Below are 121,896 nucleotides of genomic sequence, written 5' to 3' on the forward strand. Positions count from 1 at the left end.
AAATGAAGGCATGCACCTATAAACCTAACACTCATGCCACAGATTATTAAACAGCTTTAATTTGCATGCCCACTAATAAATTGTAGTCTATATTAGGTCATTCATTACCAACGACATTATAAAACTCCTGATTTATTGTGATTGAAAAGATAATTTTATCAAGAATAAACACTAAGGGTTAAAATTAGTTAGAAGTGCCTTGATTTTTCTCTTCCCACACATCTGCACCTTGCACAGAATCACTAGCTTCCACGTCTGTTTTTTTCTGTTCTAATCTCACAGGATGGACCAGCTTACCTGGGTTCTGGGGCTCAGGCATGACTGTGTCTGTTTACAGCGATTCCTCTGAAAGCGTCTTCGTCCCTGCTTGGCAGTGGCTCTGCCTGCATTTCCAACTCTTCCATCCCTTTTTATGACCTCCGCCACCCCCACCCATACCACCACTACCACCGCCTTATCCCCCTCATGCCCACCCAACACTTTTACTTTGTACCACTGCCATGCCCCCCCTTAACAAGCAGAACAAGGAAGGAAGAAGAGAGTGACAGAGATGTTGTCACTTGAAACCTTAGTGGTAGCTGCAGAGCCCTGAGGAGGCACTGAGACACCATGAGGGGTAAAAGTGGTTCAGAGCCATAAAGAATTCCAACCCATGGGAAAACCTGCCAGCTGATTAACTCATTAGGCCCTGTAGGCAGAACATTAATAAACTTACTGATGCTAATGAGCTCTGACTGACAATTTGACTGAGGGATGCCGCAGTGGTAAAACTCCACAGATGTTTTGTGTTATTAGAGGGGAGGATAATATGTTTTGCCACTTTAATGAGGGTTAGGAGGTTTAAAAAATGAAGAGTGAATCTTTTCCTTTTTTCCATGCCCTAAATCTATAATTAAGCATAGCTTAAGCTTGGGAAGGCCACAAAGTCAAGCTCAGCTGCAGTGCCAGAAGATCAGACGATCTCAGTCCCTGGCCACATCAGCTGATGGCTCAAAGGAAACCCCTCTACATTTCCAATTGACAAATAGGGCATGCTTTTTAAGAAGTTTTAGCTCGCTGACAGTCGCTGCACATCTGCAACCTCCTTTGCAACCCGTCTCCTCACTTCCTCCCGTATCAGACTTAATCAGTGTCATGTCTCTCAGTGATGCCTGCTCTTTTCTGTCTTCTTGCAGCTCTGCCTGCCTCCAGCTCTCCGTGTATGCACATGGAAGGGTTGTGGGAGAACTATGTCACCATGTATAAATCACTGCAAATGCAAGTATCAGCCTTGCTTTCACTAACGGTCTTGAAATTAAGGCTTCTGTGACTCTAATCTTTTTCACTAGCCAGCACTTGCCTCACTTTATTCCGTAGCACAACAGACTGATCATGTAGAATTAACTTGTTATATAATGCATGTTTACCACAAATATATGTTATGCTGTAGTGAATACCCATTTAGCATTGCTTAGCTACAAAATAAGGAGTATTTGGCAATTCTTTCTACTCCTAATGGGCTGTGTTGTTCCATTAACATAGGTTGTGTTGAAAAATTATTGTAAGAGGTGTTCCAGTATTTTTCTGTGTCATGAAAAGGGGTCTAAACTATATATCAATAACCCTGCGGAGGGTGTTGCTCTTCTGAAAAGCCTACCCTAAGGTTCTTCTCCCCCTCTTCCACCCAGTGATTTTTTCACTGTCCCCAGCTGACAAGAAAGGGAGAGGGGGAAGGAAATCAAAAATGAGAGCAAAACAGCGGCAGCCGTGCGTTCCTATAGGCAATGACAATCCCATTTGTTCTTTTGTAGGCATAGCTGTCAACTAGCTGTACTTTGTGAGAGAGGAAAGCTTCATGCAGGGATTTACGGAGCAAGGTCAGAATAGAGAGAGGTCACCTTATGAGTTCCTGAACTATGTATGCTCACACTAGGATTTGTTCTTCACATGTGTGACATATGACGTAATCAATATATTTACCAAAAAAAGACAGGATTTAAATGACAGAAAAAGGACAGTAAGCTCTTACTGTAGACCAAATTACAAACATCAGTGTTAAATTATGCATTTAATAAGCCTTTCACTTTCCATTTCTTCATCCATATGCAGTTCTCTTTTTTCCTTTGGTTTCTGCGCTCATTTTTTTTTGCTTTCGAAATTACTCAGGCAGCCCTAACCTTGCATAATAATACGTATTCTTTGAGACTTTAATTTTGGAGAGAGAACTTAAGCCAGAAAGAGAGGCAGAGATTGAAGAACAGCTATTTAAGGTAAGTGCAACTTAAGATTCATATGTTCAAGGAGAACAAAATACCCCAGAGGAAGATTATGGAGAGCTGTTTGAATAGGACATAAAAGGTCCTTGAGTCTGTTAGACTTACTGTATATCATAACTTTACATTACTTTACTTTAAAGCTGAATTATCTTCAATAAATCTTTTTTACGCATTCACAGGTCATCAGTTGCAATTTATAATGTGACTAAACTCTCTGAATGAGCTGAAATTATTCATATATTGTGGATTCAAAGTGGCTATAGAAGACTTACTATAGGTGTCCTAAATGATCCACTGATTCCCTGCAGAGGATGACACCAGAGTTATTTAACGCTTGCATTAGTTAAGCCTCACTGAAAAACACTTAATGCCAGCTGAAGCAGGTCCCCTCCATTCTCACAGCAGCTTTCCCAAGACAGCGTCATAGCACTATATAGAGGTTAAAGCTTTTAATGGATGTCATTTAGCAATAATTTAAAAACAAATCTGTTAAGTAAATATATTTTATTGTGTTTGAGAAACTACATTCAGGGTGATATGAGAGTATTTTATGGAAAATGGCAGTAAAAAGACAGAAAATGGTCAGATGAGTATAGCTCACCAATAAACAAAGGAGTCTCTAAATGTCTCATCCTGGTGTGTCAAATACTGTCATTCTGTCAGATGCATGTAGTGTCCGCATAGGTTGAGTCAACAGCCACAACAAGTTTTCTTTTTAATATTGTAGGGTCTTTACCTTATGAAGCACCTTGATGCAACTGTTGTGATGAATTGGTGTTATATAAATAAAACTGAACTGAAAAACTGAACATGTGGTTGGATTTATAGTCTGGGCGACAGGTGCAGAGATTGCTCAGATGAAGATAAAAAAGCACAGAATTTGCCATCCACCACATCATACGAAACATTTTCAGAGGTGGAGCCAATGCAGTGTTAATTGCATAGTAATGGTCGCTAAGCAACTTATTTTCCTTACCAACTGGGAAATAGGAGGCCTACATACAAATTTTGCAAATCAATAGCACTGAAGTTTCTAGCAACCAAATAAATTCAGTGGCTCCACTACTTAAAATTACTAATATGCTTTGGAAAATATTTGTGTTAAGGGTTTATCACTATGTTGGCAGTTCTGGCTCTATTTTGCACCCATCACAAAGACTACAGGAGGATATCCTGATATGAGCTAAAACACCTTCTTCCCAACAATAGTCCTACATATTTTAAATGTTATGTTTATTATGCAGACCTATGACACGTTTCCTTGATTTTTATTAGACAGAGGCAAACTTTGAAATAATAAGGTGTATGTACAAGTACTTCCGGTGAGCCACAGGTTCAGGGTCACTACTCTAAATCTTCAGTTTCTAGTAGACTTTTTCTTCTCTTGAATCTGTATAGTGCCAATAAGATTTATAGTATGTCATCTCAGGTACAGTGCTCTGTCTATGGGCACAAGAAGCACCACCCAACTGTTATTTTTAAGAGGTGGAACCAATTAGAAGAAAAAGCAGGATGATCTTAAAAGGAGCTAAAATAACTCCTTTCAGTAAATTAGTGAACCAAGGGTTTGCATCAAAGCCTAATATAAGATAAATAAGGATTATTCTGAACTGTAACTCAATCAAGTACAAAAATGTGGAGTTATTAATGAGCCCCCTTTAAGGGTGCACAGTGTGACGCCATAAGCATGTACTTTATAAGCATCCATAGCAGTGAGTGACAGCACATACACCAAAGGAAAACCTTATGCATAACTGTCAGATGCCAGTGGCTTTGACAAAACAGCAGTATTTGAAAAAACAAGCTAGTTATTTCACCTGTACAGATAACGGATTTCCTGGTATGGTGGTTAGTGCTGTTGCTTCACCGTAAGAAGGTCCTGGGTTCAAATCTGCAATCTGGCTAGTTTGTAGTGGTTTCTTTCTGGGTATTCTGGTTTCCTCCCACAGTTAAAAGTCATGCAGTTATTAGAGTTAGGTTTATTGGTGATTCTAAATTACCTGAGAATGTGAGTGCAAATGGTTGTTTGTCTCTATGTGATAGACTGGTGAGCTGTCCAGGGTGTACCCTGCCTCATTACTTATCACTTCAGGGTTATGCCCCAGCCCCCCCTGCAACCAGGATAAAGATAGGAGGATGGTAGTTGCTGTAGATCCATTCACTTTTTATGTTAGCCAGACTCTAGACTTTGTTGAACATTATGTAATATGAAGACAACATGTAGTATTTAAGTGACCAAGTAGTATTGGGGTAAAAGTTTGTCATGGTCCCCGTGCCTGCTCGGCTGGCCCTGTGTGGCTACATGTTATGTTTTGTCTGTTCTCTCTCTCCTCTCTCTCTGCTCGCTGCCTGGGCGGAGCTCATTGTGAGCTCCCGGCCTCCACCACCTGTAGGCAATCACCTGTGGCTCCTCACCTTGTTTGCTCCCGCTACTTAAGGCAGTGACTGAGAGCACCTCACCGCTGGACTACTGAGTAACGCTCGTCAGTGCTACTTTAGCCTCAGCCAGTTTTGAGCTCTGTCCGTGAAAGTTCCGTGCTAACTCTTGTTCTCTGTATGCAGATTTCTCGTGCTTGGTTTGGGGACTCTGGATGCTTTTCCCGACTCCTCTCTGCACCCCTGGGAACCCTGGCCCCCTTCTCCTTCACCTGTATATAGTGCACCTGGAGTGTGTAAATAAACCTGTTTTTCTGAGATTTCAGTCTGCGCCGAGTCCTCCCTGCTCCTCCGTGACAAAGTTATTGAATAGTGTTGAAACAAAATGACAAAATTGTGAAGGATTCAAACATTCCAAGAGCTCAACTTACTTCATCTAAACATGTTTCAATCACGTTTATTGAACACAAATTGCACAGGTTTATTGAATATGAAAAAGTTGTGTTGATTTAACTCAGTTGTTTAAGTTTCTGCCAAAGCAAAACATTTGTGTGCAACCAATGTCCATTATTGAATTAAGTAAATCCAACATGGCCTTTTTTCAGTGTAGATAGAGCAGTGCTCATAAGTTTTAGACTGCTGTAGATTGCTGTAATATGTTTAATTTGCTATGTAGCCATGGGATGGATGGATGGTTGCATAAAATTCAGTTCTGGAATATTAGAATGAAAACCCCAACAATCAGTTGGCTCTCTATGAGAAACACTTGGCAACAGTGGGAACGAAAAACTTCCTCTTAGAACAAAGAGCCTCAGGCAGAACCAGCATAAAGGAAAATCTCACATGATCCTCGTGGTGTAACTCTACATGGAAGTCATACCTGCGCTGCACCACCCCGATGTAGGATCAGCTTGACAGCCTCTAAAAAATTGTCTAGCGCAGCCACACTCAGTAAACAGAGGAAAGAGGGATTCTTAGCACGGCGGTAAAAAACTGAAAACAATTCAATTTTAATTTCTATAATTATCTGATTTGTCTGATCAGTTGTAAACACTGCAGTATGAAAAATTTATTCACAAAGACTACACTGCTGAGGCTTGGAAGAAAATGTTTTCTTTAGTGAAACTGTGGTAACATATTTACAACTTTGGATGTTTTTTTCTTTTTCCTCACATCTTGTTCGCTTCCTCTCTCATTTGTCACCCTGCTCCATTTTTAACAGCCCGCAGGCAGACAGGACATGACAGTGTCTTCCTTCAAAGTGAAAGTCCTGTTGTCATTTCACATAAATATACATGCTTTCATATTTGACTAAGAATAGTAAGGTGACACCGTTGTTTAGGGCTGTGACAGAGAGTAATGGGCTCTCCCACTGGGGGGGAAGGGGGGGGGGGATACTGTATAGGGCTGCATGGTTTCAAAGGCAAAGCCGGGGGGGAATCACATGCCACAGTCACCATATGTTCCATACTGAGCTCTGGCTCCTTTAAGCTGAAGACGAAGCCCAGAGAGACAGATCGTTTCCATCAACAGAAATGTAATAGCAGTATGTGCACATCTATAATTTATGATCAAATAACTGGTTTGAATACATCATAAATACAGTTCATACAATATATTAATATATTAATGTTGGCATATAAGATGTGGAAGGAATTTGTGTGTAAATTAAAGCAGGTTTCGAGCGAACTTTTAAGGAGATCCACACAACTGTTTTGGGACAGCAGGAAAATATCAATTTTGTAAATGTAGTAATTATTTAGCCATTTTTGCACATTATTTCTTCGTTTCAGCTTAATTGTAACTCTTATAAATGTCTGGAATAATAAAGGAATAGGCTTTTTTTAAACAAAAAAAAGAGTTCTGTTTCAAAGAGTTATATGAATAAATAAATAAGTTAAGATAAGTTGGATGTCCAAAAGTAACCTTGACTTCTTGGTATTCCAAACTTTAATGGATTAATGATGAATTCAAAACTCCTTTTCAGCACTTTGATGCTGAAATGTGAAGTTTAAAATGATTGATGCCTTTCACTTGTATCCACAGAGGGTTTATTGCATGTCAGCAGAACTCTTCAGCCAAGAATAAGCATTGAGAAATAAATCGCATCAATCACATTTGGCAGAAACGTGCAGCTGTTTTCTCTTCTCTCTGGTTTGATACTTTTATATTTGGCGGGTACCTCTAATCAGTCAAGTCACAGCTACAGTGCTTCTTGTACCTAACCCTTGGATTGTCCAACAGCATTTCAGCACCTTCAAGCCTAGTTAAATTAGCAGCTGGAGCCAGAATCCAGTGCTCACAGGCACAGAAAAGAGCAGCAACGATCCATAAATTCTGACTTGGAGGTGCCACATTTTGCAGCCTTTACTCACTGAGCCTATTGAGCTGAAGGAACACTGCTATGTGCTAACAAACTGAGGCAGGACCTCTGAGTTTATAGAGCACTCACAGAAAGCTGAGCCCTTCATAAAAGTCCCATTCAAAATTAAATCTAAATAAATGATTAAAATACTTCTAAATCTTATCATACGCAAGCAGCTCTAAATGTAGATGTCCAAACACCACCATGAAAACCCTAGGATTGAATACTTCATTCTGGGGAAAGAAGTGTGCATTCCTCCACCGAAAAAAAGAAAGTCAATATATGCATATTTTAAGTATTCATGTAGCCCCCTCTCTGTATTTGGTTTCTTTTAATTTAGCAGGAGCACAAGGGAAATAATTTGAAATGAGAGAAACACCGCTAAACAGAAACACTGTAACTGAATTGTCAGGCACTCAAACCCCTGCATCAGAGGGTTTGAGTGCCCATACCTGGCACTGGGCAAAGTACATACTACCAACTTTAATAATATTGAGAAGGTACTGGAGCCAGACTTAAGTCTTCAAATAGCCACTGCAATCCTCATTACCAGTTTTTTTGGTGAGTTCTAATTGCAGTAGTCACAGTTTTGCAAAGATTAAAAAAAGGAAAAAAAGTCTAGCAGGGAAAAGAAATCTGATGATAAGAGGTCACTTGAGACACATTCCAGTGCCAGATGTGAACTGCTGCCAGTTATGACTTGATGTAAAACCCTGATCTAGCTCTTTAGATTAGTGCAGGAGCGGATCTAAAGAGCTTTATTTGTTTCATCAAAGACTTACCCCTAAGCAGGGCATTTACCTAAATAAAACTCTGGCTGAGGTAGAGCATGAAATGCTGACTAAAAGATGTAACACATGAATTACCCCTTAAATATTTATTATTCAGCTGATAAAAATTGCACTTTTCGGGGCACTTCTGTGGAAGTAATGGGGGTGAGAAGAAGGTCGAGGCAGTGTTTTATGATCTGTTAGCAGCCTCTGCTGGCGTTGGATGTGTCAGTACATGTTAATCTCACTCACAAGAGATCTCTATCATGTTTGTTTCAGTATTTCTGTTTTAGAATGCAAAGGAGAGTAAATTGGCATGTTTGGCATATTGTGACAGATATTAAACGTATATAAAATTGTTATTCCAATACTAATTATACCCTAAATAATGTCAGAAGTATACTCTGACATTAAATTAATATCTTAATTTAAATAGAAAAGATTTTTGGGGGTTGTTGGCTCATCTCTAAAGTAAATTTTCCATCTCTCATTGCACATGACAAAATATAAAGAAATACTAATTTAAAATGTTTACAGCACGAAATAGAAATTAAAACTCGTTTATGTGGTAAGAGGAATTCATTATTGCTGACATTACAAGGTATCACCAGAAATACAGACAGATTATTAGAAGCATTCTGTCAACAGGTGTGTGTGTGTGTGTGTGTGTGTGTGTGTGTGTGTGTGTGTGTGTGTGTGTGTGTGTGTGTGTGTGTGTGTGTGTGTGTGTGCAAGCAATGACGTTACCTACATATAGAGCACATGAAGGTCTCCAATCATTATTAGGAATGATGCAGACAACGTAGGATTACTTGATAATGATTAATTGATGGTAAGTAATTAAGCTGTCTAACAGCTTAAAGAAAAAAGAAAAAAAAACACTTGCATTTGATTACATTTTATGTTGTTTGTTAACCCTTTGTTTGAAATCGTAATTACTTTTTGAAAAAGAAAAGAAAAGAAAAGAAAAGGAGCTTTTGTTATGAAAATCGCCGGAAGTTAATGTGTTATGCCACTTGAGGCGTTCTTCCGGTGTCTGTTTCTGCCAAAATGGCTCGTGTGGTACAATCTAAGGTTGCTGTTGTTTCCACTGTTTTCTTCGTATGTTTACATTTCGCATGTTGTAATAACGGAAGAAGGGTAAGTGTGAAGTGTTATAACATAGACGACATCAATTTAAATGCAGTGAAGTGGATGCTGTACCTGTTAGCTATTTAGCATTAGCTGTGTATGACCGACTGAAAGGCTAACAGTGGATTTCATGTTCATTCTCAGGTTGGTGATGCCTTGGAGACTGAGTTCAGTGGTTTCTCTGTGCCTCTTGAACACTCATTTGAAGTTGGTGAGAAACATATTTAATTCTTTTCTTACTGTAACATTGTATGATACGACATTGATTATGTTGGTAAGCTAACTAAGCTTAACGCAACAAGAAAATTGTCATGGTAAACGCCAGACTCCATTTAAAAATGTCTGTTTAATATGTTTTTGCATTTATTAATGAATGTACCTGATTTGCTACAAATGTACATATTTTTCAGAATTGTTTTTTTGCGTTTATAACAACCTATGAACGCCTACACTTCACACCTACAGGAGCTTTAATGACATCCATTCTAAATCCATTGGCATTAATAAGGAGTTGGTTCCCCCGTTAGCAGCTATAACAGTTTCCATTCTTCTCGGAAGGCTTTCTACGACATTTCTGTCTGTTTAAAATTAAATTATTCTCAATAATGCGTGCAGCTGGGATAAAGTCAGCTATAACAATACAAGCAGTTAAAAGTCATTTCACAGCCCAGAATTAAACACCCTTTGAAATCATAGCATTTGGATGGGCAAATTCAGTATTTATTATACTCTCAAAATGCAAAATCAAAACATGCTGTCAATCAAATAAAAAAAGAAAACAGGCAGTTACAGTTTATTCCTTCATTTAACAATAATAAAACACTCTGCTTTGATGACAGACTTCTACCTTCATTTTATGGTTAACTATGAACTATGTAGAGGTACAATGTGTTGGTTCTTTTTTTTTTACCCAGATTTTTACAAGTCTCCAAGCAGGGAACGGTTTGTTATCATTTGTAATTTATTCATTTATTTATTTATTTATTTTTCCAGATGATGTAGCAAAGTTTCAAGTGCGTGGAGCTCTGCTGTTAAAGCCTGGAAGAGAGCCGGGTGTCTCACTAAGTCAGAACCCGCTGTCAGATGAGGACAGGACCAAATTGAAGGTGAACCATGTTAACCATTGATTTAGTGATGTTTTCTACACATTTCCAAGATGGCCCAGTGATGGAGAGATTTCCCCTGTTTCAAATAAATATTTAGTTGGGGGTTTTTGGGGGGGTTTTTTGGGTGCCGGGGGGGGGGACAAGTACTTGTCGGTACTTGCAGTGCACACTGCAGTCACCTATTCTCACGCTCACTCATGCATTCTGTTAGCTTCAGACATTTTTTACCTGTCACTTAATCACATATGAATCGAGGTAATTTGGGGTTCAGCATTTTTCCTGAAGAGCTGTAAATCAAATAAGCAGTCTTCATATAAGTAGACAACCTTCTTCTTGAGCCACCACCTCCTCATCTGTAGAATTACCTGTGACTGAAAGTCACCCAAAATGTTGGTACCAACGTGGGTAACATCACTCACTTGTTCCACTGGTGTAGGATGTGTTTGGATGTTTAGCCAAGTAAAACAATAGGTGAACTTTCCTAGATTTATACTACATTAACCATAGTATCAGTTCAGGATGTGTTAATGTATCCTCCTTATAATGTTTCTGTATGAACATGCGTTTCTAAATTACTTGTTTTTAACTTGGCTATCCCCACAGGAAGTGGCTGCAGTAGACGGTCTATACAGGATCAGAGTGCCTCGTGTTTTCCTGCAGGCTGACAGACAGACAGAGCGGCAGATGGAAGGCTACCTCACAGCATTCGTCAGAGCTGTGTGTATTTCCCTCAAATTCTCCAGAAATTACAGATAAGATTAAAAAACAACACCTCCTGTAAAATTGAGCACATGTTTATTGACGGCTTTTGAGGGTAGTTTTCACTGCATGGTTAAACTTAGCTTTTAGATGGAGACAGGAAAAAGGTAATGACTTGGAGAAAAGTGAGTAAAATCATAGGATGTAATGATAGGTTCTTAAAATATATTACTGTAACTTGATTCCAGCTCCTATTTCTCCTCGTTCTTTTGGCTGTTATCGGCAAATGTTCATGGGTGTTTAAAGCAAATTAATTCACATGATTATTGTGAGGCAAAATTTTGCTTTACTCACGAATCATGAAAATTACTCTAGACCGGCTCACCACAAAATATAGAAACTTTTTTGTTAATACAAAATTATATTAAACATTTTCTTCCAGCTATGAAAGAGCAGCTTTGAGCAAACATTTTGGCTCTGAATGAGGTTTTTTTATGATGTGGTTAATCTGATGTGTTTTCCCCCAAATAATTTACAGTCTAGTTGTTGCTTTTTTTGCTCTTCTATGCTGGAAAAAATACAGTTGGTTTAGAAATGTTATGTTTTTCCACAAAGGATAGAACAGAATATTTATACAGTTATATGTTATACATATTCTAATGTGAGTTCCTCGACCAATTTGACTTGATAAACTCGTCATAGTGGCCTTATCAAAGGCAGTAAAGTTAATGGAAGTTAACTTACTTGTGTTAAAGAACAAATTTCTCACAGCAGGAGGTCGGCCGTTGAAAGAAAAGAATTGAAATAAAATAAGATGAACCGACACAAGGAGTGGGCGAAGTAGCCTCAAAGTTATATCACCGTATTTCAAGGAATATGTGTAATGATATTTGACAATGACGTTTTATTGATGATTGCAGCGGGCAGCATTTATTAGTGCAAACAAAATAAATGGATTTTTCATGTTCGTGTACAATGAGCAATGATGATAGACTACCTAATTCCAAGTTTGAAGTTGTCAGCAGCAGCAATATAATACTACGTACAGTAATGGCACAGCAAGCACAAAAGTCACCTGGTTAGTGTTTTAAGTATAACAAAACTACTTAAAACTTAGCCTTGTAAGTTTTCATTAGACAAGTTTATTGTTTCCATCTTTAGCTATTTTTTTACATTTTGCAAAGTATTGCACATGTTGGAGGTCTGACTTCTTGTAGCCCAACTACTATTTGCATTCCATTGAAGTAGCCTCTTTTATAATTGCCACATGTTCATCTGGGCTGGTGCGCTGCTCTCACTCTTAGACAGGAAAGGCGTGGTTCTTTTTAACATGTAAACATTTATACACAGATTATGTGATGTATCATATATGAATGTATGAAGTAGAGTCCCTCTATCAGTGGAAAGGTATTATGATAGTATAATATCATGAGTTACTTTGTGATCCTGTCAATAGAAATTAAGAAACAAAAACACATTCACACTTTAATAATATTGAGATGCAAATATTTGATCAATGCTAGTTTTGACCTAAAGCTTCTCAAACGGTGTGTAATTAGTGTAAATTGTAAATATTTCTAAGCAATAAGCTGTTATATATTGTTTTAACATTCTCCTGTGATCCTCAGTGTGCCATGGTTGAGTCCCATCTGAGCGATGTGATCGCGCTCCACACTGACGTCTCCGGGTACCTCATCGGTGTCTCCATAGTGACGTTACCTGGGGCCTGCAGGGGCACTGAGGTCGAGGATGAGGTCGACCTTGAGATTTTCAACACCACTCTCAGCATAATGGCTCCAGTGAATGCACCTGGGTCAGTCACACTGCTTTTACCTGTGATTTTGTCCTTTTCTCCTTTACAGCTTCTTTACAATCTGACATTGTTTCAATCTCTACTTGTGGTTGTCTCTGCATAAGTCAAGGCCTCCTGCAGGTTTTTTCCACATCCTTTGGTTTAGCTTTTGCCTTGGCTTAGCAGCTCTATGTCAGTTGTCCTGGGTGGCACAAGTCCCTCTATACCTTTCACAACACTAATTGTCACCTTTCTTCCAGACCTGAGACGGCTTTCTTCCTTGAACGGATGGAACAGGAATCTGAGAAGAAAGGGAAGAACCCACAAGAACAGAAATCTTTCATCGCTAAATATGTAAGTACTTACACAGAAAACTGCTGATAGGCTAGAAGGGCCTAAAGATGTACAGGTAATAAATAAATGAAAATGACTGTTAAGCTCGTATTTTCTGTTCTCAGGCGCATCACATCTTTTCAAATATGTCTAGTATGTTTTAATATACACTGGAGACATCAGTGCTGTACTGCACTTTTGCTTCTATTTCATTTGCCAGGATTTATGGCAGAAAAGTGAAAATATCTCCCAAAAAGTCAAAATGGTTCCTGTTGTCCTGTTGAAAGGCTCTTTTCTACCTGCAGTTTGTGTCAAACTACGGGGGAAAAAGTTATTTGTCAGTACCTTTTAGGCACAGGTACACTTTTCAGTTTGTTTCTCTTACTCCGCTGAAAGCAGCGATGCGAGTCCTCCTCCTTTCCTTCTTCTTTGCAATGCAACTCTGTTAAAGACACTAGTAAAAAGAACTGGACTTGGTGGTCAAATGTAGATGGACAGTGTAATCAAACCCTTAATTCTGGAACAGATAGTGTTTATCTTTATGAGGCATATGAGTATGCAGACTTGTTTTTCATCTGATTTGTTTTCATACCAAAAACTGCTCCAGGCAGCTGGTCGCTTGCTAGAGGTCCCAGTTTCACGAATCCATGTGTTGCTAGTCGTCTAATATTAGTTTTCCCACAAAGTGCATAAGAACATAAAAAGTAATCCCTTAAACCCAGTGGTAAGGTTTTGTGTGTCTTCAGACTTTCTTAGCTTCGAGCTGTTTTTCCAGGCAGAATCCCGCCCTGTATCCTGTCTTAGTTTGCCTGAGCGCTGTTAAATCTGTCTTGTTTTGCTGTTCTGTGTGTTTCTTGCTGTGTTCACTGATCTGTGTTGAACTGATGCTGTACTGTGTTCCAGTGGTATTTGATTCTGGGTGGTGCAATCTTCCTCATGGTCACCAATTCGGCACAGCCCCCAGCAGGGGGAGGCAGAGAGCAGAGCTGAGTCCCACTGAAGTACAGTTTCCTTACTTGTCCCCTTCTTCAGTTTGTATTTAACCTTTAGACAGCGTGACTAAATGAAACCCCGTCTCCTTTCTGTGTCCACTCATTCTGTCCTTCTGTCTTTTCATGGTCTCTTCAGGTCCAATGCCAAATACTTGCAATGGTGCTCCCTTTTGGGGTTGCCACAGTGGATCTTTAGCACCAACCCCCTGCATTTCCTCCTTGACTACATCCGTCAGCCTCCTCTGAGATCTTCCTATTTTCCTCTATCTTCAATATCCAGTGTTTCTCTTCTGCACATGCTCAAACCATCTCAGCCTTGCCTCTCTGACTTTGTCCCTCCTATACTCTTTTCTAATCTTGTTTGTGCTTGTCACTTCCAATGAAAATCTGAACACTTCCAGCTCCACCTTCTGTCTTTTTGTCAGTGTAATTGTCTCCAAACTGTACATCATAGCAGGTCTTAAAACCTTCTTTTTCACTCTTGCTGTTATCCATTCTGCATTTCTCTCGTGCACTGTCTGTCATTTGGGTTGGCCCAGGTATTTAAAGTAATTTTCTTTCCCTATCTCGACTACTTGCATTTTTAACATTCCACCTGCGTTTCTCTCATACATGTGTGATTGGGAGGAAAGGTGAAAATGCCAAAAACATGAATTACAGAGATCAAATTTGTTTTTACTCATCAGCTGTAAAAGGCTGATTGTGTATTGTCATCACTACGCTGGGCTGGCAGGCGACATCGACACCCAAGTTTGTGAATGTGATAACTCAGAACAAGGCGACATAGAATTTTGAAATTCATAGCATAGGGGTATCTACTAGGAGGCTTAGGGATACCACTGGCATCCACCAGTATGTATTATTGGGAGTCTACAGGATAAACCACCAGTATATCTGAAATTATTATTCTGGCTATATTTAGCATGTGTTTGGTGTTTGACCCCTGAGATCGTCACTCTATGGCCCTGTCACCCACTTATGCCTTTTCTTCTCTTCTGTTGTGAAAATGAACTGAAGCTAATCTGGGATGACCAATCAGGAGCCACTGATGCTAGATGATCACAGTTGATTTGTATGTTGAAACCAAAAATATTGCAGTATTTAGTTGCCCTTTTCTTCTTCTCTTCCAGTGGATGTACATTGTGCCTCTCGTTCTCTTCTTGATGATGTCTGGCGCTCAGGATCAGTCGGGAGCAGGAGCTGGCGGTGGAGCAGGCAATGGCGGTGGCCGATGATCAACAACACAACAATTTTTGTTTTGCTTTTGTTTTTTGTGAACTAAACAATACTTCTTGGGCAGTTTTTCATTGCTGTACATAATGCTGTTAATGGAAGATACACGTCGGTCACACACAACTTACCTCTTGTAGAAGAGATATAGTACCCTGCAGATGACTGCGTTTTTAATTCTAATGTGAAAATAAAGTATTTATTACTTGAGCTGTATTTGTTTTTTTTGAGGGAAAGTTACTCAAGCTTATATTATTGCTCCTCTATTATACTATACTATAGGTCCTCTTTACTCCGATTTGTATTTAGTTGCACTAGTAGTATGCTTCCAAAACTTCATAGTCAGTGGAGATTAAAAAAAAAAAAAAAAACTACTGTAGTGAAAGAAAACGCAGTGAGAACATGCAAACTCCATGCAGAAATACCCCGGGCTGATGGTGGAATTGAACTCAGGACCTTCTTGCTGTGTGGCAACAGTGCTAACCACCGTGCCACCGTGCTGCCCTGTTTATCCAGCTAAATAATAATGTTTTTTATTTTAGTTGCCTCATTTTGGAGGGTATGTGTTTTCTTAATGGAACTGAATGGCAGTTCATGTAGGAACTGTTGCTAAAACTGGACAACCTGCATTCAAACAGTCCAAATGGAAACTTGCACTTCAGGCTAGGAAATAAATCAACCAGTTTGACTCAATGTGTGCAAAAGTCCTCTCTTCTTCACAAAAACTGCAAATGGAAGAAGTATAAATTAAAATAAACTGCAGATAAGAAGTATAATAAGATCTAGAAAATGGGGTAACCAAATCTAATGTATGAGTGACATATACTTATTTTAAGATCTAGCCTTATTTTCAAAACTGTTACTTTAAATCTAGTTCTATCTGCTCTTGTATATTCCGGCTTTCTTCCTGTTTTCTTTCACTAATGGGTGAAGCAAGAATTGCCTCTGTGTCACTCCACCACGTGTGAACTGGAAATCCTCCATTCAGCAGTTTAATCTTTTATAATACACCCAAGGGTTAACCCCGTGGGATTAGAGCAGCTGCTGCTTTCCCCCAGCAAGTGTCAACTGTTGTGACAGTTTATTCAGTAAGTGCTGCTTAAAAAACTGCACACACAGAAGGATATTTAAGGATATCCCTTTAAAAAAAAACTTCACTACATTTTATGATTTCTTATGTATGCAAGAAAATGGATGTTTGGGGAAACACTAAAAGTGCAAGAGAAGAATGCAACACACTGAACATCAAAATGTAAAAAGCAAAAAGGCTCTGCAACCTGCTTGGTTGGGGCCTTTTTCTATAGAGTTTTCATGTTCCTCCAACCTGGCCTAGATTATCCAGTTGGCATTCTCATTCTAGGCATTTGCTCAAGGATCCACACACCTGCCTGTCTGTTAGCCCTGTGATGAACTGGTGATCTGTCCAGCTTGTATCACATCTTTTTCTCCATCACAGCTGGATAGGCTCCAGAATAAATTACAGTCCTCATCAGAATCACATCACAGAGTCTCTTTAAATCAGTCAGATTCAGACTTGGCTCATCATAGAGGGTTTCAAGAAGCTAAGATAACGACAGCAAAATGCTCAGCTTAAGGCTTTACTAACCATGATTGAAAGCAAGGTGGCTATCACCATCCTTTATTTACAGTCTATGGTAGCCATACATTAATCAGCTGCAGCTGTGTGTGATCAATATAGATCACAGCTATGATAATTAATGAAAGGAAGAAAAAACTGTTATTCACTGAAGAGATTTTGTTAATGCTACTGATTTCAAAGGCATAATCCTAGAATAGTAAGCTATTACTTGCTTGGACAGCAGCCCAATCCAAATGAAAGCGGGACAACCCCTCTACCACGGATCCTCCAATCTGTGTATTTATAATTATGAGTCAAGGAGAGAGACCACAGCTTCGTGGCTTTAGTAACAGAATGTCCCAGAATCCCTGAGTCAACATTCATCAGCATATGTCAGTCACACTGGCTGTTTTGAGTCCGCATGTCCAACTGTGAGGGACATCCTCTTCTTTTGGGAGGTTAAATGTTGCGCCTCAAGACTTTGGTCCCCTTTGCCCTCTTCCACTCACCAACCAGACCTTTTTCAGAATCACACACACACAGTCCTACTCTGTGACTGTTTTCAGCCACTGCCTGCGCTATCTTGATGAATAACATGAGGGATAAGGTGATAACAACAGCTGAGAGAAAGATGAGAGCTGGAATGAAATAAGCCATATGACAAAAGTCATCTATTTGTAAAGAGATCTGCTTCTGTCAGACAGCAGCAGAGCTTAGACTAAAGATGGTGATCAATCTGGGTTTTCGTGTAACATCAGCTAAATGAGCCGAGACTAAACTTGTTTTGAAATGTTTCCTGCCACACAGTTTAAAAACCAGAACTACAGCTACACACTTACGTAACTCACACACTAATAAATCCAGAGGGTCAGTAGGGGGTGTGATGTATGTCCCTGTACCAGGGAGCGGGGAGGGGGACCCTGACAGTGACACATTCAAATCAAATCAAATCAAATCAAATCACTTTTTATTGTCACATCACATGTGCAGGCACACTGGCACAGCACATGCGAGTGAAATTCTTGTGTGCGAGCCCCACAAGCAACAGAGATGTGCAAACACAACAACACAAACGAGCAAAATACAAGAATGGCCAACCTGAAACTAATAAATATATGTACAATATATAATAGTGTATGCATTTCTGGATGTGTATACTAAATATTTTCCTACGTGTGTGTGTGTGTGTGTGTGTGTGTGTGTGTGTGTGTGTGTGTGTGTGTGTGTGCGTATACACATTTTTACAAATTAAATAGTAATAAAATAAAATAATAATAATAATAATAATAATAAAATATATAAAATATACAGAGTTGAATATGTGCAAAACAAGTGGCATTTATATACAGTGTGGAGTGCATAATGTTGAACATTATTGTTGTGCTGATGTTTAGGAATGGAATCCAGTGTATTTGTGGTTACGCTGAGAGTACAGTCTCAGAAAATGGGAACAGAGACATTACAAGAGAGTTCTGAAATTAAATCTAAAGAGAGTTCAGCAAAAGCAAGTCTTAGTATTTTAAGTATTCTATCTATTTTATTGATTGAATTTTATTGTTTTTTTTATATTTGATATTACTAGGGATGATGCAATGATCGGGGACCATTCTTAATGTCGTCGGTCTCATGACAATGACAATAAAGTTTTTGATTTTGATTCTGATTCTGAAGTACACCCTCCTCAAGAGTTCAATGATTTAGGCAGTTATGTTTATACAAATACTAAATGTATGTTTAGTGTCTTCATACAGGTGTTTTTTCTTAACCTGGGAGCCTGAGTACGGCAGCAGAAGACAGGCCAAGCTTTGGCTAAAATTCACGGCTGGACACCAGAGTTGTCCTCACCCCTCCCGGTAAAACAAAAAAGAGAGAATGTAGTTTTAGGCGGGTTTTTCTCGCTGAACTGCTCTGGGTGCTGTGTCCCTGAATCTCACCAGTGTTAACCTCTGGCGGAAGACATGGAGAAAAGGAAAAGATGTTCCTGGTAAATCACTGAAACAAATAAAACCACACACAACCAGAGAAAGGTATGAGAAGTGTGTGGAACAGACACATGTGCGTGTTAGAGAAATGCCTCGTTTGAGAAAAAGTTAAATTAACCCATATACAGACGCACCCATACATGCAATGAAGAAACAGCTTACATACATGTGCACGTACATGCAAGGTTAAAGTAGCGACACTTAACATACACCTGTTTTTAAATGATATAGTTTATACATTACTGACAAATAAACGCTTTGGGTTGCAGGACAACAACGTAACGTCAAAAGACAAAGACACTGGTCTGATGATTAAGGGAGGACACGACAAATTTAGTGGTTAAAAGGGTCGACTTGGGACATGTTTTTGTTGATTGTTTAAGACAAATGATTACTGAATGGTAGAAAATTCCTTTTTAGGTTTCTAAACAGGATCTTAAGAATTTTAACACGTACCTGTGTTGTCCTGTCAACTTGAGGGGTTATGAGTTGATTATATGGTGAGGAAAAAAACAAAAACAAAAAAAGGGGGGAGAGGACCAGCTAACACAGCACAGCCAACACAACGTCATTTTCCTGTTCGCCTGTTTTGTTTTGTTTTTGTTTTTTCTGAAAGCCGAAGCTGACCTGGACTCCTACCCTCCCCTCTACCATTGACCATCTTTGACCCTTTGACCCCTGAAGGCCACAGCAGCTGGACTCACAACAACAACTTGAGGATGTCAACAGTGCTGCAAAAGAGTGATCTCATGCAGCAGAGACGGAGAGCACTAAACCTAAAGCCCGTTTCACTACACGGGGGAAATTCCCAGGCTGCGTCAGCTGACAGAGCTGTGACGAGACGCGCATTAAGCCCGGAGGAAAAGGGAGGGTGAGCAAAAGAATGCTGACCTCTGAGAAGAGCCGAACGGAAGAGCTGCAGAAGGCCGTGGAGCAAAGTAAGGACAACATAAACAGACTCCAATCTGACGTGGAAGGAAAGACTCTGAGGTTTTTGCCCTCAGTAAGAGCTTAAGGCATCAGAGCAGAAACTGAGCATGGCTCCGGAGGAGCTGGCTGCTAATTGAACTCATCAGTCAGACTTGGAGTTTCACGTACAGGACTTGTAATCAGGCGGAAGCTTGCTGGAGCAGGAGGTCGTCAGACTTGACGCAAAGCTCCAACAGCAGGAGTAAACCCTGAAAGACCATACAGAAGCAAAAGGGTCAAGGTACAAGGAGAAGATGCAGGCAGCTGCAACAACGGATGAGAACAGACCCAAAGAGGAGGGGAGGACCCTAGGCCATGCGTCAGGCCGCTGGTTTACCTAAACTACAGAACAGGAAGGTGATGAACACAAACATACACCAACACGCGAACACACACTTCTGCATGCGCCTACTTAGAATGAAGGGAAACACACACATGAACACTTATGCACTTGTTGAGGGAGTAAAAACTGATACATACCCATGCACTAAAATCAAAATGTTGATTTAATTTACTAAGAAGTGACACACAATGCTCCAGCTGCTGCAATGAAGAATGCTTTACTGACAAAGGCTCAATGCTGCACACAACAAAGTCAAATATAGAATATGCTATAATAATAAGCCCAGAGGGCATTTGTGTGGTCTGGGGAGCAGAGTCCGGAGCGGTTTGGTTATGAAAACGATGCCCGTGCGAGATATCTGGGGCTTAAGGTCTCGACTTAATTGTTTACTCTACACTAAAAAGAAAAGAAAACACTCTGAGCAGTGGTGCAGAGTGAAAACGAGGAATTAACAGTGTGAGTTTTATTTCAGAGCGCCACGTCATTGTGATGGAGATTTAATAAAGGAGGAACACACGGACAAAGAAGAAGAGAAGGGGGGTGTGACCAGGAGATATTTCATTTTGTATTCTTATGATCACAGTCATAATCAGAAGTATCAATCATTAATCATTTACCATTGTTGAACCAGTTGACAGAATAATCTTTGAACCATATCTAGGTTAACATTAATCTACACAGATTATCAGTACTCTAATCAGTCTATTGTTGTTCTGTACTATTCATGTTATTTGCTTAAAGCTGTTTCACAGTTCTGTAATCACTCAGAAGCCTGTGGGGCCTGCTGGACCCTGCCTTGGTTCTATGTTCAGTTCTGCACGTACACAGGCCTTGAAAGTACATGCACGCTCTTATACAACACATGAATGTGTACACACACCCTTAGTAAGAATAGGAGGGTTGTCTGAGGACAGTTTTCTGATAGATATACTTTCACAATAGACACGAATAGATATACACACAACACACACTGGTTTTCTCTGAGTGCTGGGCTGAGTGGAAACATCTGGAGGCCTTATAAGGAGAACTTGTGGAGTGAGGGGAACTTCCTGAGTTCTGAGAACTGACTGATACTTATCATGTGACTTGACGTCATCATTGTAATAAAAGCTTTGTGAGATGCTTGCTCGGGGGAGATCGGCTCTAAAAATATGTACATATGGGGAAGATGAGCATCACAAGCCTTTTAGAGCCGATCTCCCCCGAGCAAGCATCTCACAAAGCTTTTATTACAATGATGACGTCAAGTCACATGATAAGTATCAGTCAGTTCTCAGAACTCAGGAAGTTCCCCTCACTCCACAAGTTCTCCTTATAAGGCCTCCAGATGTTTCCACTCAGCCCAGCACTCAGAGAAAACCAGTGTGTGTTGTGTGTATATCTATTCGTGTCTATTGTGAAAGTATATCTATCAGAAAACTGTCCTCAGACAACCCTCCTATTCTTACTAAGGGTGTGTGTACACATTCATGTGTTGTATAAGAGCGTGCATGTACTTTCAAGGCCTGTGTACGTGCAGAACTGAACATAGAACCAAGGCAGGGTCCAGCAGGCCCCACAGGCTTCTGAGTGATTACAGAACTGTGAAACAGCTTTAAGCAAATAACATGAATAGTACAGAACAACAATAGACTGATTAGAGTACTGATAATCTGTGTAGATTAATGTTAACCTAGATATGGTTCAAAGATTATTCTGTCAACTGGTTCAACAATGGTAAATGATTAATGATTGATACTTCTGATTATGACTGTGATCATAAGAATACAAAATGAAATATCTCCTGGTCACAGTTGGAAAAAAAACACTGTTGTTGGGGGAGAAATGAGCAAACCTTTTAAGTAGTTTTTAATCACATTTGGCTGGTGATCTAAGATATGATGGTTGTTATTTTTAAATGTTGCTATGATGACTGAAATTAAACTCAGCAGACAGTGATTTAAAATAAGTATCCAAAGGCGAGATCCCAAATTCCTCAGAGTGGCACGATCTGTGCCCTTGGAGTCTGCATCTTATTGAGAACAATTTAAACTGTGGTAAAGATTTTGAGTTTAAGTTAATGTAACATACAAAAATGACCCTTTTAGAAAAGTTGCAATTTTTTTTCATTTTATATAAATTCATTAACATTTTTAATGCAGTTTGTCTCTTTACCAACCACTCAGAAGAAACGTACACATATTTATCCCAAAGTCCAGAAATTAGCACGTGTATGTTTCAATACCATGAGACGCTAAAAGATGAATGACAGAAGCATTACAATAGATAATACGATGGGAGAAAGCAGCAGGGTGAGGAGATCTCAAACAGGCTGCTTGTACTGCAGCATGTTGCTCACAAATGTCTCTGTGTTTGGAGAGCACCAATGTCAGCACGTCACTATGTGAGGAAGGACGCTCCAGCCTTCTTTCACCATGTTTTTAGTCTCATTATACTGTGTATAATAACAATAAAGGCTTTAATTCTCTCAGCTACAGCTACAGTGGTGTTTGATGCAGAGGTGTGGACTCGAGTCACATGACTTGGACTCGAGTCAGACTCGAGTCATTAATTTTATGACTTTAGACTTGACTTGAAAAAATGTTCTAAGACTCAGAGGTGGGACCAAGTCATTGTTTTGCAAGTCTCAAGTAAGTCTCAAGTCTTTATCCTCAAGTCTCAAGTCAAGTCTCAAGTAATGTCAGGCAAGTCAGAGTCGAGTCTCAAGTCACTGGTGTAAAAGTCCAAGTAAAGTCACAAGTCTGAAATTTTGAATTTCAAGTCCTTTCGAGTCTTTAAAAAAAAAAACGAAAAAAAGCATGTTGCAGTTATATGCTAAATGTAAATATTAGACCATGTAATTTTTAAATCTGTGTTTTTCTCAACACATGACAAAATAGTGAACTTAGAAAATATACACAAATTGTGAAATTGCACCTCTTTAAAATGCAGCTCAATTAAACCTAGCTCCAAGAATAATTTTCACCGACAGTTCTGAGATAAGCTGCATGTTATTCTTGGATGCGGTTGTAGGACTGGCTTTAAAATCGCATGACAAAAATATCATACACATTAAAAAAACTGTATCACCAACGTAGCCTGGAAAACATTTGCTAGTTAGATGAAGTCAGCTATCTCATCGTAGCATATTTATATGCATATTTATAATCATACGGTTCTTGGAGTGAGTGCACACACTCATGAAGTTTAGTAACTTCCGGTCACTGCAACAAGCCCAGGTACAGTTTACCGACGGATGGGTGCAGGACCTTGAAATGCACCGTGTAGAACGAAAGACCATCGTACGTATCATAAGTTTACCAGTCTCACAAATCGTCGTCATAAATACACATTCCTTAACCGTTTATTAATAGGACCTTTGAGCTCAACGGTAATTAATTAGTAGTGGAAATAATTTCTGGTAGCATCACAGAAATGTAGCAGTGACAATAATACTGTATGCTGTAATCGTACTGGGCAATTAGTGATACAAAACAACTGTTTTATCCTGTGAATAAAAGTATATGTTTTTGTCAATGTACCATAATAACAGAAGCGAAACTGACTTGGACTTTTACACCAATGACTTGGGACTTGAATTGGACTTGAACCGGTTTACTTGAAAAGACTTGATATTTTACCCCAAATATAAAATTTAACATGCATATTATATAGAGATTGAAAATGTGACGTCATTCACGGGTAGAACCGCAAAGGATTCTGGGAACTCGTGGCAAGCGGTACTAGCGCACGCAGGCTTTCAATTAAAATCAGTTATACAGCGATAAAAAGAAACACAAAAATGTCAAGAAGCTGTTGTATTATTAACTGCAATAGCCGGTCGCATGACAGCCACGGGAAGCCGACGGGTAAAGAGATCGGTTGTTATCGGATTACGTCGTTGAAGAGAAATTGTTCGAGCCATGTTTCCGAAGTAACAAAGAGGTGACGGATGGCCTGGATTGCAGCCATTCAAAGACCAAATATAACGTCCCAGAACACTCCAGCTCACAGGTTAGTCTGCTCCAAGCATTTCCACAAAGGTCAGTCTGCTGTTGTAGTTAATACGTCATTTTTCTTAACATAATTGGTGATATAGGTTACAAGCAAGTCTGGCGCTGAACAGAAATTGTCGCGCTATGCTCCTTTATTTATTGTGCATAAATAGTGAATTGTCCTGACACAATATTGCGTTTCGCTTCTGTTATTATGGTACATTGACAAAAACATATACTTTTATTCACAGGATAAAACAGTTGTTTTGTATCACTAATTGCCCAGTACGATTACAGCATACAATATTATTGTCACTGCTACATTTCTGTGATGCTACCAGAAATTATTTCCACTGCTAATTAATTACCATTGAGCTCAAAGGTCCTATTAATAAACGGTTAACGAATGTGTATTTATGACGACGATTTGTGAGACTGGTAAACTTATGATACGTACGATGGTCTTTACTTTCTACACGGTGCATTTCAAGGTCCTGCACCCATCCGTCGGTAAACAGTACCTGGGCTTGTTGCAGTGACCGGAAGTTACTAAACTTCACGAGTGTATGCACTCACTCCAAGAACCGTATGATTATAAATATGCATATAAATATGCTACGATGAGATAGCTGACTTCATCTAACTAGCAAATGTTTTCCAGGCTACGTTGGTGATGCAGTTTTTTTTAAAATGATATTTAAAAAAAAAAATCATTTATTTATGTATGATATTTTTGTCATGCGATTTTAAAGCCGGTCCTACAACCGCATCCAAGAATAACATGCAGCTTATCTCAGAACTGTCGGTGAAAATTATTCTTGGAGCTAGGTTTAATTGAGCTGCATTTTAAAGAGGTGCAATTTCACAATTTGTGTATATTTTCTAAGTTCACTATTTGTCATGTGTTGAGAAAAACACAGATTTAAAAATTACATGGTCTAATATTTACATTTAGCATATAACTGCAACATGCTTTTTTTCGGGGTTTTTTTTAAAGACTCGAAAGGACTTGAAATTCAAAATTTCAGACTTGTGACTTTACTTGGACTTTTACACCAGTGACTTGAGACTCGACTCTGACTTGCCTGACATTACTTGAGACTTGACTTGAGACTTGAGGATAAAGACTTGAGACTTACTTGAGACTTGCAAAACAATGACTTGGTCCCACCTCTGGTTTGATGATCTAAGAGTACAGATTAAATATAAAAACTTCTAAAAAATTCAAACATAGACTCATAAGCTGTGCTTCTTGTTTTGGCCTTGAAGACCCTGTCCACCCTATCTGTTCCCTCCTTTTGGTTGTTTGGCCTCTTTATTTATTTTTTGGTAATTATCACTCTCTAAATAAATGTTGAGTTCAGGAAGTTGTCATTTTTAATCCCCAAAAAAATACTTTTGATATGATTTATTTGAATGAATATTTCATAAATTGATTGTATATGTGTCGTGACCCTGAAGAAGGTTCCTGATCCCCTTGTTGGGTCTAAAATTACAGTATATGAAGTAAAATAGTCAAATCCTATAGACACATTAATGCTCTGCTGTCTTTGTTCTTTCTCGCATCTTTCACTTTTGCTATATTTAATTAAATATATTCAATAACAGATTTAGATTGTGTACCTTTTGCATAAAAATGCGACTATGTTATTTATTTCTTCTCATTAAGTAGATTTAAATGGTTGCTGTGATCGTTTTCATGAAATATTTATTTTTGTCACTTCTGTCAGTCTGGGATAAACACTCTTCATAGCATACATACTTAGAGCCAAATACTGTAAATGTGGACAAAACACTGAGAGGCCAGCACCTGCCTTGTCAATCAGAGAAAAGCTAAGAAAACTACAAGGGGAAGTCTTCACAGTCCTGGAAAAGCATCCCAGCAGGCCTCCGCAGATTACGGTCTCACACTCAATGAATCCCCAGCGACCAATTGTGCTATACATTTCACCACAGCCCCATCATGTTAACATGCAATGAAGTAACATGATCAGACACTTAACAGCCAGGTCGGGACTGGAATATTACATAGTGATTGCTGAGTGTATAATGTAGCACCCCTAAACACACATAGACCAAAGGTCATGGTACAATACTGGTTAGACGGCTCACTGGCAGCAGTAAGCAGCAGGTGCTGAAATTTGCTTTCATGGCTTACAGTGTGTATGTAGTATTACAGGAACCATCACTAAGCTTGCGCCTCATTAAAATTCCTCTTGTAATAACAGTGAGACGGAGTTATTTCCTCTTTGACTGTAATTATCAGGATGTGCCAATAAATTCAATACTAAGATGTTGCTTACAATTATATGTAAAAAAAAAAAAAAAAAAGTTCCTTTTACCAAACATTATTTCCCCAAAATTGTATATTTAAAAAAAAAAACAACCTTTTAGATTGTTAACGTTGTTTTCCACATAAAGTGAAATATTTCATGCTTTTGTCATTTTAATTTGAAGAATTATAATAAAATCAGATCTCTTGAGTCGGTGAGATCAGGTCCAGCTTCTAAAACTCCGTCACCATGTGGTCGGGGCTCCGTCACCATGGATTGTTGCATTGCTTTGAATTTTTTCCGTCCACTGAATGTGTGTTATCGTTGGTAATCAGGCCCATAGACAGAAGTCCAGGTTGCTTTGATAGCAACCCTCAGCTCATGTGTATTTTTGGGCCGGGTGTTCCTCATCTTCCTGTTGACAGTAGCCCATAGATTCCATGTCAGGTCAGGCATGTGTGCTGGCCAGTCAAGCTACAGTAATAACATGGACAGCAAGCCATCTGGTAGTAGCTGTGGCACTGTGTGCTAAGTCTTGCTAGAAAAAGAAATTGGCATCTCCATGAAGCTTGTCAGCACATGGAAAGCTGAAGGGCTCTAAAACTGGTTGCATTGATTTTGGACTTGATAAAACCACCAACCAACACCACCAACACCAGCTGATGATATGGTTGCAGATGTTGCAGAGCCTTCACAGATGGTGGAAACTTCACCCTGGACTTCAGACATCATGGATTCAAGGCCTCCCTACTTTCAATCTGTTTCTTTGGACCGATGATTAAGGTCCAGTTCTTTTTCTCCTTCCCCCAGGTAAGATGCTTCTGGATCAGGAGTGGGTTGATATTAGGACAGAACCTTTAAAAGGATGCCTGTGTATGGTGTTTACAACAGTATTAACATATAACTCCACAACACTGTAAAAATTTATCTTATCTTCAAACACAAAACAGTACACTCACTATACTAACTATAAATGTATGCTAATGTTATATTTAATTATTTAATATAACTGACAGTAAATGTGAGTAAAATCTGGACAAACAGACTAATTAGAAATTAGAAATTGCTATTTGCAAGCTTGAAGTGCAGCAGCATTTTTGATAAGCTTTGCTCCAAGTTCTTTGCCACGTGCGCTCAAAGCAACTGCAAATAGATGAGATTTTTGGGTTGACGACAGCTCCCCGGTGGGTAGACATCTCCCACTCGCTGTACAGAAAATAACCCCCTATAGCTTGAGTTAGTCAGTTTAAGCTGCAGTTTAAAAAGTCAGTCAAAGTTCATCGTGTTGCTGAGGTGACAGGACGAGTCCTTATTTGCAAAGGGTCACCATAGCGTATGGATCTACACGTGTGACTTGGCACCGATTTTTACACCAGATGCTTCCCGATGCAGCCCTTACAGGGATTTGTGTCTCCTCCTGGTCTTTCATGTATTAAGCAGATATGCTAATGACTCCTCTATGATGCCACTACAAGGCTAAGCACTGATATGCCGTGTGGATGTGAGCATATGCCAATTAGCCAAAACATTAAAACCGCTGACAGGCTGCATGAATAGCACTGAGTTTCATGTTGAAATGCAATGTTCTGGCAGAAAATTTGCACGTTTCCAAATTCATCTTGATGTCATTTTGACATGTTGACCTCACCACCGCCCTCCTACCATGGCAATGACACTCCCCAAAGGCAGTGGCTTCTACCAGAAAACAAACACAACAAAGTAGCAAAGATTTTGAGTTCCAGACCTGCCAAATCCAATAGATTGACAGAAGCCACATGAGGCAATCCACAGAACATAAAGTATCTGCTGCCAACGTCCCTGTTTGTCTACATCCATGACACAAAGAGGTTTGGGCACATTGCTATATTTTTTCCCCCATTCTTTAAACTAGATACTTAAATTTCTCAGTGCTAAATGCTATGTAAGCTCTGGGGTTTACCTCGTGCATGTGCTCAGTCCATGTGTACGCAGATAAGTTTGCATACTTGGGATGTATTGCTCATCTCCATCAAGCGATCCCAAGAAAGGATCAGGAGTTTCAAGTAACAGGACCATCCCGTTGGATGGCCGGTACATCCAACCCAAACTCGTGCACCTCCCCTCTCTACTGATTTGGAAGTTAATAAGAGTGACACTCCGGAGATGCACAGGCACTTTCACAGGACGTCGCCGATTGATGCCAAACTGTGCCGTGAGAAACACGAGAATCATGCCCGTACCCAGGAAAGCAGGTAAGAAATCAATCTCACCTGAGTCTTTATGAGCATCGTGTCTTCAATATGTCTTTCATGACATTTGAACTGTTGTAGTCAATATTCTAAAGCTCGAGTACATTATACTGTGATGCATTTAATGACAAATACGGCAGTTCAAATGTTTGACTTTCAAATGTAATGTGACCCAAATGTTTTTGTTTGATTGTTTTTTTGTATGTTTTAAATTAAGGTGGCTCAGGAGGTAGAGCAGATCATCTGCTAATTGTAAAGTTGGCGGTCTGATCTTTGGCTGCAGCAGTCTGCATGCCAAATTATCCTTGATACTGAAGCCTGGGCTGCTCAGTGTGATTGTTATATAGAATGCACTTGGGCAAAGAAAAAAGTGCTTTTGTGAATGAGTAAAAATGCATTATCTAAGAGGCAGTTCATTTACCATTCCTTATGGACTTTAAAAATCTTAATTACAGTTTGTCACAGTGTGTTATTACTGATTTATTATGTGTTTTATATGTTGTTTATTTGACGTTGTTAAGTTACCTCACGCTGACCATCCCTGGACATTAGCTGGGAGCCAGATATCCTTCCTCACCTTGGATTGTGCCAGTTTGGTCCATTAATCATGTCAACAAAGAGCCTCTCGCCAGGTGGTGATCGTTTCGTCAATGTCACAGCCTCGCCTGCAGTTTCAGTGCTCATATTTCTGTCTGTCTTTCTTGTTTCTGTCCCTAAGCAACGTGATACACCTGTCCAAACACGCCCACGTTGCTTCATTCTCTGTCTCCAGCTAGAGGAAGATATTTCATATAGATTCTCCATATCCTACCTGCTTCTTATGGATTTTTTCAGTCTTTCCAATTCCATAATAGCTTGCATAACCCAAGTCACCCGCTCTCCCTCCGTCTCCATCCTCAATTGTTGCTAATCCCTCCTCTGCTGCCACAGTAATGAAGTGTGAAATGCTGCACAGTAATTCAGGGACCAAAATGCAAACGCTCATCTTGGTGTTATTTATGGCTGTTTGATTTTGCCTTTATGTAACATATAGCACCCGCGGCTTCTGCAGTTTGTCGTCTCCTGGAGGAATTAGTGCCATTAAAAGTTTAATTTGTCACCATAATGTACATGAATGCAAGCGTAATGTGGCAAATCTAACTAATGTGATTAGCTAATCTTTGATGCATAAAAATACTCTAAAAATAATTAAATAATTCAAAATGGAAATTTGTTATGGGAGCCTACATACTTGTATTAGCCCTTCAAAAAGGCCTTTTCCTTCTGAGTGTACTTTATGTCCTTCCAATCTCCATCTCACATGTGCGCTCGTCACCCATAGGGCTTCTAGCCAGGAAGTTTTGACACTTGACAGGAACTAGAGGGATGATCCTGGATCTCCCTCCACCTCATCTCACTATCTTCTCATCTTGCTGTCTCAGTGGGATGCTCTGAACCTGATCTGTGCAGATAGCTCTGTCCCACTGAGAGAGGAATCTGGGGAGGGGGTGAAAAAAGAGGTTTACCTCGTGACACTCCAAAACAAACACTTCTTGTGAAACACTGTGAGAGTCGCCGTTGACCTTTCCAGCTGGACTGAGCTGAGCTCGAGCGCTTCCTTTCTGAAAGAGCTCAAAGGACGAGAGAGAGAAAGACCGATGAAGTGATCTGTCACCAGCGACTTTCTGCTCCCAGTTTCCAATGATGACTTCATGACCTTCACTATATCCTGCTTTGTCCTGCCAAATCTCTGTCTGCCCCATCCATCAATGGTGCAGCATTATGCGAACGCATCAGTCTATTAAAACGTTTGAGCTTGTGCATTGTAAACTGGCAGGCTTGCTGTTGAAGTCAATCATGACATGTGGACAATATCCAAACTCAAACCTCGTCTGTAACTGAATCCTACTCAGTACGGTTTAATTAATATGTCTGCATGCCCAGCCAATTATCAAATTCTCTGGCCTTAGTGATGTTGATCAGGTATTTGTTCTTGGCGTAATGAGCTCCTGCAAAACAATACCTCAGCCTATATTTAGGTTTTAATTAAAGCACCCAGTGAACATTACTTTACCTATTGAGGAAAAGCCAACACATTTAAAGTTGGCCCACTCCTCTTCTGGAAACCCTACCCTACCCTACCTCGGTGCATTAGCCACAGTAAAGAGAATTGCAAGCCAACACATTTCAGAGAAAGCAATGCCACCCCTTCAATTATATCTGATGTTTGCAGATGTTATGCCAGGCCATCATTTGTCCTTCTGGTTGTCACGCTGCTGGCATCCTCCCCAGTGGAGGGTCACACAGGTCGTAGAGGTAAAGTTTCCCCAGGCTGAGATACGTGCTGGATTCTCCTCTTCAGACATAGGGAAACCTCTATGGGCACAGAAGTCACCTTTCTAAAGACGCGGGATCCAGTGCATTTGCATTCCTGTTAATAATCAAAACTACACACAGGATAACCATTATAATCAAAAACAGCTTTAAAGAGTTTGTAGTTCATCCCATTAAATAATCTATACAACAAAAGAGGAAAAAAAAGAAAAACATAAGGACAATGATTAAAAAAAATAATAAATATAAAAATCAACTAAACCTGGAGATATATAAACTCAAAGTGAACAAGTATCAAGCTGAAGCATGAATTTATTCGATTTATCCTGTCAAGTTTATGTCCTTCCTCTGTTTAGGCTTCCAAAATGAGCTAATACTACCACTACAAATTCATGTTCAAAACATCTTTGTATTGTGTTTAAGAGATAGTAACTGACTGAAGGTTAACTCAGCCAAGCTATACTTTCATATGGTACCACAAGATGATGCAGCAAGTCAGTATCACCTTTATTTAAACAGGCAAAAGAACAAATGGTGGTGTGGGAAAACGCTGCCCCCTGTTGGTAAAACCTTTAGTTAAAATTGGCAGACGGAAACTACAAACAGTACCTTTAACAAATAAAGTTTACAGGTATATGAGGATTTTTATAAAACAGGATGCACTGTCGCTGCGTAAAACACCCAACAAATATTTAAAGGAGTTAAAATCAACTAATCAAATTACGTCATAATACTGAAGTTAAAAATACTCCTGCACTGGATGCTTTTATTTTTAATTCAAGACTTTTTATGAAGCCTGCAACTGGGACTGAATAAGTATACAACAAAGTAAAAGTAATGTAATTCTGGCCATTCAACAGATATTATACAGCTTTAATAAAAGCACAACTTTCAAATTAAGTTTTTATGTACTGACCCATACAAAGCCTCCACTCTGCAGGAAGTACTAGATCACTAAAAGCAACGACTTATACAATTATAATTGAACAATCAACCCTTAATCTACATGTCCTCACCAAATGGCCAAGCCTTAAATCTTTACTATCTTTTTTAGTGGAGATGAATGACAATCAGGGATTCGGTCATAATACTGCCATAAAACTATATTTCAGTCTGTTACAGCCTCTTATGGTATAAAAATGAGGGGAGGGAGAGCAGAGTTTAAGTAGGGTGAGGTTTAGTTTAATTAAATTGTCTTGATTTTTTCTTAAAAAGTGAAAGAAAGCATGTTTTATGACTTCTCATTAAATGAACACAGTTATACCCTCCATATAGGACGTCAGAAAAACGAGCCTGTTCTGTCTTATTTTGTTAGACAAATCAGATAAATACCGGGATGTAACAGTCTGTTAAATGAGCGTGAAGCATAAAATAATCGAATCGTTTTCTGTGTGAAATCTGAGAGATGGTAACTTGACATACGCAGAGGCATGATTGATGACCGGACGGGTGAGGGATCACAGTTTTCTCCGAATGTCAGAAGACGCAGTGACTCACAAACTGGAGGAAGAACAAACGGAGAGCCTGTGACACGATAAACACGCCCACAGCGGTGGGAAGAAAAAGCATCCCACAGAAAGTCAATTCTTAGAATCAGCTTCCTGTCATCAGTGGCCATGAACGGTGTTCCCAGCAAATGTATGCAGAGTCCCATACGTTGAAACCAGAACCTTGAAAAGCATGAGGGAACTCCATGAATCAGTGCTGAGCCGACATTTCACACATACCCCTATGTGATCTACAATGTGTTGAGAGCAGCAGGTGATTAACTGCAGCTGCAGTGCTGGCAGACACTATGAAGAAGGTGCAGCCTGTAGAGGAAGATGAAAAGGTTTAAAGTAACCGCCGCTGCCACCCTGGGCGTCGAGCGGTCAGCTTTTTGTCATATAAGCTCATGTGAGAAATCATGTCTGAGGACAGGCTGTAATTCCATATACAGTGTCTGTAGTAGACAGCAGTGAAATGATGCTCTCGTTTTCTTTTCCAGGGAGAAAAAACAGTAGTGCTACAGAAGGTAAAAACCAGCATGGAGTCCCGCTGTTGTGAAGGCTTTGCATGTGGATATTAATGCATTAAATTAAATCAATGTGTCATTATTTATCCACTTATTCCTCCTCTTTTCAGTAATACTGCCACCATATGAGCCCAATATCCCCGAACCAACCACCAGGGCCGACTTCATGAAATGTAAGGCTTTTTATTTTAATATGAAGCTCCTGAGTAAAGAAAAAAAGATGAATAATTAATAATTAAGTAATGTCACGCCATGCTATTTTTTTTTAATTCAAAAGAATTATGGAGCAAACTTATTAAGATGATCAAAGATTAAAATAATAATGGTCAAAGTTTGTTCCACATAAAAAGGTTAATGAATAAAAATTTAGAAAGTAATCGTGGTGTAAGACTTAGATACCAGATCACTTAACACCAAATTCAATTAGTCTATTACACTTCCTAATATGTATTTAAATGGTTATTACATTTCCCAGAACCAGTCACTAACTACATTATTAAATAAATATGTAACAGCATATTCACAAATGTTATATCCCACAGAAACAGCGCACCACTTAAACGTCAAATGATTCAAAGTTGCCTCGTCACTTGCCAATAGTTGCTTCTAATTTTTATTATTATGCCTGTTTTTTTGGCTGCTGTTGTTTTGGGGGGGGGGGGGGTTAGACCAGGCTGACTGTTAAAGTAAGGTCAGTAAATATTATTTACCCTGCTATACTCACTGCTCACACAGTAAGCAGCTGATTCTGAGAAAGACTGTAGGGGAACACTCTGCAGGGGGCTGACTCTCATATAGCCCAACTTTTTTTTTAAGCTTTTCCAACCCTGAGATTCATTCACTCACATTGCTGAGTTAGATTACATCATCAGGTTACTGATGTTGTCAGCAAACGTGTACTATAACATGATCCACATTGGAATAAATTATAAGTATAATACTGTATTTGCGCAGGTGTGTCCTCAAAGTGGGTGTCAGTCATACAGTGGGCCCACAGCATGCCTTAGTTTATCCTTTTTTATTTTTCTTTTACTCAAATGGGACAATAATTTACAAAATAACTGTGCTGAATGAAATAAGACTTTTAAAAAAATAGCGACTGAGACATTAAACTTTTCCCAGACATTTCTACACAAACCTCTTTCTGCAACCTTAGACGATGCCCCCTGCTGTCTGTTAGACAGAATAAAGGTTTATAGCACTGACTTTCTTTTTCAGACCCAGGAGTTAATCTTTACCAAACAAAGCTAGTAATGAGAAGCAATAATGAACGAAGGAAGGATGTTAAGGGTCATGAGGAGTTAAGAGAACTGGGAGTTCAGAGAATCTGACGGCACTGGCACTTCATGTTTGTTTGCTTGCTTGTTAAAGCATCGGCCTCAGCTTTAGCTGTTCTTCCTGAGGTCCGACCTACACACACACAAACAAGCTGGTTCTACTGGTTCACCTCCACCTGTAACTTACAATGTCATTGATCATCTAATGCACAGCTAATGTGGGTGATTTTACTCTGCAGGGTTGAAACTACAATGTCCCAAAAATGGATCCCAAAAACTGCCTCTTGAGTTGTTACCATGTTGTTTCATGCAGGCTGTATAAATGAGAACCACCCTCTGAAAAATATCACTTTAACACTAAGGAAATTAAAGAATGCCTGTCACACTGTCCACACACACTTGGAATGATCCAGTGTATCCACCTTCTTTTTTTTCTTTTTCTTTTTTTTAAAGGCATTTTGTGGATAAAGTTAAATTAATTATGCTAAAAGGGTAAGGTGGGGTGGGTGGATAGGTAAGTAGGTAAACCTATGTTTGCAGTGTTCGTAGTTCACCTGCCAGTTTAACGTAGCCCGTCTTTGAAGGGTCACTTGTCACTAGGGATGGGTATCGTTTAGGTTTTATCCGATACCGGTGCCAAATCAGTACTTTTGAAACGGTGTCGGTGCTTAAACGGTGCTCGAACCGGTGCTTAAAGAATGGAGAACACAAACTTTGTCCAAAAACCTCTCATGTTCAGCTGGTTTTTTTTGTAAAAAGATAACAATGTGTGCCTTTTCTGCAGCTATGTGGCATATATGGTATCACTCTTGGCTGGAAGCAGTGCTTAAACAATGGAAAAACCACAAACTTAAACCCTCTCATGTTTAATTGTTTCCCACTTTTTCTTTGGTCATTTTAGCCTTTTTGGCCAGGGTGAAGGGAGTATCTGCCATCAAACAAGAAGACAGCCGCATGTAGCTATGATGATGTTTGCTAGTTCACCTTACATGCATTAATGTAATAACGTGGTTAGCCTACTCAACGTAAATTACACACGAATTAAGCTACTCACGCAGAGAAGAACGGCTGCTGCTGCCATCATCATCCTCATCATTTCTGCTACACTGGCAGGGCTAGGGGCCAGGACTCTATTCTTCGGGTTTTTGGGGGATGTTGCTCCGGGTCCGATAACTGGCAACCCACCCGACGTGCACGGTGTGAGGTCTCGCAGCAAGCTACCAAATACGGCGCATTTCTCGGCTTTTAAAAAAACCGCTATGCATCGCCAGCTGTTTAATCAGATTCTTGGTGTTACCTCCTTTGACAGTATCACAGTATCAGCTTAAAGCACTTGTTGCAGGCTGCTGAGTTTGCATATTTTGCTGTGAAGTACAGCCAGACTTTTGACCGCTTCGCCTTGGACATTTTTAATCTGTAGCTCTGCTCTAACAGAACTTACGTACCTGGCCCCGCCCACTATCCTCGGAAACGTAAAATGATTGGCTAGAAGTGTATCACAGCTCAGGAAAAAAAAGCACCGAAATAAAGCACCGAAATGTGCGCTGCTTTTCGGTCTGGTTACTACCGTTTATGTCAGAACCGGTGCCATCGGTACCCATCCCTACTTGTCACATTAATCAAGTCTTTCCTCAACTCTCACTCTGAGTATCCCCCAAAATGAGAGAATTTTTCACATTTACCCAGGTGCTATTCATTAATATAAACTACTAATACTCCCAATAACACACTGGATTTGACAGAGCTACATGGTAATTCACAATATTTTCCAAATCCTAATCACTCCAGGAGCACTAAAATGAAGATTTTCTCTTATAAACAATCAAAAAACAGCTAAGTCAGCTATAAAAGCTTGTATGTAGAAACTCAACACAACAAAAATTTACACATGTTAGAAAATCTGTAATCACAGAAACAAAAAGAAAAGTGAAAAAGCAGTGGAGGAAGTAAACCGCGCAGCAGGGGTTGTGCTCCTAAATTGACATCATGGTCAATGCGCTGCTTGTACAGTTTAACTCTGAAAAATAGACTTACAAGTATTGCACAGGGGTGGTACTGGGCTTTTCACTGAAACTGGGAGGGAAGATCTTATGTGGCAGTTCAGGGAGTGTAAGAGACACTGCAAAACATCAGTGACAGAAAACTCTCGCTGGCTATTCGGAACAAAACAGCAGGAAGCACATTCTTCTGTCAGATGAAACCAAGATAAAGTTATTCGGCTCAGAAGGGGTCCGGCGTGTTTGGCAAGAACCTAGCCACGACTTTCACAATGAATGCATCACAGTGCTGACAGTGAAGCATCGAGGTGGTAGAGTGCCAAAGGTTCTGGGGACATAGCATTTCTAGATACCCTTGGATAAGATTCCAGGAGCCTGTCAGAAGAGGAACGGTCCAAAACAAAACAGTTTCTATATCATAAAAATATGACATTTAACATCTTTGGGTTACTTAACAGAAAAGTAAAACAAAGAAAAGCTGAACACAGCTGTCTATGAATAATGACGAACACCTGTCCAGATGTTTGGTGAGAAGGCCTGAATCTGTTTTAATAAAGGCAAAAGTAGTATTCAAGTATTCATGCAAGTACATGCACAAGGATGTACTTACGATGACAAAATAATGTTTATGTAGTGGAGGGGGGGAAATTACAATAATGTGGAATAAATGCAAAAATAGTTAATTAATATTACTATTTTAGGTTAGTGCCCCCAATTAAATCCAAAGATATCAGTTAAACATAATTTAAGCCAAAAATCAAACAGAAAAGTTGCACATTAATACTCTGAAAACTGCAACAACAGAAATTTAAGATCAAGGTTTTTGTTTTCTTTCTCAAAAAGTAGATCTCGAAACTTAGACGTGCAATTTTAAAGTTGAAAGTCTTTAATTTTGGGTTACTCTGAAAGACAGCCACCAGTCCATCACCAGCCTCCCGGTCTCAGTTTGTATTTTTGCCCTCCCCTTTCCTCAGATTGGATCCCCCTCTCTTTCGATGACAGAACTGCAGAGAAACTGTTGTGGATTTCAGAGGGCGGCTCTAAAGTGGCTCGTACATCAGATGCAGTGTGCCCTTATCACCAGAGACCTGAGAGATACGACCACTCACCACAGGTAAGCTTGGAGTTAATCATCGTTCTGGGCATTATGGGAACAGGCTCAGGGGCCCATCAAAGAGGCAGGAAGTAAAACTAACAGGAACCAGAACTTTATTTAAACTTTTGGTCTTGGAACCAGCATGTTGGTGCTTTTTTCCTGTATGTTAAAATCAAAAATGACTAGAGTCTTCCAAGTTAATATCTTGATCTGACAACAACAATTAAGAATCCAAAGACAGTTTACCATAATTAAAGACAAGCAAATTTAAAAGGTTCAGAAGTGCATCTACTGGGAAAAAAATGTATTAGGAACATTACTTCATCAAATTGCCTGCAAATCAAATCAATAATTCTGCTCATCATTTAATTCTTGAAGCCATTTTTTTTGTTGCTAGCTTAATTTCCTACTATGGCTCGTCTAACCTTTAGGTGCTGTGCAAGGAAGGGCTGCTGGGCCATCGAGGGTACTGGGAGGTGGAATACGACGGCTGGGTGGTGATCGGGGTGGTCAGCGAGAGCTCACCCCGGAAGATGCAGGACGGACCCTGCGGCATCGGAGAGAACAAAACCTCCTGGGGTGCCGGCTGGTCTGGCTCCTGCTGTCAGATCTGGCACAATGCGGAGAACGTGGACATCCAGATGCCCCTGTTCTCCACCATGGGCGTCTACGTCGACCAGCCCGCAGGCATCATAAAGTTCCTCTTGGTGGAGGGAGAGGCTGAGAAGGAGGTGCGGCTGATTCACAAATTCAAAGAAAACCTCCAGGAGAAGGTCTTCCCTGGCTTCTGGGTTGGTCCAAATTCATTCTGCCTTATTCGGAAAAAGGATCAGTGATACAGTAGAAGAAGCAAATCGGGGAAAAGGGAGGGAGGGTCACGTATCAATTTAAAAAGCAGGGGGAGATGGGGATCTTGTGATGTTTGGGGAACAAGTGCTGTAACCATTTCCACAGAGATGCCCAAATGTCATACTAACAGGCATTTATCTGTGTTATTTAAACTTAGAAGAATGGGCATTTAATGGTATATTTCAATCCAGCTGGGACTTTTCATGAGCTAGACTGCCTGTTTTATTCAGTCTGGATGTTTTGTATGTGCCAAATGTAGTCAATAAACTCTCATATTGTGTAATAACACTGAGCTCTTCTATTATATCTGTGTGACTGCTGCCTAGCAGACTTAAACACAGAGCGCTGGTACACTCTAGAGGCCTTTTATAAGAATACATCTATAATGATACAGGAAGTCTTTTCTCTTGGTGTTGCTCCTTTATTTGAAACATAAAAGTAGTTAACGGAACATTTGTTTGTTTTTCGAAATGTCACACATGGACATTTATCTTTTCAGATCCACTCTACCTCTCTTTCACCCTCTCTCACACAGTCTTCTCATTCATTCAATCTTTTCAACAACATATCAGGAGCAAAAAAAAAAAAGAAGAAAAAACCCATCTTCTACAAATCAGTTTTGATTTACAATCATTCTATCAGTCAGTCATTCATTGGCAAAAGTAAAAGTAAAAATAGACAAGTTACGACGAGGTGCTGGTGTCCTCTGCTCTCTGCTCACATTATCTAAAGCCACAAGCTTCATATCAAAGCAACCACTGGTTTCTACCCCTTAGAAGGAATAGACTGGTTTCTATTGGGGGCAACAGCAGGCCTCTTGGTCATCTTACCAGGTAAATGATGGGAGTATACAGAAGGAAAAAAAAAACAAATGTGGCAACTTTAGCATGTTGAGCTAAATGACGGCGAGGCCCTGCAGTTAAATCTGACTTCGTCAATGATTAATGACCAACAGATGCAAACGTTTTCTGTATTTAAACCCACAGATCTGTGCGGATCTTATAGGATTTTTTTCATGGGAATGTTGGATTTATGTTTTCTCCGTAAAAGTTGAGACTCTCCCTGCTATTTTTAAACTTTAAAAGGACCAATTTGCCTATTTACCTTCTTTGAAACACGAATGCCTTTGCAGGTGTGAACTGAGAACCAGAAGTTATATAGCACAGGGGCTGGCTCGCTCTTAAAAGTCACTGATTAACATGCATCTAATTTGTTTACAGCAACGATTTAAAGACAGTTTTGTGTGCATAGTAAAGTTACTAAGCACCACTACCTATTGCAAATCATTTAGACCCATGTTAGTTTCCTCCTGTAATTCTGGGGTGGAGGTAGGAACCATTTTTAGCACCATATGCTGGCGAATTTGTGTAAAGAACTACAGAACCTCTTATAAAATTTACACCATATGTAAGGGTACAGTTTCACAGTACAACTTCAAACAGTTTCACTGTAATGCTGACAGTGAAAAGAAACACCCCTGAACACTCCTAAGCTGAAATTATGGCCAATGTATCCATTTTTCCTTGTTTGTTGACATTTGTAAAGCTAGAAATGCTGCACAGTCGGGTGCTGCTGTGAAGGGCTGGATAAACTAGTTACAGGCCTAGATCCCTCTGTTGGTAAAGACGCAGGTTATAACATGTTAATTTTTAGCTTTGGTGGGGCTGATAGGTTGAACTGAGTCCATCTAGTTTGCGGTTTGCTTTCAGCTTTTCTGGTGTGCAAAGCTTTGCCAAACTGAGACGAGCTAAGCTAACAGTCTCCGGATTATGCCTCAACATTTAACAGACTTGAGAGTGGCATCGATCAAAAAAAAACAAAACTATTAACTACCACATATTGCCTCATCTTCATAATAAAGCTAATACAACTCAAAGTTGGAACTTAAGCACAAAGAAGCAGCATCTATGATGAAGTGGGTACAGGCAGCTCTTCCCCAAAGTCTCATCACTTCACAGGTAACCTGACCAAAAGGCAAACGTCCAAAAAACACCAGGTACATGTTTACACACCCTGTTTTAGTGACTTTTAGTTCAGTGCAGTGGGTCACTACACAAACATCTCGAGGTCCAATTGTAATGTAGTGTCGTGGAAGCTAGTATTGACGAAGTGGGAGGGGCAGGGGTAGTGTTGAAACGTTAGTGTTCATAACCACATTTCTTTAGGAAAGTTACTCCACAAAGCATGTGCCGTTAATTTTGGTTAGTGAGAAATAAATGGAGGTATTAGCTTTTACACTGTGTCACATACTGTACGTCACATTTGCCAGAAAATCCAGGGTTCCTCCTCTCACTCCTCTCCACATTTCCTCCTATCCCTTTACCACTCTCCCTCTTTGTACTTGCCTCACTCCCTTTCCTTCCCTCCCTACACCCTCTCCTTCCCCCCTTCACTCAGTGCTTGAGAGAGAAGTCCCCTGTGTTGAGACGGGGTCGAGGCAGGGCCCCAAACATTTCCGTCCCATCAGTGGCTCCAGGGGCCAGCAGAGCCTTCATACTGGCAGCGATGTGCTCCAGGTCAGCACAGCCCGACTAAGAGACAAACACAGGGAAAACGAGGGGTTAACAAGGGATATGGACTGAAACTGACCAGTATCAAATATTGCCTTTTCATGTTCATTTCCTGTACATTTCTGGTGTTCGACATTCCCAGCTCGACCGTAAACACTCTTTCTGTCAGTTGTGTTCGACAGTGCCGTCATGGCCATTAATGGGTGCAAATGAATAGCGTCTTTGTTTTAGTCTTCAGACAGCATGAAATATGTCAGGATGGACTGACACCAACGGGCATGAACGCTAAAAACAAAAGCCTGCTTAATTATCAAAATGTCATGACCCATTTCTTTTCAGGAGGTCCGTTTATCTATGCCCATCAAGCTGTTGGATCAGAGCATCTGAATTCTGTTTGCACATTTTTTTCCAGAATTTATTTTCAGGACTAAAAAAAAAAAAAAATCCTTCAACTGTCTGTTCTTAAACAGATAATAACATTTGTGTTTAAACTACCAACCAGGCATTATGTCTGCATTCATTCTGAATCAGAAAACCTCATAATGACATTCTAACATTTAATACCATTGAAATTTGTTAGTTACAGATAGTACCACCAGATAAACCTCAGCTCAGCACTGAGTTTAACTCATGGTAAGTTATCCAACCAAAAAAAAAAAAAAAAAAGTGAAATCTGACATGAAACGAGATCAAACCATAAAAAAATAATGTGTTTATTATTGTTTAAACCTTTTTAAAGGCATCACATGACTGCACTAACTATTCACGGCTGTTAAAACATTTCAGTGCTACTTGAATGTAACACATCTACATATTCCTAATTATATCTCCCACTATCCCCAACATTTAAAGAAGTAGTTAGAACCAGTCTGAACAGTATCAACCTACATAAGCACAACAAGACTGCAGCTGTAACTGTGCTGCTATATATTCAGGATATTCAAGATGAATTAATGAAATACGTTGAAATGACTCTTTAAAAACTGCAACGCTTGCACTTTTGGTGCAGCTCACATGCAAAGAATACATATCACAAACAACTATAAACTGAGCAGCCACCATCTCCCAAACAGATAGCTCTGGTGTTTCAGCTCAAGCAAAGCAGGCATCAATCATCTGCACAGTTGAGAGTTTCTCATATCTGACCTCTAATTTGTTCCCCCTCCTTTCATTTATGGCAATGAACAGGGGTTGTAAAACACGACACTCTCTGTGCAGCTCCTATCCACCATTTTTCGATGCATTATGCATTTACTTATGCAAACTATTATTTGTTTATGCATGACAGTGTGTGGAAAGAGGCATGCCTGAGTTTGGCCCAGCAGAAACTCCACTTTTTCCTGGACTTGCTCTCCCAGTTGCCGTTCTGTACTACATAACTTAGATTATCTAGTAAGTTAAAGGTATCAGCCTCCATTGTATGATCCATCACACTAACTTTACATTACATGAGTGCAGGCCATAGAGCTACAGTAGCAGACACCATCTGGCAAATTAAATTGTGGGGTGGCCTAGCATGTTATCTGTGATCGACACAGACGCACTACAAATAAATTCATGAGAGCTGCTGAACGTTGTTGTGATGCGATTTGATAACATTAGCACACAGATTAGTTTGATAAGAGCAGATGTGAGGTCACTGACGGGCAATCAAAAGGAAACGCATCATTAGATTTAATAAAATTGAATTCTCTTTGGAGTCGAATGTTATTGGACTGTTATTCAGGATTATGTAAGTATATTAGTGGGTCTACTGCATATTTATTAAACTGTATAATGCTGAAATGCTTAAAAAAAACAAAACATTCAAAATGGTTGAAAATGAAACACTGCAAAAGGCACCACTAATTCAACCTACAATCCAAAGTTTCTGCTGGTTTATACTCTAAACTATCACTTTGCATTTTATGTAATGTTTTGGTCCCAGTAAGGATTCTAACAATTTTTCCAGTTACCCGACTGCTCAGTAGTCAGTGCTGCTGGCCCCTTTTGACCTGAGTCTGTATGTAACCAACCATGGTGATCAACACTTAGGAGAAGTTAAGAGTTAAAACTAGTTAGTCTGAGCTGTAAACGACTGACTGGCTGCCCACCGATCTCCATGTGTGACACAGAAGGTCAGATCATTTGGCCTCAGTGTCTGAGATGCGCTCACCCGTTCTCCACTGTTGCTGTCTCCCTGAGCAGCTCTGCCTCCTCTGCAGCCCCACACAGGCACAGATACAGGCAGGGAGCGGGCCAACGCCATGGGATGGGACTGACGGGATGAATACGCACCCTGACCCACAGCCATACCGCGCGATGGCGGAGGGGCATCCTCACTCAAGGAGCCTGAAACAAATTTAAAAATAAAGAAATTCAGCTCATGCACATATGTGTATGTGTACATATGATGCTCGGCATATTGAACGCTCACCATCCGTGCTCTCTTCCTCTCCATCAGATTCAAAGAACGGCTCACAGTCCCGAGAAACAGAGTCCTCATCCATAGAGAACACACCTGAAGCAGAAGGCATACTTTGAATTGGAATAAACACAACATATGCATTACAAATTGATTTCTCAAAATGTTTTTGCACCCATTTCAACAACATCAAAATGTTTTAAAACTCTTTGTTTTAACATTTCTGTTTCAGAAAGTGAAAACGGAACGAATGAAGCGTTTTAATGATCAAAACACTGAAACAACCTGAATAATGAGCAACCTCCTCATTATCTAAAGTGTGTGTGGCTGGAAAATATGGCCAGCTCATAAAAGCTCATAAAACTAGCAATTAAATAGTCTGAGGATGGAGAGTAATGGTGCCAGAGAGCCTGCAAGACTAAATGAGCAAATCACTACCAAGTCCCATGAAGATATTTTGGGTTTTCCCAGGGATTTTCCTTTTTTGGATGACAATTAGAGACTGATTGTAAAAATTAAAAAATGAATAATAATTATTATTATTATTTGACAAATGTCAAAGATCTCTCACACTGAAAGATTATCATGCATTATATCTGAGCATGGTTATGAAACTTTGATAAATACTGGAAAGGATGCACTGAGTTTACCAAAACACAGGATATCAACAAAAACACCTCACACCAACTGAGCACGGTGGTGGAGGAATGATGAATGATGCTTGTTTTGCACCATCATTTGCGGGACATGGGCACCGTGCAATCATTGAATCAAGCATGAACTCCTCTGTCTACCCAAGTATTCTACAGTCAAATGTGGGTCCATCTGTCCAGCAGCTAAAAATAGCTGAAACTGGATCGTGCAACAGGACAGTGATCTTAAGCACAACAGAAAATCTCCAACAGAATAGCTTGGAAAAACAAAAACAAAAAAGAACCAAGATTTCACAATGGCTCAGTCCAGCCCTCAACCTCACTGAAATGCTGTGGCGGGACCTTAAGAGAGCTGTGCATAAATGAATGGCCACAAACACCATCTTTAGGCCTACAAAACAGACTAGGTAAAGGCAACGTGTTGAATTTTTATTAAAATAATTCAGCAAACATAAAGTCAAACTACAACTGAATAAGTGTGGATGCTGACGTGGTTTTCATGTGTCCTTTTGTGAAACCGAGTGTAGTTTAATAGAACTTATATGTGGGCATATGTATTATAATAATTAAGGTTTTTTTTCTTAAATTTAAAAAAAAAAACAGAATACTTCAAGTCATCACGTTTCCAGTGATAACACAGTAAGAATCTGCATGGATCAGGGACAGCAACAGATTACAGTGTCGTTCCTCACCTGCACTTTCATTCCCATAGGGTCTCCTCTCATCCATGTCCTCTTCCTCTTCTTCATCCTCACCCTCTTCTTCTAAATCCTCAATCCCAGACCTCTGTCGACCTCGCTCGGCCTCCAACGCGCTCTTCTCACGTTCCCTCTCTCCGGTACCGTTCTGCCCGCCGCCCTGCCCGGGCACAGCTCCTGAGCTGTAGATCGACGGGTAGTTTTGGGAGTACAGTCTTCCACTAGGACTGACTCCTCCCACTACAACGTCACTTGTTAAGCTCTGCACCAACAACAGAGAATCAAACACATTACAGATGTGAACTTTCTGAATCAATACCGCAGTTTGCTATCTAAAGCAAACAGTTCACTCACCCCCCTGTTTCCAGGGTCAGAGGTCAAGTCAACCACTAGCTTGGTTCCTCCCTCTCCTCCAGCTTGGCGTGTGTGCTTTTGGGCTGTTAGCATGGTTGTGGAGTGCAGCACACCGATGTCATCCATGTAGCGACGTGCCGACTCAGCCAGAAATCCCTGACCCCATACATTATAAGAGAAATCGCACTCCCTGGAAAAGGCACTGCCGCTCTCCCGCTTCCTCCCCACTTCTCCTTCTCCAGTCACCGACCGGAACTTCTTACAGGCTGTGAGTATGGCCAGGTCGCAGCCAGACTTTTGGCAATACACTTCTGCTGCAGAAAGTAGTGCCAGCCAGCTCTCTTTGTGGTTGTCTGGGATTTCGAGCTCGGATGACTGCGTGATGGAGGCCATAATGGTGCTAAATGCTGTTTACAGATTTCTTTGATGAGCTGATTTGATGAGACAACTGAGTAATACTAAGAAGTGATGAAGAGCTTTGAGGACTTGGGGGCACCAAACTTAACAAAATACTGACTTTGGTAGCTGTGGCGTGTCTGACTTTGCTCAAATGGCTGAAAACTTACAGTTACTCACTTGCTGGTGTATGGATAGTTTTTGCACTGATGAAGATGAAGGGGAAGGGTAGGACCTATTAGGCAGAGAGGCACTGGGTGACTTTGAGATATGACATACAAGGTGGTGTCCTTACACACTGGAGAGCCAGGGGAGAGAAGAGGTGTTGTCAAGTTGCTGGTGATACCTAAAAAAATAGAAATAAATAGAGTTAGGTTAAATCACTGCTGTTTTTTTTTTTCCATGTGAACAATAAAGACAAAAAGGTTGGAAGAACTTAAAAAAATGCAGACTCAGTTTGTGAATTTGTGACTTCTCAAAGAACATTACAAAAAGACTTAAAAGTTCTTCAAGCACAATCCAAGACTGAGATCATAGTGGAATTGCCTCTAATTACATTGAACATCTGATGTTTAAAGACAATTAAAGGATTCCAATTATACTTTAACCCCTTTAACAGCCACCATCAAATAACGCAGGGGTTGAAAGAGTTGCATATTAGGCAACAGCCACCTAACACAGGACCCTGGAAAGATTACCTAAAATTCAGCTTCCACTGGATTGTAAGAAAATACATAAATCATACAGAGTACAAGTGCTTGTTCCTGTTACTGCATGTCACAGACATTAAAAACAGACTGATTTTGCAGGGGTTAGATGGGAACATTTCTCACGATTCACTAATTTTATATGGGTTTAGCTCCATAGTGTAGTGATTAACACATTCACTTGGCAAGCAAACGGTCAGTGGTTTCACTCTAGCCCGAAATACAAATCCCTTTGAGATATCAGCAGGAAAGGAAAACTCTTCCATATCAAAATAAGTGGTGATGCCATTTACAAGTACCTGTAAACTCCATAAAAAGGGAAAGATGACAACCTAACCCTACTGGCACCCAAAGATGGTCCTCAGACATTACAGCAGCTGAAATAGCATACCTTAGCTTCCCTTTATGCTTACACGCAGTTGTAACAATTGCATTCAAATAAACTGTTGTATATTTATTCTTCGTGTGATCGACCCCAAACCTTCAACCTGCGTAGTTTATTTTATTAAGTTAAATATAATAAAATACCACCCTAATGCCTTCCACACTGTTGCATGCAAACACGCTCTCTGACCCACATTTGGTTTTATGGGACCTGGTCTAATTTAGGTGTGTGCAGGTTAACGTGTAAACCTACATGAATTAGTCTGACTGTCGCAGCCCCCACCAGTTCTGTGGGCTGCATGACACCTACCGATGCTAACTACTATAGCTACTGCACCGCTTTCAAACCACTCTGCTCGCTCCTGCTTCCATTTGCTGCCACATCTGCACTGATCTATGTCTCATTTCTGAACTGCACGCTGTGGGCATTACTGCACGGTTGCCACCACTGCTGTTGTTGTTGTTGTCGCTGATCTTGTTGTTTAATCAGTGTTGTGTGCAACCTCCTCATGATGGAAGCACACTTCACCTCCATTTTCGGGCTTTAGTAGGAGTCAAGATTTGGAAAGATAAATTACAAAAACGAGGTGAGACCTTCACCTACCTTGTCAGTTTCTTTCTTCCACGCTGCCAGATGTTTATCGACCTTAAAGTTGTTTGAATCTTTCGTACTGTGCCTTCTACCACGGTTTCTCTCCCCTTGCTAGGCTCGACACCAGCGAGAGCAAGCTAGCAAGGATTAATAAGGCCTTTTCCGGTCAGGAATTTCGCAATAAAAGTCTGTTTCGTCAACATAACACGGCGTGCATTTTTTTTAAATTAAGTAAAATACAATTATTTAAAGTAAAATAATCTTGAACTCAAAGCTGTTGGTAAAAAATATTACTTTCGGAGAAAAAGTATTTTTTAAACTCTTACTTTACAGGATAAAAATCAGTATACAGTTACCCATTGTTTTTTAAGGGGTTTTTAATCAATAAATTTAATACCTGCATTTTTTTAATCTCTCAGTGTGCATTTAAAGTGAATTTAGATTAAGTTTCAACATAACTTATCAAATAAGCGTCCTAGTGTTTCAAAGGCCAGATTTGCTTTAAATGATTTTTGTGTAAACTTGGATAACTTGTTTATTTACTTCCTAATAACTTCCAAAACTTGAAATTAATTAATTATAGGTAGTTACATACATTACTTGAGTTTATTGCCAGAGAGTCGCGTGGACATGTGTGGTCCTCAAAAGGAAATGTACATCAGTTAATAAAATGTTAAAACATAATAATAATAATAATCCACTGGTCCTACTAAAGATTAAGTTGGGGTACTATTAAAATGACCTCACCCAGACTACATGATCACACTCCCATATCACTACACTCAACTTTTCTAGAAAGCTACAAAGCCATCGTAGTCCACTGGCCTAAGTGTGCGCACTAGCCGCCGGAAGTCCTAAAGAATACAGAAGAACTGAGGTCAATTAAAAATCCTAAACACAAACAGAACAAAGCAAGCCCTATACTGAAAGTACAACTCAATGAATGACAGAAATTCAACACCACGGAGCCCAGGTAATTGGGTATATGACTCCTGAGGAAATACTTTAAAACGAGTCTCTCTGGAGGAAAACCGATCCCCAGTTATTACTCAATCCGCTACAGTAACTCATTCAGGGAACAGTAGATCTACTGCACACATACAGATTAGAGTACTGTGTTGAATCAGCTTCCTTCTCTGAGCAAGACAAAGCGGCCTATTACACCTGGTCCTGTGCTACCTTAGCATCTCCCACAAACACAGTTCTTACAACTGCTGAATCTCCTAAGCACCAAAGGAATCCCTACACTACATATGCACTACATATTTACTAACTAAATGACAAAAAGATAAGCACTTGGGTTTAAGTTAGGTTTAGGTTAATAGCAATAAATTATTTATTTAATTTTAAAAAAATGATAAACCATTTTATAATGCCGGGGTTTGTGTTATATATAGCATTTTACATTCACTTAATACGGCAAATGTCAAGGTGATGCTAATGTATTTAAGTGAATCAGTAAAGCCAGCTTGGATTCTGACCCGGTTTTTTATTTTATTTGTTTATTGAAATTGAGACGTATATGTAAGAAAGCCGTCCTAGAAACAAGTCTTTCCACTTCATCTAAATTAGTTTAAATTTTAATTGGAGAAAAGAAAGAAAGAAAAATACATGTATAGAAACACAAATCAAATCCCTGGGTAAAAAAAAAAAGTTTTAATTTTTTTAAAATATGCTTTGCCACATTTCTTTTACCACTATCTCTGCTCTTTGAACTCAGGACTCTCTCTCTCTGGCTCTTATCCGTTTTTTAACTCTGCCTAACTTGACGCCTCTCTGACGTCACCTGTTTACTGCCTTCCATTCGAGAGCACGTTTCACACGTGACAGACGTTTGGGGCCGGGCTCGTGCTCGCTCTGTTCTCGTGCACATGGAGCTGTCCCCCCTAGCCTCATCAAAGCCCACCTGCCCTACCAGCTACTCGGAAGTTATGGGCCTGCGTTGTTTCTGCAGTAAAAGCTGGATAGCTCCAGCAGCTGCCGTCCCTCCCTTTAAAGTGTCGTTAATGACGCAGCCCTCGGTGAACCAGCAGCCTGAGTGATTTTGGAGTTGTGTGTTTTCTGCCACCTGGCGGTCACAATGAGAGCTTGCAACAGCACACTTGGGTGCCGAATAAACATCTATCCAATGATCAGTATGAGCCGCTCGTATTGCTGTGATTATTACACTGCTATTTGGAAACACCTGAGAGTAGTGTAATTATGTTAGCTGTAGTCTAGCAGTTATATTGAGAAAAAGTGCAACATCACTGTCTGAAATTGCACAATAGTAAAAAAAAAAAAATGTGGGTCAGCAGCTCTAAATGTGGCATTTCTTCCTTTCTTTCTTGCGAGGCCAGAAGAAACTAATTGTCAGCACAGCCCTGATATCATCATCACGTTCAGTAGCTATAGATCAGCATGAATTTGGAGTCATGTTTCTCTCAGCTGGCGCTCGGCAGGGAGATGTGGTCCTTTTGTAGCTAGATGCTCATTGGCACTCTCCTCAGGATCTTCCTTGAGCTTTATAAATCTGTGTTTATATATTTCCCAAATAGACATTAACGTTGACATTTATCCTTTTAATAAGTTGCAATCAAATAAATATTGATCATAGCAGCTCTTGGTCACAGTAAAATTTTTCTAAACACATAAAACGGTTGTAAATCGATGAATTATTTAAACCCCAATCAGCCACACTATTTTAGCAGCATAGGGCTATCATACAAAAACTCTATTATTTCTCTGTGATGGATATCTTCTGTTCTAATGTAATTATCTTGCTGGTGTAGAGGGGATGTAGGGATGCCTGAAACTGCGACTGCATCTGAAAGGTACCATCTGTTCATCCCCACCAAGATCAGTGCCAGAAATATTGTTTTTGAAATATCCCTGAAAGCAGCGAGTTTGTCTAAGGCCTGCCGATCTGCTCTGGTTATTCAGCTGCAATTTGACAGCCGAGTAACCCATTATGTTCAGAATATCTAAATTTAGATATTTTCATCTTTCCAGTAACTGTAGAGTTTTAGTATTAGTATTAGTGTGTAGTATTGTATTGATCATTCTGGTCATGTCAAGGCAAGATGATCAGATCCCACAAAGTTTGAGGCAAAGAGTGTTATATTTTGATGTAACTGTGAACAATATTTTATTTAAATGAAACTTTCCAAAAGCATAAAGGGAAGTTTAGGAATATTTTTATGGTCTTATGTGATATTCTTGAGCCACATTCACATTAAAATGCTGTGCATGCCCACATTTTTCTGTCTTTGAAACCAGTACATTTTGTAACATCCTTTCTTCTTCTTCCTTTAAGTGAGCTGAGTCATTGGTTTGTTTAAAAAAGAAAGTGCTGAAACCTAATTTTGAGTAGTCTAGAGTAGAGATGGACCGATCCGATATTACGTATCGGTATCGGTCCGATACTGACCTAAATTACTGGATCGGATATCGGAGAAAAATAAAAAATGTAATCCGATCCATTAAATATCACGAAAGCACCTCACAAAACTTGCAACACGCGGTAACTCACCTCAGAACGTTAGCACTCGGAGCAGTATGCATCACGTGATAGAGCGGCTGTGGCATGCGGGACCTGTCGGTGGTCTGGATAGCATTTGGAGCTTCGCTAGCAACCCGGCATTTCATCTCCGACAAAGTTATCCCCGAGAGAAGTAAAGCAAGTGTGTAAGTCCATCTCTGAATGTTTGTAAAGCATTCCTGCGTTAAGCTTAACAAGCGATATATGGAGCGACTGCCTCTTCTTGCTGCTACTTCAATCATGAAACTGATCAATGATCAGCTGATCGGCTTTTCTGTCGCGAGTCCTGTCTCTTGTTTGCTTTTGGCCCACTTTGCACCAGAAAGAGGAAACCAGCAGCTGAACAACAGCAGCACGTTTAAGCTTGATCAGCTGTTGTTAGAATGTATTTAATATTACTTTCTACTCGAGGATCTTTTTCTACGTAGCTGACGCTGGTAGCTGTGCAGGGACGGATCTAGCAAAGTTTAGCCAGGGGGGCCGATAGGGCATTAACAGGGAAAAGGGGGCACAAAGACATACTTTTCTTTCTTATTCTCATTTAAAATGTCTTGTTTTTAATAATTAATTATCTGACACCCAAAGTTTTAATTTGATGTAAAATGAATAGAAGTCAATTACTGTATATAGTAACTTTTAAGTCTAATATACCCTAGTAAGCTATAGTACTTTTTCCTTTGGGAAGGTACCATCTGTGCAGTCTGCAATTTTTTTGAAGAAAGCTGTTGAATCTATTTAATATTTCTTGAAAAATAATTGATTTCTGTGCATTTTTTTTCACACTGCATCAAATTAAGGTTGATTACGTCGATTAAGCATCATGAGGTGGCGCGTGAGGGGTGGTTCCCTATTTTTTATTTATTTATTTTTGTTGTTGCTGGGAGTTGGAACCCTATTAGTTAGGTTGCTTAATATTTATGCTAAGTACTCTTTAAAATACCAGAATAGGGAGGATGGTGTAGGTTTAAGTTTATTAGATTGATCAGTATTGCTGAACTATGAAATATTCTCTTTTGCATACAGGTATAACAGAATAGCTTTAGTGTAGTTGTTGTTTTAAACTTGAGTATGAACTTATACAAAATGCAGCAAGATATTTAAAAAACAGTTTTGTTGATTAAAAAACACTATATCGGATTCATATCGGTATCGGCAGATATCCAAATTTATGATATCGGTATCGGACATAAAAAAGTGGTATCGTGCCATCTCTAGTCTAGAGTAGCTTTCATGTAATCATTTCCTCATTATTTTAGCTAAAGTTTACATCAAGTACTTAACACATGTACTGTGTGTTGGGATGTGCACAGTCTTTTGATGTAGGTGTTCATCCTAACTGTGAGGCACTTTGTAACTGTGTTTGTTGTTGTTGTTGTTTTAGACTACAACTAAAGTTATTCTTTTTTCTTTTTCTAATCCATTGCTGTTTAGAGTCAGCGTTGTTTTCTGCCCTCTAGTGGTTGTCATGTGCATTACATAAAAATTTACATTAAGGTATTCAGACATAATAGGTCACTGCCTGTAGCTGACAATCAAATCAAATCAAATAATACCATAAACTCTTACATAAATATTGGCCTCTGTAATAATATTAAAGCGTTTAAAATATAATTTAAAAACAAAGCAGTACAAATTACGTTCTGATTGGGTGTTTTCTGACATGACGTTGCCATGGGCGGGGTTTTGCATTAGCAGGAAGCTTGACGTCACGTTTGTTTTGGGAGAACGACGGAGACGACAGGAAAATGGAGCAAAGCGCTGAGGATTATAAGGTACTCCTGAATTAAATGTTTAACACGTTTTCACTGGCTGTTTCTGTGAATGTTCGTAACTGTGCTGTTGAATATTGGGCAGAACTTCTGATAGCTGACTAATGGTAGCATCTAAAGCTAGCTGTGGATCTCCAGTACCGTTCGTTAAGCTCGAGCTGGGCTACGTGGTGCTTTAGCTCGATATAAGCTGGATATTTTTTTTTTTTGTATAGTTGTGTGTATAACCACACAGACATGAAAGCTTAAAGTGTGTTCAGAAAGTCGCGAACTTAATTCAACTTTTCCTGCTTGGCTGTCTCGCTTTCACCCACTGACCTGAGCAGAGCAGTGACTTTATAGTCATGTGATGTGAATGTGTCATTTACCAGTTCTTTGCTATGATTTACCTGCCGGGTCAGCTGTTTGACTGGTCACGTGGTGCACGGGCTCGTTAATCACATTTGGGCACTGGGTGGGCTACGTTTGCATTTATTTATTTTTTTATTAGTATCATTTAGTTTTTAATTTTAGTTTGCTGTCCAGTTTTCCAAAAAGTTTTAGCCGTCGTCAATCATTTTTCAAATGAGGTTTAAAAATAACAGGAAAATACGTTAATCTTCTAAATAAGGTCTCGACGACCTCGTTTGCCATAACTATATGCTATTAAGGCGTTTGAGCTATTTCCTAGGAAATACCGAGCTGTCATTTAGCTTCCTGAGTTGAACCCACCATGGTTTTTGTGGGTTAATGCTTGTGGTGTTGACTGACAAAGACTGAAACTAAATGAGCTAATTTTATAGGTTGAGTGTTATCATGTAAGTATTTCAGTTAGTTCTCATGATTTCTAAAGTTTACGTTATTTTTACAATGATCACGTTTTGTTTTTCTCACTTGACCTCAGATAACTACGAGTTAGTTTGTATCAGCTGTGTTTGACGTTAATTCTTGTTTCCATCTGCCATGTGATGAGTTTATTCCACGTGGATGTTTGTTTTTTTAACTGCAAGACAGTAAACTTTCTTTGTTTACAACCAACCTGCTGTCAGTGTGGTACCACCAATTAGCCCGAAGTCAGGAACACAGACCTGTTTGGCGACCACTGGTTCCTAAGGCAAAGTGGCTGCTGGAGGATTTTGGGTTGCCAGGAGGTCACTGACCAGTTTGTGTGTGTGACTGGGGCTGAAAAGACACGTTGGGCTATGGGAGGACGCCAGAGTACCTGGAGAGAACCCAATCAGGTGTATTGAGAACATGCAAATTCCACAATGATTGGGCAAAAACAGGGCTGGGCTAGCCTGAAATGCTGCTTAGATGTCACACAGAGTGCCTAGCCTTTGTGAAGAGGTGTGGACAACCTCTTTACCTTGAGAACACCAGTAGCGATAGGAATTCTGACTATGCACAGGTCATTAAATCCTTGCTCTTTGTATATGGTTCAAGTTCAACTTCTGAGAGAAACAAGTGGTGTTCAACCACACAAGGTATCAGTTATACTGTAGTTATTGATGACTGATTAAAATAATCTTTAGGCTAATTCTTATTATCTGCCTGTTTGAGTGACTGAAATTTGACACCAATAAAAAAAAAAAAAACACCTTTAACTGCAAATACATTTTACACTTAATTTCTGCTACTTCATATTTATGTGGGGCTTTTTTCTCCTCAGCTGATATTTGAGAAGGAGGGGGTATACCTCCACACAAATGCCAAGAGGAGTAACCAGGACACTAGTATCCCAGGGTTCATCCGCATTGTGGAGCGGGTAAGAAAGTCTGTGTGAGCTAAGACTGTTTAGGTCAAAGGTATGATCAGGAAAGCACGGGGGTAACCTATCATGTCTTTATTTTTTCAGGCTGGGCTGCCAGCTCTAGAGTGGAGTCCACTGGAGGATGACGGTCGCAACGCTCCTGCTGTACTCTACAGCAAAAAGGTTGGGAACCATCTATTTGCTACATGCTGAAAAATAAAAAGTATTTGTTATTAGCTCGACTAGGATTCTCATCCAATAATCTCCACCTGATCAGGATGGTGATGGAGGGGAAGAGGATACAAACTTTGACCCGGGCTATGAGCCAGACTGGGCAGTTATAAGCACCGTGAAGAAAGAACGAGAACACGTCCCAGTCAAAAGTTCAGGTGCAGTCTGCTTTTCTGGTGATCCTAGCAAAGGCTCGTGCTCAGAAAACTAAAAACTCCTCTTTTTTCCACAGGTCAGTGGGCGTTCTCGCTGCCTCTCTCAGAGCTGTACTCTCTTCGGAGGTCTCGGTTCTCCTTGGGTCGAAACTTTCTCGTGCTGACTAGTAGAGGTGGCCACCCACTGCCTCCTTTGCACTTCCACAGAGGAGGAACCCGGGAACTGCTGAGGGCACTTCAGCGCTACATTATTCTGGACCCGTAAGCATCACTGCAATCATTTTAGCAGCAGATTTCTAATTACAGTGGAATGCCAGCATTGTTTACATGCTGGAGAAACCCAGATTAGTACCTCAGTTTCAGATGCCCTTTGCTTCTTTGTCAGCGTGTCATGTGGTTTCTGTTCTTGTTATCAGGTCACCACTTGACGGGCGGCTCTTCCTTGCCTACCCCCAGGACTCAGGCACGCTCCCTCAGTCCTTTGATAGGCTGCAGTTTCTTGATGATGGAGGCAATGATCTTGTCTCAGTAAGTAGAGTTTTTTGTTGTTATTTTTTTAGAGGATAGTGTATGTTGGATTTCTAATGAGTAATTTTCTTAAGTAATCTCGCACTTAGTAATTCATAGATTTTAAAATGATTAACTTGTCCATTAACACCAGTGACCCAGTGATGAGGTCATCTTCCACCGAAGCAGCATCAGAACTTGAAAACAAAAGCTAATGTGGAAGTGCCAAAATCTCAATTTCCTCTAAAAGCAGCTTGAGCTATATAGATCCCCGATGTTAACACCTCCAACTGCAGAGTAGTAATAAACATGTTTATAGCATTTTTGCAGTTCAGAGTTTTTGGCCTCCAGAGCCAGTCTCCCCTCGGATGACTACTAAATTCCGAAACCAATTTCTGATGTTTTTATGTTTAAAGTAGGTTGCATTATTTGGGCATGGTCACATTGACAGTTGGATGCCATCACAGGCAGATTTGTCCAGTAGCTGTTTACCAGCCTTCACCTCAATTACCTGCACTAACTGTACTAATAGATCACACAAAACAGAAATTATTAGCAGGTTTCTGTATCTGTGCACTGCTCTCATACAGATTATGCATATAGAAAGCAAGATTACTGATACACTGGATAAAAAGAAATATGCAGTTGGTATTTTTGTTGATCTCAAAAAGGCCTTCGACACAATCAATCACTCAATTTTATTGGATAAATTGCAAAGATATGGTATTCGAGGGAAAGCTGGTAACTGGTTAAAAAGTTACCTAACGGGTCGGGAACAATATGTTAACATAGGGCATTACCATTCAGAGAAACTTGGTATTACATGTGGTGTTCCCCAAGGGTCAGTGTTGGGACCAAAACTTTTCAATGTATACATAAATGATATTTTTGATGTTTCTCAAGTACTTAAACTCATACTGTTCGCAGATGACACCAACATATTTTTCAGTAGCGATGATTATACTGATCTTGTAATGACTGTAAACAGGGAGCTAAAATTAATTAAAAAATGGATGGACATAAATAAATTATCATTAAATATAAATAAAACTAAAGCAATGTTTTTTGGTAATTTAAAATATAATATAGAATTACCAATTATCATTGAAGGTGTACCAACTGATAATGTGAGTGAAAACAAATTTTTGGGAGTCGTAATTGATAATAAAATTTCATGGAAACCCCACGTCAGACACATAAAAACCAAAATTTCCAGAAGCCTCGCAGTTTTGAACAAAGTGAAACAATTCCTTGATAAAGATGCACTTCATACTCTGTACTGTACCCTGGTTCTTCCATATCTTACATATTGTGTGGAAGTGTGGGGAAACACATATAAAAATACAACTAATCCATTAGTCACAGTACAGAAACGAGCACTGCGTATTATTCACAAGGCTGGTTATCTAGATCATACTCACAAACTCTCTCTTCAGGCAAAGTTACTTAAATTCCAGGATCTGGTTAATTACAATACATCCATAATTTTGTATAAAGCTTTTACTGAACTTTTACCGGCAAATTTACAAACTAGATTTGAAATTCGAGAAAAGGTTTATAATGTGAGAGGCTTTGGAGAATTCAAATTACCCAGAACTCAAACAACCCGTAAAGGCTTTTGTGTGTCTGTATGTGGTGTGAAAATCTGGAACAGTCTGAGTTTACAACTTAAACAATGCAAAAATATTCATAGATTTAAATTTCTCTACAAACAGTTGGTCTGGTCACAGTATACTCAATGATGCTTTTAGTGTGCTCTGTAATGTCTGTCCTCTTACCATTGCTGGTATGGATTCCAAAAAAAAAAAAAAAAAAGTGTGAGTATGTATGTACATATATGTACATGTGTGTGTAGATATATATGTATGTATATGTATGTGTGTTTGTTACTTGTAGTTATTACTGCCTGTTACCTGTGGTAATGGAATTTATAATTTATATATTCTGTATTCAGTTATGAAGGCTCTAATTGTTGTTTGCGAGCTGCCGTTTAGATGCTTGTATGTGCCCGGGGCTGTTGATGGGTCTGTATGCAATGATGGGCGTAGCTGCGGGAAGTTTATTGTTTTGTTGTTTTTTTTTTGTTGATGAGTGAGTATAGGGGTGGGATTTAATACGTTTTCTTCGTCCCACTCCTTTTTCAGGCAATTTTTGTTTTTTGTTTTGTGCATTTTATGTTCAATATAGGTATTTGTTGTGCCTGAAAATGAACAAATAAATGAAATGAATGAAGATGGGATCGGCCAAAAACGAAACCATCAGAGCTTCAAACAGGTTCCACCAAGTCAAGTCAAGTCAAGTGGCATTTCATTTCAATCATATGCAGTGGTACAGTACACAGTGAAACGAGACAATGGTCCTCCAAGACCTTGGTGCTACATATAACATATAACAGACAATCAACACAGGACTACATGTGGTGGCAGCGACACAGTGGTTTCATCTGTCTTTTTTAATCATAGCCTTTGGTACCAGCTAACATTAGTGAAGGAAACATCATACTTAAAACGACAGGCCTTCATTTGCATAAACATTCTTTTTTTTTTTTTCACCTATAACAGAGATTTATCCATGACCCGTATGCCACTACATTTGGTGGATTCTCCAAAGTCACAAATTTCTTCAGGGCAGCACTTCGGCCTCCAGAGTCCCCCATCCACACACGTACTCCTCAGGATCCCAGTTTGCCTCCACAGCCTGATGAAGAGCCCGGATTCGAACTCATCACCTGCGTAAGAGAAAGATACAAAAAGATAATTTGAGCGCGGATAGATGGAATAAAAAATAAGTTATTAATGTTTGATTTTATTTCTTTCATCAAGGGTGTGGAACTTGGTCCCAAACCAGATGTAACAAGGGGACAGCCTCTGGATAAGTGGGAGGAGTTTTTGGACTCTGAGGGGCGAGTGACTTGCAAAGAAAAAATCAAAGAACTTGTGTTCAGAGGGGTAGGACAGTAAATAGAGTTAGGCTACGTTCACACTGCAGGTCTTAATGCTCAATTCCAATTTTTTGATCAAATCCGATTTTTTTTGTCTGGTTGTTCACACTACAAATAAAATGCGACAGCAAACGCGCTCTAGTGTGAACCCTCAAAGCGGCCCGCATGCGCAAAAGAAGACGTCACACACAACGCGCTCTGTTTAGACCAAGAGCAAACATTATTGTATGACTGATGGCCCTTAATATAAAGACTTCGGACTTTACGTTTCCCAATTTTTGCTTTAAGTTATTTTGTTATTTACATAATAATGTAAATAACCTAATAATGATCCTTATTGCTGTTTTAGAGAGGAGCGGTGCTTCAAAGGATAGTTGCAGATTTCTGTCAGAATCTGCAGATTATACAGTACAAATAAAATGTTCACGTTTCTCCAACATTGTATTCCCAACAGTTTCACTGGATGGCCAGGAAGCGTTCGCGATGTCTTATCGGGCGCTTCTCCGGAGCTGATGATTGGCGTCTGTCTTGCGTCAGTGACGTAAAAGATGGATTTCATGCGACTTGACCGTTCAAACAGCAGTCGCTTTCTAAAACATCGGATATGTATCGGATTCAGTACCACATACGAAAGTGACCCAGATCGGATTTGAAAATATCGGATTTGTGCTGTTCACACTGTCATAGCATGATCGGATATGGGTCGCATAGGGTCAAAAAAGTCGGATTTGATGCACTTTCGCCTGCAGTGTGAACATAGCCTTAGAGACAAACATGTGTTTCTCATGTTTAACCAGGGGCCCGTTCTTCGTACCTCGCTAAGTAGGTTAGCCGGATTAGATTGTTGACGATTTCGCGTGATCCTGGATCAGTCGGTTCCCCGAAGCTCATCCGGGACTTGCTGTCATAGCAACAGAGCCGTAAGCGTAAACCTGCTCGGGAGCAGGTTTACTTTATGTAAACAGGATTAGATCGCGGCCACGCAGGTATGTCCGCTTCATTTATACGAAAGCAACAGCGATATTTTTCCACTGTTTCACCATAAATAAATAACATCAATGTAACTAAAGATAATGCAGCACTTGATCCTTTTATTGATGTCACACAGATACATACAGGTCATTTCCTAAAAAGGGAAATGTACTATTAACATTCTATTACATGTATGTGATTATTACAGATGTAATTCATATTTCAGAGTAGTAATTGTAAATTACTTCGTGTAATCAAGATGAGAGACCACGGCTATAAAAGCGAAGGTGGATTTGGGAAGCCTGTCGCAGCCATGTCCTGTCCGTATACGCGACCAACCCATTGCGGAAGGTGCAAGATTGATAAGGAGAGTCCTCAGAATTCAGCGTATATTGCGGGATAGACAGGATCCTTTAGCTCAGCGCGACAGTGTGCTCATAGAGAGATATCGATATTCCCGTGAGGGTATTATTTACTTAACCAAGTTGTTGACGAGGGGGTGCAGGACCACCACCTGTCTTTTTTTCCTCTGCCCTTTTCTTGGTTGCTGTTATGAACAAACTAACAGAGTATTACAGGCCAGTATTACCTTGCCAAGAGACGCAAAGCAATCTAAGAGATAAATATTACCATTCTGTAGAATACTCCTGTATTCCACTTTTACTTGTTCCCATGTTCTTGTGGGTCCTGTTGTGGCTCTAATGTGAAAGGGGATATAATATAACATATTATAATATAATATAATGCCATATGATATTGGACAATATAGTGTCATATGATAGATCTACCCTACCGCCTACTGGTGTTGGCCAGAGGGGCCGATGGCGCGATATGGCAGCCTGGCTACAACCGTAGCTGCCTCCACCAGTGTGTGAATGTGGGAGTGAATGAATAGTGGTATCGTAAAGCGCTTTGGGTCCCTTGGAAAGCGCTATATAAATCCAATCCATTATTATTATTATTATTATTATTAAATTACCTACGAGTTTGATTTGTCAGCAACTTTCTGCCAGCCCTCTCTCCTTGCTTTTGCAGCCTTTGCAGTGTTCTCTTGCGTTTTAATTAAACTCTGAAACTCCTGAAATCCCTCACTCATGAGTTCTTGCTCTGCTGCCGGAAAATACCGAGCACGCCCCTTCGACATTTTCGCCGACCAATCAGCGGGTTGCCGATCAATGTTTCTACTATCGATGCGTAGCCCCTTTTACGACACCCAGTGATGTCACATTCCTGCGTCCAGCTGTAGTAATCGTCAACAGCAGGTGTGTTCGGGGAACCGGATTAGCGAGCTCACGGTTAGCGCGATGATTTGATCTTGGATGTGTCATTTGATCTTGGATGTAGTAAGCGACGTACGAAGAACGGGCCCCAGGTGTGTATTCTTTGATGGGGTTTTTGTGTATCTTGCAGGGCATCACACACTCACTGAGGAAGGAGATATGGAAATTCCTGCTGGGGTTTTATCCGTGGAACAGCACTGCCAAGGAAAGAGAGGACATTCTTCGGGTCAAAACGTTAGTAGAATTTTTTTTTCCTGTCATATCTTTATGATAATTTATTGAAGCTTTGGGAAACACTCTCATTGCCTTGCTTGGTAAATGGTAAATGGACTGGTTCTTATATAGCGCTTTTCTACTCCACCTGATCGCTCAAAACACTTTATACAACTTGCCCTGTTCACACACATTTCCTACAAAAGTGCTTTCATAGCTAATATTCAAACACACATACACACACTCCGTTGGGTACATCAGAGAGTAACTTTGGGTTAGTAGCCAGGGTTCGAACCACCAACCTTCCAATTAGTAGATGACCTGCTCTCCCTCCCTCCTGAGCTAGCTGCAGACACTTTTTTTCTTTTTTAAGGCTTAGCAGCGAGCCAGTGTATTTCCTAAAATCTTGAACTATTCACTTGCTTTAATCAGAATCAGAATACTTTATTGATCCCTGGGGGAAATTATTTTTTGTTACAGTGCTCCATTTTAAACCATTTTTAACAACCCTTCTGCGTGTGCAGGGATGAGTACTTCAGGATGAAGGTGCAGTGGAAGTCTGTCAGTGAAGAGCAGGAGATGAGAAACTCCCTCCTCAGAGGATACAGAAGCCTGATAGGTCAGTGCGTCTAATAACAGAAGATCTGTTCAGCGTTTAGTCAGCTGCCCGTCAGAAGTTAAACTGTCTTTGTTCTGTTGTGACAGAGAGAGACGTCAACAGGACAGACAGACACAACACTTTCTTCTCTGGGAATGACAATCCGGGACTGACCCTGCTTCACGACGTGCTGATGACTTACTGCATGTACAACTTTGATCTGGGTGTGTATTTATGAACTGCTGGTAAACAGATGTGCACTTCATAAATTGATCACCGGTACATGTGACTGCCAAAAAGACCACCTTTGGTAGTTTCCTGGTCTGGATCTTTCAGGTGTAATGCCACAATCTTCCCAGAAGTGGACGACCCAACAAATTCGCCCCAAGGTCACACTGTGCAAGGCACATAGAAATAGCAGAAAACCCATGAGCAAAGTTCATGACAAGTATGGCTTGTTTGTATAAGTTGCCAGGAGAAAGCCCGTTCTCTCTAAAAAGAACATGGCACAGGTTTAGAAAGAGCAAACTACAAGACTTCAGGAACAATGAAACCAAAGTAGACGTGTTGGGCCATGAAGAACAGTGCCACGGCTTTGCAGTCACTGACTAGACCATGAACTCTTCTGTATACAAAAGTATTCCACAGTCAAATGTAAGGCTGTACAAGAGCTAAAGCTCGGCCCAAATTGGGTCATCTAACAGGACATCCTCTCCCAAGCACAACAGCAAATCTACAACAGAATGTTTTAAGAGAGTAATCCCTTCAAAGCCCAATTAACTGAAGCAATGCTGTAAAGAAGAGTGGACCAAAACTCCTCCAGATACTGATGAAGTCATATAGAAACCCATCATGTCAACCTATTGCTGCTAAAATTGGTTCTCTAAGTACACCACGTGATTCAGTAGCTTACTTTCACATGACTTCATATTGTTTGTATATGAAAATAAAAGTTGAACAAGCATTACGGTGCCAGTACGAGTGGCGTCTGATGACCAGAAAGATTTGTAACAACAGGAGGAAACGTATTCTACGACTTCCTGTTACTTAACTGGCTAATTTTCTCTACTTCATTGTGTTCAGCAAACAACAAAATAAACAGTGAAACAACAGAGATGTCCATGATGTTTTAAGACCAATCAACAAAGGGTTTGGCAGCGATTAAAAGCGGTTTGAGTAAAGTATGTATGTAAATATGTTTGTAACACAGGTCTCCTTTTTCATCGGTGCAGGTTATGTGCAGGGGATGAGTGATCTTCTTTCTCCTATCCTGTTCGTCACCCAGAATGAGGTGGAGTCATTCTGGTGTCTGACAGGATTCATGGAGCTGGTGGTTAGTAAAAATATCTGTTCTCTTTTTTGTTATCGTCTGTCACAACCCGTGATCTTCTGTTGAGACACACAAGAGCTTTTAAAGCTGTTACTCTATATTTGAGTCGATTTCTGCTCCGAATGGAGAATAATTAACTCGGCAGCAGCACAAACATAACCTTTGAAAGTTTAAATGCACTTGGGCCAGTGAAGTGATTTTTGTGCAGTGACTTAAGACCTCATCAACATTTGATTTGAATGAATATAAAAAACGCCCACACTTAAAACTGCTTTGGATGTCTCTCAGTGTGCTCTTCGGCTAACTCGCCGCTGTCTCCAGTTGTGAAGCAACCACAAAAACACTCACTGGATTTTGGTTTGTAGCCTGAGGCTGTTTGCCAACAATCACAAGCATTACACCTTATTAAATGTTAAATAAATGCACATTCTCTCTCTTAAAAAAAAAAGTCATCTGGTTCTATGTTGTGCTGAAATGTGATATTAATCATTGAGATCTGGGGAAGCAGTGAAAGAAAAACAATAATGAAATTAGCGGAGTGTCAAAGCAGAAACATCCAAAAGATTGATGTATTTGTAAGAAGCCGTAGACTCCAGCTGAAGAACAGGTCTTTGTTTTTCTTTCCTGCAGCACCAGAACTTTGAAGAGTCTCAGGAGGCCATGAAGCAGCAGCTTCTTCAGCTCAGTATCCTGCTGAAGGCGCTGGACCCAGAGCTCTGTGACTTCCTGGGTAAGTGAGCTCCTATTTAGCCAGGCACATTAACAGTAGAAGTGAGAGTGTAAAATGAAACGTGCAAAGTAAAGCTGGGCAAGATAAAGAAGTTTTAAAGCTACCTCCTTCATTGTTGTGTTGATTTGCACCTCAGCACTAATTTCAGTTCCTATCTAACTTGTATACATGTGCTTCTGTCTAAAAGGAGCAACTTGTCAATTTGCATGGCATTTGGGGAAGAAGATAAAGTCACAGGGAGGGAAAATCTGGCAGCTAGGGCAGGTAGTGACCAAAGATTGTCATGTCACCACAGTTCCACTCATCCCAACTGATTGTTCTTACTCAGATGTTATAGTAGAACTCGGTTTGGAGAGGTTGTTCCTGGCGGATGAATTTACGGTTTGAGGTTGGGTCAGTTTGACACCGAAGGCAAAGTCGAACCTTAAATAGAGCAGCAATGCAGAAAGACGACCAGAGGTGCACAAAAGGAAGACATTACCGTGTTTTCTGTTGAATCTGACCTCTCACATATAAGTTTAGATATGCTGAAGGTGACATACATGCCACGCATATGTATGAAACTGAGAAAACTCTGGATGTGCAATAATAATTTCTTTTTTGTAAAGAGATAAAATTCCAGTTCTCCCTTCCTTGCATGTCCTTCAGACTCTCAGGACAGCGGCTCGCTTTGCTTCTGTTTCCGCTGGCTGCTCATCTGGTTCAAGAGAGAGTTTTCCTTTGAGGATATCCTCACACTGTGGGAGGTGAGTGCTTGACTGTACCAATTTAACATATTTGTGTCTTGAATTGATTTTTGTTATGAAACCGAATCCCACATTATTATTATTTTTTACAGTCTACAGTACGGATTGTTTGGGCTGCATCTTGACATCGCATTTTATGGCATCGTGTTTTCTTCCTCAGGTCCTCTGGACTCGTCTTCCATGTGAAAACTTTCACCTGCTGATCGCCTGTTCGATCCTCGAGTCCCAGCGAGAAGAACTGATAGGCTCGAACCATGACTTCAACACTATTCTGAAGGTGTGTGTCTGGATTAAAGATGAGTTTGTTTGTTTTTCTGTAATCATACAGATTTTCATCTTCTATAATGTTTTTCATCTGCAGCACATTAACGAGTTGACAATGAAGTTGGACCTGCAGAGCGTTCTGCGTGGAGCCGAGGCCATCTACCTACAGCTGTTTCTGTGCAAGGTAAGACACAGGGCCACTTCATACCTCATGATTCGACATACAGCCAGTAAAATATCTGTTGGTCCAAATCTGAGATTATTATTTTTTTATTAGTATTATCAGAATATAATAGGAAAACAATTTATCTTGTGCTATATTATGTTAACTGATAAATTAATAACTTGCTTCCCCTTTTTCCTCTTCCCTTTCCACCCCAGGAGCTTCCTGTTATGGTTAAGCAGGTCCTGGGCCTCTACGTCCCACCCAGCTCAGAGGAAGAGAGCCCAGACTCACAGGCCAGCGAGACAGCGCCTCCTCAGCCAATCACAGGAAGGAGCTGCAGCTTCTAATTCAGCGTGTGGCCCCAGCTGCTCTTAAATCTGATTATCAGCTGGTGGACTGACACTCACTAAGAGATGTGTGAAAGACATTTATATATGAAATATGTACTAAATATTATCCCATGGTATGGAGTGAAGACTGTTGTTACTGATGGTCAGAGGCAGGGGGCACTGTGGAGGCTCTTTTCTCTCACTGTGTGTTCATGAAAGTTACAATCCAATGTGTTTAAACACTATAGCCGTACTTGCAGTGCTGTTTTTGTGTGTATGCTGTCCTCCTGTTTCCTTGTCACTTGTTTACATTTCCTGTTTTCATGACACTTTTGCTTCTGCTTTTACTTATTATTTAACTATATTAATTCGTTTATCCCTTGCTTACGTTTCAGTTTATTTTGTGTTTTCTTACGGTCCTCTCACCACTCCTCCTGTAAAGGGAAATAGACGAAGCATAAACTCACTGGCAGTATTTTGCTAGTACTGTAAGATGCCATTCCAGCCCTATGCAAAGGTTGTGCATGCCTTATAGGTTCCACATGCCACTTTGGTAATATTAAGCCTTGTAACTATATGTATGATGTTCTAGCATTTTCATCTCGTTATTACCAAATAAATGGTTGAATCATAACAAAACAGGGTATTTAAACTCTACTTTATCCATTTGTAAAAACTTAAGCAGAAGAAGTTCAAGATAACTGAACTTGATCCCCCTGTGGATAAGAATCAGGTGAGGAAGGAACAGACGATAACATCCTCCCCAAGACTTGAAAAGGATTCATTTATCAAATGGTGGAGGTGAGCGTCAGTGTGCAGGTCTGAGTTTACCTGCAGATCCACAGCAACAATAATACACGAGCCGACCGTGGGTCAGGGGGTTGGAAGCTCATCTTGTAAACCGTAAGGTTGCCGGTTCGATCCCCAGCTCTGTCTTGCTCGTTGTGTCCTTGGGCAAGACACTTCGCCTACTGGTGATAGCCAGAGGGGCCGTTGGCGCAATATGTCAGTCTGCCCCAGGGCAGCTGTGGCTACAACTGTAGCTGCCTCCACCAGTGTGTGAATGTGAGAGTGAATGAATAGTGGAATTGTAAAGTGCTTTGAGGGTCTTGAAAAGCACTATATAAATGCAATCCATTATTAATACACATATCAGTGAGGAGTAACTTCACACCGGTCCTTGTCCTATAAAGTTACTTCTCATGCATAAACTCACCATAACAGGCGAGGTGTGTGGGTGTTCCTCGCCTCTCGCCCTGTGGTAGCTGGGATAGGCTTCAGTGTATATCAGTGTAAATATGTAAATATCTGTATATTTACATATTTAAAATATCTCCAGTTATATATCTTAAACTATCCAGATGCAAATGTTTTAGATTTAGTTTAAAAACTGAAAAAATGGGAAATAGTTGTTTGAATTTTACATGTAAATACATAAAGATAGAAATTGAAATGAAAAGCTGCAGGATGCAGGAATCTATAAGAAAGATTCCAGCTCAATCAATGAGCTGTTTTAACTCCTTCCTTTATTCTGATTGGTTGTCCCTTGCAAACAGCAGTTTTGAACAGCAGATGCATCTCAGGTCCAGCAGCCAACGCTGTGTACCTGAGATGACTACTTTAGGGATATCAGCTCTCACTGACATCATATAGAGCCAGAAGTAGAAAAGAAATACCTAAACTGAGTGTTTAGAGCACTCTGAGCTTTTTCCTCACAGGGATTAGCTGCACACCCTGTCATTTCATTATTTGAAACTTTGGCCATATTTAATACGACCATCAAACATCGTAACTGTTTATAACAGAGGTAATAGCTCCCCTTTAGTGTAACACCCAAATGCTGTCAAAAACTCAACTGATAGTCTCAAAATTGTGATAAATACATTGATTTAGTGAAGATGTTTCGCTACTCTGCGTCTGTGTAAAAATGATTCCAACGACTCGTTTACATTTGTCCGATAAATCTGAGGTCAAAGACTGACAGACTGTTACAGTAAACTGCACTTGTTTATGTCTTAACTTGTGAACTGGTTAAACTTTGCCCTCCCTAACCTCTCCTCCCCCACTGGCCAGCAGGTGTCTGTGTGAGGTGAATAGCTCAAGGGGAAAATAGGGCCTCTGTTCTCCACTGTCCTGGGAAATGAGCTGGAAAATGAGGGGCGGGCAGCCACACCCCCTTCTCAGGACCTGCTGCACTCCTCCTGTGGCTGGTGGCTGTCTTCGAGCCCCTCGATCCATTTTGTTTGAATACAGCTGCGGTGTATGAATTTAGCAGGGTGCTTAAACAGCCCGACGATCTGTCACTCTCGCCCTCTCGCCCTCCCACCGTCCCACCCCATCCTGACCTCACTTGACTGGCAGAGCCAAACTTACTCAGTCCTTCATTCAAACTCAATCTGCTTTCAGCCCTTTTCAAAGCCTGTTTATAGGCGAAGGCCTTGTCGACCGCTTTAAACCTAATATTCTCTCACTAATGCTACAATCGACTAAGAATTGCAGGATTATGTCTCTTCGTGTTGTCATTATGCAGAGTGTCTAAGAATAACCATCTCAGTTAGACAATGTGGCTGCTGATCTACTCCCTGTGCCTCAGATTCTCATCTATGATTTGTTTATTATGAATTCAGTTACTCAGGAAAATTGAATGAATCTGGTCTAGGCTTGGAACACTGGACACAGGATGCACTGGCATTGTTTTGTACAGGTTTAAACTTTAACCTTGCATGAATATTTTAAAGGGAAAACATTGTGCTCTTGTGTTAATTAGTTGTAAACTTTGGGTAAGTTCATGTACAAGCCCTGAAGTACCCTAAAAGAACTCAGAATTGCAGTATAGATTCAATGCCTGCGTGTACATTCAAACATGTGTTATAATATGCTTTTAACCACTGATTCTGATTTGGAGGGGGGGGTGTATTAATTTTGGGTTTCAGTCTTTTTAATCACTATTGTGTGGATGCCATATATTAGACACAAGACTTGGGAAAATTACATCATGTATCACATTAAAAACACAGAACTTTTGAAAGCCTTCTTGTAATCATCCAAAGTCTCAATGAATACATCCACGTCAGAGTGTAGTTTCTATTTTTATTTTAGTTAATTAAAATGTTTTTAAACATCCAGTGTTAATTTTTTTTAGTTTAGCTTCAGTAACAACCATCATATGAAGAAGGAAAATGTTATGCATTTTCACAGAAAGTGGGACTGTTTAATCAGGTCTGCATTCTTGGGGATTTTAGCTTTAGCTTGTTATGATATGGGTTTCAGGTTTTGGAATATTTTATGAGATTATGTTAAGTGGTTGTGATTATTTTTTATTTTCATGACTTTCATCAAAGTAGCTCGTGCTTACGTTGACAATAGCGAAATTTAATCAAGTGCTTTATCGGAACATTGCTCATAGTATAAGTACAGATTTCAGGTGCATGTTCTCCCATTGTGTATTTCCATCTTTTAAATCTTTCTTATGTTTGTTCAGTTTACCATTTTAGGACTATTGTTTTGTCATATTCTGTCTTACTGAGTTTTTTATTTATAGTCCTTTGGTTGCTGTAATACAGAACCTGCCCAACTTTGGAGATAAATGAAGTGTTCTTTTTTTTCCCTTCATAAAAATACTGTTTTGGGTTACATATGAAACTGAATCACTTCTTTGTCACAGCAGGTATGAATTATTGATGCTCAGCTGAAATCAAGTCGTGGTGATCCACAGCATGGTGTTCGTATCTCTGTCCATTTAACTCCCATTTGAAACCTTAGCTGCCATTGACGCCTTAAATGTGTGAAGAGCCACCTGTAATGAGTGTGTCAAATACAATCTGTATTCTCCACTGGGGAGTGCGACCCCATTGTGACCATCAGTGGGCTCCCCGGGGAGTGCGTGAAAAGTGTGTCTACCCCATGAATGTGTGAAGTGTGTGTGTGCGAAGAGCCAGCAGCAGGCAGAAGGCCAGGAGCTGTTGTCTGACACTGATTTGTAAAGGGAGACAATACGGCTCATTGACCTGCCCGGCTCCACTGTCTGTTGCACATACCTCGCCCGGCCCTCCCCGCTGGCCTCGCCGCTCTTTATACAAGAGCAGCAGATTGCCACAGGGAGGGGAGACCGAAGGGGACGCAGGTTGCTTTGACAATGACAATCTGTGACGACAGAGAAGCTCAGAGCCAAAAGTTTGACGAACACATTTATAACTACTTTTGAAATCCCTTCCTCTCCCCTGATAAATGGTGAGAAACGCAAGATGTGTGCAGTATTCAAGGTATTTTAATGTTTCCATCTAAAGAGTGCAAAAGCTTCCAAAAAAGAAATCTGTTTGCAACCCCACTGTCAAATATTATTTTTCTTTATTGATTAATTTGTAATTGTTTCAAAAATTGATTCATTTTTTTGTTTAGTATGTTTGCACGCAGCTGTTATATTGTTTCCTTACAAAAGAATATAGAATCTATCTAGAATTACCAAATATCTTTGTTAAAAAACATTTGTAAAAACAAAGAACCTTTAGGGTATTCTCGCTTGAATGAAATGTGAGATTTTACTCTCATTTTATCTATCTTTAATTTTTAATCACTTAATCACAGTTCTCCAAATGCATCCTGGGACATAAGCAACATTTTAGGATTGCAAACCTGCAAACCACCGACTCAAATCATTATACGACACAAAAATCCCTGAAACTGCACAGACAGAAATAATGGGACTGTTTGGGAAACTAAAAAAATATCAGAACTTCAGGATCTTTCTCTGACAGCAGGACAAGACTGAACATCAGCGTTTAACATCTCTCCTCCCGTGCTCACGTTGTAAACAAACACCCTCATCCTTTTGTCATCCATGCCCATTGTCACAGTCTGGAGGTGCTTCGCTCTCTCTCTCTCTGTCTCTCTCTGTCTCTCTCTGTCTCTCTCTCACCCCTCGTTGCCTTTTCTTTTCGTCCTTCTCTTTTTTCACTGTCGGTGACAAGCTGTTGCTCTGTCCCTGCGGGCCACACCCTCTCTTGTCTGTTCCTCTTTTCCCCTCCCCTGCCTCCCTCTCTCCCCTTGCTCTCCTTCTTTCTCCCTCTCCCCACCTGTTGAGGCAATTGTTGCACAGATCGCATTGTTTGTTAACTTATTATTTTATGTCGCTCATGAGGGTCTCTGCCCCTTCCTATGGCATTTCCCACCCCTCTGGACCACTCCCCCTCTCTTCCCGACTGCTGGGTATAAAACTTTGAGCTTCTGGTGAGGGGGGATATTCAGCAGGGCCACCTCAGGAAGACTGATTTCAGCAAAAACCAAGAAGGCTCTACAGTGATTTACCAACTTCCATTTACCTGCAAACTATTCAGCTTCCTCGTGTGGCAGAAGGACGTTGGTTTTTCTTTTAATTCCCTCCTGGACATAAACAAGTTCATATTTTAGCCAGCAGGCTGTGCAGATGGACAGAGACATGTCTGTGTCTCTGTGGTGTGAGGAAGTGGAGGATGACCAGACTCAAGATCAGAGCCAGAGGGAGGCACAAGCCCAGGGCCACAACAGTGGCTCGCCTCAGCTGCGAGCCGCCTGGGACCCAACAGTGTCGGGGCATCGAGTGATCCAGAGGCTGCTTCACGTGGAGGAGAGATACATGCCCTCCATGCTCTACATCACCCTCATCCACAGGGATCCGGAGCGCAGGGAGGAGCTTGCCAAATGGGCCCTGGAGGTATTCAGTTCTCTCATGCTCCAGTTTTTCGATTTGCCTCAAAGTGCTGGGTGAGTTATGTCATCGGGACAGCTGTGATCCTGACATCTTTCATCCTTTTTCCCTCCTCTCCAGGTGTGCTGTGAGTGTGGTTGTGATGAGACAGTCTTCCCCCTGTCTGTCTCTCTGATGGACAGGTTCCTGTCTGCGTCTCTGTCTGTACCGGTCTCATTGTACTGCCTAGCTGCTGGCTGCATGCTTATAGCCTCGAAGCTCACAGAGTGTGACAGCGTGACCGCTGACACCCTGTGTGCGGCAGCTGAATACAGCTTCCTGCCATCGAACCTGTTGGTGAGTTTATCTCATACTCCGAATAACCTAATCCCATTTGGGAGTCTTTCCCAGCTGTGGCCCTCTAATACCTAACAGTGATTTGTCTCCACTGGATGCCAAAGTCTTTCAAATGTAGCCCATAAAGTTGGGCTTCAGCTAAAATTTTCTTGTTTTCATGCTCCCTTCCATTAGGAAATGGAGCGTGTTATCCTCGCCACCCTCCGATGGGACACAGCAGCAGTGACTCCGCAGGATTTTCTCCCACATTTTCTCGCCTGTGTAGAGGAGAGAGGAGACAGTGGTGAATCTGCAGAGGAGCAGCTTTCCACCCTGCGGCGGCACAGCGACACGCTGGCCGCCATGTGTGTCTGCGACTCCCGGTTTCTGGGAGCCCCGCCATCGCTTGTTGCTGCAGCATCACTGAACTGTGCCCTACGAGGTCTGGGCAACAAGGGCCTCACTCAGCTGGCCCTTATGAGTGAAGCATTGGCTGAACTGTGCCAGACCGACCTGGTGAGAATGCCTGTTTTGTTTGCAAGTAGACTCAATTATTAGATTAGATTTGATTTAAATGAGGTTTTCAGTTGGAATTTTAATTTTGCAAAGGGACAGAATCAACAAGAAGCATTTTCTTTTGTTTTGAAGGGCCTCCTTGTTTCAAAGCTTTGTCAAATGCAGTGAAATACACATATCTTACACAAAAGACTTCATTTTTCTCTTTCTTGCTTTCCAGGCTGTCCTGCAGTGCTACAGTGAGATGATTGAATATGCCCTCCACCAGCGTCTGAGAAGTGGGCTTCAGCAGGGCCCCACAGAAAAAGACGAGGAGGTGGAGAACGAAAGGCCTGGAACACCAACTGACATGAGAGAGATTGACTTGTGAACACTGAATGAAGTATTGCATTGAAAGTGTCAACCAATCAAAACCCTTTAAGCTCATCAGTCAAACTGATATAAATTCAATATGACCTCAGAATGCTCTGACATTTTTTCCTCATATAATTTAGCTATTTTTGTGTGTGGTTGTTAATTTATTTTTGTTAATTTATTTGTGGAAAGGCGTTTTTTCCACGTGCCATATTTAATACTTCTATCAATTTTATATTAGGCCTAGATTTTTTTAAAGAATCATATTTATACCTTTTATTTATTATTCATGCGCAATTGTTGATTCATTTTATGTTAATTTATTTCAATTTACCATAACTTTGTGTTTTTGTCCTGAGTTCAATACACAGAAAATCTATTTTTAAAGCTATTAAAAATGTTTGTACATATTTTGTGTCTATTTTTTTTACCTAATATCCGTTGATGCCTTCATGTGCAAAGCCACGCGCCTCCAAAAGCAATCTCTTATATTTGATGTTATCTCACTAAAGGGGGATTTTGTCTCATTAATTATGTGGCACATTTATCACGGTGAGCTTGCATTATGTTCACTATAATACAAAATTGTGATCACAATTCCAAAGCTCCTTACCCGTAAAAAAAAAAAGGATGTGTATGATATTTCCGACGTTACCTGAAGGGAGCACACAGGAGGAGATCCGCATTCCCATGACGTCAGTTTTATCCGACGCAAATACAGCTCGTGCTTGAAGCATTGGGTCAGATATCCAAAACAAACTTGCGGTAAGATACTGCCTATGTAAGGATGTTTTTCAGTGTTATGACAAGTTTTATGTGTCAGTTTAACGCCGACCAAGAGTGTACGAGAAATTAAGAGAAAACTGTGTCGTAGAAAGAAATGTGCTATGCGTTTCTTGCTTACATGTTCGGCGATGTGAAAACACGGAGCTCTAACATCATCTGTAAAATCAATTAATAACGAAAGAGGCCTGAAATAAGCCATAAGCGAATCATTAATTTAGGTTTGTGTTGGGTTTACAGTGACAGGGGTTCGCTGTTAACGAATAGATTATTTTTGGGGGGCTAAATCGTCATCACTCAGTATCCATTTTCCGCATCCGTAGTGTTCTTACTTAAGCTAGTTAGCTTCCTAGCAATAGCTAAACAATACCATTAATTAACAAATGCCTTATTAATAAATAATAATATAGATGGTATCATTACAAATGGCACATGAAATCTCATCTCAGAATGCCGGTATAGCTCCTATTTGTAACACTTCTTCCCTCTTGGATTACATCTATTGCGTTAATTCTTATCAAAATGTCATATTACTGTTTTTTATATATCCAAGGATACATCGAAATCTACGAAGAACTACAGTTTTAGACTTTGTATAGATCCTTGCAGTCGTCTGGTGAATTCGGCATTCATCGGTCATCAACTAATCACATTAAAACCTAAAAGTGACTAGCTCACTTTCCTGCTGTAACCACTGCGTATAATTTGTTGACTGAGATTAAGGTTGTATAGGAGTTAAATTATATAGTATTGGGGGAAAAAAATAGAAAAAAGATGATAAACTATGTCCAGAGCACTACCTGAGGTTTGTTATTGGTGAAGATCATTCAGATTCTCACACTTCCTAAACTACAACTACAGATACCAGAAGACACACCACTCCTGGAAATCTACATAATGTATACACCAAGTATTATGAAGTAAATGTAATGTAATCAAAACAATAGGAAACATGACCTATTTGCACATGAGAATCCTTACAGGGTCTTTTGTTTGAAAATGTCATAATTGAGTTGTGTGTTGTGAGATTTTAGGGGAAGGAGGTTCTCTGTGAGTTAAATGCATCATACAGATTTTTTTAATGTACCAAGTTACATATAAATGTAGGTATGTAGGAGAACTGACACTGGAAGATATTTTTGTTATTGATATTCATATTAAAGGAGGATGAAGTGGATATCTGGCTGGCTCCTGCTGCTGTCCATCTCTGTCGAGGTCTGGTCAGTGCCTATAGATCGCAATGCAGCCCAGCAGGTCCCTAAAGAGGAAGTGCAGGAAGAGAACATGGTAATGGCTCATTATTCTGTCATTTGTTTTTTCTTCTACCTCGTGACCTGTTTTTATGACCAGAGACTTGTTGTGGTTAACATTTCCTTACAAAATAGGACACTGGCCTGTACTACGACCGGTACCTCAGAGAGGTGATTGAGGTTTTAGAGACAGACCCGCACTTCAGAGAGAAACTGCAGACAGCAAACACAGAGGACATTAAGGTTGGTTTCCACCTCTGCCTCTGTTTCACGTTCTTCCTTCTCAGTCGGTAGGCTTCCCTGTGTACTGTTTACATTCTAGCAGCTGGCATTGTGTCCAAACTGTTTAAACTCACCTGGATTTCTCATGTTTGCCATCAGAACGGGCGTCTCAGTAAAGAGCTGGACCTGGTCAGTCATCATGTCAGAACTCGCTTGGATGAGCTGAAGCGTCAGGAGGTTTCTCGTCTCAGGATGCTGCTAAAGGCCAAACTGGACAGCACCAACACACAGAGTGAGTGGGATTCCTTTGATCCACATCACTGAAAAGTTTGCAGTTAACTGTATACTAAAGTTCTTATTAGATTTAATAATCTTTTTTAAAAAATGAAAAAGATTTTTAACACCTTCACAGAAATTTGTGAACCATTGACTTTTCTTATCTTAACTGATTATGGAAATTTTGTATGTCAGTCCATTTTTATCAGTCTGTTATTTACAAAAAAAAATCTCTGTACAAATCTGTGTATTTATTCAGTAATATATATAGAACCAAATGGTAGTCCAGTATGTGATTGGTTATTCACATATGATCCATACAGGTCTTCAGATGGACCATGCCTCCCTTCTGAAGCAGTTTGAACATCTGGATCCGCACAATCAAAACACCTTTGAGGCCAAAGATCTCGAGCTTCTAATCTCAACGGTAAGTTGCTGCAGCGATAAATGAAGAAGAATTTTAGGAGTTTTTAAAGAAATTTTTGTCCATTTGTTTCACAGAGTGTGACAGATCTCGAGAATCATAACAACACTGATCAGACTGTCTATTTTGTGCTATACCTCACTTATTTTTTAAAAAAATATTATTAACAGCAATAGTAGCAGCAATAATATCTTTTATCTCTCTGGCTTTTCATCTAGGCCACTAAGGACCTGGAGAACTACGACGCAGAGAGACACGAGGAGTTCAAGCGCTACGAGATGCTGAAGGAGCATGAGAGGCGGGAGTACCTGAAGAGCCTTGATCAGGAGAAGAGAGAAAAGGAGGAGAAGAGAATGCAGGAGCTGAAGGAGAAACACCGCCAGCATCCTAAAGTTAACGCTCCGGTGGGCGACTGATACATCCGTGTTCGTTTTTATCAGAAACCATTAGAAATGACTCAGGTTTTCAGTCTGTTTTTAAAAAATATTTTTCCCACTCAGGGTAGCGTTGATCAGCTGCGGGAAGTTTGGGAGGAGACAGATGGACTGGATCCTCAGGAGTTCAATCCCAAGACCTTTTTTAAACTGCATGGTGGGTGACAGCAACTCGCTTTAAGCCATTCTCTTTTTTTCATGTTAATGGGTTATATGTTTTTTTAAAAACAAAGAAAGAAGGGTTCTCATTTATTCTCTGTTTCATTTAGATACAAATGAAGACGGTGTTTTGGATGAGCAGGAACTGGAGGCTCTCTTTACAAAGGAGGTGTACAATCCTGCTTACATCCACATCATGACTGCTTCAATTAAACTTTGATTTAGATTTAGTTTTATCCTGAGACTGCTTAAAATCCTGGTTTGATTTCTATTTCCTTCAAAATGCAGCTCTTCTCTGTGTTCCTAAGCTCCTGCAGGCTTTTTTACAAGCTGACAGCAGACATATGCACAGCATCAGAGTAGCGGCTAACATCTGTTTATTTCCCTCCTCCAGCTGGAGAAGGTCTACGACCCAAAGAATGAGGAAGATGATATGATGGAGATGGAGGAAGAAAGGCTGAGGATGAGGGAGCATGTCATGAAAAATGTAAATTGTTAATTATTTATCTCACCATTTCCCACCTTTACTGGGTTTTTCTTTAACTGACGCAGCCAACCTTCCTGTGTTAAAAGGTGGATGCAAACAAAGACCGGCTCGTCAGCCTGGAGGAATTCCTCAAGTCCACAGAGAAGAAAGAGTTCAGTAATCCCAAAGAGTGGGAGGTAAGGAGCTCAGAGGTGGCCTGAAGGTTGGGGAAGTGGGTGGATGCTTTGCACTGGGTGTGTGGTTCAAGTTCCCAGGATGAGCCTGGAAAGCGTGGGTGCTGAATTTGAACAGTTAATGAGTCTCTCACAAGTTGACCCAATGAAAACTCTTTGATGTACTTTTTATTTTTTAATTCCTGTTTACCAATGGACATTTGGAAAATCAGACTGGGTGTGACAGTGGTGTTCTTTTCAATAATGAGATAATGCATGCATAATGCTTTAACTAATTTCATCGATTGGGGATCAGATAACTATAAGAGGGTGGAGTATCCACTGCAGGTTAGGGCAGAGTTTTTGGATGAATTGGAATTCTCAGAGTCTTTTTCACCAGTGTTTTCACAGTGCGGAGCAGGAGATTGAGATACAGATTGGTGCAGCATTTGTTGTGATGCAGACGCTGTATTAGTCCGATATGGTGAAGAGAAAGCTGAGCATGAAAGCAAAACTGTTGGATCTCCAGTCGATCTACATTCCTATCCTCACCTATGGCTCCAAGGTAGTGACTAAAAAATAAGCTAAAGGTTAAAAGCATTACAAGTAAGCTTATGCATAGGGTGGGAATCTTGGCCATTTGGGAGGCAACTCCTTCGTGGCTAAAGGAGCCTGTTGAGGTGCTTGAGGCATCTAAACAGGATGCCTCCTGTGAGGCTCATAAGTGAGGTGCTGGTGTTGGACATGTGCTACCAGTAGGAGGCTCTGCGGCAGACACAGAACATGATGGAGAAGTTATAGGCCCCAGCTGGTTTGGAAACATCTCGATGTCCCTCCCTGGGAAGAGGGAGGGACGTGTTTTCTTTTTTAAATGGATGGATGTGTGCATTACCTGCATCCCGCTGTTGTCGCTGCAGACTCTGGAAAACAAGCCAGTGTATACAGAGGAAGAGCTCCAGCGATTTGAGGCTGAACTCAGGGACAAGGAGGAAGAGCTGAAGAGGAGGGCTGAGACTCTGCTTCAGGAGCAGGAGCTGCTGAGGGAGAGAGGCAAAGCCTTGGAGGCCCAGAGGAGAGAGTACCAGCAGGTAACAATCCTACCCTGGCGGTCACTTTCTTACATCATCTGAAACTTAAAAAATAGTTAATTGTTTCTTTTTTTCTTTTTTTAAATGGCAGGCTGTATTAGAAATGTCTCAGCGACAGAAAGAACAGCAGGCAGTGGATGGGCAGCCTCCTGCGGGTCCTAATGGAGAACTACAGTTTCAGCCACAGACACAGAAACCTGAAGATAAAGGTAAACTGACTGTGACATATCCAGCATTGTTGTTACATTCTTTGGCTTGTGTTTTAATTCATTAATTTTTTTCATATTTCTCCCACAGAGGCAAAAGCTCCAGCTGAGCCCGAAGCTGAAGCCCAAAATAATCTGCCTGCAGAACCCCCACAGAATCTGCCTTTGCACACCTAATGTGCTCAGGCAGCTTACACACACACACACACACACACACACACACACACACACACACACACACACACACACACACACACACACACCTAAACATACGCACATTTGGTTTGATTTACCCTGACACAGATATCCAGATGGGTTCTGCAAAATGCATTATGTGATCTGTGTGCATAGGTTCAGACAGACCGGCTTGTTTCTTGTGACATACTGAGTGTACTGAGTGTTAATGTCTGTGGTCTACATTAGATTAAAGATATCAAAGCACACGGTATTAGTACATGTATTCTCAGAAATCTTCAGTTTCAGTGAAGCTGTCAATCCTGCAGAATTGCATGTGTAAAATCACAAACGTTGCCGAATAAAATCTTAATTTAAAAGTATTTTGGGGAGCACTGTGTGGGTTTTTTTTGCAACACTAAATCGCACAGCTTCAGACATGATCGATTGTCATTATTTTTATGTGGGTGCTGAAGTTGAACAGTTAATGAGTCTCTCACGAGACGGAAGATTTTCAAAGTTTGTTATTTATATAACAAAATTTGCAACTATACATGCCAAGGTCAAGAATTTCCAGAGAGTAATGCAACACTTCGCTTTGTGGATAAGGAGGAAAACAACAGAAATATTCGCTTGTTTCTGAAATTCAGTTTTTCTCAGAAAGATCTGAACAAGATCTTTTTGTGTGAGCTATTTATTAATGTCAAATATGCAAGGACAGTTTAACGAAGAAACAGTCAGCAGGTATTTTACACTCTTGAACTATTGTGGAAAGAGATTAACAGTAAGTAAAAAGAGCCCGTGCTTAGATAAACTGGTCCAGTTTTTTGGGAGGTGCTGCAGGAACCACATTCTTTGGTAGAAGTGTAAATTAATAAAAAAAAAAAACTATAATAATCCGACTACTGAGGTTTTTTTCAACATTTCCAGGTTTTATATTTTGTTATTATAAAGCCCCATAAAATAAAATATATTCAAATATATATATAAAAATAAATATCCATTCACACTTCCGGTGCAGGGGGAAGCGCTTCCTGGTAGCTGAAACCCGTAATGAATACGTGAATCATGCCTCGCAAAAACGAGCTTTCGGAAGCTTTACGATCGCAAATTGTTGATCTGCACAAAGCTGGAAAAGGTTATAAAATAATCGCACGCACTTTGGATATTCATCGCAACACAGTTAGGGACATTGTGCTTAAATGGAAGCGATTCAGTACTGTGGCTACTCTGCCGAGAAGTGGGCGCCCTAGAAAGACGTCTGCAAAGACAAAGATCAGCGAGGTAACCCTTAATTACTCTGCAAACAGCAAATCAAGCAGCCGTGTGTACAAAACTAGACGCCTGCAGCATCCAGACGAGCTTCTTAGCTCTGAACCCTGATGAAAACAAATGTGGAAGTTATTATTTAGCGGCCAGTGGCCACATTGGAGCATCAGCGGTCATGCCAAAGCGCATCAGTTGGATTTCAGACTAGACCTTGTTTTTCTTTAGAAGGTGTTTTAAACCATTTGTGGATAATATCTCTCACTGTGGTTCGCTGATGTCCCAAAACCTAAGAAATGGCTTTGTAATCCTTTCCAGGTCGGTGGATGTCAGACAGGTTCTATTCAAGTGATTTCTGTAATTAAATAATAGGAGTGTGGCTACTGAAATTGAACTCGGCTTTCCAAAAAATGTCGATTAATCACAGTTAAGTCATCATTTAACAAGGGAGGAAATTACTTTTTCACATAGGGTCAGGTAGGTTTGGATAGATTATTCCCTTAATAAATTTTAAAACGTATTTAAAAAGTTGGATTTTTTATTTACGCAGGTTAAATTTGTCTAATATTAAAATTACTTTGATGATATGAAACATGTAAGTGTAATAAATCAGGAAGCAGAAAACGAAAAACTTTTCCATGGTACCATATACTGGTCCAGCTCACAGTATGAGAGCATGTGATCATACATGAGACACAGATCAAGTGACCCCCCCCCCCCCCAACACACACACACACACACACACACACACACACACACACACACACACACACACACACACACACACCTTGCATTACTAAACATTCTCCATTAATAAAAGCATTTTTGTCATTTTCATATTTACATTTTCTAACCGCTAAAATGTCTTTTTAGAGATTGTGAATATATAATATACTAATCTGAATGTCGTTTCAGTTTATTTCTTGAAATGAAATTTGCTACAAATTTTTAATTATTTAATTTTGGCAATTCATTTCCTGCAATTTACCCCAAAGATTCGCACAATGTTGTTTGAGTAACTCTTGTGAAATGCACTCAAAGAAGTAATGAGATGAACAGGATATAACATGGGTGACATCCCACCAGTGAATACTTGCCCCACCTACCTATTCCAGTCCACACCAATAAGAGCATGTTGCTTTTCCACTCCCCAAAAATCCAGAATTTAATTTTTATTTGTATAAAATTATTTAGGGTTCACTTAAAGAAATGTTAATCACTCTACTGAAATCCATGACAGTTTGATCTCTGAGGTGTAGCCGCAGATTAATGTTTACCATATGACTTGATGCATCTTTTCCTGTCTCTTAGGTTGGTAATGGCTCTAGTGAGCCAAAAGACAGAGGAGAAGATTTGCATCACAAAAAGGTAAATTTTATTAATTCAAGAGTTGATGAACTTTAGAAGGAAAAATAGAAAGACGAAATGTGCGAAGGCTCTGGGAAAAAACTGGGGAAAACTAAGAATAGAAAAACATATCTGATCTAAATTTGGCTCCAGTCTCACTCAGACTGGTCTCTTTGTGCAGTCCAACTGGTCTGCCTTTCAGACTAATACTACTAGGAGTGGAACGAAAATCTCCAGCCAAACTTTAAATTTCAACTTTTTATATATGCACACACTGCATAAGAAAAATAAAGCCTTTCCAGAAAACTGCAATACCTTAAATGGCCACTTATGGTTGGCTTAAAAACTGAGCAATACATATAGACTATTTATGAAGGATGGAGTTACCCACACACGATATCGCCATGGTTATGTGGCTAACTTTGTAGCCTCATTATTGGTATTTTGGGTACAGAAATGTTGTTTTTTCAGTGCCAGACCACATGTTTACTTCTAAAGTTAGACATTTTAAGATGACACTCTGTGGGTTTTAACACATTTTTGAAGCCAGTTTCAAGTGACCACTTGAGGAACTGCAGTTTTTGGCACTTCTGTGTTTGGTTTTAATTTTTAGCCCTGCAGATTGCCACTTGGTTCATCTCCATGGAACCCCATGCTCTCCATTATTAGTTTTCTATTCACAACAACTGTACTGGTGATCTGTGGTTTACTGCTCTTTGTAATCTGAATTCAACCACTTAATTCAACCAGATGTGAGCAGATGTTTTATGAGTTGTCCAGGCTGATCTCCATCGTCTACACTGACAGTTAGACTTGTAGTCAAGACCGCCTAAAACAAGACCGAGACAATACCAAGACCAGAGGGTATCGAGACCAAGACAGACCGAGTAAAGACCAAGAGAAAGTCGAGACGAGACTGGACTTCTCTTTGTAAGCTCCTTTGACTACGATGACCTGGATGACTGAGAACCTTCACAGAGCGTAGCTGAGCCACTGTGTGAGAGCTGAGGAGCGGGTCTCACTCAAGGGGAGTCGACTCTTCTGATTCACTACAAAGCACTCTCTAAGCACGGCTCTTAGAGCTGATGCTTTTGCAGATGACACATTATCAAACGCTACGTTGTGTGTCATGGATACTGTTGACTCCAAATCTCCCGATCTGAGACAGCAAGACCGAGACAGCAAGGCCAAAATGGGACCGAGACCAAGACAAGACCATGACCACGTAAAAGTGGTCTCGAGACCAAGACCGGTCTTGAGACATCCAACTCTACTGACAATATACTGTTTATGCTGTCTTTATACTAGACAGTAAATGTAAAATTTACAGTGACTTGTGATTTAAAATAATGAGGACTTACATGTAAGCTTTAAATTTAAATGAACTTCTTTAAAGTTTATAATATAATGGTATTCATTTTAGTGCTTGACTGAGGTTTTAGTTATTTATTTTGGAGTCTTGTATCTCTCGGCATATGTCGTGTAAAAGTGTGCTTGACTGTGAGGATGCTTGGGTCTTTTTCTTCTGGCTCACATCTATATTCTGTCTCTTTCTCTATAGCAGCGAGGAAAGGCTACTGCTGTTTCATCTAAAGATGAGACTACAGAACAAGACGTTAGTGCTTATGTATTTGTTAAAATTGTTTAAATGATTGTTTAAAATATCTGATTTTTAAAGTAATCTAATAAAACCTATCATTCTATATATTTCTCTTTAAATCCAGAGAGACTTTAACACCACCCACAAGGATGGAAAGATCATACATTCCGACTCATCTCGTACTCAAGCAGCAGATGAAGAGAATATGGTGTGTTAGCTACTGTATATATATATATTTATAAATGATATACAATAAATTATCACATGAAGATGTTTGTAGCTCATCACTTCCTGTCTCCTAGGCTGGACCGTCAGATATCAGAGGAGGAAGTTCAGCCCATAAAATGGTAAAGCATCTTCAGTTTAAGCATTGTTTGGAAAGACAAGAACCCCTCATTCTGTTTACCTTTTAAAATCCAGAGACGATTAGTCGACATAGAAAACTGAAAAATACCATCTCAATATTATTAACATGCCTAATCTAAATTTGGCCACATTTACATTCAAATTGACCTCTCTAGTCCTTTTAGGGAGGAACCAAAAATAGCAGATAGCATGGTTTCAAGTGCAGGTCCTCATTCTGTTTTCCTGTTAAATTTTTAGAGCGATAACATCATCTGCAGTGATGGAAACACAGATTCTTACTCATCTGATGAAGATGAAGAAGACCCTATTGTATGTGAAGTAACAATAAGTGAAAATGATTTTAAGGATATCAAAATGATGACATCAAGATGTTCATCAGCCATCCTTTTCTGACTTGCAGGCCAGTCATCTGTCAGCTGGAGATCCGGACCATGAAATGGTAAATATGCACATGCAGTAAGAAGTGCAATAATTACTTAGTTAAAACTAAAGCAAACCATCCAAATAATGAATTTGAAGAAGGAACCCACACCACAAACGCAATCAAGACGCCCAACTTAGAATGCGTTCACACTGCAGACGAAAGCGCATCAAATCCGACTTATTTGACCCTATGCGACCCATATCCGATCATGGTATGACAGTGTGAACGGCACAAATCTGATATTTTCAAATCCGACCTGGTTCACTTTCATATGTGGTACTGAATCCGATACATATCCGATGTTTTAGAAAGCGACTGCTGTTTGAATGGTCATGTCGCATTAAATCCGTCTTTTACGTCACTGACACAAGACAGACGCCAATTTTCAGCTCTGGAGAAGACATCGCAAACGCTTCCTGGCCATCCAGTGAAACTGTTGGGAAGATAACGTTGGAGAAATGTGAACATTTTATTTGTACTGTATAATCTGCAGATTCTGTCCGAAATCTGCAACTATCGTTTAAAGCATCCCAAAAAACCAGTCTGTGATGAAGGAGTAAACATATCCAGGAAACCAAATTTGACCAAATTTGATTTAAGTTTGAAGTTGTGAATTATTAGGCGCACGGGTACTTCAAGGATACTAACACAGGCAGCTGTAACCACTAAGTTCCTACTAGACTTCACCTCTTGAACCTCAGCCATTTAGGATACATCCTAAGCAAACATTGGTAACTTCTCTGTTACAATATTATATAGTTTTAGCAGTGCTGTTGGCGTTAATCTCGTTAAAATGATGTTAATGTCATGTTAGTGAGTTAGTGCAGATCACCCTGTGTGTGGGGCTGCACAGTGCACAGATTTTGGATAAATTATTTAATTAATGCTTGATACACTGAATTATTTTGGAGACTGTATGTGTAGGTGAAGAGGAGCTTAAATGTGAGCATGACAGCAGGGTTTTCTCGTGCACCGGAACTTAATATACCTGCTTATATCTCTTTCTCTTTTATGTTGTAGCACCAAGGAGCGACCAACTCTGCTTCATCTGATGATGAAACTACAGAAGAAGATCCGACAGTTAGTATTTTTCATTTGTTATTTTTTTACATATGGAAATGATGACATTTTGGTTCATTTCTACTACATTTAGCTTTTAAAGCATATTTCTGGCCTGTGTTACTAGGAGCAGTTTTTCTGTGGAGAGAAGAAGATATATGCTGGTTCCTCAGTCACAATGGGAGCCCTCCTCCTGCTCCTCCTGGCGTTCATTGTGAAGCACGGCTTGTCAAAAGCAGCATCCAGAGATCTCCTGCACCTCCTAAACTTGGTGGTACCCGGATGTGTTCCAAAGTCGCTTCGCTTTTTAAAAAAGCATTCGACTGATTACAATGGAAAGACTGAGATTCACTTTTATTGCCCCAGGTGTACAAACTACCTTGGTGTGGATCCCGGTAATGAGTGTAGTGTGTGCCAGCAGAGCTTGAGCAGAAAATATCTGATCTTGAAGGCTTACTACTTCCTTGTAATGCCGCTCGAAATTCAGCTAAGAAACCTCCTTGCACGCGTCCACTCAAAGCTTGGGAAGCATTTCACGAGGGATGATTCCTTTTCTGATGTCCACACTGGAAACGAATACAAGAGTGAAAGACAAGACGGCAGTATTACACTCACCTTCAACTGCGATGGCTCGCCCGTGTTCAGCTCCTCAAAATACTCCATCTGGCCCATCCTGTGTACCATCAATGAACTACCGTATGTGGAACGGTGCAAAAACGTTCTGTTGCACACTTTATGGTTTGGCAAAGGAAAACCACAAGTTCAGAGTTTTTTGACTCCGTTCATTAACGAGCTTCAGAAACTGTCTGCTGCAGGGTTCTGTTGGAAAGATGAGATCGGCTCGGAGCATCACACCACGGTAACAGTTAAAATATGCACATGTGATGCGATAGCAAGAGCAATGGTGCAGAACTTTGAGCCGTTTAACAAAGAATTTGGTTGTGGTTTTTGCTACCACAAAGGTGAGATGGTTATAAAGGGCAGGGGTTTTACCAGAGTTTACCCGATACAGATGGACGGCTGTGATCTGAGACACATGCCTGAAACGGTGCAACTTGCTGAGTTAGTGATGGGAAATAGTTATGACCAGAGTCAAATGGGGGTTAAAGGTCCAAGTCTCCTGTTTCTTTTGCCGTCATTTGACATTATCAAAGGCTTTGTTCCAGATTACATGCACTGTTTTTGTCTGGGCGTTGTCCGTCAGTTCGTCAATCTGTGGTTCGACCCGCTTTATGCCAGCAAGGACTTCCATTTGACAGATGAGCATTTAAACGACCTGGACAGAGCCTTGTGTGAGATCCAGCCACCAAATGAAATCAGCCGAAGTCCCAGGAGCCTCAGTGAGAGGATGCATTGGACAGCTTGTGAGTGGAGAGCATTTGCTCTCCTCTATTCTCCTGTAATACTGAGGAATGTTTTGCCAGCAGTGTACTACAAGCACTGGATGCTTCTTCCTTGTGCCCTTCACGTCCTCCTCTCCCACTTTGCCACTCAGGATGAGCTCAACTGTGCAGAGTTGTGTCTGGTTCAGTTTGTAGCACAGATACCGTCTCTCTATGGACTCGAGCATTGTTCGTACGACTGCCATTTGTTGACGCATCTTACAGAAGGTGTCCGGAACTGGGGGCTTTTGTGGGCCAATTCAGTCTTTGTTTTTCAAGACATGAACAGCAGACTGTTGCAGATGTACTCTGGTACGCAGTCAATTTCATTACAGATTTTCAAGAATTTCTTTTCATATGAGAAAATAATAAGACAAGGAAGTGCTACCCTTCAGGACGCCAGCACAGAAATCAAAGACTTCTTCTGTTCCATGGCAAGTTGTGATCGTTTTACAAAGTCATTAAATTACATTGGAGAAGAGTTAGTGACTCTGGGAAGTGGCTCTCAGAGAGTTTTGACACCAAGAGAAATTGCAGCGTTGCAGAAGAATGAAACACTTTCGTGGTGCCAGCCACATCGTGACAGTGTAACTGAATATAAGCGTTGTGTTTATAAGAACATGCTGGTTACTAGTTTGGAGTGCAGTGGCACATTAAAAAGAAACAATTCAGTAATAGAAACAAGCAGTTGCTTTGCTGTGGTGGAGTCCTTGGTCGTTGTACCGAAACCCTGCAGCTGTGAAGGAAGGCCCGACTGCTCGTGCAGAGAACTGGTCTTTTTCTGCAAGCAGCTGCAGCGACTAACCAGACAGCCAACTATCCAGGACACACAGATCAACACAAACATCGCCAAATTCCTTGTAAAAGTGAGGAACTCAAATGAACTGTGTGCAATAACATGCCAGGACATTGTTTCCAAATGTTTCATGATTAACCACGTGGGTCAGTTATATGTCATGAGAATGCCTGTGTTTGAGACACATTAAAGTCTGTCATTTATGATTCATGTCAGACCTCTCTGAGCTTGGGTGCTCAGAGAGGTCTGAGTGCACCTGTACATATGTTTGGTATGTAGCAGAAACTACCAGTGAAGGTCCTTCAATTTCATGTTTGTTTTATTCAACATCAAATTGTTAATATCAGCTTTGATTAAAAACTTGAATCTTTGAAAAATTGCCTTAAGTTTCAGAACATCTTTGTTTGTTTCTCTCATTTAGCTGTAATGACAGACACACACATAAGCCTTTAAAATCACCATCATTATCGTTGTCATTAGATGGATCTGCACTGGTCCATGGGGAGTTGGGGCTGTTTCCCCATGGACTAATGTAGAATGTGACTTCTTTCTACAATCACAGGAGTCACCCCCCTGGAACCCCTAAAGAAATCATATTTTTGAGAGTTCAGAATATCAGAGTACAACCCATGTAAAAAAGTTGTAGATTGATCTCAACAGAGCCATTCACTGAGAGAGTTTGAGAATCAAGGTGTTCCAAAGCTGTTCGGGCAAATCTGTAGCTGAATTAAAACAATTCTGCAAAGAAAAGTGGGCCAGAATTCCTCCACAACAAAGTGACAGACTCATTGCCAGTTATCACAAACACTTTATTGCAGGTCTTTAAAGTTGGCAAAACCAGTTATTAGCTTTGGGGGGTAATTACTGTGTCACACAGGGCCAGGCAGGTTTAGATAGCTTTTTTACCTTGTCTGACATATTGTGTTTGTCTTGTGACTAAGATGAATGTCACATGTATGACCAGTTGAGTCATTCCACAGGCTGTTTTTTCACTGTGTAGCACGTTTGTATCCTGTGTATAACACACTGTGGTTTCTCCCTGTTTACATATGCTTTTCATGAACCCAGCCTCCCCCTCCTGAAAATGATCATTATCTGATAGAAGCAAAGTATTAAGGATTAAAACAAAGTCATATCCCACTGCTGTTTTCACTTTTCATCTCATTTATTATAGAAAAAAATGTATGGGGTTCCATGAAAAACCTGACTTTTTTTTTTCTTGATTCCTTTAAATGACATGAGCAGAGACTACAGGTCAATAATTAAATTACTGGCCTGTCTTGGTTAATCTTTGCCAGTCAAGAAGAAAGGTCAAAGAGACTGTAATAATAGTGGCTACAGTTTTTACTTTGTTGTTTTTAACACATTATTACGTTATTATAAAGCCTTCCCCTCCAAAAAAAACAAAACATTTTTTGCCTTTTTTTAGTTTTTTTTTTTTTTTTCAAGAAAAAACTATCCATTCACACTTCCGGTGCAGGGGGAAGCGCTTCCTGATAGCTGAAACCCGTAATGAATACGTGAATCATGCCTCGCAAAAACGAGCTTTCGGAAGCTTTACGATCGCAAATTGTTGATCTGCACAAAGCTGGAAAAGGTTATAAAATAATCGCACGCACTTTGGATATTCATCGCTCCACAGTTAGGAAAATTGTGTATAAATGGAAGCGATTCAGTACTGTGGCTACTCTGCCGAGAAGTGGGCGCCCTACAAAGACGTCTGCAAAGACAAAGATCAGCGAGGTAACCCTTAATTACTCTGCAAACAGCAAATCAAGCAGCCGTGTGTACAAAACTAGACGCCTGCAGCATCCAGATGAGCTTCTTAGCTCTGAACCCTGATGAAAATAACGCTGCTTCACAGCTTTCGGATAACTGGTGTCAACTGGAAAGAAAAAAATATGGAAGTTATTATTTAGCGGCCAGTGGTGCCAGCTGTGTATAAGTGGGAGGTACGTGTCAAAGTAAGATCCGATTACGGTAGCCGGGAGTCTTCCTGCATTACACTGTAACAAATGATCGGCGCTATTCACCTACTCTGATGTTTCAATGTGGTAACATTGTATCCAAAAAAACCGCAAAACCTTCTGTCATTAAATGATTTCTACCGAAAGAAGCTTTGTTTAACTATTTGCTAGATACACTGAAAAAAATGTCTTTTTTAGTCATTATTACTATTATTTGCATACTTGTCACACGTTTAAGAACATCAAACAAATTAGAATATTAGGCAAAGATAAATTGAGTAAAAACAAAGTGCAGTTTTTAAATGATGATTTCATTTATTGAGGGAAAACACGGCCCTGTGTGGAAAAATAATTGCCCCCTAAACCAAGGGAGGTATATGATTGTGCCACCCTTGGCAGCGAGAACTGCATCCAAGCATTTGCAATAACTGGAAATGAGTCTTTCACTGTGGAGGAATTTTGGCCCACTCTTTGCAGAATTGTTTTCATTCAGCAACACTGGAGGGTTTTGGAGCATCAACGGCCTGTTAAAGGCCATGCCAAAGCATCTCAGTTGGAATTAAGTCCAGACTTAGACTAGGTTGTTTTTTCTTTCTTTTTTTTTTGCCCATGTAGCCCCAGACCATCACATTATCACCATCACGTTTGACTGTTGGTATGAAATTCTGTGTTAGTTTTACGCCAGATGTAAAGGAAATCAAACTTTTCAAAAAGTTCATCTTCTGTCTCATTAGTCCACAGAATCCTTTTTGGTCAGGAATGGTTTTCTCTTTGGAACTCTCCCATGGATGCCTTTTTTGCCCCGTCTCTTTCTTATTGTTGAATCATGAATGCTAGCATTAAGTGAGACAAGTGAGGCCTGCAGTTCTTTAGAAGTTGTTCTTTTGTGTGTGTGTGTGTGTGTTTCTTTTTAGTCTTTTTGAGTAATTTTGGTAGGACAAGAGAACAGTGAGAAGGTTTACCACTGTTCAAAGTTTCTCCATTTGTGGATGATGTCTCTCACTGTGGTTCACTGATGTCGCAAAGCCTAATAAATGGCTTTGTAATCCTTTCTGATGGTTGTCAGAAATATTAAAATTACCTTGATATGTGAAACATATAAGTGTGACAAATCAGGAAGCCTTCTTTCTGATTTGTCACACTTACATGTTGGGAAGCATTTCACGAGGGATTTTTTATATTTACATTTTCTAAGAGCGGGAATATCTCTGAATGTTGTTTGCAAATGTGTTTTTAAAGAGTGTGAATATATAATTATACCCTAAAAAGGCATAAACTATTCTGAAAGTCATTTCAGTTCATTTCTTTTAGATTAAAAAGGAATTTTAATTAGATTAGCTACAAAATTTGAGTTATTTATTTTTGTCAGTTCACCCCCTGTAATTAACCACAAAGACTTGCACAAGGGGTCGTGGGGTCTTGTTCCCGAGTGATGGGAGAAGGGAGCCGGAGATCGACAGACGGATTGGTGCTGCGGCCGCAGTGATGCGGACGCTGCACCGGTCCGTCGTGGTGAAGAAGGAGCTGAGTGTAAAAGCGAAGCTCTCAATTTACCGGTCGATCTACGTCCCTACCCTCACCTATGGCCACGAGCTGTGGCCGAAAGAACGAGATCACGGATACAAGCAGCGGAAATGAGCTTCCTCCGATGGGTGGCTGGCCTCTCCCTTAGAGATAGGGTGAGAAGTTCAGCCAGGGAGGGGCTCAGAGTAGAGCCGCTGCTCCTCCACATTGAAAGGAGCCAGCTGAGGTGGTTCGGGCATCTGACAAGGATGCCTCCTGAGCGCCTCCTGAATGAGGTGTTCCGGGCATGCCCCACCGGGAGGAGGCCCCGGGGCAGACCCAGGACACGCTGGAGAGATTATATCTCTTGGCTGGCCTGGGAACGCGTTGGTGTTCCCCCAGATAAGCTTGAGGAGGTGGCTGGAGAGAGGGAGGACTTGGCTTCTCTGTTTAGGCTGCTGCCCCCGCTGCAGCCTAAGAAGATGGATGGATGGACTTGCACTATATTGTTTCAGTAGTTATTGTGAAACACATGCACACAGAGAAATAACGAGGTGAACAGGATATCCTGTGCCTCAATAATCCTCGAAGCTCAACTCTTCCACTCCAGCTTGTTAATCAACCAGGGACCCAGGCGGAGTTTGAATTCATTTGAAAGCCTGATGCTTCGCCTTGTCCTCCCTGGCTTAAAAACTCAAAAAACACTTTTATTTGCTGTTATCGATTGTCCACCTGGGCCTTACTCAGAGTTTCTGTCTGAATTCTCAGACAGTAGTGGGGAATAGATTTCATCACAGTCGATTTCTTTCTACAAGTGCTGCAACTAAGTATAAGGATATAATTCACCCACTGTTATCTTCTTCAACGCCTTGTGCCAACACAGTGCAGAGCAGGTACCTGAATGCTCCTCCCACAAAGGTCGATTATCTTGTTAATAGTTGTACTTCTTAACTGCGTACAACTTTAGATACTGTAGCTCCACTGAAAAAGAAAGTACTTGCCTTCCTGGTATAACTCTCAAACGTGGACTTTAAAGCAGATAACTCATAAGCTGGAGGAAATGACGTCTCACTAATCTGGAAGATTTATTGTAGAAGACCTGAAAAAATAGTTTGCTGCTTTATGAAAAGCTAGAACACCTTATTATTCATCACTGATTGAAGAAAATAAGAACCACCCTGGGCTTCTCTTCAGCGCTGTAGCCAGGCTGACAAAAAGTCAGAGCGCTGTTGAGCCAACCGTCCCTTTAACGTCAACTAGTAATGACTTCATGAACTTCTTCATGAATTAAATTTTAACCATTAGAGAAAAAAAATTACTCAATCATCTCACAGATGTAACATGATCTACAGCTACAATTGATCTTTCTGAGCTAACTTCAGTAAATAATTCCTCCAAACCATCAACATGTCTTTTAGACCCTGTTGTTGGGGTTTTCTCTGTTTTCTTTGTATTATTTTTCTTATAGAGCACCTCGAGGCAACTGTTGTGGTGATTTGGCGCTATATAAATAAAATTGAATTGAATTAAATTAAATAACATGGGTGACATCATATTTCATGCAACAACAAAGAGGGCACGTTACTTTTCCAGTCTCTAAAGATGCAGTATTGCCCAGGATTTCATTTTTATTTGTATGAAATTATTTTTTAATGTTTGATGCCCCCAAAGGTCTGGCTGTTCACATGATGGCTTCGTTTAATTAAAGAAATGTTAATCACGCTGCTGAAATCAATGACAAGTTGATATCTGAGGTGCAGCCAGACATTAATGTTTACCATATGTCTTGATGCATCTTTTTCTGTTTCTTAGGTTGGTCATGGCCCTAGTGAGCCAAAAGACAGAGGAGATTCACACATTAAAAAGGTAAAAATTCATTAATGCAAGGACTGATGAACTTTGGGAGGAAAAATAGAAAGACAATATCATTCTATTTTTCAGTTAAAAAGCGAGAGAGACTCTACCGCTGTCCGCAGTGATGCACAGATTATATATTCCTGCTCATCTGATACTGAAGCTACAGATGATGATCCTGTGGTGTGTGAGCTCAGAATAAATTAAGCATTTTCTGCTTTGTTTTTTTTCACAATATTAATATGATCATATGAAGACATTTATAGGTCATCCCTTCCTGTCATCTAGGCTGGACGTGCGTCTGCTGGACCATCAAATAATAGAGGACAAGGTGTAGGCCTTAAAACGGTAAAACATCTTCATTTTTAAAGTTTGAAAACAAAAGAGCCCTCTAATTTTGTTTACTTGTTCAGAGAGATTATAACCCTTAATGGAGAGAATATGAGGTCTGGTTAAAATGTGCAAAGACTCTATTGGGGAAACTATGAAATAAAAACATATCTGATCTAAATTTGACTCCAGGCTTATTCAGGCTGGTATCTTTGTCCAGTCCACTTTGTCTGCCTGGAAATTTCAGGTTAATACTGCTAGGAGTAGAACTAACATTTCCAGCCAAATTTAAATGTTCAACTTTTTATATATGCACTCATTGCATGGGAAAAAAGAAGCCTTTCCAGAAAGCTGCAGTACCTCAAATGGCGATTGAGTTATACATATAGATTGTATATGAAGGATGGACTTAACCATGGTCATATCATCTGTGGGTATGTGGAGAACCATGAAGCCTTATCATTGGTATTTTGGCCACAGCCATGTTGGCCTTTCAGCGCAAGACCACATTTGGACGGGAGAATTGAATGAAGTTATCAGCAACCAGTATTCATACACGTTATGGCTGTAGTACACTCAAATACCTGCTAGAGTAAAAAGAAGATATCACTAATAAAACAGTTTTTTGTACCAGGATGTGAACATGTCTAGGGCTGTGCGATATGACCAAAATCTCATATCCCGATAAAAGACCTCTACCATCCGATAACGATATAAATCATGAAAATTTTAAATTTTTTGTAAATTCTGTGAATCTCGGGCAGCTCGACTTGCGTGAAGTGTTTCTAGCTGGGCGTCGTGTACCTGGAGTCCAGTGTTTTAACCGATGCATGAAACTATATATTTTTAGACATAAGTTGTAACGGCCGCCGTTTTCTTTGTGAGTATTTATTACACGGTGTGCTGCGGGGAAAAGCCTGTTCTAACGTTTGAGTCTAAGGTTTATTTTTTAGCACCTGGCGGCTCTTTTTTGTTCCTCATATGTAAAACACTCTGCATACCCTTTCACGTGATTCAGTTTATTTTGAAAAGTCTCAACAGGATCTTGAGCTTTATTCTGAAAGGTTTATGTGGAAAATAAACAAGCGGACACGTGATGGTTTTACCGTCGTTGTTGTTAACGACAACGCATAAAAACAGTCGCTTGTCCGTCTGTAGTGTGGTTATATTAAATATTAGAGAAAGAGAGCACTTTAAGAAATGAATATAGCCACTACAGTGACCATCAGAACGGTGAAAAAATATTGCCGTAAACAGTTTATTTTGCAACACCACGAAACAAACGATAGAGTAAAATGAAACGATAGACGTTTTTATATCGTCATCCGATATATATCCTTATATCAAACAGCCCTAAACATGTCTACTTCTAAAGTTGGACAGTTTAACATGACACTCTGGCTTCAAAAGTGAGTGAAACCCACTTTTGAAGCCAGTTTCAAGTGACCACTTGAGGAACTGCAGTTTTTGGCACTTCTGTGCTTGGTTTTGATTTTTAGCCTTGCAAATTGACACTTGGATAATCTCCATGGAACTCCATGCTCTCCATTGTTAATTTCCCATTTACAACAAGTGTACTGGGGTAAAAGGTTTTTACAACTCACAGGTTTGGATTGTATTCAAGTTTTAAGCGATGTATTATTGGATGGATGCTTTGAATGACATGTGGGTATCGCTATAGCTGTGATAACCACTAACTCTACTGTGTTCACCTTTTGTTTAAGAAACATTCTAAATGAACATAATGTCTCATTCTAGGTTACTACATGGCTGTAGTTATTTTAGTGCTTGACTGAGGTTTTGGTTATTTATTTTGTCACGTCTCTGGGCACATGAAGGCAAAAGTGTGCTTGAGTGACAGGATACTTGTGTTTTTTTTTCTTCTGGCTCACATCTATATTCTGTCTCTTTCTCTATAGCAGCGAAAGGCTACTGCTGTTTCATCTAATGACGAGACTACAGAACAAGACGTTAGTGTTTATGTGTTTGTTAAAATTGTTTAAATGTTTGTATAAAATAAATATCTGATTTTTAAAAGTAATCCCATAAAACACGTCATTCTATATTTCTCTTTAAATCCAGAGAGACTTTAACACCACCCACAAGGATGTAGAGATTAAACATTCCTACTCATCTGATACTGAAGCAACAGATGAAGAGAATATGGTGTGTTAGCTACCATACAGTATTAAAATTGTCACATGGAGACGTTTGTAGCTCATCATTTCCTGTCTTCCAGGCTGGACCGTCAGATATCAGAGGAGGAAGTTCAGACCATAAAATGGTAAAGTTCCTTCAGTTTAAGCATTGTTTGGAAAGAGAAGAACCTTTCATTCTGTTTACCTTTTAAAATCTAAAGAGACACTGAATGGACATAGTCCGCATAGGAAAAACAGAAAAATACCATCTCATTATTATTAACATGTCTGATCTAGATTTGACTGCAGTTACATTCAAGCTGACCTCTCTAGTCCTTTTAGGGAGGGATCAAAAAATAGCAGATAGTGTAGATTGCACCTTTACATAGGTGATGTTGCAGAACTTCATATATGATCACCAGCCACTTTGTGAACCACCCTAATTCATTATAGAATGTAATAACATCACACAGTTGCTGCAAATCTGTTGGCTGCACATCCACAATCCAAAACTCCTATCTCATCAGATTCCACCAAAGTGCTTTATTGAATTGAAATTTGGGGCAGTTAGCATCTTCGTTCTGTTTTCTTGTTAAAATCCTCAATAGGTTATTATGAAAGAAAACACCATCTGTAGTGATGGCAACACAGATTCCTACTCATCTGATGAAGATGAAGAGCCTATGGTATGTGAAGCAACAATAAGTAACGATAAGTAGGTTTATTAACGATATCAAAATGATGACATCAAGATGCTCCTCAGTCATCCTTTTCTGACTCTTAGGCCAGTCATCTGTCAGCTGGAATAGGAGAGAGCAGAGGAGGAGATCCGGACCATGAAATGGTAAATATGCACATGCAGAAATAATTACTGCGTATCCACCCATATGTACATACACCCATACGGGTGTAATATGATGTGATATGGGAAACAGTTTTTTGTACCAGACTGTAAATATGATAATTTCTGGACATTTTGCCAGAAATCTGTGGGGATTGACTCTATTCTGGTGTGTGTGTGTGTGTGTGTGGGGGGGGGGGGGGGGGGGGGGGGGGGGGTTTAAACCCAGTCTCAAGTGGCCACTGGAGGAAGGACAGTTTTTTTCCACTTCTTCATTTGCTTTGGTTTTTGTTCCTGGAGCTTTCTCTTTTTGACACAAAGGACCAGAGGTTCTATTCCAAGCTCCTCATCCTATCTCTGAGGCTTAGGTCAGCCACCCTATGAAGGAAAATCATTTTGGCCACTTGTATTCGCAACCTTTCCTTACCTTTTCACCAGTCCAGCAGTCGAATCCATTTTCTACCTTCTGATCAGTTGTGAATAAGATCCCAAGTTTCTTGAATACCCTCACCTTTAGCAATCTTTCCCCCAACCAAAAGGCAGAATTCTAACATTTTCCAGCAGAGAGTCGTGGCCTTAGATTTAGAGTCCTAAATTTCATCTTGGACATTTCAGACTCAGCTACAGGCTGCTGCAATGCATGTTGAAGGTCATGCTCCATGAAGCTAACAGAACCACCTCAACTGCAAGAAATGTGGATTATATTCTTAAGTTCTCAAAGGGGATACCTTCCTCATCCCAGGAAAGTATGAGAACCTTCCCATACTTGTCCCAAATATGATTGGATACAGGAGCAAACCTGATGGAGTTCAACACAGACTGAAAATGTACCTGAATTTGTGCCAAAGACTCCGACACAGCTTGGATTTAGAGGTTAGGAGTTTGCTCTAATTTTGGAGACTGTATGTGTAGGTGAAGAGGAGCTTAAATGTGAGCAAAACAGCAGGGTTTTTCGTATAATATACCTGCTTATATCTCTTTCTCTTTTATGTTGTAGCACCAAGGAGCGACCAACTCTGCTTCATCTGATGATGAAACTACAGAAGAAGATCCGACAGTTAGTATTTTTCATTTGTTATTTTTTTACATATGGAAATGATGACATTTTGGTTCATTTCTACTACATTTAGCTTTTAAAGCATATTTCTGGCCTGTGTTACTAGGAGCAGTTTTTCTGTGGAGAGAAGAAGATATATGCTGGTTCCTCAGTCACAATGGGAGCCCTCCTCCTGCTCCTCCTGGCGTTCATTGTGAAGCACGGCTTGTCAAAAGCAGCATCCAGAGATCTCCTGCACCTCCTAAACTTGGTGGTACCCGGATGTGTTCCAAAGTCGCTTCGCTTTTTAAAAAAGCATTCGACTGATTACAATGGAAAGACTGAGATTCACTTTTATTGCCCCAGGTGTACAAACTACCTTGGTGTGGATCCCGGTAATGAGTGTAGTGTGTGCCAGCAGAGCTTGAGCAGAAAATATCTGATCTTGAAGGCTTACTACTTCCTTGTAATGCCGCTCGAAATTCAGCTAAGAAACCTCCTTGCACGCGTCCACTCAAAGCTTGGGAAGCATTTCACGAGGGATGATTCCTTTTCTGATGTCCACACTGGAAACGAATACAAGAGTGAAAGACAAGACGGCAGTATTACACTCACCTTCAACTGCGATGGCTCGTCCGTGTTCAGCTCCTCAAAATACTCCATCTGGCCCATCCTGTGTACCATCAATGAACTACCGTATGTGGAACGGTGCAAAAACGTTCTGTTGCACACTTTATGGTTTGGCAAAGGAAAACCACAAGTTCAGAGTTTTTTGACTCCGTTCATTAACGAGCTTCAGAAACTGTCTGCTGCAGGGTTCTGTTGGAAAGATGAGATCGGCTCGGAGCATCACACCACGGTAACAGTTAAAATATGCACATGTGATGCGATAGCAAGAGCAATGGTGCAGAACTTTGAGCCGTTTAACAAAGAATTTGGTTGTGGTTTTTGCTACCACAAAGGTGAGATGGTTATAAAGGGCAGGGGTTTTACCAGAGTTTACCCGATACAGATGGACGGCTGTGATCTGAGACACATGCCTGAAACGGTGCAACTTGCTGAGTTAGTGATGGGAAATAGTTATGACCAGAGTCAAATGGGGGTTAAAGGTCCAAGTCTCCTGTTTCTTTTGCCGTCATTTGACATCATCAAAGGCTTTGTTCCAGATTACATGCACTGTTTTTGTCTGGGCGTTGTTCGTCAGTTCGTCAATCTGTGGTTCGACCCGCTTTATGCCAGCAAGGACTTCCATTTGACAGATGAGCATTTAAACGACCTGGACAGAGCCTTGTGTGAGATCCAGCCACCAAATGAAATCAGCCGAAGTCCCAGGAGCCTCAGTGAGAGGATGCATTGGACAGCTTGTGAGTGGAGAGCATTTGCTCTCCTCTATTCTCCTGTAATACTGAGGAATGTTTTGCCAGCAGTGTACTACAAGCACTGGATGCTTCTTCCTTGTGCCCTTCACGTCCTCCTCTCCCACTTTGCCACTCAGGATGAGCTCAACTGTGCAGAGTTGTGTCTGGTTCAGTTTGTAGCACAGATACCGTCTCTCTATGGACTCGAGCATTGTTCGTACGACTGCCATTTGTTGACGCATCTTACAGAAGGTGTCCGGAACTGGGGGCTTTTGTGGGCCAATTCAGTCTTTGTTTTTCAAGACATGAACAGCAGACTGTTGCAGATGTACTCTGGTACGCAGTCAATTTCATTACAGATTTTCAAGAATTTCTTTTCATATGAGAAAATAATAAGACAAGGAAGTGCTACCCTTCAGGACGCCAGCACAGAAATCAAAGACTTCTTCTGTTCCATGGCAAGTTGTGATCGTTTTACAAAGTCATTAAATTACATTGGAGAAGAGTTAGTGACTCTGGGAAGTGGCTCTCAGAGAGTTTTGACACCAAGAGAAATTGCAGCGTTGCAGAAGAATGAAACACTTTCGTGGTGCCAGCCACATCGTGACAGTGTAACTGAATATAAGCGTTGTGTTTATAAGAACATGCTGGTTACTAGTTTGGAGTGCAGTGGCACATTAAAAAGAAACAATTCAGTAATAGAAACAAGCAGTTGCTTTGCTGTGGTGGAGTCCTTGGTCGTTGTACCGAAACCCTGCAGCTGTGAAGGAAGGCCCGACTGCTCCTGCAGAGAACTGGTCTTTTTCTGCAAGCAGCTGCAGCGACTAACCAGACAGCCAACTATCCAGGACACACAGATCAACACAAACATCGCCAAATTCCTTGTAAAAGTGAGGAACTCAAATGAACTGTGTGCAATAACATGCCAGGACATTGTTTCCAAATGTTTCATGATTAACCACGTGGGTCAGTTATATGTCATGAGAATGCCTGTGTTTGAGACACATTAAAGTCTGTCATTTATGATTCATGTCAGACCTCTCTGAGCTTGGGTTGGAAATGTTGGAAATGCTCCAACCAACCTTCGCCACTTTGACAACCCCTGATTAAATCAGATAACTCAAATAAGAAAACATGCTGTCTATTTTCCAACAGGTGATACATTCAACACAACCCTGGGCAGTACCGAAACATGCAATAAGCACAACCTCTGTATTGCATTACTTTATGCTCTTATTGCACCAGCCGGACAAAGTGCATTAAAAATACTATTTTATTATTATCTTTTTCAGTTGTGCAATTTTCTTGTTGTACATTAAAGTGCACCTGTACATATGTTTGGTATGTAGCAGAAACTACCAGTGAAGGTCCTTCAATTTCATGTTTGTTTTATTCAACATCAAATTGTTAATATCAGCTTTGATTAAAAACTTGAATCTTTGAAAAATTGCCTTAAGTTTCAGAACATCTTTGTTTGTTTCTCTCATTTAGCTGTAATGACAGACACACACATGCTTTATGGATTCCATAAGTCTTTAAAATCACCATCATTATCGTTGTCATTAGATGGATCTGCACTGGTCCATGAGGAGTTGGGGCTATTTCCCCATCGACTAATGTAGAATGTGACTTCTTTTTACAATTACAGGAGTCACCCCCCTGGAACCCCTAAAAAAAATCATATTTTGGAGAGTTCAGAATATCAGAGTACAACCCATGTAAAAAAGTTGTAGATTGATCTCAACAGAGCCATTCACTGAGAGAGTTTGAGAATCAAGGTGTACCAAAGCTGTTCGGGCAAATCTGTAGCTGAATTAAAACAATTCTGCAAAGAAAAGTGGGCCAGAATTCCTCCACAACAAAGTGACAGACTCATTGCCAGTTATCACAAACACGTCTTAAAAGTTTCAAAATCAGTTATTATCTTTAGGGGGTAATTACTGTTTCACACAGGGCCAGGCAGGTTTGGATAGCTTTTTTACCTTAATAAATGAAAAACGATTTTGAACTATTCAGGTTATCTTGGCGTAATATTTAAATCTGTCTCATTATCTTTAACATCCAAGACAAATATGCAAAAAACTATGAAATCAGGAAGGAGTCAAATACCTTTTCACAACACTGTACAAACAAGATTATCCTGACAAAAGGTTTGGCCATCTACAAGATTCAGTTCTTCCACCAACACTAGAATTATCCAATACTTGAAAACATGAAAAAAATTTTGTCTCTGTTGTCAACCTATTGTGTTTGTATTGTGACTAAGATGAATGTCAGATCGCATTAATGACCATTAAGTCAGTCCACAGGCTGTTTACTGTGTACTACGTTTGTGTCTTGTCTATCACACACTGTGAAATTCCTGTTTTGTGTTTTCTTGAACCCAGCCTCGCCTTCCTCCTTTCACTGTGAGTCTGCAGACACTCCGGGTTGTCTCCTGTCATTGTTCCCAGGGGAACTGCTGATGCTTCTTCTTCTTGTCCTCATGATGAGTTGTTCACTGAGCCACTCAGGGCACTCCTATCAGTAAGATGTTAATCTCATTGTCTACTGTGGATCTAATACCAACAAAGGGGAAGAAAAGAAAAGGAAAGAAGATGGACACAGGTTTGGGGAAAATCTTAGTTTGAGGTATTTGTGTTTAGAACAACATTTGTATGACAAAGGTAAAGATGCTGGAGTTTTCTTGACGTCATTTTTAAAAGCATTGTTACGGAAATATGGTGATGGTGGTGTTATTAAAGTGGGAGATTTTTACAGGATACACTTCATTTAACAACACAATGCTCTGCCCAGTGGGTGCTGCTTGAGTTTAAGTCACTTTTCTCCTTCAATATGGAACCCAACCATACACCATCATAGTAAAATATGGTGGCAACAAAATTAACACAAGTTAGAAGTGTGCATCAAACCAATAAATGTTCTGGGATGTTCTTAGGACTTATGAGGCGAAAGTTCTCCAGAAACTGACTGCTGGAAGACCAGACATCATCCTTCCAACCCTGCAGAAATCTTGACAAGATTTCCTATTCATTTGTTGGAAAAAGTTTGAAATTTCATGATTTTCTTTTTTTTTTCTTTTTTCTTTTTTTTTCTTTTTTTCTTTCTTTTTTTTTTTTTTTTTTACATATTTTGGCTGGAATTTAAAAGAGTGCAAGTTTCTTATCTCTGGTTATCATAACCTTTGCAGTTCATACTGTGTTGTTTTAACAAATTATTAGGTTGTCAGAATCCCAAAGAAAGTTGTTTCTTTTTGTCCTGTTTTTTGTTTTTTGTTTTTTTAATAATGAGGAAAAAGTCCACACTTCCGGTGCAGAGGGAGCGCTTCCTGGTGGCTGAATCCCTCAACAAATATATTCAAATGTTTTTATTGATGGATATTCCTGTTCATGTGAATTATGCCTCGTAAAAAGGAGCTCTCAGAAGATTTACGAGCCAAAATTGTTGATTTGCACAAAACTGGAAAAGGGTATAAAATAATAGCACGCACTTTAGGTATTCATCTCTCCACAGTCAGGGAGATTGTGCATAAATGGAGACGATTCAATACTGTGGCTACTCTGCCGAGAAGTGGACGCCCTACAAAGACGTCTGCAAAGACAAAGATCGTCAACGAGGTAACCTTAATAATCAGTCTGCAAAAAGTAAATCGTGCAGCCATGCGTGCATAAAGGCACCTCTGCGGGGCTGCAGCGAGTCATCGAGTTGATTAAAATAACTGGATCACAAAAATAATACATAAAACATCTTCGACGCATCTTATTTATTTAATTATTTATTTTTTTTATTCATTATTTATTTTTTTGCTTCGTTGCTTCATTTAAATTAATGCACGACTGCGTAGATCTCAACTTATAAAGGCGAGGGTTTCTCCCACGTTTGCAACTAAAATCAGACCTGCAGGAGAAGATGCATCTGGGAGCATACGTGTGAATAAAAAGCTTTACAACATTAATGCAGGCAGTCCCCATGTTTTCAACGAAAAAAGACTGGTAACACACCGGCAGCAGTGAAGATGATGCTGTCATAGTTTTTTATGGGATCTGCACACCCGGCGGAGAGCAGAGAGATGGAGCCATTAGCTCAGGTGGAGCGCTGTTCCTATAAGCGCCGTTAAAAACCTTTACTAGAAAACGAGCTCCAACGTGAAGAAAAGAGAACCTTTCAGAACCTCCCACCCAGCGCTGTTTGTTTTAAACAGTGACAAAATCTACAGCAAATCCACAGAGGTCAAAATAAAAGCATATGTACACTCGTAACTCAGTGTGACATGATGGTTAAATTAGTCCCACTTTCTGCCAGAGTGATTCCTAATGTAGGTTAATATAAATATAAATTATATTACATAAATGAAAATGCTGATATGCTGCGTTAAATGCTCAAACACACACACAAACACGTTAAGACACACCAAATCTGCCTCATCCAGGAGACAACACTGTCAGAGCTCTTTATTAATATAAGTCTTCCAGTAAGACCGAAACTAAAGACTATTTTATTTGATGGCCTTGTTTGGGTTGTATTGATGCTTTATTATATTGTATTGTGATTAATTATTTTGTTAACGTTTCATAAAATGTTTCCTTCATAAACTGTTAGTTAAAGTGAGTTCAACTGTTAAAACATTGTAACTTGTAAAATGGAAACTAAGGAGCAGTTTGTTTTATTTTTTTATTCGTTTGAATATTCACTATTGCCGAGACAAAAGTATTTCTTATCCGATAAGTCATTTAATTGATGGAATAATTGATTAAATCCTCAGTTACTAAGGAATCAATAGGTGCAGCCCCACTTTTAACACTGAAGGAATGTGCTTTATCTAACTCTAACTGACTTATATTTTGGTCGGCCATTATTATCCCGCCATAGATTTTTTGGTAACAGCAGTTGTCACGGTGGGGAACTCCGGGGGGTTAAAGGAACGGACCCAAAAGCAGAACACGAAAGAAAACTACTTACTGGTTAAACAAAAGGCGAGCCTTTATTACGAAACTAAAACCTAAACTGAAAAAACTAGCATTGGCTATAACAACTCCATCCATCCATCCATATATCCATCTTCTTCCGCTTTATCCGGGGCCGGGTCGCGGGGGCAGCAGCCTAAGCAGAGAAGCCCAGACCTCCCTCTCCCCAGCCACCTCCTCTAGCTTATCCGGGGGAACACCAAGGCGTTCCCAGGCCAGCCGAGAGATATAATCTCTCCAGCGTGTCCTGGGTCTGCCCCGGGGCCTCCTCCCGGTGGGGCATGCCCGGAAGACCTCACCCAGGAGGCGCCCAGGAGGCATCCTTGTCAGATGCCCGAACCACCTCAGCTGGCTCCTTTCGATGTGGAAGAGCAGCGGCTCAACTCTGAGCCCCTCCCGGATGGCTGAACTTTTCACCCTATCTCTAAGGGAGAGGCCAGCCACCCTTTGGAGGAAGCTCATTTCTGCCGCTTGTATCCACAATCTCATTCTTTCGGTCACTATCCACAGATCGTGGCCATAGGTTAGGGTAGGGGCGTAGATCGACCGGTAAATTGAGAGCTTCGCTTTTACACTCAGCTCTCTCTTCACCACAACGGACCGGTGCAGCGTCCGCATCACTGCGGCCACTGCACCAATCCGTCTGTTGATCTCCGGCTCCCTTCTCCCATCACTCGCGAACAAGACCCCAAGATACTTGAACTCCTCCACTTGGGGCAGGAACTCATCCCCGACCCGGAATGGGCACTCCACCCTTTTCCGACTGAGAACTGTGGCTTCAGATTTGGAGGTGCTGATCCTCATTCCCGCTGCTTCACACTCGGCTGCGAACTGTTCCAGTGCGAGCTGGAGGCCATCACCCGATGAAGCCAACAGAACCACATCATCCGCGAAAAGCAGAGATGAGATTCTGAGGCCACCAAAGTGAAAGCCCTCCACCACTTGGCTGCGCCTAGAAATCCTGTCCATAAAAATTATGAACAGAATCGTGACAAAGGGCAGCCCTGGTGGAACGCATCACCCACCGGGAACGAGTCCGACTTATTGCCGGCAATGCGAACCAAGCTCTTGCACCGGTTGTATAGGGATCAAATGGCCCGTAGCAATGGGCCAGACACCCCATACTCCCGCAGCACCTCCCACAGGACACCCCGAGGGACACGGTCAAATGCCTTCTCCAAGTTCACAAAACACATGTAGACTGGTTGGGCAAACTCCCATGCGCCCTCAAGTATCCTTGAGAGGATAAAGAGCTGGTCCAGTGTTCCATGACCAGGACGAAAACCGCATCGTTCCTCCTGTATCTGAGGTTCAACTAGTGGACGAACTCTCCTTTCCAGCACCCTGGCATAGACTTTCCCAGGAAGGCTGAGGAGTGTGATCCCCCTGTAGTTGGAACACACCCTCTGGTCCCCCTTCTTAAAGATGGGGACCACCACCCTGGTCTGCCAGTCCAGGGGTACTGCCCCTGATCTCCACGCAACATTGTAGAGGCGTGTCAGCCAGGACAGCCCTACAATGTCCAGAGCCTTCAGGAACTCGGGGCGGACCTCATCCACACCAGTTAAACAACACCAAGGAGTTGTTTAACTGCCTCAGTGACCTCACCCTCGGAAATTGGCGGGTCATCCCCCTCATCCCCAGACTCTGCTTCCTCCTCGTAAGACGTGTCAATGGGATTAAGGAGGTCCTCGAAGTATTCCTTCCATCGCCCAACAATTTTCTCAGTCGAAGTCAGCAGCGCTCCGCCAGCACTATACACAGTGCAGGTAGAGCACCGCTTTCCCCTACTGAGACGCCTGACAGTTTGCCAGAATCTCTTCGAGGCAGTCCAAAAGTCTTTTTCCATGGCCTCTCCGAACTCCTCCCACACCTGAGTTTTTGCTTCAGCCACTGCCCGAGCCACATTTTGCTTGGCCTGTCGGTACCTGTCAGCTGCCTCCGAAGTCCCACAGGCTAACCAAGCCCGATAGGACTCCTTCTTCAGCTGGTGGCTCCCTTCACCTCTTGTGTCCACCATTTGGTTCGGGGGTTACCACCACGACAGGCACCAACCACCTTGTGGCCGCAGCTCAAAGCAGCAGCTTCGGCAATGGAGATGCTGAACATGGTCCATTTAGACTCAATGTCCCCAGTCTCCCTCGGAATGCTGTTGAAGCTCTGCCGGAGGTGTGCGTTGAAGATCTCACGGACTGGGGCCTCTGCTAAGCGTTCCCAGCACACCCTCACTACGCTTTTAGGTGCACCGGGTCTGTCCAGCGTCCTCCCCTGCCACCTGATCCAACTCACCACCAGGTGGTGATCAGTTGACAGCTCAGCCCCTCTCTTTACCCGAGTGTCCAGAACATTTGGTCGCAGGTCTGGTGATACGATTACAAAATTGATCATCGACCTGCGGCCTAGAGCGTCCTGGTGCCACGTGCACTTATGGACACTCTTGTGTTTGAACAAGGTGTTCGTTATGGCCAAACTGTGATTTGCACAGAAGTCCAATAACAAAACACCGCTCAGAATCACAGAATCATAAAGACATTGGAAACCTGAAATGACGGGGAGAAGGAAAACAGACAACCTGACAAAACTAAATGAAAACACAGACTAAATACACACAGGAGGTGATCAGGGGAAGTGGAAACACATGGGGAAACAACTGACTGGAATAAACATAATGACACCACAGGGAACGTACAACTATACACATTAAACATGGAAACACCAGATTTTTCTAAATAAAACCGGAAACATGGAGAGACGTAGACATGACAACACCAGCTAGACAATTAGGACATAGAACAAGCAGAGAGACAAACGCACAGGCATAACTGAAAGTAAAACACTGAGGACAAGACAGACCACATAGAGGACAGGAAAAGATTCATGATCACAAATAGTGATGCATGAGGCTTGTCAACCACAACAATGATAATACTCCTGTTAAAAATCACTGGCAGCTGCAAATTGATGTTTCACATCTTTAAATTACCAAATATGTGTAGATTCCTTAATTTATCTTTTTGTGTCTCTCAGGCTGGTCATGGCTCTACTGAGCCAAAAGGTAACAGAAGAGGAGATTCAAACCATAAAAAGGTAAAATACCTTAATACTGATACTATATAATGAGAATTATTAAACCTTAGAAAAAAAATTAAATGTTATTTTACAGTTAATGATCAGAAAGTGTGTAACGTCACATTCATGTTGAGATTATATATTTCCGCTCATCTGATACTGAAGTAGCACCCGTATATGTGAGCCTTACAGTAAATGAAATGCTTTTTCTTTCACAATATTAAAATGATCATATGAAGATGTTTATAACAAAGTCCTGTCTTCTAGGCTCATCATGGGTCTGCTGGGCCAGCAGATGATAGAACAGATTCAGACCATCAAACGGTAAATTATCGTTTTGAGAATTTTTAAGGTTTAGAAAAAGAAGAATCCAAAATTACTTAAAATCCAGAGAGGCTATAACATTGGCCGCAAGAATAGAGTAAAAATGTGCAAAAAGGGAGTAAACATAACTGATTTAAATTTTGTGCACAAACCAAACAAGCTTCTTTGTCCAGTGTCACACTTCTAGGGAGAAAATAAAATAAGCAACCAGATTTAAATCAAGTGCATTTTTCATCTTTTTATAGGAGCAGTCATGGAAGTTTTTGAAGAAGCTTATTTATCCTCCCTGGCCACTCTAGATACATGTGAAATACACAGAGTGGTCCATGTATATTTGGACACTGACACAAGTTTGTTTTTTTGTTTTTTTTACCCGTTTACTGAAACATATTCCATCTATAGTTATATAATGAACATGGAAATAATGTGTAGACTCTCAGGTTTCATTTGAGGGTATCACATTTAAATTGGATGAAGGGTTTAGGAGTTTCAGCTCCTAATATGTCCCACCTCTTTTTAAAAGAACCAAAAGTAATTTGACAATTGACTCAAAGGCTATTTCATATGCAGGTGTGGGCAATTTCATTATGTCATTAATGTCAATTAAGCAGATGAAAGACCTGGAGTTTATTTGTGGTGTGATGTTTGCATTTGGAAGATTTTTCTGTGAGCAGACAACATGCGGTCAAAGGAGCTCTCCATGCAGTTGAAACAAGCCATCTGTAAGCTGCAAAAACAGAAACAACCCATTCGAGCAATGGCTAAAACAGTCAGAGTGGCAAAATCTACAGTGTCGTAATCTTAAGAAAGAAAGAAAGCACTGATGAACTCAGCAACGCAAAAAAAAAACCCCTATACGGCTACAGAAGACAACAGTGGTGGATGATCACAGAATCATTTCCGTGGTGACGAGAAACTCCTTCACAACAGCCAACCAAGTGAACAACACTCTCCAGGAGGTAGGCGTATCCATATCAACGTCTACCATAAAGACAAGACTGCATGAAAGTAAATAAAGGCGCCACTCATAAGCCTCAACTAGTGTTTATTGATGATGTGACACAGGACAGAAGCAACCGAATTAATTTGGAGGTGTTCAGAGACATACTGTCTGCTCAAATCCAGCTAGATGCAGTCAAATTGATTGGGCGCTGTTTCATAATACAGATGGAAAACGACCTAAAACATGCAGCCAAAGGGAGTTTTTTTTTTAAGCAAAGAAGTGGAATATCCTTGAATGGCCAAGTCAGTCACCTGATCTTAACCTAACCTTACTAAACTTCAGACAGAAAAGCCAAAAACAAACAGCAACTGAAAGCCACTGCAGTAAAGGCCTGGCAGAGGATTAAAAAGGGAAAAAAATTAACATTATATTTTAGGTTATTTAATTACAATTACTTTCGAACCCTGGAAATGAAGGGATTGTGTTAAAAAGTGCTTTAGTTCCTGACATTTTTTTTTTTGTAATCATTTTGTTCAACCCATTGAATTAAAGCTGAAAGTCTGCACTTCAACTGCAACTCAGTTGTTTCATTTAAAATTCATTGTGGTAATATACAGAGCCAAAATTAGAAAAAAAAAAGTTATCTCTATCCAAGTATTTATGGACCTAACTGTAGTACAGCTGTTGTCAAAAGGTGGTGAATGAAATTTCTTATTGAGGCCATTAGTTAGTTGGAGTACTTGGAGACAATAGTATCTAATACTGAAGATACAAAACATCCTATGGTGATTATATATAAACGTTGAATGTGATCATATCATGCTTAGAAATCATAATTTTCTTTATCTCAGGCCACTCATGTGTCTGCTGGGCCTACAGATGACAGAAGAGGAGATTCAGAGCATGTAATGGTAAAGTAGGGGTGTCAAACATTACATGGGATTATTATTGGGATTAAATCATGGATCCGGCATATGTAGTTTATTGATATGTTTAGAAGTTTTTATACTTCTAAAATGAAAAAGGTTCCTCATTCTGTTTTTGTGCTACAATCCATGACAGCATATTGCGAGAGATAACACAGTCTACAATGATGGGGACACAGATTGTTACTCATCTGATTCTGACGAAGATGAAGATCCTACGGTATGTGAAGCTGCCTTGAGTGAAAAGTATTTTAAGGATATTAAAATTATGCCATTGAGATGGTCATCATCCATCTTTTTTTTGACTCGTAGGCCAGTCATCTGTCAGCTGGGAAAGCAGAAACCAAAGAGGTAGATCCAGACCATGAAATGGTAGCGTATATGCATACAGGAAGTTTTAACATGGCAGTCTGAGGAGACTGAGTCTGTTTTTTTCTTCTTCTTTTTTCATAGACTGAAGGCTGCCACTTAAATAACATCCATAGATCGTCACGTTTAAATGTCCTATGCCTAGTAGAAAGAGGCAGGATTACAGCTTGCAAAATGTGTTGCTCACAAAAGCTAAATTTATTTAAATTCATTTCAATTTTTTTACATGGTGCCAAATCACAGCCACAGTCACCTACAGGTGCTTTATATTATAGTAAGATACTCTCTACAATAAAATTCCCCACTCATAATTGTGCAGGGGCTATAAGAAGGTTCCTGGCACCTATATCCTCTAGATTTCTGCCAGCCTTCACCTCGTCTACTCTGTTTAAGAAACATCATCTGCCTCAATACACATTTTGTATCTCGTTCTCTTATATGTTATAGCACCAAGAACCGACGAGCTGTGCTTCATGTGATGATGAAACTACAGAAGAAGATCCAACAGTTAGTATTTTTCATTTGTTATTTTTTTACATATGGAAATGATGACATTTTGGTTCATTTCTACTACATTTAGCTTTTAAAGCATATTTCTGGCCTGTGTTACTAGGAGCAGTTTTTCTGTGGAGAGAAGAAGATATATGCTGGTTCCTCAGTCACAATGGGAGCCCTCCTCCTGCTCCTCCTGGCGTTCATTGTGAAGCACGGCTTGTCAAAAGCAGCATCCAGAGATCTCCTGCACCTCCTAAACTTGGTGGTACCCGGATGTGTTCCAAAGTCGCTTCGCTTTTTAAAAAAGCATTCGACTGATTACAATGGAAAGACTGAGATTCACTTTTATTGCCCCAGGTGTACAAACTACCTTGGTGTGGATCCCGGTAATGAGTGTAGTGTGTGCCAGCAGAGCTTGAGCAGAAAATATCTGATCTTGAAGGCTTACTACTTCCTTGTAATGCCGCTCGAAATTCAGCTAAGAAACCTCCTTGCACGCGTCCACTCAAAGCTTGGGAAGCATTTCACGAGGGATGATTCCTTTTCTGATGTCCACACTGGAAACGAATACAAGAGTGAAAGACAAGACGGCAGTATTACACTCACCTTCAACTGCGATGGCTCGTCCGTGTTCAGCTCCTCAAAATACTCCATCTGGCCCATCCTGTGTACCATCAATGAACTACCGTATGTGGAACGGTGCAAAAACGTTCTGTTGCACACTTTATGGTTTGGCAAAGGAAAACCACAAGTTCAGAGTTTTTTGACTCCGTTCATTAACGAGCTTCAGAAACTGTCTGCTGCAGGGTTCTGTTGGAAAGATGAGATCGGCTCGGAGCATCACACCACGGTAACAGTTAAAATATGCACATGTGATGCGATAGCAAGAGCAATGGTGCAGAACTTTGAGCCGTTTAACAAAGAATTTGGTTGTGGTTTTTGCTACCACAAAGGTGAGATGGTTATAAAGGGCAGGGGTTTTACCAGAGTTTACCCGATACAGATGGACGGCTGTGATCTGAGACACATGCCTGAAACGGTGCAACTTGCTGAGTTAGTGATGGGAAATAGTTATGACCAGAGTCAAATGGGGGTTAAAGGTCCAAGTCTCCTGTTTCTTTTGCCGTCATTTGACATTATCAAAGGCTTTGTTCCAGATTACATGCACTGTTTTTGTCTGGGCGTTGTCCGTCAGTTCGTCAATCTGTGGTTTGACCCGCTTTATGCCAGCAAGGACTTCCATTTGACAGATGAGCATTTAAACGACCTGGACAGAGCCTTGTGTGAGATCCAGCCACCAAATGAAATCAGCCGAAGTCCCAGGAGCCTCAGTGAGAGGATGCATTGGACAGCTTGTGAGTGGAGAGCATTTGCTCTCCTCTATTCTCCTGTAATACTGAGGAATGTTTTGCCAGCAGTGTACTACAAGCACTGGATGCTTCTTCCTTGTGCCCTTCACGTCCTCCTCTCCCACTTTGCCACTCAGGATGAGCTCAACTGTGCAGAGTTGTGTCTGGTTCAGTTTGTAGCACAGATACCGTCTCTCTATGGACTCGAGCATTGTTCGTACGACTGCCATGTGTTGACGCATCTTACAGAAGGTGTCCGGAACTGGGGGCTTTTGTGGGCCAATTCAGTCTTTGTTTTTCAAGACATGAACAGCAGACTGTTGCAGATGTACTCTGGTACGCAGTCAATTTCATTACAGATTTTCAAGAATTTCTTTTCATATGAGAAAATAATAAGACAAGGAAGTGCTACCCTTCAGGACGCCAGCACAGAAATCAAAGACTTCTTCTGTTCCATGGCAAGTTGTGATCGTTTTACAAAGTCATTAAATTACATTGGAGAAGAGTTAGTGACTCTGGGAAGTGGCTCTCAGAGAGTTTTGACACCAAGAGAAATTGCAGCGTTGCAGAAGAATGAAACACTTTCGTGGTGCCAGCCACATCGTGACAGTGTAACTGAATATAAGCGTTGTGTTTATAAGAACATGCTGGTTACTAGTTTGGAGTGCAGTGGCACATTAAAAAGAAACAATTCAGTAATAGAAACAAGCAGTTGCTTTGCTGTGGTGGAGTCCTTGGTCGTTGTACCGAAACCCTGCAGCTGTGAAGGAAGGCCCGACTGCTCGTGCAGAGAACTGGTCTTTTTCTGCAAGCAGCTGCAGCGACTAACCAGACAGCCAACTATCCAGGACACACAGATCAACACAAACATCGCCAAATTCCTTGTAAAAGTGAGGAACTCAAATGAACTGTGTGCAATAACATGCCAGGACATTGTTTCCAAATGCTTCATGATTAACCACGTGGGTCAGTTATATGTCATGAGAATGCCTGTGTTTGAGACACATTAAAGTCTGTCATTTATGATTCATGTCAGACCTCTCTGAGCTTGGGTGCTCAGAGAGGTCTGAGTGCACCTGTACATATGTTTGGTATGTAGCAGAAACTACCAGTGAAGGTCCTTCAATTTCATGTTTGTTTTATTCAACATCAAATTGTTAATATCAGCTTTGATTAAAAACTTGAATCTTTGAAAAATTGCCTTAAATTTCAGAACATCTTTGTTTGTTTCTCTCATTTAGCTGTAATGACAGACACACACATAAGCCTTTAAAATCACCATCATTATCGTTGTCATTAGATGGATCTGCACTGGTCCATGGGGATTTGGGGCTGTTTCCCCATGGACTAATGTAGAATGTGACTTCTTTCTACAATCACAGGAGTCACCCCCCTGGAACCCCTAAAGAAATCATATTTTTGAGAGTTCAGAATATCAGAGTACAACCCATGTAAAAAAGTTGTAGATTGATCTCAACAGAGCCATTCACTGAGAGAGTTTGAGAATCAAGGTGTACCAAAGCTGTTCGGGCAAATCTGTAGCTGAATTAAAACAATTCTGCAAAGAAAAGTGGGCCAGAATTCCTCCACAACAAAGTGACAGACTCATTGCCAGTTATCACAAACACTTTATTGCAGGTCTTTAAAGTTGGCAAAATCAGTTATTATCTTTAGGGGGTAATTACTGTTTCACACAGGGCCAGGCAGGTTTGGATAGCTTTTTTACCTTGTCTGACATATTGTGTTTGTCTTGTGACTAAGATGAATGTCACATGTATGACCAGTTGAGTCATTCCACAGGCTGTTTTTTCACTGTGTAGCACGTTTGTATCCTGTGTATAACACACTGTGGTTTCTCCCTGTTTACATATGCTTTTCATGAACCCAGCCTCCCCCTCCTGAAAATGATCATTATCTGATAGAAGCAAAGTATTAAGGATTAAAACAAAGTCATATCCCACTGCTGTTTTCACTTTTCATCTCATTTATTATAGAAAAAAATGTATGGGGTTCCATGAAAAACCTGACTTTTTTTTTCCTTGATTCCTTTAAATGACATGAGCAGAGACTACAGGTCAATAATTAAATTAGTGGCCTGTCTTGGTTAATCTTTGCCAGTCAAGAAGAAAGGTCAAAGAGACTGTAATAATAGTGGCTACAGTTTTTACTTTGTTGTTTTTAACATATTATTACGTTATTATAAAGCCTTCCCCTCCAAAAAAAACAAAACATTTTTTGCCTTTTTTTAGTTTGTTTGTTTTTTTTTTCAAGAAAAAACTATCCATTCACACTTCCGGTGCAGGGGGAAGCGCTTCCTGATAGCTGAAACCCGTAATGAATACGTGAATCATGCCTCGCAAAAACGAGCTTTCGGAAGCTTTACGATCGCAAATTGTTGATCTGCACAAAGCTGGAAAAGGTTATAAAATAATCGCACGCACTTTGGATATTCATCGCTCCACAGTTAGGAAAATTGTGTATAAATGGAAGCGATTCAGTACTGTGGCTACTCTGCCGAGAAGTGGGCGCCCTACAAAGACGTCTGCAAAGACAAAGATCAGCGAGGTAACCCTTAATTACTCTGCAAACAGCAAATCAAGCAGCCGTGTGTACAAAACTAGACGCCTGCAGCATCCAGATGAGCTTCTTAGCTCTGAACCCTGATGAAAATAACGCTGCTTCACAGCTTTCGGATAACTGGTGTCAACTGGAAAGAAAAAAATATGGAAGTTATTATTTAGCGGCCAGTGGTGCCAGCTGTGTATAAGTGGGAGGTACGTGTCAAAGTAAGATCCGATTACGGTAGCCGGGAGTCTTCCTGCATTACACTGTAACAAATGATCGGCGCTATTCACCTACTCTGATGTTTCAATGTGGTAACATTGTATCCAAAAAAACCGCAAAACCTTCTGTCATTAAATGATTTCTACCGAAAGAAGCTTTGTTTAACTATTTGCTAGATACACTGAAAAAAATGTCTTTTTTAGTCATTATTACTATTATTTGCATACTTGTCACACGTTTAAGAACATCAAACAAATTAGAATATTAGGCAAAGATAAATTGAGTAAAAACAAAGTGCAGTTTTTAAATGATGATTTCATTTATTGAGGGAAAACACGGCCCTGTGTGGAAAAATAATTGCCCCCTAAACCAAGGGAGGTATATGATTGTGCCACCCTTGGCAGCGAGAACTGCATCCAAGCATTTGCAATAACTGGAAATGAGTCTTTCACTGTGGAGGAATTTTGGCCCACTCTTTGCAGAATTGTTTTCATTCAGCAACACTGGAGGGTTTTGGAGCATCAACGGCCTGTTAAAGGCCATGCCAAAGCATCTCAGTTGGAATTAAGTCCAGACTTAGACTAGGTTGTTTTTTCTTTCTTTTTTTTTGCCCATGTAGCCCCAGACCATCACATTATCACCATCACGTTGCCAGATGTAAAGGAAATCAAACTTTTCAAAAAGTTCATCTTCTGTCTCATTAGTCCACAGAATCCTTTTTGGTCAGGAATGGTTTTCTCTTTGGAACTCTCCCATGGATGCCTTTTTTGCCCCGTCTCTTTCTTATTGTTGAATCATGAATGCTAGCATTAAGTGAGACAAGTGAGGCCTGCAGTTCTTTAGAAGTTGTTCTTTTGTGTGTGTGTGTGTTTCTTTTTAGTCTTTTTGAGTAATTTTGGTAGGACAAGAGAACAGTGAGAAGGTTTACCACTGTTCAAAGTTTCTCCATTTGTGGATGATGTCTCTCACTGTGGTTCACTGATGTCGCAAAGCCTAATAAATGGCTTTGTAATCCTTTCTGATGGTTGTCAGAAATATTAAAATTACCTTGATATGTGAAACATATAAGTGTGACAAATCAGGAAGCCTTCTTTCTGATTTGTCACACTTACATGTTGGGAAGCATTTCACGAGGGATTTTTTATATTTACATTTTCTAAGAGCCGGAATATCTCTGAATGTTGTTTGCAAATGTGTTTTTAAAGAGTGTGAATATATAATTATACCCTAAAAAGGCATAAACTATTCTGAAAGTCATTTCAGTTCATTTCTTTTAGATTAAAAAGGAATTTTAATTAGATTAGCTACAAAATTTGAGTTATTTATTTTTGTCAGTTCACCCCCTGTAATTAACCACAAAGACTTGCACAAGGGGTCGTGGGGTCTTGTTCCTGAGTGATGGGAGAAGGGAGCCGGAGATCGACAGACGGATTGGTGCTGCGGCCGCAGTGATGCGGACGCTGCACCGGTCCGTCGTGGTGAAGAAGGAGCTGAGTGTAAAAGCGAAGCTCTCAATTTACCGGTCGATCTACGTCCCTACCCTCACCTATGGCCACGAGCTGTGGCCGAAAGAACGAGATCACGGATACAAGCAGCGGAAATGAGCTTCCTCCGATGGGTGGCTGGCCTCTCCCTTAGAGATAGGGTGAGAAGTTCAGCCAGGGAGGGGCTCAGAGTAGAGCCGCTGCTCCTCCACATTGAAAGGAGCCAGCTGAGGTGGTTCGGGCATCTGACAAGGATGCCTCCTGAGCGCCTCCTGAATGAGGTGTTCCGGGCATGCCCCACCGGGAGGAGGCCCCGGGGCAGACCCAGGACACGCTGGAGAGATTATATCTCTTGGCTGGCCTGGGAACGCCTTGGTGTTCCCCCAGATAAGCTTGAGGAGGTGGCTGGAGAGAGGGAGGTCTTGGCTTCTCTGCTTAGGCTGCTGCCCCCGCTGCAGCCTAAGAAGATGGATGGATGGACTTGCACTATATTGTTTCAGTAGTTATTGTGAAACACATGCACACAGAGAAATAACGAGGTGAACAGGATATCCTGTGCCTCAATAATCCTCGAAGCTCAACTCTTCCACTCCAGCTTGTTAATCAACCAGGGACCCAGGCGGAGTTTGAATTCATTTGAAAGCCTGATGCTTCGCCTTGTCCTCCCTGGCTTAAAAACTCAAAAAACACTTTTATTTGCTGTTATCGATTGTCCACCTGGGCCTTACTCAGAGTTTCTGTCTGAATTCTCAGACAGTAGTGGGGAATAGATTTCATCACAGTCGATTTCTTTCTACAAGTGCTGCAACTAAGTATAAGGATATAATTCACCCACTGTTATCTTCTTCAACGCCTTGTGCCAACACAGTGCAGAGCAGGTACCTGAATGCTCCTCCCACAAAGGTCGATTATCTTGTTAATAGTTGTACTTCTTAACTGCGTACAACTTTAGATACTGTAGCTCCACTGAAAAAGAAAGTACTTGCCTTCCTGGTATAACTCTCAAACGTGGACTTTAAAGCAGATAACTCATAAGCTGGAGGAAATGACGTCTCACTAATCTGGAAGATTTATTGTAGAAGACCTGAAAAAATAGTTTGCTGCTTTATGAAAAGCTAGAACACCTTATTATTCATCACTGATTGAAGAAAATAAGAACCACCCTGGGCTTCTCTTCAGCGCTGTAGCCAGGCTGACAAAAAGTCAGAGCGCTGTTGAGCCAACCGTCCCTTTAACGTCAACTAGTAATGACTTCATGAACTTCTTCATGAATTAAATTTTAACCATTAGAGAAAAAAAATTACTCAATCATCTCACAGATGTAACATGATCTACAGCTACAATTGATCTTTCTGAGCTAACTTCAGTAAATAATTCCTCCAAACCATCAACATGTCTTTTAGACCCTGTTGTTGGGGTTTTCTCTGTTTTCTTTGTATTATTTTTCTTATAGAGCACCTCGAGGCAACTGTTGTGGTGATTTGGCGCTATATAAATAAAATTGAATTGAATTAAATTAAATAACATGGGTGACATCATATTTCATGCAACAACAAAGAGGGCACGTTACTTTTCCAGTCTCTAAAGATGCAGTATTGCCCAGGATTTCATTTTTATTTGTATGAAATTATTTTTTAATGTTTGATGCCCCCAAAGGTCTGGCTGTTCACATGATGGCTTCGTTTAATTAAAGAAATGTTAATCACGCTGCTGAAATCAATGACAAGTTGATATCTGAGGTGCAGCCAGACATTAATGTTTACCATATGTCTTGATGCATCTTTTTCTGTTTCTCAGGTTGGTCATGGCCCTAGTGAGCCAAAAGACAGAGGAGATTCACACACTAAAAAGGTAAAAATTCATTAATGCAAGGACTGATGAACTTTGGGAGGAAAAATAGAAAGACAATATCATTCTATTTTTCAGTTAAAAAGCGAGAGAGACTCTACCGCTGTCCGCAGTGATGCACAGATTATATATTCCTGCTCATCTGATACTGAAGCTACAGATGATGATCCTGTGGTGTGTGAGCTCAGAATAAATTAAGCATTTTCTGCTTTGTTTTTTTTCACAATATTAATATGATCATATGAAGACATTTATAGGTCATCCCTTCCTGTCATCTAGGCTGGACGTGCGTCTGCTGGACCATCAAATAATAGAGGACAAGGTGTAGGCCTTAAAACGGTAAAACATCTTCATTTTTAAAGTTTGAAAACAAAAGAGCCCTCTAATTTTGTTTACTTGTTCAGAGAGATTATAACCCTTAATGGAGAGAATATGAGGTCTGGTTAAAATGTGCAAAGACTCTATTGGGGAAACTATGAAATAAAAACATATCTGATCTAAATTTGACTCCAGGCTTATTCAGGCTGGTATCTTTGTCCAGTCCACTTTGTCTGCCTGGAAATTTCAGGTTAATACTGCTAGGAGTAGAACTAACATTTCCAGCCAAATTTAAATGTTCAACTTTTTATATATGCACTCATTGCATGGGAAAAAAGAAGCCTTTCCAGAAAGCTGCAGTACCTCAAATGGCGATTGAGTTATACATATAGATTGTATATGAAGGATGGACTTAACCATGGTCATATCATCTGTGGGTATGTGGAGAACCATGAAGCCTTATTATTGGTATTTTGGCCACAGCCATGTTGGCCTTTCAGCGCAAGACCACATTTGGACGGGAGAATTGAATGAAGTTATCAGCAACCAGTATTCATACACGTTATGGCTGTAGTACACCCAAATACCTGCTAGAGTAAAAAGAAGATATCACTAATAAAACAGTTTTTTGTACCAGGATGTGAACATGTCTAGGGCTGTGCGATATGACCAAAATCTCATATCCCGATAAAAGACCTCTACCATCCGATAACGATATAAATCATGAAAATTTTAAATTTTTTGTAAATTCTGTGAATCTCGGGCAGCTCGACTTGCGTGAAGTGTTTCTAGCTGGGCGTCGTGTACCTGGAGTCCAGTGTTTTAACCGATGCATGAAACTATATATTTTTAGACATAAGTTGTAACGGCCGCCGTTTTCTTTGTGAGTATTTATTACACGGTGTGCTGCGGGGAAAAGCCTGTTCTAACGTTTGAGTCTAAGGTTTATTTTTTAGCACCTGGCGGCTCTTTTTTGTTCCTCATATGTAAAACACTCTGCATACCCTTTCACGTGATTCAGTTTATTTTGAAAAGTCTCAACAGGATCTTGAGATTTATTCTGAAAGGTTTATGTGGAAAATAAACAAGCGGACACGTGATGGTTTTACCGTCGTTGTTGCTAACGACAACGCATAAAAACAGTCGCTTGTCCGTCTGTAGTGTGGTTATATTAAATATTAGAGAAAGAGAGAACTTTAAGAAATGAATATAGCCACTACAGTGACATCAGAACGGTGAAAAAATATTGCCGTAAACAGTTTATTTTGCAACACCACGAAACAAACGATAGAGTAAAATGAAACGATAGACGTTTTTATATCGTCATCCGATATATATCCTTATATCAAACAGCCCTAAACATGTCTACTTCTAAAGTTGGACAGTTTAACATGACACTCTGTGGGTTTCACTCACTTTTGAAGCCAGTTTCAAGTGACCACTTGAGGAACTGCAGTTTTTGGCACTTCTGTGCTTGGTTTTGATTTTTAGCCTTGCAAATTGACACTTGGATAATCTCCATGGAACTCCATGCTCTCCATTGTTAATTTCCCATTTACAACAAGTGTACTGGGGTAAAAGGTTTTTACAACTCACAGGTTTGGATTGTATTCAAGTTTTAAGCGATGTATTATTGGATGGATGCTTTGAATGACGTGGGTATCGCTATAGCTGTGATAACCACTAACTCTACTGTGTTCACCTTTTGTTTAAGAAACATTCTAAATGAACATAATGTCTCATTCTAGGTTACTACATGGCTGTAGTTATTTTAGTGCTTGACTGAGGTTTTGGTTATTTATTTTGTCACGTCTCTGGGCACATGAAGGCAAAAGTGTGCTTGAGTGACAGGATACTTGTGTTTTTTTTTCTTCTGGCTCACATCTATATTCTGTCTCTTTCTCTATAGCAGCGAAAGGCTACTGCTGTTTCATCTAATGACGAGACTACAGAACAAGACGTTAGTGTTTATGTGTTTGTTAAAATTGTTTAAATGTTTGTATAAAATAAATATCTGATTTTTAAAAGTAATCCCATAAAACACGTCATTCTATATTTCTCTTTAAATCCAGAGAGACTTTAACACCACCCACAAGGATGTAGAGATTAAACATTCCTACTCATCTGATACTGAAGCAACAGATGAAGAGAATATGGTGTGTTAGCTACCATACAGTATTAAAATTGTCACATGGAGACGTTTGTAGCTCATCATTTCCTGTCTTCCAGGCTGGACCGTCAGATATCAGAGGAGGAAGTTCAGACCATAAAATGGTAAAGTTCCTTCAGTTTAAGCATTGTTTGGAAAGAGAAGAACCTTTCATTCTGTTTACCTTTTAAAATCTAAAGAGACACTGAATGGACATAGTCCGCATAGGAAAAACAGAAAAATACCATCTCATTATTATTAACATGTCTGATCTAGATTTGACTGCAGTTACATTCAAGCTGACCTCTCTAGTCCTTTTAGGGAGGGATCAAAAAATAGCAGATAGTGTAGATTGCACCTTTACATAGGTGATGTTGCAGAACTTCATATATGATCACCAGCCACTTTGTGAACCACCCTAATTCATTATAGAATGTAATAACATCACACAGTTGCTGCAAATCTGTTGGCTGCACATCCACAATCCAAAACTCCTATCTCATCAGATTCCACCAAAGTGCTTTATTGAATTGAAATTTGGGGCAGTTAGCATCTTCGTTCTGTTTTCTTGTTAAAATCCTCAATAGGTTATTATGAAAGAAAACACCATCTGTAGTGATGGCAACACAGATTCCTACTCATCTGATGAAGATGAAGAGCCTATGGTATGTGAAGCAACAATAAGTAACGATAAGTAGGTTTATTAACGATATCAAAATGATGACATCAAGATGCTCCTCAGTCATCCTTTTCTGACTCTTAGGCCAGTCATCTGTTAGCTGGAATAGGAGAGAGCAGAGGAGGAGATCCGGACCATGAAATGGTAAATATGCACATGCAGAAATAATTACTGTGTATCCACCCATATGTACATACACCCATACGGGTGTAATATGATGTGATATGGGAAACAGTTTTTTGTACCAGACTGTAAATATGATAATTTCTGGACATTTTGCCAGAAATCTGTGGGGATTGACTCTATTCTGGTGTGTGTGTGTGTGTGTGTGGGGGGGGGGGGGGTTAAACCCAGTCTCAAGTGGCCACTGGAGGAAGGACAGTTTTTTTCCACTTCTTCATTTGCTTTGGTTTTTGTTCCTGGAGCTTTCTCTTTTTGACACAAAGGACCAGAGGTTCTATTCCAAGCTCCTCATCCTATCTCTGAGGCTTAGGTCAGCCACCCTATGAAGGAAAATCATTTTGGCCACTTGTATTCGCAACCTTTCCTTACCTTTTCACCAGTCCAGCAGTCGAATCCATTTTCTACCTTCTGATCAGTTGTGAATAAGATCCCAAGTTTCTTGAATACCCTCACCTTTAGCAATCTTTCCCCCAACCAAAAGGCAGAATTCTAACATTTTCCAGCAGAGAGTCGTGGCCTTAGATTTAGAGTCCTAAATTTCATCTTGGACATTTCAGACTCAGCTACAGGCTGCTGCAATGCATGTTGAAGGTCATGCTCCATGAAGCTAACAGAACCACCTCAACTGCAAGAAATGTGGATTATATTCTTAAGTTCTCAAAGGGGATACCTTCCTCATCCCAGGAAAGTATGAGAACCTTCCCATACTTGTCCCAAATATGATTGGATACAGGAGCAAACCTGATGGAGTTCAACACAGACTGAAAATGTACCTGAATTTGTGCCAAAGACTCCGACACAGCTTGGATTTAGAGGTTAGGAGTTTGCTCTAATTTTGGAGACTGTATGTGTAGGTGAAGAGGAGCTTAAATGTGAGCAAAACAGCAGGGTTTTTCGTATAATATACCTGCTTATATCTCTTTCTCTTTTATGTTGTAGCACCAAGGAGCGACCAACTCTGCTTCATCTGATGATGAAACTACAGAAGAAGATCCAACAGTTAGTATTTTTCATTTGTTATTTTTTTACATATGGAAATGATGACATTTTGGTTCATTTCTACTACATTTAGCTTTTAAAGCATATTTCTGGCCTGTGTTACTAGGAGCAGTTTTTCTGTGAAGAGAAGAAGATATATGCTGGTTCCTCAGTCACAATGGGAGCCCTCCTCCTGCTCCTCCTGGCGTTCATTGTGAAGCACGGCTTGTCAAAAGCAGCATCCAGAGATCTCCTGCACCTCCTAAACTTGGTGGTACCCGGATGTGTTCCAAAGTCGCTTCGCTTTTTAAAAAAGCATTCGACTGATTACAATGGAAAGACTGAGATTCACTTTTATTGCCCCAGGTGTACAAACTACCTTGGTGTGGATCCCGGTAATGAGTGTAGTGTGTGCCAGCAGAGCTTGAGCAGAAAATATCTGATCTTGAAGGCTTACTACTTCCTTGTAATGCCGCTCGAAATTCAGCTAAGAAACCTCCTTGCACGCGTCCACTCAAAGCTTGGGAAGCATTTCACGAGGGATGATTCCTTTTCTGATGTCCACACTGGAAACGAATACAAGAGTGAAAGACAAGACGGCAGTATTACACTCACCTTCAACTGCGATGGCTCGCCCGTGTTCAGCTCCTCAAAATACTCCATCTGGCCCATCCTGTGTACCATCAATGAACTACCGTATGTGGAACGGTGCAAAAACGTTCTGTTGCACACTTTATGGTTTGGCAAAGGAAAACCACAAGTTCAGAGTTTTTTGACTCCGTTCATTAACGAGCTTCAGAAACTGTCTGCTGCAGGGTTCTGTTGGAAAGATGAGATCGGCTCGGAGCATCACACCACGGTAACAGTTAAAATATGCACATGTGATGCGATAGCAAGAGCAATGGTGCAGAACTTTGAGCCGTTCAACAAAGAATTTGGTTGTGGTTTTTGCTACCACAAAGGTGAGATGGTTATAAAGGGCAGGGGTTTTACCAGAGTTTACCCGATACAGATGGACGGCTGTGATCTGAGACACATGCCTGAAACGGTGCAACTTGCTGAGTTAGTGATGGGAAATAGTTATGACCAGAGTCAAATGGGGGTTAAAGGTCCAAGTCTCCTGTTTCTTTTGCCGTCATTTGACATCATCAAAGGCTTTGTTCCAGATTACATGCACTGTTTTTGTCTGGGCGTTGTCCGTCAGTTCGTCAATCTGTGGTTCGACCCGCTTTATGCCAGCAAGGACTTCCATTTGACAGATGAGCATTTAAACGACCTGGACAGAGCCTTGTGTGAGATCCAGCCACCAAATGAAATCAGCCGAAGTCCCAGGAGCCTCAGTGAGAGGATGCATTGGACAGCTTGTGAGTGGAGAGCATTTGCTCTCCTCTATTCTCCTGTAATACTGAGGAATGTTTTGCCAGCAGTGTACTACAAGCACTGGATGCTTCTTCCTTGTGCCCTTCACGTCCTCCTCTCCCACTTTGCCACTCAGGATGAGCTCAACTGTGCAGAGTTGTGTCTGGTTCAGTTTGTAGCACAGATACCGTCTCTCTATGGACTCGAGCATTGTTCGTACGACTGCCATGTGTTGACGCATCTTACAGAAGGTGTCCGGAACTGGGGGCTTTTGTGGGCCAATTCAGTCTTTGTTTTTCAAGACATGAACAGCAGACTGTTGCAGATGTACTCTGGTACGCAGTCAATTTCATTACAGATTTTCAAGAATTTCTTTTCATATGAGAAAATAATAAGACAAGGAAGTGCTACCCTTCAGGACGCCAGCACAGAAATCAAAGACTTCTTCTGTTCCATGGCAAGTTGTGATCGTTTTACAAAGTCATTAAATTACATTGGAGAAGAGTTAGTGACTCTGGGAAGTGGCTCTCAGAGAGTTTTGACACCAAGAGAAATTGCAGCGTTGCAGAAGAATGAAACACTTTCGTGGTGCCAGCCACATCGTGACAGTGTAACTGAATATAAGCGTTGTGTTTATAAGAACATGCTGGTTACTAGTTTGGAGTGCAGTGGCACATTAAAAAGAAACAATTCAGTAATAGAAACAAGCAGTTGCTTTGCTGTGGTGGAGTCCTTGGTCGTTGTACCGAAACCCTGCAGCTGTGAAGGAAGGCCCGACTGCTCGTGCAGAGAACTGGTCTTTTTCTGCAAGCAGCTGCAGCGACTAACCAGACAGCCAACTATCCAGGACACACAGATCAACACAAACATCGCCAAATTCCTTGTAAAAGTGAGGAACTCAAATGAACTGTGTGCAATAACATGCCAGGACATTGTTTCCAAATGCTTCATGATTGAACACGTGGGTCACTTATATGTCATGAGAATGCCTGTGTTTGAGACACATTAAAGTCTGTCATTTATGATTCATGTCAGACCTCTCTGAGCTTGGGTTGGAAATGTTGGAAATGCTCCAACCAACCTTCGCCACTTTGACAACCCCTGATTAAATCAGATAACTCAAATAAGAAAACATGCTGTCTATTTTCCAACAGGTGATACATTCAACACAACCCTGGGCAGTACCGAAACATGCAATAAGCACAACCTCTGTATTGCATTACTTTATGCTCTTATTGCACCAGCCGGACAAAGTGCATTAAAAATACTATTTTATTATTATCTTTTTCAGTTGTGCAATTTTCTTGTTGTACATTAAAGTGCACCTGTACATATGTTTGGTATGTAGCAGAAACTACCAGTGAAGGTCCTTCAATTTCATGCTTGTTTTATTCAACATCAAATTGTTAATATCAGCTTTGATTAAAAACTTGAATCTTTGAAAAATTGCCTTAAGTTTCAGAACATCTTTGTTTGTTTCTCTCATTTAGCTGTAATGACAGACACACACACGCTTTATGGATTCCATAAGTCTTTAAAATCACCATCATTATCGTTGTCATTAGATGGATCTGCACTGGTCCATGAGGAGTTGGGGCTATTTCCCCATCGACTAATGTAGAATGTGACTTCTTTTTACAATTACAGGAGTCACCCCCCTGGAACCCCTAAAAAAATCATATTTTGGAGAGTTCAGAATATCAGAGTACAACCCATGTAAAAAAGTTGTAGATTGATCTCAACAGAGCCATTCACTGAGAGAGT

The 121,896-nt window shown here is 40.5% G+C and overlaps 10 protein-coding genes across 20 annotated transcripts; 9 read left to right on the top strand and 1 right to left on the bottom strand.

The window, feature by feature from the left end:
* The first annotated feature begins 8,764 nt into the window (after nt 1-8,764).
* emc10 (ER membrane protein complex subunit 10) lies at nt 8,765-15,259 on the top strand. Of its 3 annotated transcripts, none has more exons than XM_086290027.1 (8): nt 8,765-8,906; nt 9,042-9,108; nt 9,891-10,003; nt 10,607-10,720; nt 12,331-12,515; nt 12,755-12,848; nt 13,731-13,828; nt 14,950-15,259. In XM_086290027.1, the coding sequence occupies exons 1-7, from the start codon at nt 8,817-8,819 to the stop codon at nt 13,815-13,817; spliced, it is 750 nt and encodes a 249-aa protein (XP_086146153.1). In that variant the 5' UTR covers nt 8,765-8,816; the 3' UTR covers nt 13,818-13,828; nt 14,950-15,259. The 3 variants fall into 3 exon arrangements, with proteins under 3 accessions (XP_086146153.1, XP_086146154.1, XP_086146152.1); XM_086290028.1 differs by lacking the exon at nt 14,950-15,259 and adding an exon at nt 13,956-14,943; XM_086290026.1 differs by lacking the exon at nt 13,731-13,828.
* An 11,727-nt stretch (nt 15,260-26,986) lies between these two features.
* Nucleotides 26,987-38,231, top strand: LOC147333085 (tripartite motif-containing protein 16). 2 transcript variants are annotated; one of them, XM_086290032.1, is made up of 6 exons: nt 27,855-28,400; nt 28,919-29,029; nt 32,698-32,724; nt 32,835-32,897; nt 36,973-37,112; nt 37,526-38,231. In XM_086290032.1, exons 2-6 carry the CDS (start codon nt 29,005-29,007, stop codon nt 37,928-37,930), a joined length of 660 nt encoding a protein of 219 aa, XP_086146158.1. In that variant the 5' UTR covers nt 27,855-28,400; nt 28,919-29,004; the 3' UTR covers nt 37,931-38,231. The 2 variants fall into 2 exon arrangements, with proteins under 2 accessions (XP_086146156.1, XP_086146158.1); XM_086290030.1 differs by lacking the exon at nt 28,919-29,029 and having other exon boundaries at nt 26,987-28,400.
* A 110-nt stretch (nt 38,232-38,341) lies between these two features.
* On the bottom strand, nt 38,342-46,803 carry akt1s1 (AKT1 substrate 1 (proline-rich)). Its single transcript, XM_086290029.1, has 6 exons — nt 46,654-46,803; nt 44,563-45,304; nt 44,203-44,470; nt 42,870-42,953; nt 42,609-42,784; nt 38,342-40,474 (listed from the first exon to the last, which is right to left on the bottom strand). The coding sequence occupies exons 2-6, from the start codon at nt 44,953-44,955 to the stop codon at nt 40,337-40,339; spliced, it is 1,059 nt and encodes a 352-aa protein (XP_086146155.1). The 5' UTR covers nt 44,956-45,304; nt 46,654-46,803; the 3' UTR covers nt 38,342-40,336.
* A 3,362-nt stretch (nt 46,804-50,165) lies between these two features.
* tbc1d17 (TBC1 domain family, member 17) lies at nt 50,166-64,760 on the top strand. Its single transcript, XM_086290033.1, is given in 19 exon segments — nt 50,166-50,307; nt 51,854-51,933; nt 53,579-53,674; nt 53,765-53,842; nt 53,937-54,048; nt 54,123-54,306; nt 54,462-54,573; nt 57,114-57,284; nt 57,375-57,500; nt 59,876-59,979; nt 60,483-60,577; nt 60,664-60,780; nt 61,789-61,889; nt 62,517-62,616; nt 63,265-63,362; nt 63,523-63,639; nt 63,724-63,810; nt 64,008-64,093; nt 64,095-64,760. Coding segments are annotated over 18 exon segments (1,884 nt in total). The 5' UTR covers nt 50,166-50,307; nt 51,854-51,906; the 3' UTR covers nt 64,168-64,760.
* Nucleotides 64,761-69,379: 4,619 nt separating this feature from the next.
* On the top strand, nt 69,380-71,429 carry ccndx (cyclin Dx). Its single transcript, XM_086290740.1, has 4 exons — nt 69,380-69,810; nt 69,925-70,140; nt 70,315-70,635; nt 70,856-71,429. Exons 1-4 carry the CDS (start codon nt 69,544-69,546, stop codon nt 71,003-71,005), a joined length of 954 nt encoding a protein of 317 aa, XP_086146866.1. The 5' UTR covers nt 69,380-69,543; the 3' UTR covers nt 71,006-71,429.
* A 196-nt stretch (nt 71,430-71,625) lies between these two features.
* On the top strand, nt 71,626-77,027 carry nucb1 (nucleobindin 1). 3 transcript variants are annotated; one of them, XM_086290047.1, is made up of 14 exons: nt 71,626-71,754; nt 72,936-73,059; nt 73,158-73,265; nt 73,404-73,536; nt 73,844-73,947; nt 74,163-74,348; nt 74,445-74,535; nt 74,648-74,706; nt 74,932-75,024; nt 75,111-75,200; nt 76,094-76,264; nt 76,356-76,473; nt 76,562-76,663; nt 76,698-77,027. In XM_086290047.1, the coding sequence occupies exons 2-13, from the start codon at nt 72,940-72,942 to the stop codon at nt 76,645-76,647; spliced, it is 1,359 nt and encodes a 452-aa protein (XP_086146173.1). In that variant the 5' UTR covers nt 71,626-71,754; nt 72,936-72,939; the 3' UTR covers nt 76,648-76,663; nt 76,698-77,027. The 3 variants fall into 3 exon arrangements, with proteins under 3 accessions (XP_086146173.1, XP_086146174.1, XP_086146172.1); XM_086290048.1 differs by having other exon boundaries at nt 76,718-77,027; XM_086290046.1 differs by having other exon boundaries at nt 76,562-77,027.
* Nucleotides 77,028-77,657: 630 nt separating this feature from the next.
* LOC147333090 (uncharacterized) lies at nt 77,658-86,004 on the top strand. Of its 2 annotated transcripts, XM_086290041.1 has the most exons (9): nt 77,658-77,928; nt 79,222-79,278; nt 80,819-80,872; nt 80,982-81,065; nt 81,160-81,204; nt 81,461-81,532; nt 81,624-81,662; nt 82,668-82,727; nt 82,834-86,004. In XM_086290041.1, exons 1-9 carry the CDS (start codon nt 77,713-77,715, stop codon nt 85,072-85,074), a joined length of 2,868 nt encoding a protein of 955 aa, XP_086146167.1. In that variant the 5' UTR covers nt 77,658-77,712; the 3' UTR covers nt 85,075-86,004. The 2 variants fall into 2 exon arrangements, with proteins under 2 accessions (XP_086146167.1, XP_086146168.1); XM_086290042.1 differs by lacking the exon at nt 79,222-79,278.
* Nucleotides 86,005-86,369: 365 nt separating this feature from the next.
* LOC147333091 (uncharacterized) lies at nt 86,370-97,372 on the top strand. 2 transcript variants are annotated; one of them, XM_086290039.1, is made up of 11 exons: nt 86,370-86,627; nt 90,167-90,220; nt 90,296-90,391; nt 90,497-90,556; nt 92,458-92,508; nt 92,621-92,704; nt 92,778-92,822; nt 93,285-93,362; nt 93,461-93,520; nt 94,515-94,574; nt 94,681-97,372. In XM_086290039.1, exons 1-11 carry the CDS (start codon nt 86,412-86,414, stop codon nt 96,919-96,921), a joined length of 3,045 nt encoding a protein of 1,014 aa, XP_086146165.1. In that variant the 5' UTR covers nt 86,370-86,411; the 3' UTR covers nt 96,922-97,372. The 2 variants fall into 2 exon arrangements, with proteins under 2 accessions (XP_086146165.1, XP_086146166.1); XM_086290040.1 differs by lacking the exons at nt 86,370-86,627; nt 90,167-90,220; nt 90,296-90,391; nt 90,497-90,556 and adding an exon at nt 91,141-92,144 and having other exon boundaries at nt 94,681-97,367.
* A 1,787-nt stretch (nt 97,373-99,159) lies between these two features.
* On the top strand, nt 99,160-110,302 carry LOC147333092 (uncharacterized). 3 transcript variants are annotated; one of them, XM_086290034.1, is made up of 8 exons: nt 99,160-99,528; nt 103,903-103,962; nt 104,212-104,268; nt 106,063-106,122; nt 106,274-106,357; nt 106,450-106,509; nt 106,954-107,013; nt 107,120-110,302. In XM_086290034.1, the coding sequence occupies exons 1-8, from the start codon at nt 99,310-99,312 to the stop codon at nt 109,358-109,360; spliced, it is 2,841 nt and encodes a 946-aa protein (XP_086146160.1). In that variant the 5' UTR covers nt 99,160-99,309; the 3' UTR covers nt 109,361-110,302. The 3 variants fall into 3 exon arrangements, with proteins under 3 accessions (XP_086146160.1, XP_086146161.1, XP_086146162.1); XM_086290035.1 differs by having other exon boundaries at nt 99,161-99,528; nt 106,450-106,488; XM_086290036.1 differs by lacking the exons at nt 99,160-99,528; nt 103,903-103,962; nt 104,212-104,268 and adding an exon at nt 104,292-105,227.
* Nucleotides 110,303-110,656: 354 nt separating this feature from the next.
* Nucleotides 110,657-121,579, top strand: LOC147333093 (uncharacterized). Of its 2 annotated transcripts, XM_086290037.1 has the most exons (11): nt 110,657-110,915; nt 114,416-114,469; nt 114,545-114,640; nt 114,746-114,805; nt 116,694-116,744; nt 116,857-116,940; nt 117,014-117,058; nt 117,521-117,598; nt 117,697-117,756; nt 118,735-118,794; nt 118,901-121,579. In XM_086290037.1, the coding sequence occupies exons 1-11, from the start codon at nt 110,700-110,702 to the stop codon at nt 121,139-121,141; spliced, it is 3,045 nt and encodes a 1,014-aa protein (XP_086146163.1). In that variant the 5' UTR covers nt 110,657-110,699; the 3' UTR covers nt 121,142-121,579. The 2 variants fall into 2 exon arrangements, with proteins under 2 accessions (XP_086146163.1, XP_086146164.1); XM_086290038.1 differs by lacking the exons at nt 110,657-110,915; nt 114,416-114,469; nt 114,545-114,640; nt 114,746-114,805 and adding an exon at nt 115,998-116,382 and having other exon boundaries at nt 118,901-121,578.
* Nucleotides 121,580-121,896: the final 317 nt, after the last annotated feature.

This window comes from Aulonocara sp. 'chitande type north' Nkhata Bay, linkage group LG4 (assembly GCF_057382095.1).
Source record: "Aulonocara sp. 'chitande type north' Nkhata Bay isolate Kocher_YH1m ecotype deep benthic linkage group LG4, A_spYH_male_GT1.1, whole genome shotgun sequence".
NCBI lineage: Eukaryota > Metazoa > Chordata > Actinopteri > Cichliformes > Cichlidae > Aulonocara > Aulonocara sp. 'chitande type north' Nkhata Bay.

Bases quoted from the DNA above. Each gene is read 5' to 3' on its own strand.
- LOC147333085 (XM_086290030.1), top strand. From the start codon at position 28,160: ATGTATTGCTCATCTCCATCAAGCGATCCCAAGAAAGGATCAGGAGTT. The intron at 28,401-32,697 runs GTAAGAAATCAA...TTTCTTTTCCAG, and splicing joins GCCCGTACCCAGGAAAGCAG to GGAGAAAAAACAGTAGTGCT. The intron at 37,113-37,525 runs GTAAGCTTGGAG...TCTAACCTTTAG, and splicing joins GATACGACCACTCACCACAG to GTGCTGTGCAAGGAAGGGCT.
- LOC147333092 (XM_086290034.1), top strand. From the start codon at position 99,310: ATGCCTCGTAAAAAGGAGCTCTCAGAAGATTTACGAGCCAAAATTGTT. The intron at 106,358-106,449 runs GTATGTGAAGCT...TTTGACTCGTAG, and splicing joins ACGAAGATGAAGATCCTACG to GCCAGTCATCTGTCAGCTGG. The intron at 106,510-106,953 runs GTAGCGTATATG...TATATGTTATAG, and splicing joins TAGATCCAGACCATGAAATG to CACCAAGAACCGACGAGCTG.
- akt1s1 (XM_086290029.1), bottom strand. From the start codon at position 44,955: ATGGCCTCCATCACGCAGTCATCCGAGCTCGAAATCCCAGACAACCAC. The intron at 42,954-44,202 runs GTGAGGAACGAC...CTTCTGCTTCAG, and splicing joins CTATGGGAATGAAAGTGCAG to GTGTGTTCTCTATGGATGAG. The intron at 42,785-42,869 runs GTGAGCGTTCAA...AATTTGTTTCAG, and splicing joins AGAGGAAGAGAGCACGGATG to GCTCCTTGAGTGAGGATGCC.
- LOC147333090 (XM_086290041.1), top strand. From the start codon at position 77,713: ATGCCTCGCAAAAACGAGCTTTCGGAAGCTTTACGATCGCAAATTGTT. The intron at 80,873-80,981 runs GTTAGTGCTTAT...CTTTAAATCCAG, and splicing joins ATGAGACTACAGAACAAGAC to AGAGACTTTAACACCACCCA. The intron at 81,066-81,159 runs GTGTGTTAGCTA...CCTGTCTCCTAG, and splicing joins CAGCAGATGAAGAGAATATG to GCTGGACCGTCAGATATCAG.
- LOC147333093 (XM_086290037.1), top strand. From the start codon at position 110,700: ATGCCTCGCAAAAACGAGCTTTCGGAAGCTTTACGATCGCAAATTGTT. The intron at 114,806-116,693 runs GTAAAACATCTT...CTTTCTCTATAG, and splicing joins AAGGTGTAGGCCTTAAAACG to CAGCGAAAGGCTACTGCTGT. The intron at 117,757-118,734 runs GTAAATATGCAC...TTTATGTTGTAG, and splicing joins GAGATCCGGACCATGAAATG to CACCAAGGAGCGACCAACTC.
- LOC147333091 (XM_086290039.1), top strand. From the start codon at position 86,412: ATGCCTCGCAAAAACGAGCTTTCGGAAGCTTTACGATCGCAAATTGTT. The intron at 93,363-93,460 runs GTATGTGAAGCA...TCTGACTCTTAG, and splicing joins ATGAAGATGAAGAGCCTATG to GCCAGTCATCTGTCAGCTGG. The intron at 93,521-94,514 runs GTAAATATGCAC...TTTATGTTGTAG, and splicing joins GAGATCCGGACCATGAAATG to CACCAAGGAGCGACCAACTC.
- nucb1 (XM_086290046.1), top strand. From the start codon at position 72,940: ATGAAGTGGATATCTGGCTGGCTCCTGCTGCTGTCCATCTCTGTCGAG. The intron at 74,536-74,647 runs GTGGGTGACAGC...TGTTTCATTTAG, and splicing joins GACCTTTTTTAAACTGCATG to ATACAAATGAAGACGGTGTT. The intron at 75,025-75,110 runs GTAAATTGTTAA...CTGTGTTAAAAG, and splicing joins GGGAGCATGTCATGAAAAAT to GTGGATGCAAACAAAGACCG.
- emc10 (XM_086290026.1), top strand. From the start codon at position 8,817: ATGGCTCGTGTGGTACAATCTAAGGTTGCTGTTGTTTCCACTGTTTTC. The intron at 9,109-9,890 runs GTGAGAAACATA...TTATTTTTCCAG, and splicing joins TGAACACTCATTTGAAGTTG to ATGATGTAGCAAAGTTTCAA. The intron at 10,004-10,606 runs GTGAACCATGTT...CTATCCCCACAG, and splicing joins AGGACAGGACCAAATTGAAG to GAAGTGGCTGCAGTAGACGG.
- ccndx (XM_086290740.1), top strand. From the start codon at position 69,544: ATGGACAGAGACATGTCTGTGTCTCTGTGGTGTGAGGAAGTGGAGGAT. The intron at 69,811-69,924 runs GTATTCAGTTCT...CCTCCTCTCCAG, and splicing joins TTGCCAAATGGGCCCTGGAG to GTGTGCTGTGAGTGTGGTTG. The intron at 70,141-70,314 runs GTGAGTTTATCT...CCCTTCCATTAG, and splicing joins TCCTGCCATCGAACCTGTTG to GAAATGGAGCGTGTTATCCT.